Raw genomic sequence first — 120,337 nt, forward strand, 5'->3', positions numbered from 1 at the left:
TGGACGATTTTCTCTTTGGGGTTGCTTGGGAGAATGAGAGAGAATGAGAGAGGGAGAGAGAGATGATGGGAGAGGAGTGATGAGAGAGAGGGATGGTGAGTGATGGGTAGGTGTACTTGGTTGTAAGAGAGTGTTGACTTTAGGGGAGGGGTGGTTGTACTTGGGGATGGGGTGTGAGGTGATGGGAGTACTTGACATTTGACATGATTGATGGGATTGATTTGAAATGTTATAGAGATTCTCTTGGGATTTTACAAATGCGCGGCGTTTCTTCAAAATAAACGCCGGCTCACATCTTCCGACCAGGGTATCGCATCGATGCGCAAGACGTGGCGTTGGAACCGCGGCGACGATGCGGTCGCAATGATACAAGTACCGGATTAAGTTGACTCAAATCTATGGAATACGACTTAAGGTCGTGCGCAAACATCGATTATAAGTCGCAGGTTGTCGGAATTCGACGGGAAGGATCGCGGGAGTCGTCGGAACAGTATAGGCTAGGATACGGGTCTTACAACTTTAGTTTACTGATTGAACTCTAAGACAGTTCCGCCTACTAAGGAGAATACACGCAAAGTATGCTAACAAACAAAAGTTTAAATGACTAGATTATTATCATATTATATATTTCAAGTTATGGAAAAATATGCAACTGAAACATAATTCATACAAGTTAAGAATCATCCATAGTTATATGCTAGAATATAATATCAATTGAATAAAATTGCTCATATCATTTGAACTTTAAAATTGTTTTAAAATATATAAAATAAAAATTTTCATATTTCCAGAAACTATCAATGTATTACAATCATTCCGGAATGCCCAACGCCAACATGTAATTTTTTAAATCTTGTTTAAATTAGACTTGAGCTGAAACAATGTTGATCTCAGCCTCAATAATAAGTTTAGTTTAATTTGGAGCACTTGTGAGCTCATGTTCTAAGGAAACAGTGGTCGTCTTGTCCTTTAAAAGTTTTGATTCTTTAAGCTTAGTTATGCTAACATTCTCAGCAATATCTGCTCTGGTCTTACTCAGTTTCAATTCTTCAGCCTGTTTATGAGCTTCAAGATTAGCAATCAGCTCATTGATAGTAGTTAAAGTCTGCTTAAAAGTGTTTGCTTAATCTTGAAGGGATTTGCATTCTCTTTTATACCCAGAGATAATGATAGAATTCTTTGATATTTTGTCTTTGGGAAGCAATAATTATTTTAAATTATACAAGTTTCTAGAGCTACAAATGAAGGAGCTGATGAAGTTGAGGCTCTGATGATTACATGGATATTTGATAGCTCGGGAACGACCACTGCAGGAGCAATGTTGAAAGATAGTTCTCTAGCCGAGGTGCTCGAATCCAAAGTGGTCGAAGTTGTTGCAATAGCAGGCTCCGATGTAAAGATAATTGTGTAGACAATTGTAAGCGGGGCGGTAAAAGATGCAATTGTGGGTTCATCTGTCAATATATATTCCGCATCACTGTCAGCTGCTTCAGTAGTTATGGGAAGGATTGTCGTGTCTTGGTCAACCTCCACACTATGTGGAGTCGACAAAGGCCTATTCGGGGAAATCAATGTACTGCCACTGTTTGCATTAACATGGAGAGTTTCACTTCCCTCAATGAAGAAACCTCCATAATCGTTGGAAGAATTTAAGGGTTAGTCAGAGGAATAAAAGGCATCTCACGAGGCAGTAGGGAGTAATTGGCAATGAAGGACATAAAGATGTTAGCCACTGGAGAATAACTAAATTTCCCATAATCAAGTGGCTTTTCTTCTACATGGGTGTTTGATCGAACCCAAGGATTGATAACCCCACGTATAAGATTGTGATGTAGTAATAACTTAGTGAGACCAAGGTTGAATCCTTACGGAATGGGGAACACAACCTAAAACTAGTCTAAAGGTAATAGTACATCTGAGTTTTTAATTTGACGTATAAGTTAAAGGGTTTTAAAATAAACAAACAAAAGATTAAGGATCCATGAATTCACTCATAACAATTACAATATCTCCTTCATTTATTCAATATATAACCCACTTGGAATCGAAGTCCTATTCTATCCAATTGGAAGATAATTCTATTAAACAAATTATTAATACTAATAAAAATATGATTTCAATTGAACGATTCTCTCATGAAATACTTACATCTTAATCGTATGGAATAAAAAACGTCTGAAGCACCTTTAGGCAATAATAGATTAATCAATTATATAGATTGAATTATTCTCTAATTCAGGTTAAACAATTGTTAAATCAAAATATTTATTGTACTCATAGAGCACAACAAATCCATAAATTAACAACTCAAAGACTTTTAAGTAAATACAAATCTATTTCAATCTTCTATCATCATTCAACCCATTATTATTGAATTAAATAAACTAAATATTATAAGTAAACTACAAGTTTCATCCCTTAGCCTTAGCTAAGAGATTAACATAACATACCTAACATCTTAGAAAAAAAAAAAAAAACCAAAATGACAAATTGGATTTCAGAGATTGAAGAAGAAGCACAGCTCCGTGAAAGCTCTATCACCCCTAAGTCTTTCTCCCAAGCCATAATTTGTGCTTAGAAAGGCTCAAAACACCCATTTAAATAGGAAAAACTCACACTAACTTTAAATTTACGCACTTATGTTACGCTTCGGTCACATTATCAGTTACATTTAGTCGCATCGAGTTTAATTGAAGATATCTTCGACTGTAGCCGAATTTCATCAAAATATATTTAAAGTCTTTGTCTCCCTTAAGCTACACTGACTACAGCCAAAGTTCATCAAAAAAATGTCTAAAGTCTCTCTCCCTTAAGCCGCACCGAACTTCCCTTTGGTGGCACTATACTTCTCTTTGGTCAAACCCAAGTATCGAGCCAAATTACCTCTGAAAATCATAGTTCCTTGCTGGAACATTTTGTGCACTTTCAGTCGCACTGAACCCATTTCAGGTGGGATTGAACAGTCTGTTATTTTTGTTATTGAATTGTGTGATATTTTAGTATATTTTTCATCAATTGTCCTTGATTTTCTTTAATTTTTGGTACTTGAAATCTTTAATAATGTCCTCTAAATCTCCAATTCTTCAATAATCATTCTTTTGAACTTTAATTCCATCTTTTAAGCATGTATTCATCTTTAGGTTTAAAATATCATCGCATGAAGAAAACATATATAATTAAATCAAATTAACACTTAAATAGGAAAACTAATGTAATTGAGAGGATAGATATGTAATATTTAGACAATATTAGTGTTCATCGTGTCGATCGGGGTGGAAACATCTTGTGGGATTTCTTGGCCAATTATAGAGGCCTTAGCTATAATACCATCGTCCTCATCAATGTTTACTTCCCCTTCCTCTTTTATGTCATCACCTTTTGAGGAGCTACTTTCTCCAATAGAGTTGCTGGTCGTGATTAATTCTTCATTTTCGCTTTTCTCTGATGACTCCTCTTGAACAGGTTCTTCGATCATAACTTGCTTGCCTTTGCTGGAAGGGCCAGCTCCACTTATACAAGTTCTCACTTCTATAGAGGCAAGAGAGACACCTTGATTACTCTATTCTATATGAGGGGAGCGAGCTTGCGATTTTGAGCGAGTCATAGGTGACGAGAAACTTTATCTCGCAGACCTCATCATTGGAGATACAGTTGAAAGTGTGGGCTTACCCTCGACACCCATTGTAGTCTTTCTGGTGGGGGTATAATGTGCGATTGTTGGTACCTGCAAGGTCAAATCATTACACTCTTCCTGTGGACTAGGCGTCATGGCCTCGACGGGTTGCTGTCTCGATCTCCTCAATTCTTCCAAAGGAACTCCATAGGCAATCCAACCCTCTAAAGTATTAACGAACTCTACTTGGCGAATGAGTTCCTCCAAAGAAATTTTTAGACAAACTTGACTGGGGGTCATTGTACAGCCTGAAATAGTCACATTTGCAATGGTATAAAAAGTTTGATTATTTCATGTTGAGTCAATTGTTTATCAAAAGTGAGTTTGATCATTATTTCTACTTCAAATCAATAAGTGCTGGGGATTTCATAATTCTGGTATTGTATGTTGATGATATGCCTATTATCAGACATAACATGTTTGAAATTAATAGATTGATGACTCAATTATCTATAACATTTAATATGAAAGATCCGGGGGCTGTAAAAAGAATTCTATGCATCAACTTACATAGATACATGGAAATGAGAAGGTTATGGTTGTCTCATGAGGAGTATCTTGAGAAGGTCTTAGTCAAGTTGGGACTTGATAAGGCAAAATTGGTTAGCACACCCAACGGTGCTCACTTTCGGCTTTATTCAAAACAATGTCTTCCTTAAGATAGAAAAATAGTATATGTCTCATGTGCCCTACATGAGCGTAGTTGACAGTCTTATGTAAGTCATGGTTTGTGTTAGATTAGATATTTACAAGCAGTGGGTGTTATGAGTATATACATGTTAAACCTTAGTAAGCAACATTAAGAGGTAGTGAAATAACTAGTGTGTTACATACAAGGTACGATGGACTGTGTCTTGACATTAAAAAAAATCTAAGGAGAGACTAATAGGCTTTGTGGATGCGGATTATGCTGGGAATATGGACACTAAAAAGTTAACTTTCGGTTACTTGTTGTGTTAGCTGGTGGAGAGATCAATTGAATGCCAATACTTTAGTCTATGGTTGCTCTTTCCACAACCGAAGCATAATATATGACAGTGATAGAAGCATTCAAAAAAGTAGTTTGGTTGAGAGGAATGATGAATAAGTTGGGACTTCAACAGGAAGTCATGCCTGTGCATTGTGATAGTGAAAAGATGATCAATTTGGTAAAGAAATCAATGTATTACTCCCAGACTAAACACATTGATGTGTGTCATCACTTTATATAAATGTAAGACGATGTCACTCTTGAGAAGATTCACACTAGTGAAAATCTGACAGATATGTTTACAAAGGTGGTTCATGCAGAGAAGTTCAGGTTTTGCTCAACTTCCCCGAGCTTGGTGAAAATGAATGAAGACAGAGTGTGCACATGAAGCGATGATGAAGCTATAAAGAAATTTAGAGATAGTGATAACGATTTAGAACAATATTGAAGATATAAGATTAAAGCCACAGTGGAGATTGTTGATTGAGTGCCTTAAATCTAATACTGAAACAGGGGATTTCAATCAATTGAACAAATGGTTAATCAATTGAGAAAATCTCAAATTAATCAATTTCCTCTTTGAATACTTTTAGGCATGTTCGATTGAATTGAACACAGGGTTTCGATCGATTGAAGATCATCGATCGGAGTCAATCGATTAATGGTTCGATTGACGGTTCGCATTGGTTTTGTGTAAGTGCATGATTTTTTTTCCTAATATTATATAGGGGTATTTAAGTACGCTTGTAATTGGGGATTAGGGTTAAGGACATGCAATCTCATTATGGAAAAAGGACAATTAGAGTAAACTAGGGTTTTGAGAATGATAATTTGTCTCTAGAGACGAGGGTTTCAAATTTGTAAGTTGTCCGTTTATTGTAACTTTCTGTTCATAATGGATTGTTTGTTGCTTAGTGCTTTTCTTGCAAGGGTTTTTTCATGTAAAATTCCTCTATTTTCTACGGTAGCTTAAAATGTTCTTTTCCTATTGCATTGTGTGATTTCATCTGAAGTTGCTTCCGCGCCGGACAAGTCATATAAAGATTTGTTTCATTCCTATAAGATCTTTGGTCCCTCTCAAAAATTACTTGGATTAAATGATGGTATATATTAATTGTAATAGAAGCCCAATTGTTAAAATGAATCATCCATCATCCATCATGTCGTGTGGGAGCCAACGTCACTTTAATTAGATGATCCCAACCATCCAAACAATTGGTAGGAAATACGGATCATATTGATTTAAGTAAAGGTCTAATCATTAGTATGGATCATCCATGACATTGGGCCATATATTGATTGAAAATCCAAAGCCACTTTGACATGACAAGCCTAACCATCCGATCCGCTAATGAATAGGAAATAGATAGTCCATGTTAAATTATTAATTATAATTAATGGGACGGTGGTGATCAGGTACTTCCATCGTTGCAGGGCCTACCTTTTTAATTCTCTCCCTCTCTTAACAAAATGACTTTGATTAAATGATCTGGCTAGCTAATCAATGGCCAAGAAAATAGACGGTGAATATTTGGTATAATTGATAATACATGATCATTGATCTAAACGATCTATTACCTTTGACTACCTTCCATCTTAAAAGTAAATTTTATCAAATCATACATATCAATTACAATGGAGGTTCATCATTGATTTGGATAGTGACGTAGGGATGAATGTGACAAGGTTGATCACCGTCTTCCTCAAGGATAACTACTCCGAATCCATGGAGCTTCTTTGGACTCCTGACAGAGACTTCTCGAATCCATGAGGAAAAAAGTAAGAAAAATAGAAATAAATTCTATAAATTCGTAATTTGATTGATGGATGAAATAAATGAGTTCACAACCCTTTAAATAGAGACACTAAGCAATGGGAGAAATTTCAGAATCAAACTACAACTCCTAGAATTCGCAACTTACTATTTATAGATGATCGTGAAGTCTACTAGTGCGTAAGGTTTTTGGACAAAAATAGTTAGTGTCCTATTTGGCTTCATCACGTGGTTCTCCTAATTATTCTAAGCACTTTTCACATTGGGCACAACTTCTAAAGCCCAATGGATGAAGAGTTATAATCAAACTAAAACTTACTATTTATAGTAAACTGGAATTAAAATAGGGAAACAACTGTCGATCTGATGGTATTTCGCAAATCCAGCTTGCGCTGGGTTGGGTGGCTAGAGTAGCTCGTCCTATCCCAAAATCATATATTTTACATCTGATAACTCAGTCCGGATTGCGAGATACTCCCAATTTAAGGTCTGACGGTCCGGATCAGTTCTGTGATCGACCGGACCCTTTCTGATCCATCTTGGCCATGAAACTGTCCGCGACCCACTCTACATCAGATAGTCCGTGGGGTCATTGTCCTCACCTCATGTTCCGTATGGTGTGGCCCGCTAAAGTTGTTAATAGGTCAGATTCTTGCCCTCATAGCACTGCAACAAGTGGCTCACCAAATGGACAAAGTAGATTTCACAAACAGCATGGTGGCCCCAGCAAATCTCATGTGTTGCTCCAGCAATTACCATGTAGTAATCAGCGCCGGCGCAAGTAAAAAAGAATGGAAAACCAAGCATTGAGAAAAATGAAAAGAAAGTAAAAATGACTTCAAAATTATAAATTAAGAAAATAATACTACTGTGGTGTATATAATGGATTAAAACTATAATTTGATTTAGTGTTTCAAATAGAATTGATAATGGGCAACCATCCCCTGGTGGCCGTCATATAAGGCCAAGGCCTGGGCACCTAAACATGGCTCAAGGCTAGTAGACGAGCTTGAAATCTAGGCTCAGTGTTTGGGCTAGGCCAATGATGATGGCCTGGCCAATGATATTGGATCAATGATGAATGGACCGACCTATCCTATTAACTTGGTCAATAACCAGTTCATCACAATTATATAAAAAGAATTACCAGAGTTGATCCCATTCACTGTACATTTGTATTTTAAAGACACTAATTAGGGTTAAGTCATGTTTCAATGATTCAAGCATTTATATCGTAGGACTAGTTGTGTATAAAAAATTAAAAAATTACAAAAATCTGATGTTAAATTATCTCAAGCATTTAACCATTCAACACTTTTTGACTGAGGGCTAGGCGTTTTCAACCCTGTTAAGGTTGAGGCAAGGCTTGTGGGACTCGGGATAGGCTGGGGCCAACTTCTGCTCAACCTTAGCATAGCTTACTATTGTTAGATATGGACCTATGAGATTGACTTGCCGGTAATAATTAGTGAGTAATGTCTATATGATTGGAATATCTTTGAGAGGATATTCACCTTTTCATTTTTCTCATATTTTAATTTTGAATTTAAATTCTAATGAGAAGCAAAATTGACATAAAGAGAGACCAGATAAAATAGAAATAAGTCTTATTACATCCAATATCTTCAATTCTCTTGGTCCTCGCTCCCCTTGGTGAATGCATTCTCTCCTTGAACCTTCCCACGGAGAGCTTCGAGACAGGATACCTATAAAATATTAATTGTTTATTAGATTTACCTCTAGATAATTTAAACTGTTAATCATGTTTGGGGCATTCTAATAGTAAGATTAGAGGGGTGGCTAGATTCCTTTTACTCCCATAGTAGTTAGGTATATTGTTGAAGCGTGCACTGCCCATCTTTGACTTTATGCAAACGTCATCACGGTCATGTGAATATCGTCATATTATATGAGCTCATTCACCTGGGCTTTTCAATTGCCACCCTAGTTTTATGTAACAATTTTTTAAAAATCATAATAGACTATATAATAAAAAATGCTTTTTAAATGCATCATTTGCTTCATAACACGCCGCCCAAATGACCCTTAGCTTTCATTATCATAATATATTATATAATAAGCAATAATTTTTTTTTAAATGTATTATTTGCTCCGTAATATGCCACCCAAATGACCCTTAACGTTCATGCCAAAGTTATACCAACTAGGTAAATAGGAGAATTATATGATTTAATATTCAATGGCACTCAAATGGATACACCATTCTTTTAAAATCTCTCATATTTTAAACTCACATCTATCCATCCTCCCATGCTTTTTCTCCCATTGGAGGTTGATCACTGATATAGCATCAGATGGACAGCAAATAACCAAGCCCTAGGACCCACCTGACCAAACATATGGCTTGGGAATACTGTGGAGAATCTTATGGTCATCACCCAAAAGAGGAAAAAAAAATTCTATATTATCATTATTCTTTAGTATCTTTGTAAGTCCAATTGCAACTTTGGTAGGAAGGAATATGCATGGCTGCACCTTTTCCATTGCATGCTGTGTTTGCAATGTTCCATCTTATCCCTTTTTGATTTCATCCAAAAGGCCTCTCCTTAATTTAATAAAATAATAATAATAATAATAATAATGGCCCCCACCAAAATTCCATTTAGCATAGAAATTTTTTTATACTCTGGAAAAGTGTGTGGCTAATACGCTGCACTCACCGACTTACAAGTGGTAGACATGTCACTTGTAAACCATCCAAATTCTTTCGATGGTTTGCAAATTAGCTAGGCCGACATGATCTAATGGACGATTGAAGTAAAGTAGTCAATGGTCTGCTTTCAATAAATATTTGTCGTGAATCTGGGATCGTTCAATGAATCAGATTATGGGTAGTGGAGCCATCTACAGTGGGTCCATGATTTCGACGGCTCGATTGGAATAACATTTTGCCACGTGTCAACTTCTGATTGTATGCCTGTGAATCATCACGTTCTGCAAGACTATTAAACAATTGTCCCATCGAGCATGACTTTTGGTCGTCTTTTGACTTTCATGCTTAAGTTCTCGTGACTTCTCTGAACTAATAATAAATACATGGATGACCTTGCGGCGGGACTCGAAGTTCCTAGGAATGTGCCAAGGCCCAAGCACCACATACATGCTGATGTGACAATATGCAAATGTATGGCCCACTTGGAGACGCATCATTAGATGGCCCAGTTGGTAAATGTATCCCAGCCTAAAGAATAGGCTGGTCCACTGATCAAGTGGGCCACAGTTTTGTAGAATGGCCGTTGATTGCATTTTTCTGACCTTTTATTTATTTTTTTCAATTCATTCATTTTTTGTTCTGTCTTTCCTGTTAGTTTGTTTGATGAGTGGACAGGCTGGATTTTTGGGTAAGGAACATCCACCAACGACCTGCCTGATTGATGATTGACGCATGGATGGACATGAGGTCAAGTAACATCTTCCTTGAGGGGATAACATTTCCGAATTCATGGAACTTATTTGGACTTCTCTAGAGAAATCTCAAATCCACAAGAAAAAAATAAAAAAAAATTTAAAATATTTGAAATAATTTTATTTATGGTGAAAGATGAGTTTACATCTCTTTAATTAAGACAAAGAACCCAAGGGAGGTCGTTGGTGGATGTTCCTTGACCCAAAAATTATACTAGAACTAAAACTCCTAAAAATCGCAACTTACTATTTATAGATGATCATAATTTTCACTAGCCTCAAGGTTTTCGGCCAAAAATAGTAATCTATCTGGCTCAACCATGTTATTCTCCTAATTATTCTAAGCACTTTTCATACCAGGAGCTTTTTATACTGGGCGCACTTCCTAAAACTCAACCCACCAAGAGTTATGCTCAAAATTATACTTAATATAAATAGTAAAAACAAAATTAAAACAGGAATTCAACCGTTGATCTGATGGTATTTCAGATATTCGGCGTGCGCAACTGGGTTGGGTGGCTAAAGTAGCTCGTCCTATCCCAAAATCATATATGGTATGTCCGATAACTCATTTGGGTTTGTGAGATACATCCATTTTAAGTTCTAACGGTCCAGATCACACTAGCCTTTTCTAATCCATCTTGGCCATGAAAGTGTCTGCGACCTGCTTTACATCACTGATGAATGTTCCAGATATAGTACATATGTGCTAAGTTGGCATGTTCGTGGTGACCGGTGTTTTTCAAGACGGCTCCACATGCTCTCATTTGAGAATAGCTACAAGACAAAGATACATGTACATATCTTGCTAAACTTCTTGGAAATGTCTGTGAAAATTCTTAAATTTCAATAAGAGACATGCTGCAGTGTACAGCATATGCACTGGTGGCACCATGTGATTGTATGGCAAGTAGGCCAAAGTTTCGGTATACATATAAATCATCAACCGCTAATCATGAGTTACCACCTATAACATGGTCTACACATACAACCAAGGTAGGCTGAGTTATGTCCGCTTCTATGGCTAAGAAGTATACAGGTTGTGTTTCAATGCTAGATAAGATCATAGGTTTAACTGCCCATGTGGTGTGGTGTGAGTGTGTGCCAATTTATTTAAAGGAAAAAAAAAGTCAACAAGAGTGGTGGTCCAATACTTAAATCATCACTATACCATTTAGATTAGGGTTGTGATCATCATCTAAAACTTATACCTATTAATTGGGGCTGGATGCATGAATCCTATTCGCTGTTCCCCTCTAAATCTTATACTTAAAATGAGGTTAACACCCAGATCCATAGCTCAATTGGTAGACTGAGTGGAGATACCTCGTTTCAACACTTGAGGTCTTGGTATCGATCCCTAGTCGGGGTGGCTAATATGGAGTGTGTGTACTGACATATTGTGTACTAATAAGCTAACCTTAAATAAATAAATAAATAAAACTTAAAATGGGGTTGGCTACATGAATCCTATTCCACCGTTCCCGTTCTCTTTTACTATTCACCAAATCCTAATCATAACTTATTTAAGTCTTTACTTACTACCCTCTTTAGCTTACCATTATCTATTTTTAAAGCTTTCAACCTGAGCAAACTTGTGTGTTGTAAGTGAACTACTTCTGACCAGCGTAAATCTTAGTCTCCGTTGCACACGACGGGAATATCTTAGTCTGCTTTCCCTCCCCTTCTAACAGAAGGCTGCTACTCTGATGTAGAGTGGGTTGTGGACAGTTTCCTGGCCAAGATGGAACAGAAAAGGCCCAATTGGAAGCAGAGGTGATCCGGGCCGTCAGAACTTAAAATGGTTGTATCTTGCAAATTGGAATGAGTTATTGGATGTACCATATCTGATTTTGGGGTAGGATGAGCTAGTTTAGCCACCCAACGGGTTGCGCACGCTAAATTTGCGAAATACCATCAGATCAACGGTTAAATTCTCGTTTTATTTTCATTTTTACTATTTATAATAAGTTTTAGATCGAGTATAACTCTTCATCGGTTGGGCTTTGAGAGTTGCACCAAACATGAAAAGTTCTTAGAATAATTAGGAGAACACCAAATAGGACACTTACTATTTTTGCCTGAAAACCATGTGCACTAGTAGGAATCACGACCGTTTATAAATAGTAAGTTTTACTATTTATAGTAAGTTGCAAATTCTAAGAATTTTAGTTATAATTTAATTCTGAAACTTCTTCCAAGGCTTAGTATCTCTATTTAAAGGTATGTAAACTCGTTTATTCATCTATCAATCAAATTACAAATTTTATACAAAATTTATTTTTTACTTTCCTTGCTTTTTTTTTTTTTTTTTTTCCCTCGTGGCTTTGAGAAGTCTCTGTGAGGAGTCCAAAGAAGCTCCGTGGATTCAGAGTGGTTATTCTTGAAGAAGTTGGTGATTGCCCTTATCACGTTCATCCCTGCGTCATACTCCTAAGATTTTTTTATGGCATTCATTTTAAAATCTATCCTTTGTCGTCTTATCATCCATATCAACCTTCTTATTTGGTTATTTGGTGGTGGGTCCACTCATCATCATAGCTCAAGATGGCATAAATGGTAGATGCACAGTTTATTGGGTTATGCACTCCAAAAACAAAATTCTTAGCTTTTTTCACAAAAAAACATATGTTTGGCTACATCTTGAGGCTGTTTCATGATTAGCCTTTTCCCATGACCGTAGCACCCTCTCGTCTACACGCTTTTTCTCAGCAACTTTCTTTTACCACATGTGGATGGTATAAATCAAGATAGCACCTTCTCTAATGTGATTAATATGGACCATCCTTTGTACTAGCAACTGATAGGATGACTAAAATCATCCAACCAAAGTACTTTTTGAGATAGATGGGCAATCAAAGTTTTTGCATGATGTATGATTAGATAACTGATCGAATATTTTTCAATTATGGTTAATGAAGACCTGTCATCTTTGGGCATCATTGCGTGGCCCAAAATTTTGACTGGCCCAGGCATCTTGTAGACCACTTCAAAAATCGGTTTGGATCTCTCACACAAGTTTGCCACTTGTACTATGGATACTACTTAAAAATAATAAAAGTGAATGTTTCCAAGATTTTACATGTGCTAACCAAACATATTTCAAACTTTTTATACCATCCAAAGCCTAAAAACAGCAGTATATATGTGAGTTGGGTTCAGAACGTCCAAAGACAATTTGGTCTATATCTAGTATGAGCACTAGAGAATGGATCATTTATCTTTCCTAGCTTACAATAGGACCACTCTTTTTTTTTTCTTTAGAGAATACTAGTACGTGTCTGTGCACAGATGTAGCCAATATGGCTTTAGGAAGCACTCACGGTTGTAACTTCTCACCCCGAATACATCACACTAGATAAGCATTCAACTCAGAAACTTGTGACCAAATTTTGAGGATATAAGACTGGTTTTTCTATCTATGAAATAGATAAAATCCAAACATCGGGTAGATAAATTAAAAAGTACAATGATAATAGAATCATATCTATACACATTTGTTGACAAAACCCGCGATGATCCATAGCCTAACAATATCTCCCTCATATGTATCATGGTTTGTCGAGCATGTAATCATGTGCACACTGTAAGACTCTTATGAGGTAGGCCACACGTGATTATTGGTTTAGATTTAACCGTTGAATTATTTAGATTGAGGGATTTAGTGGGTTCCACCGTAGGTGTGATTATTGTAAATAGGTTTGGGGCGGGACATTTGAACTGTGATTCCTATACATGATTATTAAGCCGGATATGAAAATCTACGGTGTGGAGACTATAGAGGAGAGAAGTGTAATGGATAATCTTCTGTAACCCCTTTTTTTTTTTAATAAATTGATGTCTTGGACCCCTCATTAATATAAGAGAAAAAACCTAGTCCCATTAAAGATTCTCCTAGAAATGTGAGGTACAGAAGATTAAGATTACGACATTGAGGTATTGAAAATGTCTTCCTAATCAAGTATGCTTTAAGGTTGTGGTATTGAATCTCTATTAATGATGCATAATAATTTGTCAATTTCGCAATTCAGATCTAAGGCACATGATTTACGGTCTATATAGAAGATTCAAAACTAACTAGCCAGTAAGCAAGTAAGCAAGTCGGCAAACTTGTTAGGGCCTTTAATATAACTAAAGACTGTGACGAGCCTTGAATGAAGATGGGAGACTCTTCTTTGACCCCCGTCTAAACATACATTTTAAATGTGCGCGAAGAAGTAGAAAAATGGAAATGGGATATTTTTAACGAGGAGAGATCACTTGCAGCTAGTTGCACTTTACTTAGGTCGGTCAGCCTGATTTTCATGCCAGGTGACTTTTTGTCGCTGTGGCCCACCTTTTTCACTAGTAGGACGTCTAGCACTCAATACAAAAAGATGGGCTAGATGTGAAACCTTACAAGAAAAGATGGGCTAGATGTAAAACCTTACAACGGAGACTCTTGCAAGACTACCAGCAGGCACGGCCTGTGTGCTTGTAAGAGAAACCACTCCATGTGCATAAGATCCACCTTGTCCATGAGATGCAGCACCCCCTTTTCGCCCTTATTGCCAAAAATCTGGCTGATTCTACGCTCAAGTGGACCACCCCATAAGGATTTATACCCCGAAATTCGAAGTTCAAATTGAAACTTCACGAGTCATATATAGAGTCTACCACTGTCTGTACCCACTAGTAGTTAGCTAGCCCAGTTCTTACTTACTTAACAAGTGATCATTTATATCTATATTGGTCTTTCCTGGACAAGAAATCGTCATCACAGGAAGAAGATGAACGGGTGAAAAAGAGATGTTCACATGCAACATTGTATGGGTACTTTTACGTACACTGCTTTCTTTCCCACCAAATGTGTCTACTATTAATAACATCACCCGTGGCCAAATCCGGGATCTGTCTATTCATCATGACGGATACACCTTCAAAACCAGTGAATAGCCGATGGTACGACCCTCTCTCTCTCTATATGTGTGTGTGTATATATATATGTGGAAATGGTAATATGAGGTCAACCTCATGGAACTTCCCATGAGGTCGAGCTGTGTGGGTCCCACCGTGATGTGTGTCGAACATCTACTCCATCAGCAAGATGAACCATTTCATGGTGGGCCATGGGATTAAAAATCAAGTCAATCCATGACTTAGGTGGGCCACACCACATACAACAGTTGAGAGGCATTGCCCTCTCATTAAAACATTCATAATCATTTATTGGGCCCACTGAGATGTGGTTCACAAACCAGCCCATCCATTGTGTGTCCCACTTGGATGAGGTGTCAGACCAAGTTTCAGCCACATCCAAAGCTTAGGTGGGTCCCACCAGGTGATTCTATTTGTTTTAGGCATGTCTTCACATGGTTCTAAATGGTATGCCCCACCTGAGTTCGTGTCCGACCAAGTTACAGCTGATTTTTGGGATATCCTATAATGTAAAGGGGACCCATCAAATGCACATGATTGATATTCGACAAACATCTAGGTGGGGCCCACACAGCTCCACCTCATGAGAAGTTCCCATGAGGTGGACCTTATAGTACCATAATGGTACCATGAGGTCAACCTCATGGGAAGTTCCCATAAAGTTGAGCTGTGTGGGCCCCATTGTTATGTGTGTTAAACATCTATCCCATCAGTCAGATGCACCATTTCATGATGGACCATGGGATTAAAAATCAACTCAATATATGACTTGGATGGGCCACACCACATATAATAGTTGCGAAGGGTTACTCTCCATTAAATCATTCATAATCATTTATTGGGACCACTGAGATGTGGCTCATAAATCTAGACCATCCATTGTGTGTGTTCCACTTGGATGAGGGATCGGATCAAGTTTTAGCCGCATCCAAAACTCAATTGGCCCCACCAAGTACTTTTATAAGTTTTAGGCATTTATTCACATGGTTTTAGATGGTACGGTCCACCTGAGTTCTATATACGGCTGATTTTGGGGATATCCCATAACCTAAAGGTGACCCATCAAATTCACGGTGTTGATGTTTAACACACTTCATGGTGGGGCCCACACAGCTCGACCTCATAGTACCATTTCCCACATATATATATATATATATATATATATATATATATATATATATATATATATATATATATGTGTGTGTGTGTGTGTGTGTGTGTGTGTGTGTGGGGCCCACCTAAAAAGTGGATTTTGCCACCTTTTGCTCCGGTTAAGCTTCAAGGTATGGCCCACTGCTTTCAAGGTTCGGATGCTTCACCTATGTTGCACTGGCAAAAAAAAAAAAAAAACCAGAAGGTATTCCCATACTCCTTTGCTAGTAACACACGGGCAGATACATGTGCCAAATCCAGCCTTCCATTGTATCTCACCGAATCGATGACATGGCCCAAAAATTAGGCCGGCTCACCTGATTGATGGACCACCCTAATTTTGGGCTGGCAGATTCCCCTGATATGGCATTAGCAACCGTGGGAGCTTATGGTTGATTTTAATCACAAAGGACACACTGTCGACTGTACGCTTGGTACGCAGATATGTCAATTCATACCATTCAAATCAGGGTCCCTACTCAAAGGCCAGTGGCCCAAAAATTTTACAGTGGTCAGATGATCCTAACCAGAAGATGAACGACCATCAAATGGGTAGTGGAAAGGAACATTGGTCAAGTATCCAAATTCGACTACCAAAGTCAAATTGCTTTAGGATCTTTTCAATCTGATATCTGGGCCAATGGTCCATTCAAAATGGGGCATGGGATCTGATTGGTCAGGTTCCACTTACATGCATTCCACATTTAAATGGATGTGTGCACGAGCAGTGATCTGCCAATGTCTGCCAGAGTATGGTATCGTTCACCTACTTAAATAATTAAGGGTGTCAACGGGCCGGGCTTAGGCCTGCAAAATCAGAATTTTCAGTAGGGCCGGCCTGACTGTCCAGCCGGAAACAGTTCATAATCCGGGCGAAGACCAACCCCAGGCCCGGCCCTTTGACAGCCTACTTCTTTACGATGCTCTGTTGAAAATGGGTGGCATCCAGAGTAAGGAATTATATTCGTTTTGGATTGATTAAGGCCGTTTTAATATGGATTCTCAAAGGCATATTCTCACATCTTATCATATAAAGTTTGAGGAATTATGCAATGCTTGGGCCCAGTGAGTATTTGTAAACAGGTGGGGCCCATGCTTCCGTCATCTAAACCATTGGTATGATGGCCCCCCACTGTGGATAGCCCATTCACCAGTATCTCTCCAAACTGTAAAAATACTATCACTTCAATAACGCGCCCCACTAATACACAGTTAAGAAAGTAAAAACAGCTCGCTTCATGCCGACCATAAAGGCCAAATATTCAATGGCTAGGATCTTTCAACCTGTGGAACTTGTTAATGGCCCTCCAGGATGAGGCCCATCATATTAATCTCTGGATCGATAACTTGTACAACCCTACAAACTTCGGGTCAGAGCATTATGTAAATACCTAGTAAGGTTTTGCAAATGAAGGAGATATGCCCTCTATTTGGACGGTGGACCTTTTATTTTGTAAACCAAATCATGCATCTGTATATTTGCTGTTAAAAGTAGTTGAATACGTCAAACAAACACAAGAAAGAAGAAAAAAGTATCATGATGAAGAAAGTATCCTATGCTAAATTCTAATATCTGAATCAGTTATCAAGCACTAAATCTCCGTTAATGAAACCCACATGGATGGGATCCTAACCATTGATTTATAAGGCCTTACCGTGGATGTTCGGTACTTGGAAAAGTTACATATGTTATGTAATTATAGTTACTAATCGGATAATTTAAATAAAAACTAATATTTTTTTTAAAAAAAAAAAAAAAAAAACGGTTGATGTTCGATGGGAAAAAGTTATCCCTGAAATGGTTATTTGGGTACTATTGGGTTGTGATTCAATGAGAGGCTCAATACAATGCTACGTGCTAGAGATATGAGCCACTCATTAAGTAGGCTTGAAATAAAGCCGGGCATTGAGTCGAGTCCAAACGAGTTATGGTTGACCCAACTCGGCCTGGTTTTGAAATAGACCAGACCCGACTTGACTGGTTATCAAGTCCAGCATGCCTGATCCAATTTGAGTTCAAGTTTGGCATGGACTAACCTAGACCGAGTCTTACTTAGTCACAAGGATCAAGTCAGGTTGAGTTAGCACTGAGTTAGGTCGAGTTGAGCTTTTATTTTCTTGTTCTTTTTTTTTTTTCCTACTTGAGTTGAGTTGTTTAAAATAAACGTTGTCAAAGACTCAAAAGTAATTTGTAAAAAAATGATCAAAGTAAATAAACATTATCAAAATTCAAAAATATGTTTAGAATCTTAGATGGGTTCTATATACAAATCAATAAACTATTCATTCATTCAATATCCTCTATATAATAAATGCCTTCGTGGCGTGTAACCCAAGTAACCTTGTCCATAAGAGTAACCCCCTCCTCCACCTTCGTCGCCAGAATCATCCATTGGTTCTCTTTTTCCGGCTTAAACTGTGAGGGAACTTTAGTCTGAGTCCAAGCTGGAGGTGTTTAAACGATGTTTGTTTATCTTTTTTGAATCGGATGATGGAGATGCCTTTCCATCGTTCTCATTTATAAATTGAACGAGTTTTTTCAACCTCTTTTTATAATCCAATTTGTATAGGATTCCCAACTGCCTATATAATGCAACGAGAATTTTAAGAAACTTTGATGATTTATCACCTAGCTTATATCTCGTACTCGTGCCTGCTTCAACATCATATTGTTTTGGAGGGAGTTGATGTTGTCTGGTCCTAGATGTCAATTTCAAGCTTTGTTTTATGGCTTCTTTATAATCTCATTCTTCCTGTTCCCTTAATAGTTTATCTTCTTCTTCTCTACTAAGTGTGAACATTCTTCATTTATAATAGGCCTACTTCTATATCTTCTGCAGTTGATTGTATTGGCTGTAGGGGAAGGAGTGGAAGCCTTTGTATTTGAGTCGAGAATGACTTGAAATAAATAATAGACATCTAGAAAAACATTGTTATATGGGGTAGCTCTCCTCCCCGATAAACCAAATGTAATTTTAACAAATTTATTTTCTTTACAAGTTATTTTCTATACAATTTATATTGTAACTTTATCTTTCCATCATAAAAGTAGACTTGAACTCCATAATCCCAAATATCTATCGATGGATCATCTTCTGATGATATATCTATAAGAATGAATTTTAAAAGAAAGAATATTTAGTTAGCTAAGGCAACATGAATAATTAAGAAATGATGTTAAACAAACACAACCAGTTAATCATATGAGATTTAAGAAATATTAAGTCATTTAAAACTAAAAACGAAAAGAGAAAAAAATATATATAAAATATTAAAATACATAAGTTGATAGGTGATAAACATAGAAAATATCCATCTACTCATCAAATGTTACAATTGAAGTCCACAAATAATAACTGTCAAATTGTCATAAGTAAATGAAAGGAAAATAGAAGACATCGTCTCATCCTACTTCATGCAATTGTTGTAGGTATTGTCTCATCTTACTTCTCATTCTTATCTTCCTCGAACTCCTCATCAACAAAGTTTCCTTTTCCTTAGATCGGATGTAGCCAATCTTATGTACAAATGATTGGTTCAACTGATTCTGGTGTAAGTGAGCTTCGATACTTGTTCACGACGCAACTCCTTGTGCTAAAAGCAGATTTTGACGCCACAGTTGAAATTGAAATTGACAATATGTCTCATGCCATCAATGAGGGCACATGGTATTATGATTCACGAGCTTTCGACTTTTATCAGTCTAAAACATCAAATTCTTTGCCTTTGTACTTTATAAGTGGCTCTTTGAGATAGTCGTCAAGTTCTATTTGGGTTGTTTGTATTTGAGTCTCAACTTGTGCCATGAAAGACATGAAATTATCGATCGTGTTTTGTTGTGTAACAACACTAAAACTAGAACCCACTTGAGAAGTCTGACTCACAGTATTGTCTTTTGTCGCCCCCAAAGTTTCTATATAGAAATTATATAATATTTGACAGCATCACAAATCATATCGACCTTAGTGGCACTCTTCTCACTATATAATTTTATTTTTTAAATGAATATAACCATGAATATCTTATATTAAAAATTAAGAACGACTGCAACAACCATTACTAATCTGCACTCAGATCAATACTTTTCAGATTTTAGCTGCATACTCGTAGTCATTATTTGTAAAAAGTTTGGTCCACTCTAGTTTCTGTACAAAACATATTTTACTCTCTGAAGTTATAACGTAAATATATTTGTTGTTGGATACTTGCTTCCTTAAAAGATCTTCGTTGTATTGTAAAAAATTGAAAGAAGCTTGTGAACTGCTTCAGATCTTGTCTAATAACAATAAGAAGGCAATCATTGATATGCACTATCACGCTCTACATAGTAAGGAGTACATCTCTGGAAGATACTGCTGAATCTAACATTTCGTAAGTTGAATTCCAACATGTCATGACATCTAGCTTCATCATTATCTGAGATGACAAATTCAATTGCTTCATGATCTCATTCTATGTATTTAATCATGAAGGTGATTCCGTATATACTTCACACTCTCTCTTATGTTTCCGATCGTTGGCTCAATTATTTAAAGCCCATCTTGTACAATCAAGTTTAGGATGTGGGTACAACAGTACTTAACATGAAATTATTTCCTACTAAAATACAAGTCACCGGTTAACCTAAATTGGTTCCGTAAATTCCTTATCACACTATCGTTTGCAAAAGCATTGTCTAAAGTTATCGATGAGATTTTTTTTCTCAATACCCTACTCCACAAGGCATTTGTAGATGTAATCTGAAATCATCAAATTAGTGTCAGGAGTCGTAAGATAGTGAAAGTTTATAACTCTTTTACAGAGCCTTCATTTGACATCAATGTAATAGATAATTAGTGACATATATCTCTTTCGTTGATTGGATGTTCTTCGTAAATCTAATGATAGGCTAATTCCAAAAACCAATGCCAACTGTCCTTTCAACTTGACCTTCTTGCTTGCATATATCTTCATGCACACTTTTTTAAAAAAAATTATTGTATGGGAGACCTTCTCGTATTTGGGGTTAAGGCATTTGGCTAAATCTGACAGTCAACTCATTTACATGGTCCCTATCATACTTATAGGTGGATAGGGTACCTTGTGACAGATCCACCAAATATTGGGTAAATGAAAGTGTTTGTTAGTCTGAGGCATGGTTTCTCACTTTTTATGACACTTCAATAGGTGTTTCTTTAGAGTTGTGGTCGACCCGTCTACTTGTTTAGTATATTGAGCCTTGCAGTACTTACACTATATCTTCACCATATCGTTCTTTAGTATTATCTCTTCAAAATCTTTCTTCATTACCGACCTTTTTTTTTTTTTTTTACTGAACTCTGGGAGGTATTAATCTCAATGGGCACCTCTTCATCTTGTAGACCTAATCTTTCATATAAGATCATTGGTGAAGCAACTGGCAAACTGCCGAAGGTATTGAGAATTTCCTCATTAGTCATTTACAAATTGGAAGATATTAAATTAGACTAGCATTATAATACCTTAAAAGTATATACTAAACCCTAAATTACTTACACATCCAACGCTGGATAGATTGTAATACTTTCATATTTCCATTTAAATGTTAACACTAAAATTCTGGCTACATCTCCCCTTATATCTCTAGATAAGTTCATCTTCTATTTCATTTTCATGCCAAATATTTAAGTAATGTGAAGATATTTGACATAAGAAATAAAAATGAAGAAATATATCTAGAGAGAAATGGGGAGATGGAGCGCAGAATATGTATAAGCATTTAAATATGTTATATGAAGGCATACTATCTATCTAATCTTGAATTGTCTAAAATGACATAATTTAAGCAATTTGTATGCCACAAAAACACACAATATCTATACCTGACTACATAGAAATTCTCAAATGAACAACTAATTGTCTAATTCACAAAAATAAACCACATTAGGCTAATTATCTAATGCACAATAATACGCTAAGCAATAAGAAATGTAATTCATAATTCATAAAAATAAAACACATTAGCCATTTAGGGTTTAGGGTTTAAGATTTAGAATTTAGGTTTAAGGTTCAGGATTTAGGGATTAGGTTTAGGGTTTAGGTTTTAGGGTTTAGGGATTAGGTTTAGGTTTAGGGTTAGACTTTAGGGTTTAGGTTTTAGGGTTTAGGGATTAGGTTTATGTTTAGGGTTAGAGTTTAGGGTTTAGGTTTAGGGTTTATGGATTAGGTTCAGGGTTTAAATTTATGGTTTAGAAATGACTCAACTCGAGCCAGCTTGGATGCACCACAGCCAACTTAACTGCACCCGAGCTATCTTGACCGCACCGTAGCTAGCTCGACTGCACTCGAACTAACACGGATGCACCACATCATCCACACCCAGCCCGACTGCACTCAACCGGAGCCAGCCCGGACACACAACTTACTCGGATGCACTTGATTTCAACCCTACCCGACCCCAATTTCACAAACACCCTAAATTAGAAATTAATAAATGAAAAACTATAAAAATTGGTAAATTACCTTAATTAGAGGTAGAGTCGGGTGACCGGGTGGATGTGGTCCGTCCGGAGTAGTTGCTACCTGAGTCAAGACAGGCGGTTGCCAGGTTTGGGATATGAGAGAGAGAGAGAGAGAGAGAGAGAGAGAGAGAGAGAGAGAGACCTAGTGGCTGGTGGTGGTGGCCGGGCTTGGGAGAGGAGGGAGGGAGAGAAATTGGGTTGGGTGCGGGCGTGCAGTGGGTAAGGTAGGCTAGATAATTAGACATTTAATTTACACAAACACACACACACACACACACACACACACACACACACACACACTATCTGAACCCGAGTCAAGTCGAGTTTCAGATTGAGTCAAGTCTGAACGAGTTGGATTTCGGGTCGAGTTGAGTCAAGTTACTGGGTGACTCTGACTCGACTTGATTTGAGTTCGGATTAGGCGCAATCTACTCGGTTCAGATCGACTCACCTGCTCGGTTTGAGTCAAGTTGGGTCAGAACTAGTTTGCCGAGTCGAGTTGTCTTGTGCCCAGCTCTACTTGAACATGCCATCAACTAAAAATAATGGAAACTAGATCATCTACTTGTCACAAACAGAGATTTTTCATTTTCCTGCAAAAGAAGAGATTTCTTGTTTTCCTGCATCATGATTGGTCCACATCATCAGTGAAGTTGTCGACTGCTGCATTAAATGCAGTTTGTAAAGATGTGACCTAATCATATTGCAACAAACAAAAAAGTGCTATTTATGGCAAGCAGATGATCCATACTCAAAATAATGTAGTCTACTAATTAGGCATGTCAAAGTTGTAGAAAACGAACAGTTAGAAGAAAAAGTTGAATAGACCAAATTCAAAGTACATACCTGGCTCACTTGATGAGTGTACTTCTCTATCTTTTAGTATATGAGATGTTCAATGTCCTCTTCCTCATGATTGGCCGAGATCTTTAACATGTTTGTTGTCTATATAGATCTCTGACATGTGTTCTACCAACTTACATGAGGTGCCCCTCATTAAACAACGACTCTTATCGTTTTATAAGAACATGCCCATCCATGATAGGCCCAAAAGTTGAATGGTCGTACATATGTACCGCATATTACCAGATTGAATGCTTGATCATTTAGATATGATTATTGAGCAGTGTGTTCTTTGTTATAAGTTGTTCTATCTTTTGTAACTTTCTGATATAGTGGATTGTTTGTTGCTTTGTGCCGTGGTTTTTTCCCTTAAGGGTTTTCCACGTAAAATATATGTGTTATCATGGTTGCTTGAATTTTCACATTGTTTGATTCCATTTGAAGTTGCTTCTACACTTGACAAGTCGTGTTAGGGCTTATTGTGTCTCCAATAAATGGTATCAGAGTGAACATTGGGTTTTCAGATTGGATTCGAGACATGACATCGAGATGATCAAATATAACGTTCGAGATAGAAAAGTTCACAGGTAAAAATAATTTTGAATTATAAAGGTTGAAGATGAAAACCAATTCAGCAAGGGTTACAACACATACTCCTTGAAAAAGTGAAACATCTTAATTTAATAAATGAAGATGATTAGGAAGAACTTGATTAAAGGGCAAGCACAACCCAATTGTGCTTAGCCGATAAAGTCCTGTACAATGTTATTAATAAGACGAACACTACAGGATTGTAGGTAAAGATGGAGAGCATCTACATGACGAAATCGCTCTCCAATCGCTTATGAAGAGACAATTTTATAGTATGAAGATAGTGGAAGGGTCAAATTTTACTAAGTACATCAATGTCTTCAACAAACTACTTTACAAACTGACAAGTTTGGACGTGAAGATCAAAGAAGAAGATAAGACCCTAATTTTGTTGACATCTCTTTTGGATTCCTACAAGTATCTAGTGGATACTATGTGCTATGGTAGGGATAGCTTGGACCTGGATACTGTTATTTCATCCCTTTAGTCGTAGTAGTTGTGAATGAATAATGAAGGGGAGTGTACTTCTATTGGTGCACTGGTTGCGAGGGGAAGATCGTCTGACTGAGAGAATGTGAAATCATGATCGAGGTCTAAGTCGAAGAGCAAAGGAAAGTTGAAGTGTTGGAATTGTGGCAAGATGTGATATATGAAGAGGAACTGTACAAATTCCAAAAATCAAAAGGATGAGAAATTATATGATTCTTCGAAAGAGACCAATTTAGCGGAATCTAGTAAAGGGACGCGTGGTTGTGGCATATTGTCTATGTTCGAGCTTGGACACTTGTATAACGAGTGAATTTTAGAAATGGAGGCATCGTACCACATGTGTCCTCATTAGATTTGGTTCACCATATATAATGAGTATGATGGTGGCCTGATTCTTATGAGTAACGATCATGCATGCAAGATGATAAGAATTGGTTTGGTTCATATCAGAATGTATAATATGTTAGACCATACTCTAACTAATGTAAAGCATGTTCCGCATTTAAATAAGAATTTGATATCTTTAGGAGCTCTTAAGGCACTCGGATGTAAATTTACTGGTTATGTCTTGAAAGTTTCTAAAGAAGCACTTACTATTATGAATACAGATAGGAGTGGAAGCCTTTATAGTTTAATCGGGAATATTATATTAGGTGGAGTCGCAACGTTTGTAGTGGATTCCACATAATCACTTGTGTGGTGTGTGCACCTAACCCACATGAGTGAGCGTGGTTTGAAGGTACTTCTTCATCATGGATTGATTCCTAGTTTTAAAATTTTGACTTAGATATATACATATGAGCACTGTATATACGGAAAATAATCAAGGTTGAGTTTTAAAACCAGGAAACATGTTAGTAAATGATAGCTTGATTGTGTGCATTCGAATGTGTGGGGCCATCTCCCCTTATTTCTGGAGTGTCATCATTCTTTGTTACATTTATTGACGACTTATCTAGAAAGATGTGAGTTTATTTCATGAAACATAAATTTGATGTTTTCACCACTTTTAAGGTATGAAATGTAATGATTAAAAAGTAGACAAGGCGAAAGTTGAAAATTTTGAGGACAGATAATAGTGAAGAATTTACTTTTAGTGAGTTTAATCAGTATTGCAAGGATGAGGGGATTATGATACATAACATAGTGAGGCATACACCACATTAGAATAGTGTATTTAAACATATGAATAAGACTCTTTTGAAAAGAGTTCAAAGTATGTTGAGTAATGCTGGGTTGAGAAAGGAGTTATGAGCTGAGGCCGTAAACACAACTTGCTATTTAATGAATCAATATCCGTCTATATCGATTGATTGTAAAATCCTTGAAGAAGTATGGAGTGGTTAAGAAGTTAACTACTCAGGGTTGTATGTATTTGGTTGTGATGCTTACTCTCATGTACCATCAGTTGAGAGAGATAAGGTAGACTAATAGCTAAAAAGTGTACTTTTGACGGCTATAGTAATGGGGTAAAATGATACAAATTATATGACCGGATTTCAAGCAAGATCATATTTAACCGGGACGTCAAATTCAATGAGTGTTCCTTGTTTGGAACGATAAGCACATGGAAATGAAAAAAATATTGATTGATGTTAAAGCAGATAAAGTTGAAATACTTGAAAAAGATGAGCAGTAAACAGAGGTACAGGAAGAGGTGGTGTCACCACATATAAGGATAAATCCACCAAGAGATCGTAGGGTACTATTAAGATATAAGGATGACTCAAATGTTGCATTCATCTTCATTATGGATAAAAATGATCCATCTACCTTCTAGGAAACATTAGAAGACACAGACACTGAGAAGTAGATGGCAACGATATATGATGAGATGTACTCTCTATATAATAACAAAAAATAGGAGTTGATAGAGCTACCCGTTAAGCAAAAAATGATTGGGTACAAGTGATTTTTTAGAAGAAACTAAATAGGTACAAGGCGATATTGGTTGTGAAGGGCTATGCTTAAAAAGAAGGTGTCGACTTTGGTGAGATATTCACGTCTGTGGTCAAGTAAGTATCTATCAGACTTGTATTGGCATTGGTTGCCTAATATAACACGAAGTTAAAACAATTAGATGTGAAGATTGTTTTTTCATGGGGAACTAGAAGATTACATCTACGTGAAGCAATATAAGGGGTTCGAGGTAAAATGAGCAAAGAATAAGGTTTGTGGTTAATGAGGTTATTGTATGATTTGAAACAGTCACATAGGAGTAGTACAAGAAATTTGATTCTTTCATGTTGAGTCAGTGGTTTATCAGAAGTAAGTTCAATCATTGTGTCTCCTTTAGATCACTGAGTGATAAGGAATTCATTATTTTGGTATTGTATATTGATGATATGATTATCGCCAGCCATAACATGTCTAAAATCAACATATTGAAGGCTTAGTTATCCAGGATATTGGAGATGAAAGATTTGGGGCTGTAAAAAGGATTCTCGGCATCAACTTACACAAAGATAGGGATAGGAACATGCTATGGTTGTCTCGAGAAAAGAATCTTGAGAAGGTCTTAGTCAAGTTCGATCTTAATAAGGCAAAACCGGTTAGTACACCCCATGCTATTCGGTTTTTAGATATCTTTAAACCAATGTCCCATGTCAGATGAAGAAAAGCAGTATATGTCTTGTGTCCCCTACTCGAGCATGGTTTGTAGTCTTATATACGCCATGGTTTATACTGGACCAAATATTTCACACGTGGTGGGTTTTGTAAGAAAATACATGTTAAACCCCAACAATCAATATTAGGAGGCGGTGAAATGGTTACTTTATTACATATAAGGTACAAAGGATTACATCTTGATACCTGAAAAATCTAATGAGAGACTTGTAAGCCATGTGAATGTCGATTATGATGGTAATGTGGACAATAGAAGGTCGACTTCTAGTTGCTCATTTGTTTTAATAGGTGGAGCGATCAGTTGAATGTTGAAGTTTCAGTTTGTGATTGCTCTTTCTACAACCGAAGTGGAATATATGGCAATGATGAAGGCATTCAAGGAAGCTATTTCGTTGAAATGAATGATGAATGAGTTAGGCTTCAACATGAAGTAGTGCTTATGCATTGTGATAGTGAAAGCACAATAAATTTGGCAAAGAACTCGATGTACCATTCCCGAACTAAACACATTAATGTGCTTCATCATTTTATCCGATAGATGCTAGAGGAAAACGGTATTACTCTTGAGAAGATTCACACCAATGAGAATTCGACGGACATACATACGAATGTGGTTCCTGCAGAGAAGTTCAGGTTTTGCTTGACTTCTTTGGGCTTGGTAAAAAAGGAACGAAGATGGAGTATACACTAGAAGCGATGATGATAGTGCTATTATGAAGAAAATTAGAGATGGTGATATCATCCTGGAACAATGGAGTTGGAAGATTAAAGCTATGGTGGAGATTGTTGATCAAGTGCCTTTAATCTGTTACTGAAACAAGATTTTTGATTCGATTGACAGCTTGGTCAATCCAATCGAGAAAATCCTAAAAATTCAAGTTTACTCTGTGGACACTTTTGGGCGTACGTTGTTGATTCAATCAATGGTGTGACGATTAGAGTCGATTCAATTGACAATTTGCGCAACTTCTGCATAAATGAGTGATTTGTTCCTAATTGTGTATGAGAGTAAAGGGTTTTGAGAGAGAGAAAGCTAGGGTTTTCGATGTGTAAGTTGTACCATTTCTTGTAACCTTTTGATATAATGGGTTGTTTATTACCAGGTGCTGTATTTTTTTCATGTAAAATTCTTGTGATTGCTTGAATTTTCATTTTCTATTACATTGTTTGATTTCGTTTGAGGTTGCTTCCACGCCTGACAAGTTAGTGTTAGGGCTTTTGTGTCCCCAACAGTTACCATTGTGGCCCCTTTTTTCCCAATTGTATCTAATTGTGAGAGAAGCTAATGTTTCAAGGCAATGATATTGCAATTACTTTGCATGTACAAAAGTGATATACCTACAAAGGGAACCATTACCAGAGCCATTAAGGTATTACAGTCCAACGGACTGATGCATCTAGATGGCGTTTCAATAGAGATCATATTTAGTTGGTTGAGAGAGTAGGGAAGAGACGCATGAATTGAGGAGCATGCTCACCGAAGTGCTCGCAACCCTACTCGCACCAACTAGAGAAGTAAAACCCGAAGTCCCTATCCAGGCCAGTCAAAATGATAGATCTTCTGCAGCTGACCTTCTAGGCAGCTAAACTCCTCTAGTGGCTCCCATACGTGGAGCTAAATTAAGTTTTTTCGGTATTCTCGTTGGAACACGCGGGTGTATTCCTTGCTTCTGGGCCTATGAATATTGGAAAAATTTATTTCTCATTCACAAATCCATCTTTGTCTATGCTGCTAACTTTCAGTTTGGTCCTACTTCTGGTTCATTTTGTTACTAAAAATGGAGGGGGAAACTCAGTACCAAATGCTTGGCAATCCTTATCTTCCAAACTGTTGGGGTCATTGCTCCAGATGTTGTTCCCCTGATGTGAAACCAGTTGGTTCCATAGTTTGAGAATTCTGTTGATCCCAAGTACTCCATCTCCATCATTGCATATGGGGATATAAAAAGTAAAGAGGAGAAGGCATGACCAGAAGAATTGTGTGAAATAAGTACTGCTTGAATCGTTGAATCGAGGCACCCATCTTCAGTCGACCAATAATGTATTTCTCGCTCGATGAAGCTCTGCTTATCGAAGAAGATAAATTCTTTCTGGTGCTGGCCCTAGAGTACTGATATTGAGTCGACTCAACCTTCCGTGGTGCTTAATTCAAATACAATGGATTCACGGATAAATATAGATAGATGTAAAAATTTGTGGACCCTCCTGTTTTGATCATTTTTTTTGTCATTATCTTAAGAAGATACTTCTTATGCGGGACTCATCTTTCCGCAGTAATTGAGTGGCGGGGCTCTTCACGATCCATTGAGATGGATCTTCAACGGAGGGCATGCAAATACTCAGGACGGGTAAGAATCTCCTTAATGGGGGTCGGAAAAGCGGAGACTTCCGGGGTGGTTGCGACTGGAGCATATTTAGGTTTAGGATCAGAGAAAGCATTCAAAAAGACAGTTGTTCCCGACGTTGGTTGTTACCCGGATTGATCTGATCGTTTCTGATAAGATGGTCGCCTAATAAATTGATTACTGTACTGGGGACCGGTTGGGCTAGGAAGTCAAAGTCAGCGTCCATGCCATTTTTTATTTTTATTTTTATTTTTTTTTTTTTTTTTTTTCTGGTAACATTTTACTTTCAGAAATCAAACATGTAACAAAGAAGTGCATTACACCATGATTCCCATGAAGTTGCCACTCGAACAGATAGTTGCATTTATCTCCTATTGTTGATTACAAGGGTTCCTGTATACCACCGTTATACTTCAGATCAGTCGATATTAACATGCATTCACAGCTGCTTTTATGAAACCCTAATTCCACGATAAGAACATTGATTATTTATGATATTAAAAAAAAAAGTTATGTTTTTCATGGAAAAGTTATCCAATGTTCAGACGGCGTCTTTCATTGAAATAGTTATCCAATGTTCGGACAGCGTCTTTCATGAACTAATCGGCCGCAGAAATCCACATCATCCAACTTCATACATTGAACGTTACTCTGAGCACTCAAGTGTTAAACATTCATCCTACCATAAGCTGCTCATACAATGCATCGTATTCAGTTCAGGAAGATTACAAGTAGCTAAGAGTGGGGCTAATTCCAGCAACTATCTTCGCCAGGCCACCAGGGGTTTTGCATACAATGCTTTTGATTATTATTATTATTATTTGGGCAAATCATACAATGCTTTTGATACCCGCATACGAATCTATAGTTTCTTCCCCAAATGACATCATTGACTTCCTTTAACACAAACAATTCCCCGATATTAGTATATTCTTTGGAGACTAGATTCCTATTCTTTCCCCCAGTCCCCCTATTGTTGAACACCTTTCATTTCCTGAGTAAATGCTCTGAACCTCATGACTAGGAAGTCATATTGGATGCAAGGGAAGCTCATGACCGACTCTCTGCCACACTACCTTTATCATAGCCAAGTGGGCCGTCAGCCACACATGGTTGAGAGGTCAACAAGACAAATCTAGGTTGGGGGCGGGTGGATGTACCATTTCTGTCATCCTTTCCACATTTTTGTCAACCCGGCAGGCTGACCTCCACCAGGAACATGAACCGATGTCCCACAAACATGTGAGATCCAAAATGTTGATCAGGCACGTCCTCCCATATCTCTTTTCTAATCAGACCAGTCCTACCAATTGGTAGGCCACAAGTCTACACTGAATATGGACTATTGGCCATTTTTTTTCCCCTGTAGATAGTGAATCTCAACAGAGGTATGGGTTCAAGCCCATATTACCTATCATATATATATATTTTTTAAATAAAAATTAATAAATAAAAAAATTAAACAGTTTAAAAGGAAAAAGCAGCAACCAAAGTGATCAAGAATCATCAAGCCTAAGCGATTTAAAACATTTCAAGTTATTGCTTTGGCTTCAAATCTAGGACCATGCCACAATCTTTACCTTGCAGAAACATTCAAACAAACAATTCGTGAGTCAGAGGCCTAAATTTGTTGGATCTGTTCAGCTATGGAGACCAGATCAATGAAGATACTGATGGTGATAAGCTTAGAGTTGAAGATGATATGGAGTCCTCTAACATAGGTGAGAAGGATGACAATGACTTGGATTCCCTCTATGACTACCACAATGGCAGAAAATAAAAGAAACATACGTTGAATATCTCAAACGGAAATATCTTCAAAAAAGTCAATGAGTTGCCCTTAGCATAGTTCTAAAACTTGGTGACTTAACCCAAAACTTTGCCGAGCTCGACTTGGTGAGATTTCGAGCCAAAACAGAGACAAATTCGATCTTGAGCTGACTCAGCCAAGTTCTAGAGAGACGATTCTAGACAACTCGCAAACTCAATCAACTCGTTGTGACTCACAATGACTCAGCCCAGCAACTCACCGATTTCAAGCCAAGTCAGAGACAAATTCAATCTTGAGCTGACCCAGCTAAGTTCTAGAGAGACAATTCTAGACAACTCGCAAACTCAATCAACTCGATGTGACTGACAATGACTCAGCCCAGCAACTCACCGATTTCGAGCCAAGTCAGAGACAAATTCAATCTTGAGCTGACTCAGCCAAGTTCTAGAGAGACAATTCTAGACAACTCGCAAACTCAATCAACTTGATGTGACTCACAATGACTCAGCCCAGCAACTCACCAATTTCGAGTCAAGTCAGAGACAAATTCGATCTTGAGCTGACTCAGTCAAGTTCTAGAGAGACAATTCTAGACAACTTGCAAACTCAATCAACTTGATGTGACTCACAATGACTTAGCCCAGCAACTCACCCAGTCAAACATTTTTTAACAAAATATTGAGGTGGGAGAGGGGAGATTCAAGCACGAAAACTCTCCTATGAGAACCAATGAACTAAACCAGTGCACCAAACATGAATCGGTTGTTGCCTCTTGCTATTTTATATCTTTTATCAAATATTAAATTTATAAATATTCTTAATATTTTTATTTTATTATTAAATATCAAGTCGAGACATAAAAAGACTCGATCCAGTCTTTGAGTCGACCCAGGTCAAGTGAGTTTTCGGGTTATTGAACTATGGCCCCTTTGTAATGGAATCTTGTCTAGATGACCTTGGCCAACAAGTTTTGTTCATGGCTTTCCTAATGTTTTTCTATTAGATGCATGTCACCGGCTACATCTGATATATACCTTTCTTGAATTATCTTTAAACAAAATATTAACTTGCCCAGAGCTGTATTGTTGAGATTTTTTTTTATTTTTATTTTTTATTTTTAAGGTGGAAAGGTTCCCAAACTTCTAATGGAAACAGCTGTCGACAGGTGGAACCTCAATTCATCATCATCATCATCATATCAGCCTTATCCCAACTAATTGTGGTCAGCTACATGAATCCTGTTCTGCCATTCCACCCTATCAATGATCATATCCTCAATTAAACTGCAAGTCAGTATGTCCCTTCTTACTACCTCCACCTGTTTTATTTGAACTAGGGTTTGGATTCAGAATCAAGTCTAGAGTTGAGTCCGAAATGAGGTTCAGATATGGATTTAGATTTGGATCCATTCTTCAATGTGAGATTCATAAATAGTAAGTATAATTAAATAAACAAATGGAAAAAAAAAAACAGATATTCAGTACCTGATCCAATCCGGTTTCTAATTGGATGTAAATCATTGGACCCTAACCCGGCCTGGTTGTTAATTGGGCCCAATTCTGGACGAATCTGATTACATGGGTTAGATGCTTCCAGTATCTGCAGATCTGAGTCTCATTGACAACCCTAGCTCAGAAGTGAAATTTTCATCAACCAGAATACACCAACTACAAAATGCACATTGAACATGGGCCTTCTTCAGAAATTCAGATTGTGTAAACGAAGGGCAGGAAAGGTTAGAACCACTGCCTCCTTCCCCAAAAGAAGAGGGAGTAGTGCTAAAATCCCTACAAGGTTAGAGATGATAGAGACAACTCAGTGCAGGTCCTTTTCTGCGTCATTTGTTGATTTACTACATCGACTGATCCTACAATTTTCAGTAGAGAAGAATCAAAGGCATTGCCTTCATTGCTTTGCGGATGTTGAAGAATACCTGACTTCATCTTTTATTCCATAGTAGACATCTCACCTTCATTCCAAATGTACAATGTTACTGACACAATTTTAAGGATTCTAATCCTTTGAATGGAAGAATGACCAAAGAGAGAAAAGAAGCATATTATTTTGGAGGGGCCACAAATGTGGACAAGTAGTACACTAGCGTTTTCAAGGTGCTATATGAACAAAATTCTCAGTTCATCGTTTTTATGCTATCATGATAATTGAAATCACAACTACGATTTTAATTAATATGAATAATAGGTTCTCCCCAATATGCAGTATTGTAGCCCTCTACTTTCTTTGAGAGAACTGAGATTGAGACAGGCATCAATCTAAAGAGCTATCCGGTTAAGGACAAAGAAAGTTCACTTTAAGAACAAATGATTATACATCCAAGCAAATCAAAATCAAGATGTAAGCATGCATTGGTTTATTACAGCAAGTGAATGTTTCCAATATTAACTCTTGTAGCAGCTTAGACAATGTTGTTGTTTAAATAGCAGTGGAAGAAGAGTTTGGTTGACTGAATGAAATTAAGTTCCATTTATGGCAACCACATCATCTGGATTTCACGTGAAAGATAAAGGAGCTCCCCATCCATCCATTCCTTCGCCTCCTTTCCATATGTTGGCCATACTGGATCAACCAGGCATGATTCCTTCTCATACATGAATTGTAGGTTTGTCGTGATATGGAGAAGCCCACCAACTCACATTAACTGTTCATAGCATCGAGAAATTAGATGGTCTCTGAACTTGATAAGCAGCATAACTTGCCCTCTGTAGTGAAGGAGAAAGGTTCAAGTGCTGTACCTAGCAGTCCTAGGACAGTAGAGAGTATGGAAGAACTTTATATGGATTCATAATCCCATTGGGGTCCAACAACTTCTTGATGGAAACCATCAGTTGCACCTAATCAACATACAATAGAAGAAGCTCAATAATTTATACAAAACAGCTTAATATTCTCGTAACGGAGAAGAAACACAAACATATTGTATTGTAACTTACCTTAACCTTTTAATCTGACAAAAGAAGACTTTTAGAACATCAAGGAACAAATGAGCTTCCTAAATTGCTCTGCTAAATGTATTGCTTTTACAAATACCTTACAATCTTCATTCTTAGAGGTGATGGGTAGACCCAACTCCCAAGTTTCAACTGTCGCTAGATTACCAGGGTTTTCAAGATAATAGGAACAATCAAATGAATTTCACATCATGGGCATAATCAAAATTTACTTGAAGTTTTATACTGATCTTCTCAATAACCGGTTAGCTCACCGTTTCAGTGTTATGAACTTTTGGATATGAATATTTTAAAATGTTAGGCAACCCCCATCAGCATTATATTTTCACAATAAATAGTTACCAACATTCCCTTGTTCACTTGATGAAATGTTACTGCAGGACAGAATTTAATAGTTCTTTGATTATGATAAACAAGAAGATGAGAAGAAGAACGTGAAAAGAAAGTATATTATTTCCCTCTTAATGATGTATTAAGAGGGTAGCTGATTTACAATAGAAAACTTCAATGGTAACGGGATATAGAGAAGTTAATCCTAACCTAGGTCTAACTCTAATCCTAATTACATATGTACAAAAATTTGTGTACACTGCAAGTATATTTTGATATGTGCACACCAACACTCCCCCTCAACTTGGTGCATGGATATCATCCATGCCGAGCTTAATACCAATGGTCTTGAGGCACACTGTTGATGTGGATTTGGTGAAGACATCTGCTAACTGATATTCTAAATGAACAAAGGATGTATGAAGAAGCTTGATAATTAATTTCTCCCGAATAAAATGACAGTCGACTTCAACGTGCTTTGTGCGTGTATAGAAAATCAGGTTAGATGCAACATGTATGGTCGCCTGATTATCGAAATGTAGTGGAATTGAAGAAATCGTTATGAATCCCATATCCTAAAGGATAGCTTTCACTCATAATAATTCAAATGCTGAATGAGCCATTGCTTGATATTTAGCTTTGGCAGAGGAGTTGGCAACAATATATTTTTTCTTACTTTTCCAAGTAACTAGATTTCCTCCTACAAACATGCAATACCTTGTAGCAGAGTGTTGATTAGAGGAGGAGCTAGCCCAATCAGCATCACAAAACCCAGTTATATTCAAATAACCATGATTTGAATAGAGAAGGCCACGACCATGAGTAGCTTGCTTCGAGATGATGGCGACAAGGTCTTCGCATAAACTAGCTTACAATTTCAATTGCATAAGAGATGATAGGATGGATTGGGTCCTTATTCATGCCTCAATGGTAGACTCACAAGAGTTTCAACACGAGGTCATGGATTCGAGTATCCATTGTGGAGAAAATCCGCTGTCATGTGAGTGCGTGTGGAAAAAAAAGGATGAGTAAAGTTGAGATAAATTAGTTGATCCACTGCTCGACAATATATGTTGGGGTTGTCAATTTCATTTGATTGCCCCTCATGTAACTTATGATTTACTTCAATACGTATATCAATATGTGAGCACCAAATAAGCCAACTTCAGAGAGAAGATCCAACACATACTTATGTTGGGATAAAAAGATTCCTTGTTTTGAGCGAGCCATTTCAATTCTAAGAAGGTACTTCAACAACCCTAAATCCTTTATTTTAAATGACAAGGCTAAGAATTTCTTTACATTATCTATCTCCGATGTACTTGTGCCGGTTAGAATTATGTCATCAACATATATGACAAGAATTGTTGTATTACCATTCATCGATTTTACAAATACAGAATAGTCAAAGGCATTTCTTTTAAATCCAATGTTGGGAATCGCATTGCCAAGTTTTTCAAACTAGGCCTGAGGCAACTGTTTGAGGCTGTACAAAAGATGACATACTTTGCCAGTCTCTTTCTTAGGCTGAAAACCAAGAGAAAGGGTCATATTTTTTTCATGAAGATCATCATGTAGAAACATGCTTTTGACATCCAACTGGAGAGGTCAATTCTGGTTCGCAACAATAGACAGGAGGATGCGGACATTGTTTAAATATTCCATCGATGAAAAAGTTTCATTGTAATCTTCTCCATACTATTGAGTGAAGCCCTTGGCAACCAATACTTCTTTATATCTATCTATCGTTCCATCAGCCTTGTATTTGATAGTGAATATCCATTTGTACCAAAAATTAGGTTTGCTTGATGTAAGAGTGTTTATCTCTAAAGTATTCTATTTTTCACAGGCAGACATCTCTTCTACCATGGTTGCTTTCCATTTAGGATCACTCGGGGCATCTACAATCATGGTTGGGATAGATATAGAAGATATAAATGAAAGTTATGATTGATAAGGAGGAGAGAGATATATTTATATAAGACATAGTTACCAATGTGGTGATGTGTATAAGATCGAGTTCCTTTGTGAAGGCAATTTGGAGTTCCACCTATTTTGGTTCCAATCTTCGGGAAGAGTGTGAAGTCTCTTCCTCCGAGAGTAGACCCTTAGTTCTTTGGTTGAAATGGAGCTTGGCACTTCTTCAATATGGGACTCATCTATGACAGGAAGGGGAAAAGGTGCAAAAGTATGTATATTGTCTAATGAATTGAAAAGTAGGTACATTTTCAATGAATGTGACATCTTTAAAAACATATCTCTTTCGATTTATAGGACAATTACACTTGTACCCTTTTTTAGAGTTTGAGTACCCTAAGAATACACATTTTAATTAATTGTGGTCCTAGCTTGGTACAAGATGGTCCGAGAATGTGGATAAAGCAGTTGCACCCAAAGACTTTTAGAGGAAGTTTAAATAGAAAAGCATGAGGCTGCAAGGTTTGTAATACGTAGTTGCCTTTGAGAACATCGTCGAGGCCGAATTGATTATATAAGTTGCAAAAAAAAAGGCTTCATCCCCATACATCTTTGTCCATGTTTCCTCATCCTGTTCCCTGCCCCTTAGCATTTCTTGAGTCTGTAATCAAGGTTGACCATTTTGGAAGAATAGAGTGTGAGACATTCTGTCGTCTAGCCTCTGTGCGTATTTAGTTATATATGAATTTGAGGGTAGAAAGAGATTCTATATCGAGAATCTGCATACGTTGAGGCTCAAGGCCTAAACGAAGACCACCAAGAAACTTAAAGGTTCAAAGTTGACATATTTGATTTTTCAGATCTTTCAATTCTAGAATAGTTGTTTGAAAGTTATCCAATTCTTCCCATTTTTTGTTCAAGCAAAATATTCTTCAACGGTTCCATCTATCCCATTCGAGATTGTTTATCTCTGTGTGAAGTTGATTAGGTGAGCCAAGTCTTCTTGGTGAGAGCATATTTTGTCGACTTTATCCCAAATATCTTTCACGGTTTTCAAGAGATAGAGCCCACGACTAATTTTTGGTTACATGGAATTTAGCAACAAAGAGATTACAAGCCAGTTTTCACTTTTCCATTCATCATACATGGGATAATCATTCCCGATTACCTTGGTTCCTGTAATGCATCTTAATCTCTTCTGTGCTCTAATATACAATTGAGTTGCTTGGGAACACTTTAAATAATTTGTGCCGTCTAGTTTGATTGTAGTAACTGTAAGACTAGGACTATCCATTTATCCTAGCGAAACCTGGGAGTGCTTATTATCTCCCAGTTAAAGGAATTTTTTGTTTTAATTTTTTTTAGAGATGATAAGAACCATCTGAGGTTCCTGGAGGCTGATCACGTGTCTGTTGGAGGACCAAAAGTCGGATTTGCTACCAACAGCTCGTCTAGGGGGGATCTGATGGTAGATGATGGTCCAGGAGATCCACAAGCTAGATTTGGGGTTGGTAAGAGGCACTTACACCAAATGGAGGTGGCACACAACAAATTTGCAGCAATAGGAGGCCCGTAGATGACTTTCGGCAAATGTAGAGGCAGTGGTGCTACATTCTGGCGACGTCATAGGGTTTTTGGTCTAGATTTGGTGACTCCGGCAGCAATAGGAGGCCTATAGAGGACTTCTGGTGACAATAGAGGCATTGGAAAGTAATAACAGTGAAAATGGAGGAGGTGGGGATTGATTTTGGCAGCAATAAGAGGTCCACAGAGGACTTCCCATGGTGTTAGAAGCTTTCTAGTTTAGATTCAATTGCTCTGGAAGCAATAGAAGGTCCTAAAAGGATTTCCAGCAATGTTAGAGAAGGCCTGACTCGATCTGGAGCCAGAAATAGGGCTGGAATTGAAATCCGATGGTCCTGGAGAGGCTTTGACTAAGATTCAAACTGAAAAACCTACAGGAACAGGATTCTGGTACAGATAGATGCTTGAGAATGCTTCTCTCGTGAGAAAGGCCGGTGGAGAAGACTCTTCCAGATGAATCAATGATGCATTAGGATTGCATTTATAGGATGTTAATAGAGAAAACCTATCTCTCTTTCACCATCTTACAAAATCAAGCAGAAATCTAATGGTAGACCTTCAAAATTGAGAAAAGATGAAAGAGGAATAGAGAAGAAAAAGGAGAAGAATCAGGATCAGCAAAGCTCTATACCATGATAAATAAGAAGAAGAGAAGAAGAACGTGAGAAGAGAGTACATTAATAGGGAAGATTATATAGCAGTTGATGTACAATAGAAGACTTCAATGAAAATGGGATTTAGAGAAACTAATCCTAATTCTAGTCTAACTCTAATCCTAATCACATATGGTGCTCCACATGTGTCAATTCTGTGTGTGCCGCAGGTGTATTTTGACCTGTGTACACCAACATATTCAAACTTCCATAATCTTAAAGAGCACACCAATATAAGGAGCCTAATGGCATTCATTTGAAGAAAGGCACATCCAGCATTTGGAATGATCTGAAGGTTATTTTCACTTCATAACGGAAAGGACGATCATAACCTTCAATAACAAGACAACTATGCAAATAATGCCAGTGATATTATGTAGAAGGAACCAAGACAGTAACCACTTACAGTTTCTGGAGACTTGCTGTAATGTATTTCATTTGCTTTCATCAGTCCTAAGCCATGCTCTGCACTGATACTTCCTCGATGCTTAGATGTCCACTCATAGACAAAGGGCTCGATTTGTGCCAATACCTGGTATATTCACAGTGAAAATACCCACGAGCTAAGGGAAAATGTTCCCAATGAATGGTGAGTTATTGATTAAATGAGGACCAAGGAAATTACAGCATCATTATATTCAGGTGTTGAGATATTCAGATGCAAGTTACCATCTCCAAGATGACCATATCCCAGTACTTTTGCCGACTGACCTGTAAAAGAAATTCTAAATTTTTACCGAAGAAGATGACTACAGAACCAATTCCATTTACGCTTTCTGATAGCCACTTTGATGCTAATACAAATCCAAAAGAAAGCTAACTGCAACTAGTCATAAACGAGCTATTCACTAAATATTGAACAGAAGTACTGATAACTTGACAGTGTAAAAGAAAAAAAAGAGTAGAGGAACTAAAGATAAACTACCAAGTCGCAGTCGCATTTCTTCAACAATATTGTAGATCTGTTCAACAGGCAATGACAAATCATACTTGTAGACAGCCCCTGCTTTAGCCAGTGCTTCTGTTATACCCTGCCGCCATAAGAAAGGTTTTTTCAACGCAAACATCTCGAGCAAAGCTGAAATAGTGTAATGACCTATAGTTGCTTCATGCTCTAAAATACAATGACGCATGCAATATACTAATTACAAGGTTTTTAACTTGTAAAACCTACAAGTTCATAAAATTTCAATACAAGGTTATAATCAATATCAGAAGTCCTTCCAGTCACTCCTTCTGTAGGAGCTAGAAAATCAAACCGGAAAGGCGAGTGCTTGCAAAAATGTACCTTAAATACTAGCAACTGAGTATAAGTTTTCACTTGGGGGAGAAACAACAGTATGATAGGTCCCAAACAGACGAAAATCAAGTTCAAATCCTCACTTGGCAAATATATCACCACACTGTTCATAAGCTAATTTATCATTGCCTAACTAACAAGTAGTGTTTCAAATAGCGCCCGTAGCGTACGCTATGTAGCGTAGCGTGGCCGTAGCGCTACGTAGCGTCTCAAATAGCGTAAATCCCCTATAGCACACGCTACAAGGGTCGTAGCGTACGCTACAGCTACGTAGCGCATAGCGTCCGTAGTGTAAGCTACAATGTATTTATTTACTATTTTAGTTTTTTTTAATTATTTTTTCATGTTTTCTTTGTTTCTAATGTTGAGGAATGTGATACTTGTATTGTACTTGATACTTTTAACCTATGCGAGTTTTATTTCTTTTCATAATTGTGACTTGTAGTTTCAATTAGACATTATTAATTAAAGTGGTTTGCTTAGGAAGTTGTTGATGTGATAATTATTTGATTTGGCTTATATATGTGGATTGGCTTTTGATAAATGATAACCAATAACTTTTTGGAACATGCTTATAATTGACAAAATGAATCATCTTTTAGGCATTTTTATATTTTTTTTCCTTTTTTTTTTCACTATTTATTATATTTGTCCTATTTTTAAATTAAAAAATAGAAATATCGTGTAGCTTACGCTACACGCTACGTATTTACACTACACGCTATAGAGGGCTGAGCGCTACGCATCACGCTACCACTATTTAAAACACTGCTAAAAAGTACTTAAGAGAGGATCATCATCATCATCTAAGCCTTATCCCAACCAGTGTTCGAAGTATCGGTATCGCTACGAGTTTCGCTGGCCAGGGATACGGAGACAATATCGATATCGCCGATAACCGGAAATGCGAAGAAACATGGGAAAAATGGTGGAATTTTCAGTGTAACTTTAGGAGATGTTAAAATGTACATATTTGCATATTTAGAAATAAAAAAGTCGCAAAAACAATGCATACATAATAAGTTTTCATTTAATGGGGCCTTAAAAGCATGTGTTGTTGTAAGAAATCAGTCCAACCATCCCATCCAACCTATTTAACCATCCAACCCTCCATCCAAACACCCATCGATATTGCAAAATATCAACAACACATGATATTTCACCAATCAATCATCAACAATTGGAAAGGAAATGAAAGATTATGGTCTCAATATCGTGCGTTTTGCAATATCAATAATATTGAAATATTATCAATATTATCAATGACAAATTAAACACTACATACAACCATGTGCCCATAAAAGATATTAAAATAATTTTTTTTTCTAATAAACAAAATTTTGATGATATTAATATGTTGGCGATATTATTGATACACTTATGATATAAGCATTACCTAGTATCTACATAGTAAAAAATATTGACGATATTGATGCATTGGCAATACAAGCAACTCCAAGAATTTATATAGTTGAAAATATTGGTGATTACATTAACAATATTGATACGTTGGCGATACTTAGCTATACATTGCTAATACTTGGAATTGCCGATACTACCAACGTTATCGGTATCGCTACCAGTGTTATCGGTATCGCTGAGCTGGAGATAAAGATAATATCAGAGATATTTCGATGATATTGATACTACCAACTAATTGGGGTCGGCTACACAAGTCCCGTTCTGCAGTCCACTCTATCAAGGGCCATATCCTCTGTCAAATGTCATCAAATCTTTCTTACTACGTCTAACCGCATTTTGTTGGGCCTCCCCCTTTGCTCTTTTTTTGAGCCTTCAACTCGAATACACTCACTCCAAAACGGTGCAGTTCGTGGTCTCTGTTGCACACAACCAAACCATCTTGTTACCTATCACTGCTACTCCTAAGTTCGCTTGAATGCTTGCATTTCCATCTCTATCCATACTTGTCTTGCCACTGATCCATCTGAACATCCTTATTTCAGCCTACACTGATCAGAGACTTTGACAACCCTCCAAAACCAAAATATGTAGATGGAATGCCTCATTGTGTGAAGATCATATTGCTGTTCCTTAGCAACCAATCTCACTATAAGAATTGAAACTCCCCATCAGCTTAACCTTCTTCATATACCCACATAATGTCAGATCTAGAATAAATTATCAGTTGTTTTCTCAAACCAGACAAGTTTCCATATCTTTCCTGCATGATTGAAAAAACCAACGGCACTCCATTGAGTTCTAACAGAAAGCAAACATTTTGGGAGGGCTTAAGATTATGAATGTGATATAATGATGGAGTAGCTGGAGAATGTAATTTCTCAATGCCACAGCAGGATATAATTCCAATAGTTACTTCAGGATTGAAGTAATATTTCAAATGTTCCTTGCATGCCAGTGGTTGCATCTGTTTTTCTTTTGAGGTTTTTGATCTCCTAACAGACCCTAAAGATTCATCTTCAAGATAACCGCAGCTTTGGCAGGCTCTTGGTTTGTACATGGTGAACTTCGATGTGCCTCTGCTTTTTCAGAGGCATTGCCCCTTGATGAGTTTGGAAATGGAATAGGAGGCTCAAAACCTGATATAGGATGTTGCATATGTAACAAACATCACATCAGATACAGAGGAGTTAAGGATGTTATACTTATACACACTAGTAAAATGAAATTGATACAGTTCCACTGGGCTCTTATCATGAGTAGCAGACAAAAATGATCAACGCATCTGATCTAGATCTGACGAAATTTAGATTCCCAACACTAGGTGGAATAGTTCTTGATGGTGAAGTCCCTTCCGACTGTTGAAGACTGATTCTATAAACTGTTACAAACATGCTACTGAACTATTAATCCCAGTTAGGCCTGGTAGAGATCCGTTAAGAGCCCATGAAAAATGGGATGGATATGAATGTCATACTAACATTAGATCACATTTAAGCATTAGTTGTATTTAAGTATAATCAAGATAAAGGTGGATCTTTGATTTCTGTCCCTAAACTACCTGTTTCTACATCTATAAACAAGGCTTCTCTCCCTCGTTCTCTACAGGACTCTCATTCCTAAGGAAGCCTTACCTCTCTCCAATGTATGCCGGATCGGTTACATAACAGCTGTAATGGCTGTTACATAACGGTATCAGTGGTGATGCGATACAGGGACATAACGGGTACCCCCAAAAGATTAGACTCGTAATGGTCCGGTACAGGAGTGTAACGGTCAAATACATAACAGTTGAAAAAGGGGACATTTTGAAAAAATACAAATAAAACTGGCGGCGTGAGGGTCGAAATTCACTTTTCTTCCATTTCTCTTCACGTTTTTTGGGTTTTGGGACTGATCCTAAACCAATTTCAACTTCTCTTGTGCACCGTTTGTTGATTAAAATAAAGAATCAAAGCATTTTGGACGTATTGAAACTCGGGTGGACCACTTAGGGGAATATCGAAAAAAGAGGTAAATGTTGAATTTCTTTTAATAAATTTTTCCTGGAAATACTTATATTGACGATGCCAACACCAAATCGACTATGTTGCTAGATTTATTGTTGGTTTGGTGCTGTTTATATAAATTTTCTTTTTCGTTTATTACAATGTTCTTGTTTTTACATAAAAATCAGAATTATTATTATTATTATTATTATTATTATTATTATTATATATTTTTTTTGTGGAACCATGGATGGTTGGAATACATGTAGAATGATTAAATCCACAACTGCATGCCTTATATCACTCTTTGTATCCCTCCCTCCCTCCCTCCCATGGATGGTTGGAATACATGTAGAATGATTAAATCTACAAATGCATGCCTTAGATCACTCTTTGTATCCCTCCCTCCCTCCTTACCATCTCTAGCTCTCCATTCCCTCTTTACACCGTACCACATCCAATCACCATCCCTACACCTCTAGTCACCACACAACCCTCTTTACACCGTAGCACATCCAATCACCCATCTCTACACATCTCTCAATACCCTTAACCACCACCTCTACACCATCCCTTCATACCACCTCTGGCCACCCATCTCCACACCAACTCCACTCTCCCACCTCACCACTAGCCATCATCCTTACAACACCGCCATGCCCCTTCCTGCAACTGCCACACCATCTCAATCACCACTATTGGCCATCCTTACATTCATACCATTGGCCATCCCTAGCCACCACATCCACGCCATCCCTTCGTACCATCTCTACACCACCTCTTATCATCTGCCTGACCTCTAACTACCATCCCTGCAACACCACTATACTCCCTTTGGCAACCGTTACACCATCTCAATCACCAACGTTGGCCATCCTTATATCACTCTATCTCATACCCTTAGTCAAATCCTTTCCCTAGTCACCTGGAAGAGTAGGGTGCAAGGGATCTAGAGCTTCATAATCTTCCTTGAGACATGGGAGAAAGTGGGCGTGTGGCTAGGTTGTGATCACTGGCCATGTGGTCAAAGGCCTAAATGATTGGCTGATAGGCGATCAAGAAGCATCACAAGGCGAGTCCACTCCCCTTACACTATAACCCTCAAATATTTGTAACCATGGTACACCTGTGAAGATCTCCTTTCCAGATTCTGAGGCCTTTACTCGAATTTCCAAAAGCTAGGCCTTACATGTAGTCAACATTTCAAGTCAAATTATTAAACATTTCATCTTTGGGTCACGTGACTCTATGAACTCCAAGATTTGCCAACCAGTGGCAACTTCTTTTCCTCATTCACACTTGCTGAGTTCCCGCCAATGAGTCTTGTTGATCTGTTCCATAATATCTCATGTGGCATTGGCATCACAAGACAAACTTTGAACTTATCATTGGTAGGGTGGGCTTGGTTTTGTTACAATACCTTGTTGTCAAACTAAAGCTGAACATATGCATTTGCTAAATTAGGCCAGTTGGATCAAATGCATGAAAAGATGCACATAAATGGTGAAATGTAAGTACAACATAGAAAATCCACTTGATGTTAGGAGTAAATTAGTACTGAACAAAATAATTTCCAAGTATTATTTCATAAGAAACATTGTAAAAGAAATGCCACCTAATATATATATATATATATATATATATATATATATAGGTCGAGTTGTGTGGGCCCACCGTGATGCGTGTCGAACATCTACCCCATCAGTCAGATGCACCATTCCATGGTGGGCCTAGGGCTTAAAAATCAAGTCAATCCGTGACTTGTGTGGGCCACACCACATACAAAAGTTGAGAGGGGTTACCCTCCATTAAAACATTCATAATCATTTGTTGGTCCACCGAGATGTGGTTCACAAATCCAGCCCATCCATTGTATGTGTCCCACTTGGATGAGGGGTCGGACCAGGTTTTAGACACATCCAAATTTCGGGTGGGCCCCACCAAGTGCTTTTATATGTTTTAGGCATGTCTTCACATGATTTTAGATGGTATGGCCCACCTGAGTTCCGTATATGGCTGATTTTTGGGATATCCCATAATTTAAAGGGGACCCATCAAATGCACGGTGTTGATGTTTGACATGCATCATGGTGGGGCCCACACAACTCGACCTCATGGGAAGTTCCCATGAGCTCGACTGCATAGAACCTTTTCCCATTTTATATATATATATATATATATATATATATATATATATATATATATATATATATATATATATATATATATATATATATATTATTGGGATAATAAGACTTAAATGACGATGATACTTATTATTAAAATCTTGAATCGTACTTGTAATATAATTCAACAATAATGAAATTTATGAGAAGGAACCTCACGGATACGCCAAAATGAGGATGCTTGGTTTATATCTTGTGCAACAACACCATTAGATATGAGACCACCTTCCATGGAGCGTAGTAGGAAAGCCTCAAGTTTCTCCCTACAAATGAGAACATGAGATTAAAAGAAACATGTTTAACTTAATGACCTAACAATCCATGAAGAAACAAAATGATTAAATAGAAAAGATAAACCGTTTGGCGTCGTGAAATATCCATGCATTTTATGGTTTTTTAAAAAGAAAATAGGAATTGAATATCACAACTAAAGTGTCACAGTAGTACATATGTAGTGTTCAATCACTATCCAAAATATCAGAACATGTTGCATCATGATAATTTCATCAACGATGGGTTCACAAAAGTTCTATAATGAAACAGTATCAAAATGTGTTTTTCTTCCAATTTGTGTTGTCAACAAATTCAAACATAAACGTCATATAAGATCTTATTGACATATAAAATTTGTCCCGCTCTGAGTTGTCAATAAATTCCAATTTAAAAAACATATTAGATGGTCTCAAAATGTATCATTTGTTCTGATTTGCATTGTCAATAAATCCCAGTATAAACGTCATAAAATCTATTGTTGTTATACTTAGAATTTAATGCAGTTTATTCGAATATTTGTGTTATTTATTACTTCCCAAAGTTATTTTATGACCCTTATTTCTTTACTCATTGAGGAAAATAATATCATCATTGTCATTGTCGTTGCCATTGTCATTGTCATCGTCATCATGATCACCACCACCACCACCATAATTGTTGGCATTACAAATCTTGTTTTGCCAAATAAAATTCCCAAGTCCCTTCTTTGGTAACTGAAAAAAATATTCATATCCCTTCTCGCCTCCTCAATCTAAGTCCTTTTAGGCCTTCCTCCAATGTTCCTTTGAAGCCCTTTGACCATAAACAAAGTTCTCTTACTTACCAGGGCGGTTGCAGTTTTCTTAGCACATCCCAGAACCATCTCAATTGGTTCTCCATTTCAACAGGAAACATCATGAACCTCTTCCTCTTCATATATATATATATATATATATATATAGAGAGAGAGAGAGAGAGAGAGAGAGAGAGAGAGAGAGAGGCATGCTCACTTGCGCACCTTTGCATACGTGTCATGGGCCCAAAATCTGAACGGTCCATGTTATGTAGCACCCCATGAAACCTTTAGGGCCCAACTTTCACTTTGATTCAAAACTCTGGTGGGCCATAGCAAAGAGAGAGGCAAATAAAGGGAGGAAATAGTTTCCTTTCGCCATGGCCCACCAAAGTTTTGGATCAAGGTAAAAGTTGGGCCTTGGGGGTCTCATGGGGTGTTCCATGACGTGGATCGTTCAGATTTTGAGCTCATATCACAAGAGATGAGTTCTCAAAAAGCTCACAACTTCTCATGAGAACTGATGAACAAGTGAGCATTCGCCTATATATATATATATATATATATATATATATATATATATATATATAGATAGATAGATAGTGAGAGAGAGAGAGAGAGAGAGAGAGAGAGAGAGAGAGAGAGACCGGGGGGGGTGGTGTTTGTTGGTGGAATGATCATATGCGCACCGGTTCGCACGGCCTTAAGTGCAAACCTTGACATCAGACGCGGATTGCATGCTAACAGCTTTGGTAGTGAGATGGCTACTGACAGTGCTTTGTGGGGGCCATCATGATGTATGCATCCTATCCACGCCTTCCATCTATTTTCAAGACCATTTTATGGCATGAGCCCCAAAAATGAGTAAGATCCAAATCTCATATGGACCACACCACAGGAAAGAGTGGTGATTGAACACTTATCATTAAAAACTTCTTAGGGTCCACAAAAGTTTTGGATTAAGTTGATATTTTAGTTTTCTCTTCATCTAGGTGTGCGTGACTTAATCAACGGGTTGGATGACAAATAAACATTACGGTGAGCCTTATGAAGTTTTTAATGTTGGGCATTCAATCGCTACTATTTTCTTGTGGTGTGGTCCCCTTGAGATCTGGATCTCCCTCATTTTCGGGCTAGTAATCTATAATAATATAAAAAATAATTTTTTTTTATAAAAAAAATAGATGGAACGGCTTCGATAAAACACATATATATCATGCGGGCCAACGGAGCACTCTCAGTAACCACCTCGCAACAGACATTGTCAATATGCAATCCACCTCTCCGATTCTCTGGACGTAAACGGATTAACACCAGCCAATGGATAGTGGTCGTTGCTCTGTGTGCCCCACAATGACGTATGTGTTTCATCCATGCCGTCCACCCATTCTTCCAGATCATTCTATGGTATGACTTATGAACCCAAAAATGAGGTTGATTCAAATCTCAAGTGCACCGTACAACGTTGATTGAACGCCCACCATTAAAAACTTCTTGGGGGCAATAAAAGTTTTGGATCAAGTTGATATATATATTTCGCTTCATCCAAGTCTATATGACCTAATCAACAGGTTAGATGTCAAATAAGCATTAAATTGGGCGCCCTAGGAGGTTTTTAATGGTGGACATTCAATCACTACTGTTTTCCCACGGTGTGGTCCACCTGAGATTTAGATTTACCTCATTTTTGGGATTAAGCCCTAAAATTATCTTTCAAAATGGATGGATGGCGTGGATAAAACACATACATCATGATGGGGTCCACATAGCACACTAGCCACCTAGCTGGTGGCAGCGTCACTAGCCAAACTGCATCCCACTGGATGCAGATTTCCGCGAAAACCTTTTGTAGGAAGTTCCTCCGCTAGAAACTTAGGCGGGGCCCACCATGATGTTTGCAAGAAATCCAAGTCGTACATCCGTTTTGGGAGCTCTTTTTAGAACATGGGTCCAAAAATGAGCTAGATCCAATACTCAAGTATGGTCTCAAACATCAAGTATTGTATCCTGCTCACTTTTGGTCTCAAATCCTAAAATGAGCTCAAAAAAAGGATGAACCAGGTAGATTTCTCACAAATATCATGGTGGGCCCCACCTAGGTTTCCAGTGCAGGAACTTCCTGCGAAAGGCTTTCACAAGAAATTCACGTCCAGAGGGAGGCAGTTTGGCTAGTGACATTGCCACCTGCTAGGTGGCTAGTGGTCAGTGTTATATGGATCCCACCACCTAGGTTTCCAGTGCAGGAACTTCCCGTGAAAGGCTTTCACAAGAAATTCACGTCCAGAGGGACGCAGTTTGGCTAGTGACGTTGCCACCTGCTAGGTGGCTAGTGGTCAGTGTTATGTGGACCCCACCATGATGTATGTGTTTTATCCATGCCGTCCATCCATTCTGAAAGATAATTTTAGGGCTTGATCCCAAAAATGGGGTAGATCTAAATCTCAGGTGGACCACACCATGGGAAAACAATAGTGATAGAATGTCCACCATTAAAAACCTCCTAGGGCCCATTTGTAATGGTTATTTGACATCTAACTGGTTGATTAGGTCATACGGAGTTGGATGAAGGGAAAAATATATATATCAACTTGATCCAAAATTTTTGTGGCCCTCAAGAAGTTTTTAATGGTAGGCGTTCAATCAACACCGTGTGGTCCACTTGAGATTTGGATCAACCTCATTTTTGGGCTCATACCATAAAATGATCTAGAAGAATGGGTGGACGGCATGGATTAAACACATATATCATGGTGGGGCACACAGAGCACTGACCACTAGCCATTGGTTGGTGTCAATCCGTTTACGTCCAGAGAATCGGAGAGGTGGATTGCGTATTGACAGCGTCTGTTGCGACGTGGCTACTGAGAGTGCTTCGTTGGCCCCGCATGATATATATGTGTTTTTATCAAAGCCGTCCATCTTATATATATATATATATATATATATATATATATATATATATATATATATATATATATATATATATATATAGATTATGCTATAAAATAGGGAGATCCAGATCTCCAGGGGACCGCACCACAAGAAAATAGTAGCGATTGAATGCCCAACATTAAAAACTTCATAAGGCTCAGCATAATGTTTATTTGTCATCCAACCCATTGATTAAGTCTCGCACACCTAGATGAAGAAAAAACTAAAATATCAACTTAATCCAAAACTTTTGAGGACTTTAAGAAGTTTTTAATGATAAGTGTTCAATCACCACTCTTTCCTGTGGTGTGATCCATATGAGATTTGGATCTTACTCATTTTTGGGGCTCATGCCATAAAATAGTCTAGAAAATAGATGGAAGGCGTGGATAGGACACATATATCATGATGGGCCCCACAGAGCACTGTTAGCAGCCACCTCACTACCAACGCTGTCAATATGCAATTTGCATCTAACGTCAAGGTTTGCACATAAGGCCATGCGAACCGGTGCGCAGGTGATCATTCCCCCCTCTCTCTCTCTCTCTCTATATATATATATATATATATATATATAGAGAGAGAGAGAGAGAGAGAGAGAGAGAGAGAGAGAGTAATGCCCCCCTACGAACCGTAGTGTAGGGGAGTCACATGCGCACACATTATGGCCGTTTGGCATGTAGCCATCACCAAGTTATGTGGGCCCCACAATGATGTATGTGTTATATTCAAACCGTCCAGCCATTTGAAGAGATCATTTTAGGGCATGAGCGAAAAAATGAGACAAATCAAAAGCTCAAGTGTACCACACCACAGAAGGTAGTGTGGATTGAACGCCGACCAGTGAAATCTTCTTGGGGCCACAAGTTTTGGATTAAATTGATATTTGTTTTTTTTTTTTTTTTCTTTCCCGTAATCAAGGTCTATGTGACCTTTTGAATAAGATGTATTGCAAATAAAATCATAGTGGGCCCCAAGAAGGTTTCAACGGTGGTCATCATTATCCCATACCTTGAGGTATGGTTCACTTGAGTTTTGGATCAACCCATTTTTTTAGCTCATGCCCTAAAATGATCTTGCCAAATGGATGAACGGTTTGGATATAACACACATCATGGTGGGCCCACAGAACTTAATGACGTTAACACACTACCCAAGTCGGTGCGTCGTGGCACACCACCCAATCGAGCCTGGATTGGGTACTACCTCTGCCTGGACCTAGCTAGAAACAAACAATCCTGTCAGGGGTTGTGGGGCCCACTGTGATGTATGTGTTCTATCCACAACGTCCATCTATTTTGAAAAATCATATCAGAACATGAGCTCAAAAGTGAGGAAGATTGAATGATCCAGTGGACCACACCACAGGAATAGCAGGGATGGAATACATACCACTAAAAACCTCTTGGAGGCCACAAAAGTTTTGGATCAAGCTGATATTTATGTTTTCCTTTCATCCAAGTCCATGTGACCTTATGAACAGGTTGGATGTCAAACAAACATCACGGTGGGGCCTAGGAAAGTTTCAATGGTGAGGTCATTATCACCACTGCTTCCTATGGTGTGGTCCACTCGAACCTTTGATATACCTCCGTTTTAGTCTCGTGCCCTAAAATTGTCTTTCAACATGGATGGACACATTGGATAAAACACTTATATCATGGTGAGCTCCACAAAGCCCCTAATAGGACGGTCCATCTCTAGCAAGTCCTAGTAGGGCTAATACCCAATCCACACTCCACGCAATCCGCTTCCATCTAGACACGGATTTTCTACGGAAGGCTTCTGTGCATAGGGAAGTCAGGTGGGGCCCACCATAATGTTTGTGATAAATCGACTCTGTCCACCCATTTTGCGATCTCATTTTAGGACATGCAATCAAAAATAAGGTGGATCCAAAACTCAAGTGGGCCACATGAAAGGAAATATCAGAGATTGAATTACCACCCTTGAGACATTCATATGGCCACTAAAGTCTTGTATCAAGATAAGTTTTTTTTTTTTTGTGTTTTCAATTCAACCTAGTTGGAATGACCTTATAAATAGTTTGGATGGCATATAAACATCAAGGGTTGGCATATAAACATCAAGATCGAGCCAAGAAGGTTTTGATGGCAGGCATTTTTTTCCCACTCTTTCCTCCTGTGGACCAATTGAGTTTTGGATTCTAGTCATTTTTAGTCTCTTGTCCTAAATTGAGCATGAAAAAAGGATGAACGCGGTGGATTTCTCACAAACATCACGGTGGGCCCCACTTAGTTTCCGAAAAGCCTTTGCTAGGAGATCCGACTCTAGATGGACGCGGATTGCGTGGGGCGTCGATGTGTTGCCGTGCGCATATAGCTGCCCTACGCTACAGTTCGTGGGGGAGCATTACTCTCTCTCTCTCTCTCTCTCTCTCTCTCTCTCTCTCTCTCATATATATATGGGAGAGAGAGAGATGGAGCAATATCCCATGCCTATAGTTCCAATGGTTTCTTTATTTGCATAAATGATAGACAAAATGAAGTATTTCATGCATTTAGTACTAGTTTATGATATACATGTGATGATGGAAGATGTTAGATGATAGAACTAGATCCTAGGGGCATGTAGTTAATGATTTGAAAGTTGCATCGAGAAAATAATAGAATACCCAACACGTGTCAAGAAACCTTTTTGTTTAAGTACTATTATTCATAGTTTAACAATACACACTATGTTCAATCTAGAAATCCCAATGTCCTATTTAAAATTGAATTAATGAATTCAACTACATACATGTGTCAAAAATGGTAAATTGGACAACACAATCAACAAATTCGGATGAAGAGCTACCCAGAAGTGAAAGCCATGCATGTTTCCAAGAACTAAAAGAAAGCCATACAAAGTGACACAAGGGCTAATATTTTATACCACACAAAGTGACAAGGCCTAATATTTTATAAGTCTAACTGGAAGACTTAAATGTCTTTGGGGGGGCGGGGTTGGGGGGAGAGGAGAGAACTCTACTAAATAAGTAACACTTGGTAGAATATCTTCAATCATCATATGGCATCAAAGGTTATGCACGTAAAAAAAAATAAAATCAGTTAAAAACACTGAAAGGGAGTCGGTGTGGGTGTTTAAGTGCAATAGAAAGATTTACAAGCAAGTAATCTACAATTGCAAACCTATACATACACTTAAAGCACTTTCATCTTGTGAATAAATGGGTAAAAGAGGTTACTTGTCATATGATTCGTTGCTGCCTGTTGTCTCAATAAGAACATAGAAGTTGTAAATCGAGGGAGGTAATGGATTACGAACACCTTCTAAATGACCCAAAACCTGTTGCATACAAACTCAAATAGTGCATTTGAAAGAACGTCAAAGATGAATCACCTGGTAGGTCTATCAACATTTTCTAAAGGAGATTCCCATCATAAGAAAGAATCTAAGACAAATGAAAGACTGAAATTGAAAATATCGTCCCATTTTTTGAAAACTAGTACGCAAATGGTTCGGTCAACCATCGAGTCAAGAACCATAAGAGTTGACCTGGCTACCCAGACTCGATCATAGATATTGAATAGGTTAATTAAAATTTTAATAAAATGTAAATAAAAGAAAAATGAAACATTTTGAGTTGAAAGAGAGAAAAAGCTAGGCCTTATAATATTATTTTAAGATAAGATTAAATAAAAATTTAAATAAATTCACCAAAATATCATGCTCATCCAAAAAGATATGGTATGGTGGATTGAGATGTGATTTACAGGATCCCAATGAAAGACAAACAGTATTCCTATGTGTTCATTCACTATAAGTGGAACCCATGTTTCATTGATCCAAACTTTCAATTTTCTGGACCCCATCATAGATGGAGTTTGCCCAAAAATCTTAGCAATTGTAAAAGCTGAGCCAACCCATTTTTTAATTTATGTTTCTAGATACTCATTGTATTTTTTTTCCATGACCATTTATTTGTAGGCTATTCATTAAAGGGTTAGGATCTTCTAACCAGGTGCAATCTGTGGCATCCCCGCATCCACGATGGGGCACTTGAAATCAACAATCTAAATCACTAAACAACAGGCTTCACTAATGCAAATTCACACATAGGAGTGGCAATGGGCTGGAAAGGGGTTGGCCCTAACAGCATTCAAAATATCGCAGATATTATCAATAATATCTAACGATATTACTTGTATTGCACCTCAGCGATAAGATATCATGCAATATTTTCTACATCACAAGATACTGACAACAACCTTCGAAATATATATATATATATATATATATATATATATATATATATATATATATATATATCGATAAGATGTACCTTTTTCCTGGTCACCAGACAATAGCATGTATATCCTTTTTGAGTATTGGCATATCCCAAGAAAACACACTTGATGAACTGAAGACTTAATCTATCCCTAAATGACCCCAAGATCTGGAGAAAACACACATCCAAAGGCCTTTGGTGGAATAGAGAATAGTTGCAGATTGACGTTCAACAATTTGAGAGGATAACTATTTCGAAGTAAAGGAGATGCCATCTTATTGATCAGATAGGTGGCAGTGAGAACTGCCTCATCCTAATAGATCTTGGGAACATTCATCCCAATAAAGATGGATATAGTTACATGCATCATCCACACAATGGCATTTTGGTGGCACAAACATTGTGCAGATGCGGAGCAAGGAAAATGCACCATCCACACTTGGGAGGACTTCAAAAGGGAGATCAAGAGGCAGTTTTATCTTGGGAAAGTTGATAACTTGCACATAAAATATCAAGGGGTTGAACCAAACAGGGTTGATTCTTGAGTATGTCAAGGAGTTTTTTATACTTTTTTGCAAGAGATTCCCAGCATGTTCAATAAGGAACTCAACTTCATCAACGGGTTACAACATTGGGCACAACAAGAACTGTAGTGATGAGGCATGCAGGACTCACTTCAACAATGGTGAAAAGTTTGATAGAGTTCACACCCGGTGATTCTTGTAAGCTAAGAATTCCAAGGGTTTGTTAACACCAGTGTTTGAAATAGCGCATAGAGTATTTCGTGGCGTTCAACCCTCTATAGCGTGTAGCATAAGCTACACAATACTTCTATTTTTTAATTAAAATAATAAGAAAAGGAGATAAATAGTAAGAATAAATATATATTTTTTTAAAGAATTTTTTTAAATGCCTAAAATTCTTCTTTTTTCATATAAAAGTTTATGTTCAAAACAAGTTATTAATAATCACTTATCAAAAGCCAATCTATTTATATTTAAACCAACTGTTGTGTGGTGGCCCACATGATTGTTTGATGAACCAGAGAAAACAATAGACAGCCATAACATAGAAAACAAGACAACCACCATCATCATGTGGACACTGCACACTACCCTACACAGAACAACAACCAGTACACACTACACAATGGTTGTAGAATAAGCTTTTATTCTACAATATCTCACAGCACCAACCCCCAAAAAATGAGGGAAAAAAAATGGAAAAAAAATAAAAATCAAAAGGCACTCTAAATCAATATGAAATCAATCACAATAAAATAGAAGTTATTGACTGAGATAAATACTAAAAGAAATACCTGTATCTAGTTTTAAATCAATCAAAAAATGCAAATCTTCAGCTCCATGGCCATACCCACTTCAAATGGGGAATATCGAGGTAGTCCTTTGTTTGGGCTCCAATGCCCATGAAACTTCATCTGTAGGACCTTCTCATAGAACCGATCAATGCCCTAAATTGTCTCTAACAGTTCCTTGGATCGAGAGAATCGAAGATAGGAAGTTTGGTGGAAAGAGGGCCTGCCATCGAGGGTACTTGGGCATTCGAAAGAGGGCTTTTGAAAACCTCTTTCGAACCCCTTTGTTTTAAAACATTTAAGTATGACTTTGTGAGTTTCACACCATTTAGAAAACTCATAAATCTTCAACCATACACATGTAGGCCCTTGTATAGGTGGTTAAAAATGTCTAATATTGGTATTATTACATATATTTTTCATCAACAATAGGACCCACTATTTGGATGGTCTGGATACTTCTAAATCATAGCCTAGCGTGAGAAAGATTGGTCACCACCATTTTACATCAGCAACTAAACTAACATAAAAGGAGTTTTTTTAATAAAATAGGCAGTATGCTATAGCGTAAGCCACGCATGCTACACGATACGAGCTTGCAGCATACGCTACTGCATGTATAGCATACACAATATGAGAACAACACCATTTACGTGTGTAGGCTATGCTATGCTACGTAGCGTACACTACACGCTATGTAGTGATGCTATTTAAAACACCGGTTAACACCATTGTGGGGGAGGAATGAGAGGAAAGTTCCTAGCATGAGTAGGGATCTAACAAGCCACTAGGTGACAAGGGTGGTAGGGAAACATTGGGTGGGTGGTAATGGTGGATAGAACATATCCAAACCATGGGAGGTGAAGTGCTTCATGTGTTATGGGCCTCATTTGCACGAAGAGACAAGCTCAACGCTCACAATGAAGCTAGATAGAAGGGAGACGAGGGCAACAAGGAGTTGTAGGTTGATGCAACCAATGTTTTAAATATCGTTATGACATAATGTATCGCACCCTTGGGATACGGATACATATCGGTTGTCGCATGAGATATATCGGTTGTATCGCGTAACGTATCGCTGTTGTTGGGAAACATGAGAATATTGGGAAATTGGTTGATTTTTTCAATGGACCTTCACATATTGTTGAAAAAGGCATCAATACACACTTATAAATCAAAACATTGCAAAAAAAAAAAAAAAAAAGTGCACATAATAGGGGTTTCCTTTGTATGGGGTCCTAATATATGTGCTTTCCAACTGAACTAATGTAAGTATATTCGAAGTCTATTCATATAATTTATAAATGTAAGAAGACGTGTATGGAAACACAAGCAATACATTCAAAAGCAAAAGATGAATCACTAGATCAGGTTACATGTTTAATTTTGTGTTTAGATACAAAGATTGCAACTGATTTGTGACAAATAGAGAAATTTCGATTTTTCTCAATTTTTCGCAACTTGACCCATCTCCCCTAAATCTCAAAATCGAAGTTTCAAATCTATGATTTTTCATGGAAAATATGAAGAATCATAGATTTGAAACAATTTGACACTAGTTTAATGTGATTTACAACAAAAACATGGATTGGAAATCGAAAATGCTCATTGGATTGAATAGGTGGGATATATCGGCCCTACCTGTGTGTTTCGTATCGCACAAGTGGGATACAAGATATATCGTGGGATATATCGGCTGATATCATCAATATTTAAAACACTGGATACAACTCAACTCTATTGATGGCAAGGCCTAAGAGCCAAGAGAAGAGCTGGAGTTCATTTGTGGTGGTGATCCTAAGGCAAGGGAGTGCTCACAGGAGAACCCTTGAACTCCGTTCAATCCATGGGGGAGGAAGAGGGGCCCAAAAATCAAGTTCCCAAATGCATTGTAGGGTCAAGTGGCGAAGGAGGCCAAGCCACATGGATGAGTGGATGCCCTTCCACCTTGGGGTGATGTGCATCATGGATGAGGGGGGCATGTAACCATGGTAGCTATGGTCGGAATGCAAGGAAAGCTAGTTCTACTAAAGCTGCTTTTTCCAATCAAAGTTGTTGCAGCCCTACTAATCAAAGGCCCCTTTCCTAAGGTTCCTTTACTTCACTAGCCTTAATGCACTTTCAGAATTCGAAGGATGAATTTGTACTAATCTTTATAGTATCATAGGACTAAGAACTGCTATTAAAGTCAGCTATATCAGAGATAGGGATGTGCTCCCTCTAGATATAGAATGGGTGGGGGCTATTCTTCATCTGGCTTCCATAATTCCATGGATGATAGCCTGCTACTAGATTCAACTAAGAGGTAAGAGAGTCATTTCGAGGGATCATGGCTGCAGCCAAGACATCGTGACAATTCCAACCTAACTTTGCAACTTATCAAGGGTGACAAGGACGAGATGACACGTTATGACAATTGAAGGAACCAACATGGATGATCATCAAGTAGGGGTCAACGAGGACATCGACACAAAAGGCAAGAGAGATTGTCATGAACCAATATTTACGAAAGGATAAATGAGGGACTTAGCCAATTTGTGCTCTACTTGTACTTTATAAGCTATGAATATAGTGCTCTACGAAAGGAGACACCTTAGAAAGTTGTAGCTATGGAGCACTTGACAAATAGAAGCATTCTTCGCTTCCATTCTTGTGTGCTCTCTAGTCTTCGAAATAGCTTGGCCACACTTGGGTGGTTGGCTGAGTCATCTGCCTGCCGCATGGTCTATGCTTGGCAAAGAACTTAGGTTGTAGGTCGTAGGTTGAGGTGACCTCCTTAGCCTATCACAACCTAGAAGATCCACAAGTTCTCAACTCATAGGACCATTCTCGTACTTCCCTACATCTTTTTTCTCTATTGATTTTATCTCCTTTCTGGAGGGCTTTCTCATGAGGATTGTTCACTTTTCAAGGTAGAAAATGGAGTAGAGACTTGGAGAGGGGATAAGCAAGGCCAACACCCTTATCTTGGAGAAGGGTCTATTTATAAGATTTGGGAAGGACTTTTTCATAATTTTTGGGAATTTTGAGGGTAGTTTGAATGGGGTGACACATGGCACATCCTAAGGGGTCATGACGAATAGAGCATTCATTAGGTACTTCGGGGTGAGTGAGGATTAAAAAGGGTGTGACATTTGGAATATACGGGTATTGGAGCCACATTAATTGGTTATGTGTCCAATACTCAAGTTTTGTTAAAATAGTGAGCTTTCTAGGGCATGTAAATTGGATTGTCGCACCCTAGAGAAGCATGAAAAATAAATGGGGTGGGTGACCAACCTCTCTGGCATCTTTAATTGGGTTTGTATAGATTTAAGGGGGCTCTAGGCTGGGAAAATTGGATAATGCGGTCCCGGTGAGAGGCTTGTTTCCTAATTAGCATTGATCCCTATAAAATCGAAGTTCAGTATAGGACCCTCCACCTCCATGCATATTGTGATACAATTAAATGACATAATCCCAAATTATGTAGGGTGTCTACAGTCTGTTTTTTCTCTTTTGAAACCAAAGAGATGCACGATTACTGTCATCTCCATATACGTGCCAGGCCTATGTCATATTAGCAAACTAGAGAAACATGCTAGGCAAATGTTACCTAGAGCACGGGCCGCTCCAGTATGTGGTACAGGGACAGGCATGTGGTACAATACTTCCTCCAATATGCAGTACTATAGGGGTAGGATCATGTGGGTTGCTTCAGTACATACGTTCAGTATATATATAGTTTTATATGCAAAATCATATTTCGATTTATATAAATCCTACATGTGTAGTATTATATTATATGCATGCTACTGCCCAATCAAAATCAAAATCTCTACAATATAAACATAAATTTACAATACAAGTTTATAATTTAATCAACAATGTGTATATAATCATAACTTCAGGTCGGTAAAAATAGTGGTTTGAATCGCAAATAACTGATAAAGGAGATCCTGTGATTCAAAACTGATCACATAGGTGGGTAGGTGATTTAGGTAACAGTGTGCTAGGCTACCTTGTAAGAAAATGGATGCTAGTCCTTAAGAAAATTAACTAGATGTATGAGGCCCCTCGCACCTTGACTCTTTAATGGTAGTGTAGCAATGGGCAAGCAGCCCGCCAGACCAGGTGAGCCTAGCCCAGTTTTAGGCTGGGCTTGAACCTATTAGCTAGCTTGTGTGCTGGGATTGGGCATGGCATGTAAGGCTGATCAATTTATGAGCAGGACCAGGCTCAGGCTTCTGTTATTTTAGCCCACACTTCGGGCATGTAACTTTCACACCTAAACCCTCTCTGTCTCCAGTGCAGCCCCAACTTATCACTGCTTTGGATCACTGTTGAAACATGGTCCCACTTGTACAAACTAGACAATTCAGGGATCGCATGTCACAGATTAAGCCTTTTTCACACAGCAACCACAACTTAGCAACCACCCTGACCTCCCAAATGCTACTATCCTTCTATCCATCATGTTTTCATCTACTTGCAAGGCGCCCGCCCTATCTCTTTTCATTGACATAATTGCCAAACAGTCCTTCCTAATTCTCACCATTCTCTCCAAATACCAATATTTCCATTCCATCCCTTCGTAACGTATAACAGTGAAAAATAATTATACTCATTGAATCCAATGAATATGATGGAAATCTTTTTTTTTAAAGGCTCGTTTTAACTATCTTTTGGGGAAAAGCAACTGAAGTGCAAAATGAGATTTTTCAAGTTCCTCTCAAGAGTTTCCATTTTTAAGGGATGCAATAGGTGGAAATCAAGCCCAATACCATTCCCAACCCTTCCCTCTTCTTCCTCATATTACTAGATTTATTGATTTCCATAGATTTTATTTTCCTGATTTCTAGGAAAAATATCCATCAGTAATACCAATTATTACTTATCACTCCCCCGCCATTTCTAAGACCATTATACTTTGAGGGCATTTACCCATACAGCCAAACCCTTTGCACATTAAGCATATGTATTGAAACCAATAAAATATCAACTTCGTTGATTTTTTAATGTATAAATTCAATAAAAGCAGGAACCTTTCAAATTTTGACATAGGGTTTCAAAACAACATTCAATAGACTACACGAACTTTCAATAATTCATAATATTTTATGGATGAACAAAAAATTATTCACAAATCACAACAACATTCAAATTTATGAAAGAAGAAAAAAAAAGATGCAAGGCATGTTATGAGCATACCATGTCCATGGAATGGTTATCCAAAAATTCAAATGCAGAAAGAACCTCGCCAAGGGTTCTCTTCGCTTCCTGGAGGAGTTCCTAAAAGAATTAAAACAAAAGAGTTAGCTCATACTCAGAAACTAGCACAAGCTAGAAAACACAATAAAAAATGTACATGATGGTTGTTTATCACTATCTGTGCTAGATTCCATGACTAATTTTCAATAACACATGGATGTGGCATGTATTTATCTTGGATAGCAGGATAGAAATTCAATTTATTACCCTCGAAGTCAAAATCAGTCTCCTTTGTCCTTTTTTTTTTTAAAAAAAAAAAAAAAAGGTTATATTGTTTTCTGAATTTCACTAAAGAGTACCAAACTCAGTAACAAATACGTAATTGACCTATTTTGTAATAGCAGCATCATAGCATCAAAAAAAATAACCCTGGGTGTATCATTTAGTACAAAATGATACAAAAGGGTCAGTTAAGGCTACATAATTGAAGTATTCTAATCCCACACATCATGAAGCCAAACTCCAAGACCCAACTCCAAATGTGCCATTTTTTATTTTTGTTTTTTGTTTTTTTGTTTTTGTTTTTGTTTTTTTAACAGTAACTCCAAATGTGCTAATGTGGAAAACTTATGAAACATACAAGCCATCCCTTAGGTGGCCCCCATCATTTATATGCCCTGGTCCAAAAATCAGGCTAGTCAACACCTCACGTGTGCTGCACATGTATGAAACAATATGACAGCTAAACCAAAGTGTTTCTCACATTTGTTTCATACACTGGTCCACTTGATTAGTGGACCTGGAACAACCCAACTTTTCAACCAGGGCATATACAAGGTGAAGGCCCATCAGGGAACCTCTAAGTAATAAATAACTGAATACAGAAATCTTACAGAAAGAGAGCAGATCAAACCTGACAGCTGAAATAATCTTCACAGGCAAGAAGTGCAAGATTGACTGATGGCAGCTTAGGAGGAGTGAGTATAGAAACCTTGGTGATAATTCCAAGTGATCCTTCGCTTCCTAAATGAATGAGAGATAAAAGTTGCATCATCTACTACAAGAGTTACATTTATTCACACTTAATCAGTATCTGACCATCAAGAAGTTCCATCATACCCATGAAAAGATGTTTCAAATCATATCCTGTATTGTCTTTGCGTAAAGTGCCAAGCATATCAAGCACAGTGCCATTTGCCAGTACAGCTTCAAGACCTGAAAGTGAAAAGTAAAAGATAATATCAGCAGAATAAATTTATCTGATACTCCCGTTTAGAATCTAAAAGAGAGATCAATGTGGAAGCCCTCAAGGAGATGGACATAGGGGCATTTTAGGAGGAAAAATCAGGGCCTCTCTACAGATATGTATCTTGCATTATCAAATAGTTCCATCTAAGAAAACTACCCTCTCTACTAGATATGACAGTCAACAACATACTACCACAAGCTGAGGAATATCCGTCTATTGTGTCCAGATTTTGGAAAATTTTCTGAAGTAGCCAATCACTTCCAGCGAACTTGGTGTACTTGTCATCAAGCTGATCAGCAAATTTCATATATGGTGTACAAAACTGCTAGGTGAATGTTTCTTTCTTGAAATGACAACTGATTTTAATATGTTGTTCCATTCATCGAAGACAGGACTGCAGAGACCTGAATTCCTGCTCAATTTATGTAAAGCATTTCCATCGGAAGGCATGTGCATAGTTTTGTTTCAGTTTATCATGCTCTTAGATGATACAAGTCCTCTAGTCATGAAGCTTCTGTTCCGAATTATAAACTAAATGAAAGTTCTTGGATGAAATTAATAAAGACTATGGTTAGCGCCAACAAACAGGCTCTTCTAGTCCAACCTTGGAAGTGGCTATTTATGTAATCATGTAAGACAGCCAGACCTAGAGAACTTGGGTCGAGGCCATGAGAAAGGATGTGAAGGCTTGATCACTTAAGGGGATAGGAGCTTAGATAGGATTGATCAACAAAACAGGATTCACAAAGCCAACCCCAAATAGTTGGGGCAAGGCTATGATGATGGCAATGTGAGTCTCCGGCTCATTAGATGAGCTGGCAGAGACGGTGTGGCGTGCGTGAGTGATCCAGGTTTCAATCCCTGGTAGTGTTATCTTTCAAAAATATAGAAAAAGAGGATGTGAGAGAACCTCTTCTTTTCTTTTCTTTCTTTCTTTCTTCTTCTTCTTCTTTTCTTTTCTTTAGTTTTCTTGTCTTTTCTTTTTCCTTTTTTAAATACCACATTCAGCGCTGGAAAGACAAAAGGATAGTTACCACAAAGCTGACAAAAGGATAGTTACCACAAAGCTAAGCCGAACCATTTGATTACTAATTTTATTTGCCTGCCTAAACCGCACTGTCTTTTGTCATGACTATTTTAAAGAACTGCATTTTTGTTGCATGTGTCAAGGCCACTGTCTAACATGAAGAGTTCCAAAGAATATTATTTCATAAACTGCAATACATGTAAAGAAGTAACCTGTGTTTTATATGTCCTCTTAACGATTTCTAACTGACAAATATATCCCATCCATGCTGCCAAAGATGAAAGAATAATCATAAGACATAAAACAAGATGCTGGAGATAGAAGGAACCAATTCATGATGTTGGAGACTAGATACTTTTGTAGGATTAGGATATTTGAAGTGAAAGCAAGCTAAGAGAAAGATGAAAACAGGAGAGTCCTATGGACCAGATGGTATACTAATAGAGGATTGGTAGTGTAAGGGAGATGCTTGGTTATTTTTATTGACAAAGTTGTTCAACAAGATTGTAATTTTGAAGAAAATGCTAGATGAATGGAGTAGAAGTACTGTGGTACCTATTTATAAGAATAAAGGAGACATATAGACTATACTAACTATCGTGTAATTAAAATTATGAACAGTGTTGTAAATAGCACATAGCGTATTGTGCAGCGTTCAGCCCCTGTAGTATATAGCATAAGCTACACGATTACTTCTATTTTTTAATTAAAAAAGAGGAAAAATATGATAAATAGTCAGAATAAATGTAAAATGCAAAAGTCACAAACTCACAAATCACAATAGATGACAAATAATATACTAACATATAAGCATTTAACTATAGAAAACAATGGACAGCCATAACATAGAAAATTGTATCAACCCTGTTGGACTGAGTGATGGGCTACACCTTAAAAACAATGGTCAACTACTGAGCCACCTAAGAAAATCAAGCCTATCCGACCATCATGTAGCCCACGCCACAGAAAACAATGCACAACCACCAGAACACCTCCATACAAATTTTTTTTTTTTTAAAATTTTTTTAAAGAAAAAAAAAATAAGAAGAAGAAGAAGAAGAAGAAGAAGAAAAAACAACATTAGATAGCATGCCACACACAAACAATGCATAACAACCGATTAAAACACGCTATAACAAACTCCTAAAACTATAAAAAAAAAAAATGAAAAAAAAAAAGAACAAAAAAATTACATAGCAACCCCTATCCTACAACATTGCATAGCAACCGGCCTCTTAATACAAAAAAAAAAAAAAGAAAAGAAAAAAAAAGAAAAGGAAAAAAAAAAAAAGAAAAAAGAAGAAGAAGAAGAAGAAGAAGAATAAGAAAAGAAAGAAAAGAAAATCCGAAAAGAAAGCATAAATCTTCATCTTCGTAGCCGTAGGGATGTGTTTGATTGATCGGCCAAAATCTTCTCTTCAATGGCTGTGGACTAAGAGAATCGAGAGAATGGCTTTTGGGAACCAGAGGGGTGCAGTGTGAGTTTTATACCATTTACAACAATACTTATGAGTTATGACCCATACTATGGAACTTTGGGAGAGTGCTTAAGTAAAGACTAAGACATGAGATGAGTATATAAGAAAATCAATTTGGTTTCATGCCTAGGAGGCCTACCACTGAAGCTACTTGCCCACATAGACAATTGAGGGAGAAATATGGAGAGGTGAAACTAGAAAGGATCTCCACATGGCATTTATTGACTTAAGAAAGCTTATGATAGGGTTTGTGGAGAGTTAATCTGTTGGGTGTAGGGAAATGAGTATCAAGAGGATATATTGACATGATTAAGGATATGTATAAGGGAGTCATAACAAATGTGAGGCCCACTCGTGGAGAATTAAGAGTTTCCAATTAATTTAGGCTTGCACCAAGGGTCGGTTTGAGTCCGTACCTTTCTGCATTAGTTACGGACGAGTTAACAAGGCATTTGCAGGAAGAGATCTCATGGATTCTCTCAAAGGGACGATCAAACCCTTTGGCACGGGAAGAGTGTTTTTCGCTGCAACAATAGGATTTTGAAAACCTTCTTTCAAAAGCACTTGTTTTATAAAGTGGAGCATGTGTTGTGAGTCTTACACCATTTAGAACTATTAAGACTCTCCAACTGTACACTTTCAAGCCCACATACAGATGGTTAAGTTCGTCCAATGGGTGGGATTATAGAGATGTGCCCCATCCACAACAGGGCTACAATTTGGATGGTCCAAATTAGTCTACTGCGGTTTCACGTGTCACGCGGATGGGTCACCACCATTTCCAAACACATTTTGAACTAACAATAGGGGGAAAAAAAAAAACAGTTTTGCATGTAGTGTATGTTGCGTATGCTACACACTACGCTACTGGTAGCGTACCTAGACCAGTGTTTTCAGTAGCTAAAATGCTATGTAGCATACACATGCAACATACCTCCCTCATAACTTGAACAATTCAGATCATCATACAGGGTGGAATCATTTTCTGCATGAATCAGCATTCTTGGCACCAATTCAGATGGTAATGTTGAAGCCACCTGCCCTCTTGGCTCTTACATCGACCAAAAAAATAATAATAATAAAACTAACTGCATTAATTTTTTTAAGTATCAAATCATAAAGTGATTAAATATTATCCCATGCATGAATGCTAATTTAGTACCAAAAATGATATTCTTCAGCCTAATAGTTACTTGAGTTCTAAATTCCTGGCATGAGGATTAAGCCCTAAAGTAGGGATTTATTTTCTCTGTCCAAAAAGTCTAAAAATATAATACTTCAGGAAAGAAATCTGGACAACTTGACAGACCACTAGGAACACTCATAACTGCCAAATATGTTACCGTTGAGTTACCAAGGTGAATATCAACATCAAGGACCAGACAAGTGGCACACACAAAAATCCTACAAATACTAGGTGCAAACAATGTTTTAAATATCGTTATCGCATAATGTATCGCACACTTGGGATACGGATACATATCAGTTATCACATGGGATATATCTGTTCTATAGCATAATGTACCGTTGTTGTTGGGAAACATGGGAACATTGGGAAATTGGTTGAATTTTTCAATGGAACTTCAAAGATTGTTGAAAAAGACATCAATACACACTTAGAAATCAAAACATTACAAAAAAGAAAAAAGAAAAAGGGTGCATGTAATAGGGGTTTCCTTTGCATGGGTTCCTAATATATGCGCTTTTCAACTGAATTGATGAAAGTATATTCAAAGTCTATTCATATAATTTATAAATGTAAGAAGACATGTATGGAAACACAAGCAATACATTTAAAAGCAAAAGAAGAATCCTAGATCAGGTTACATGTTGAATTTTGTGTTTAGATACAAAGATTGCAACTGATTTGCGAGAAATTGAGAAACTTTGATTTTTCTCAATTTTCCGCAACTTGACCCACCTCCCCTAAATCTCAAAATCGAAGTTTCAAATCTATGATTTTTCATGGAAAATATGAAGAATCATAGATTTGTAACCATTTGACACTGGTTTAACGTGATTTACAACAAAAACATGGATCAGAAATCGAAAATGCTCACTGGATCGAATAGGTGAGATATATCGGCACTACCTGTGCATTCATATTGCACAGGTGGGATACAAGATATATCGTGGGATATATCTGCTGATACCGTCAATATTTAAAACACTGGGTGCAAAAGGTATTATGCAACCATCTAACAATATTTATCTTTGTTCAATATGTAGCGGAAGTGGAGTTTGATTATATTCTGACAATTGTCTAGTGTTAGAAATAGCATTATCTAGCAATTGTGATTTGTGAGTTCAATTACATAATGATCTTAGCATGGCAATACATTGACGTTGTGAAAAAATCTTCAAAATAAAAAAGGAAATTAAAACATTGATATCTTGTAATGAGTTTATCCATGTAAAACATGAAGCGTCTATTCATCATTTAGCCACTTGTAGGGTCTCATTGAGTAACCTGTTCAAGATCGCGGATAACTGATGATTCTTAGACTGAAAGTCCGTTATATGCTTCAAGGCAGTAAATTAAATACAACAATTCAATTAGTAGTAGGCATGTTTATTTTCACAACAAAGGATTGATGGGTTGGTAATGACAAATCCTCACCAAGGATGGTCCCATGAAGTGATCCATAACGTACAAAACGCAAACCACCAGCATTGGTTGAGACATTTCCACCAATTTGACAGCTTCCTTTTGCACCCAAGTCAAGTGGCATTATAAATCTGAATAGAGAAATAATATATTTGGACATAGCACATAGTAAATGAAGCCATCAAGAAGGGAATGGGGCAGTATCTATGTTTTGATATTTCAAAGTGACAAGGACATCACTCCTTTGGAATATTATACAAATACTAAGTGAATGTATTATTGTTTTATATAATATATATAAAAAAAACAAAAAAAAAAAAAGGAAAGAAAAACAACAGGAGATGGAATTCAATTAATCACACAGGTCCCGAAGATTCATTTCCATTGATTTTATCCATCTTAGAATAAAGACATCTCTATGTAGACAGAAATTATTTCAAGAAAGAAGATAAGACTTTCAAGAATAGTAAGTTATGACACGAGAAATGAATGGAATGATTTGGATATCAGCAAAACAACAGATTTCTATTTTATTTTTTTTCAAAAAAAATATTATAAGATATGCACAAACATATATAGAGATGCAAATAAACATGAAACAATTTCATTGCAAAGATACTATCACAGAGAGGTTTGCAGATCCTGATTTTTTTTTTTTCTTTGAAGAGTTTACTCTTCTTACATGATAAAACAAGGTTTAATTTGCATAAATGCCACTTTGAAAATCCAGTAAACTCAACTGTTGAAGCTAATCCGCCAATTTTTATCTCAAACTGACCGCAATTAATTGGGATAAGGCTTAGATGAGGATGATTATACTCCATTGGTCTAAATTAAACTGATACTGAAATTTCAAGAGTACAAATTATGAAATTCTCAACCATGTCAAGGTCCCACATGAAAATAATGCCCCCTGTCATCCCTTTCACCCGAAGGAAGTCCTAAGAAAATTTCTCTAACCCTTTAGATCAGCAAGTTCTGCATCCACAACCCTCTACCATTTTGATTATTGTAGGTAAAATATGTCAATTTTCCTTCTACTTCCTCTGTCCTTCCTAAAACTAGTGCTTCCTTGAAATAACCTTCCCTACTAAACAGTTCCCTTCCCAGCCCTTTTGGTTCTTTCCCTCTACTTCTAGGTCCAACACTCTTCCTATCACAGTTTACATAAGAAACCAGATATAAAAACTGTCTTCCATTTTCCTATCTCACGCTCAACTTTCTTGCCATCCTCTTTATCATTTTCCCAGTTTCTTGAAATGGTCCTTCGCAAATCGCATCAATCATCCTCCTCCCTTGTTTGGGAAGCAATGTTGAAATTTTAATTCCAAAAGTTAACAAAATAGAACATGATATACCTTGGGTTTTACATCAATTTGATTTATCATCCTATGGGAACTAATAAGGATTAGAACTTTTAACCAGTGATTGACATATTGATAGCATCGGCCAATATCGATTTGATTTATAATCATATGGAAAGTAATAAGGGTTGGAACTTTTACCCAGTGCTACGATATACAAGAGGAATTATGGAATTCCCCTATATCGCACAAAATATCGTAATGTATCGCTGATATGTTGCAATATATCGATACATTGTGAAATTTTGCCCAAAAGCCTTCATAAAATTCCCCCGAATCATTGACACAAGCAATCATGGCGATATATATCAGCAATACATTCCCCATCGAAAGAAAATTTGCACAAACCACCCACAAAAAAATTAAAAAAATAATAAATCCATTTGAATATGTTTATATACTTGTATTGTATGATCTGTGAATTTATCTGAACTCATTTGGATATAATTGCATCACTTTTGTCAGACGATGCATAGTTTACGACCGTATACAAAGGAAACTTGTTGTGCACACCTGTGTTTTGTGATTTTTCTGAGTTCTAAGTGTGTTTTAATCATGTCTGTTTCAACATATCCTAACTGAAAACTTTCATCATTTCCCAATGTTTCCTTCAAACAGCGATACATTTGCCGAAAATTGCGATACGTCCCATGTGATACCAATATGTTTCCGTATCCCAAGGGTGCGATACGTGCATCGATGCTGATATTTAAATCACTGCTATTACCACAGATTTCTCTAAGAACAAATAATATATTATTTGAAGAAGGCTATGATAAGACCATTGCAGATCTTAAGGTTTCACCTCCACTCACGAACTGTCTTGTTGTTTAGGCTTTTTGAAGGTGCAAGAAAAAGACCTGGAGTAAAACTTGTTGGAAATGTGATCCTGTGGAGAATTTATAGACGTAACTCCAAACCTCTAGCACTCAAACAAGGAAACTTGGTGAACATCACCTTACGCTCCTGGAGATCCAGCTGGGGAAGCCCCATATACCATCCAATCCCATCACACCTTCAATAAGGCCAGGACAAGTCATCCCTTATAGGCCATGCAGATTTCTAGTGGGACGAGAAATTCAATGTCTCATATTGCAAGAAATATAACTACTAACTAGATTTTCTTAATTTCTATTTGTATTGAACTATTAAATGGACCTAACCAGTTTTTAGCGAATGAACTAAACATGTGAAAGTTGGTTGACAGTTTGTTCATGAGAAACTTGTTCAAGGCGTTATCCCCAGATGTCAACTAATCAGCAAGCAACTAACCTCTTCAATGGAACTGTCAGATCTACCTGATGACAGGTACTTGTTGGAGAACTCTCTCATTGACATGATATAGGGTGAGTGGCAGTCCTTTTCAAACCTAAGGTTCTCATGTACTTGCACATGCTTTTGTGCTGGTGTCGATGTGATGCATCATTTCTACTGGATACTCCTAGGACACCTGTAGGATGTGGTTCAACCAAAATTTTGTTTTGTAAGACTTCTATTTTCAAACTCTTACTAATTTCCTTATATAATGGCCATATAAAGATAAGGCAATGTTGTAAAGTGTCTTACTATAGAAAGCCTTGTAGATACAAATAGCTTTGTTAAATTTACCATGCTGGAGAGCCTAAAAGCAATACTTCGCTTTAAAAAACTACCAAGTTATAGCAAGAGTGAAATGTTGAAACAAAAACTACAAAGTATGAATACATACTATGAATGGGATAATCATAACATTTGTCCAGAATTTTGAGACAACAGTTCCTCGTACCACGCCCATTTCACTATCTGTATCTCAACATCCTAATTACTACTTGTGACATATTTTCATTGGTTGCACAGTTAGGTGTATTTTTATCTTTTGAGTTGAATGAATGCCTAATAAGAACATAGAACTTTCTCCGAAGCTCTTCTTCCTTAGATAACACACTAACCCCATTTCTTACTCCATATAATCATCATCAAAAAAACATAGTCCCAGACTCCCCCCTATTTGGGTCAGCTTTTTCTCATGATTTCCTGGAAAAAGTTTCACAACCAGCTGCCCGCCTAACATCAACCTTAAGGTGCAGTTCAATTCTTTCTCCATATAAACCACATTTATTGCTTTTTAACATACAGCAAAAACAATTAAAAAATTACCACTCATATTTCATAACAAGAACAATAGAACCAAGAAACCATTATGGGTCTAACACTAAATTTCGCCTAATACGGCATAAAATCTGTAGAATTTTTTACAGTTGCTTCAAACAATGCCATTCTAATCACAAATTATTGATCCAACTTCGGTGTAAAAGGTTAAAATCAACCAGAAGAGATGGGTTATTCATCTTAGGCACCATTTACTCCCATGCAAGAACCATGAAATAAATTGAAACATTATAACTGAAGCTAATGACTGTTTTCATCCAACAAATCGTTGTTAACTTTCACTATTGAAAAATTTAAGGCCAAAAATTATAAATATAGCAGGCACTTACCCTTGGTTAGCCAAGAAAGAACCCAAATTCTCCAATATGCATCCAGCTTCACATACAAGTATACCACTGACCTGAAAAACATTACAAAACAAACTTTGAGAGAATAGTTCATCTATTAAGGGTTCTATTCCATCAGTATGGTTTTCTAATGAAGTAATTTATAAAGTAACCAGTATGGCTTGACTCACATTTATTTAGTTATTATAAGATATTTTTTAATTTTCCCCTATTCTGTAGGTACTTCCTGTGCATTTTCAGAAAGGGAGTTATTGAATCATATAAAAAGGTTTTTGAAAGAAATCATTCACCTACTTATCTCCTAATTGACTTAGGTAAAGTCAATTAGGTGTTCTTTCAAAGGGTTAAGAACAGATTATATACAAAGTCCAGATTAAGTAGAAGCTTTAGGGTTTTACTCTTCTCAACTGTAAGTTATAAATATGAATATTATAAATAAAAACAAAGAAGAGGTTATCTTTTCCTGAGGGAGAGATTCCCCAAAGTTAAAGTGATTTGTCAAATATGCCGAGTGTGATGCTCAATACGCATGGATTTGATGCTATGCCTATGCGAGGTATGATGCTTCATATCCAATTAGTGTGGTTCTGATAAAATTGGGAGGTCTGATGCTATCCATATGTGAGTAAAATCTAAACCTGCAAATTAGTTGCTCCTTTGTTATCGAAATCGGTACATTATACTTGATCACTTTCTTGAAGGCCACTTGTATGCTCATCACGACCCCACATGGATTGGACATGCATCAGGAAGACCCCCACCTTGGGATGATGCATGTGGGCTGCTTAGGTGATCATTTTAGTCATAGGATTTCTATTTCGTGTCAATCCAACTATTGGATCTTATCAATCAGGCTATCGGGCCACTAGATCTTTTAGATTTGGGCCCCTTGGACTTTGATCTTGTTTTCTTTATGTTTTTTGTTATTTTTAGGAGTTATTTGATTGTTGAGATTGATGATATATGTTTTAGTTTTCTTATTTTGAATAATGGGCAACTTTACTTAAGTGAGTGGCATTGTTGTAATTATGCTGAATTTTAATTCCAAATTTTTTAATTATAAAACTACGAGAGTGGAGTTCCAACCCTAGTGGAGAATTGAGAAGAAAAAAAAAGAGAGGAGCTCTCTTATGTGAAGGAATTTTCCTAATTGTTTTCTAGGGTTTAAAAATAAAAATAAAAAAAAAAAAAAAAAACCTCCCTTCCAATTGAATTGTGGAAAGGTACAAACTTGTTTGGTGGTGGATTCCCCAAGGTATTCTTCTTCTTCTTCTATTGTCTTCCTCTTTTCCTTCCCATTACAACCTTCTAAACCCTATCTCTTCAATTTCCTATTTTCCCCAATTTCTAAAAACCCTAATTCCAAGATCCTCAATTCCCATGATCCCTAATTTTCCTAATTTCATATTTTCCTCTTTCCTAACCCTAATCATAAAACCTACAAATCTGTCCGGGTGTGGAACATGCCTATGCTAAATTGGAAGTTTTATCCTTCCATCGGTCCTAGTTTTAATTTATTTATGTGATTTCTTAGCATGCGGACATGTAATTTAGGTTAAATCAGATTTTATTTCTTATTGTCTACTCTTAATTAATCGGTAGGTTAGCATCTTTTGTTAATTGAATTACTTTATGGACTCTTTCATAATCTCTACGTTGCATGCTAGCATTAAATCATGTGTCCTGCATCAAAAGAAAGAAAGTGATTAATGTTGGTAACACTAATAAAAAGAAGAAGCACTGGTTCCTGAACAATATAAATACCGTAGCATTGAGGTATGGATGGACAGAACAAAGATAAGCATGCATTTCCTCCCGGCATTTTCTTTAATAATTCCCAATCAATAGCCAAGTGTACAATACTCATCAAACATACAGTTAAAACTGCCTTAAATATCAACTGAAAAAACAATGGTTCAAATATAACTGACAAGACTTGAAAGCAATACAGTTGGAACAAAAATTTTATATGAAGATACGTCAGGTGAATGGATGAGAGATTAATAAACCCAGAAGTAAAATGTCTACCTTGTCAAAAGAAATAGTGTTGTTCATGGAACCAACATTGACGATCACCTGCAAAAATATTTATGAAGGATGATTGTCACATATGAAAGAAATCCAATCAGAAAGTCATATTCAGTAGTATCTGCATTGTGAGTAATGGTGTCCTTTTGCATGCCTACATAAATATGCACATGCATTCAGGATGATGTCTAAAACATCTACAAGAATATGCAAGTGCAAGTCAAACAACCATCACTCAGTTTGACGAGACTAGAATCGCTTCTACAACAAAGGTGAACAGATACATGCACCAAGGATGCAACTTTTTTGTTACATGCATAATATTGCAAAATAAATCCATATAGAAACAAAAGAGGGGATAAAAATCCTATCAAATTTCAAAGAAATTCTAGGTTCGAAAATAAGAATGTAACGAGTTCTAATGGTAGGACCATATGGTCACAGTGTCACACGTATAAAGGTCCCACGTGACAGTAGAATGGATCCAACTTGCCAACAGTAACTTATGATGCAACCATACAGGTTTCTACAAAATCTATTCATCAAAAGTTCAAACATATTACCTCATCAAAAACGGGCACACTCCCACCAACAAGACCAGTATTACCACCTTGCGGAACAACAGCCAATCGTCTGGAATTACAATATTTAAGAATCAGAGATACCTGTAAAATAGTGTATTTGTAATAAGCAGATAAATTTCCGTAGATATAGTTGCTCAATGCATTATTTTTCTTCACAATCTCGAAGGGCATCATTGGCAAAAAAGCATGAACCTAACAAAACTATTTGCATGACATTTCTAGTCTTCATAGCGAGAAAAACACTGCCTGTTGACGGTGATTTATTAGGCATCATTGGAATGTCAGGAACAGAATGCTGGCATCTTAGAATAACCAGTAAGAAGCAGGAGCTTTCAAAAAAAAAAAAAGCCTTCAAATAGAAATACAGGACTAAAAGTTTTCTTTGATATGTCAGAATGAAAGAAAGTACATTTTTTCTTATAGGTAATCTGTTAACACCATAACATTTAGAATGAAAAATATCCACAAAGGAAATGTTAGGAATTTGCCGTTTTCCATGGAGTTTGGGTTTACCACCAAATTCTAGCTGTCAGGGCTTCTTCCTATACATATCTAACACTCTTGATGATCAGAGGAGCATGGAGAAACACAATCCACATTAAGTGGGCTAGTGTTTAATGTGGTTTCCCACTTCTTTTGCCTCAAGTAGTGGTTGAGAAACGAATTTGAAGGTCCCATTCTTATCTAAACCACAGTTCAGCAGCAGCACATCGGGTCATCCTTGGGAATAGTTAACACCCGAACACCAAACATATGCTAACCTTTTCAATTGTATCATACATGCTCAAGATGTTAAACAACCATTCACTCCAAAAGCTTAAGCTCTCAGAGTGTGGTGTATCAATGTATATCAAGGGACTTTTATCACTTCAATACCCCCGCACGTGCGGGGTGGGAACTCCACACGGGAACATACTGGCAAGGGTGGAGGGACACTCACACCATAAATAGGTCGGGCTTGATTTCCCGGTCCCGGAGCCGAACCTGATTTTCTTGGTCCCCTGTGGGAGAATAATATTTTAGAGAGGCATATTTTTGCTGCTCTCGAGATTCGAACATAGGATCTTCCGCTTTGATACCATGTTAAACAACCATTCACTCCAAAAGCTCAAGCTCTTCATTTCCTCATGACTTTAAGATATTTCAAACTATGCGCGAGAGTGCACAAGTTCGACAGTTTCTTATGAAGCTGCGTCTGGAATTTGAGCATTGTCGGGCTGCTCTCTTGAACCGTAGCCCTACTCCTTCATTGAATTCGGTTATTAATGATTTATTGGCTGAGGAACAACGACTGAAAGTTCTCTCTCTTCCTTCCTCAACTCTGGGATCATTTGATATGGTGCTTGCTGTGTCCACCACTACACCAACACGTGGTTCCACTTCTTTGACTTGTCGCGGCTGCAACAAGGTGGGTCATGTTGTCGCTCAATGCAAAGAATAGTGCGCTTATTGTCGACGAACTGGTCATGGTATTCGGGACTGTCATACACGTGCCTATGCATCTTCTTTCGGCCGTGGACGTGGTGGTCATGGTCGTGCTCTTTCTGCTACTGCTGCCACTATTTCTTCCAAGCCGTCTGTTAGTGATTCTGCATCTACCGTTTCTGCTTAAGGTCTTTCATCTCTGTTGACTCCTGCGATACTCCAGCAAATCATTCAGGCCCTTTCTACGGCCGGTATGTCAGGTATATCCCCATCTTCTACATGGTTCTTCGATTCGGGTGCTTCCAATCATATGACCGGTGTTGTATCTTATCTTCGTGACATTCGTCCCTACACCGACAATCAAGCTACTTCTACTGCGGATGGCACTAGACTACCTATTCAGTCTGTTGGATCATTGATTTTCCTTCCTTCTGCTTATCGCTAGTTCACCCTTCGTGATGTGTTTCATGTCCCTAACCTCTCCTCCAATTTAATTTCAGTTGGTCAACTCACATCCAATAACTGCTTAGTCATATTTCTTCCTAACTGTTGTTTTGTGCATGATCTGGCAATGGAGAAAGTACTTGGGATGGGTAGGCGGCATGGTTGTCTGTATGTGCTGGACTTTAATCCATCTGTCACTCCGGCTCGTTGTTTCTTTTCTCCATCTTCATCAGATATTTGTTCGGCAAATAAATTGTGGAAACTGTGGCACTTTCGTCTAGGTCATCCATATTCCGATCGGTTACTTCAGTTAATTTCTTCTAGCATGTTAGGGAATATTTCTCTTAATAAAAATGATTTGGATTATTCTTGTTCTTCCTGTTGTCTTTAAAAAAGTAAGTGTATTCCCTTTTCTCTAAGTACTACAAAATCATCGTTTATGTTTGAACTTGTGCATACGGATGTCTGGGGTCCATCACCAATTATGTCTCTCTCTAGGTTAGGATACTATGTTACGTTCATTGATAATTTCATACATTACACTTGGATTTACTTTCTGCAATCGAAGTCACAGGTTTTTGAAAAATTCAAGTTATTTCACTCTATAGTGGAGACTCAATTTCGGGTTCTAATTCAAACTCTCTGCTCTGACTTAGGGGGGAATATCTCTCAACCGATTTCCGTACATTTCTTCAAGGTCATGGGATTATTCATCAAACCACTTATTTTGATACTCCACAACAAAACGGGGTGGCTGAACAAAAAAATCGTCATATTGTTGAAACTGCCAACACCCTGATGACAGCTATGAGTGTTCCTCGTTCTTTCTGGGCGAAAGCAATGTTACATTTAGTCTACTTGATTAACCAGATGCCAACCAAAGTTCTGAACAATAAATCTCCCTACTTTGTTCTCACCGGCTTACCTCCTGCATATTCCACATTTCGTGTTTTTAGTTGTATCTGTTATGTTCACCTGGCTTCACGTGAACGTAACAAACTATCTCCAAAATCGGTCAAATGTATGTACTTGGGATTTGGGGAAACTCAGAAGGGTTTTCGATGTTATGATCATGTTTCTCATTGTGTTCAGGTTTCACGACATGTTGTTTTTCTTGAACACATTGCCTTTCATTCATCTCTTCCTCCTCCGCACACTCCAAACTCTCCTAGTCTAACCGCCTTTCCTGAAATTCCGTACGCCTCAAGTACTCTCCCTCGTCCGTTGCAGGTTTACTCAGGTCGACCACATACAGATCCACCACCTATTACTCAACCCGAACCTACCTCGATACGTCGTTCCGCTCGTGAACATCGAGCGCCTGATCGCTTGATATGCTCTGTCTGCCATGAATGCTACTCTGGATACTGTTTCTATTCCTACTTCATACTCTCATGAGTGCCATGAATGCCACTCATGATTGTTGGAAGAAGGCTATAGCAAAAGAACTTGCGACATTGGATGATAATCATATGTGGGACATTGTTACTCGACCCGCCGATCAACAGCTAATTGGTAGCAAATGGATTTATTCTGTCAAGCTCAAGTCTGATGGATCATTGGATAGATACAAGGCTCGACTTGTCGCTCAAGGATACAAACAGGAATACGGAATTGACTATGATAAGACATTCGCTCCCGTGGCCAAGATGAAAACTGTTCGTACTCTTCTGGCTATATCTTCTATTCGCTCATGGCCACTCGCTCAGATGGATGTGAAAAATGCCTTTCTTCATGGAGACCTCCAAGAAACCGTATATTTGAAACCTCCTCCTGGCTCTTTAATCCCTGACAATAAGGTATGTCGCCTAAAGAAAGCCCTGTATGGCCTCAAACAGGCACCTCGGGCATGGCTCCAATGCTTTCATGATGTTGTTATGGGTGCCGGCTTTACTCAAAGTGGTCATGACCCATCCTTATTTTTGCGCACCATTGCTCACGGAATTGTCATTGTTCCGGTCTATGTTGACAACCTCCTCCTGACTAGTAGCGATGATACTGGCATTTCGGCTTAAAAGGAAGTTCTGCAATCATCCTTCAAGATGAAAGACCTCAGCCATCTAACATACTTTCTTGGACTTAAATTTTCACGTTCCAACCGTGGGATCCTAGTCAACCAACGTAAATATACCAAGGATCTTCTCGCCTTGGCATCATTGACGGATCAGAAGGCAGTTCAGACTCCCTTAGAACTTAACATTCACTATAGCCGTGACGATGGTGATCTACTTGTACAGCCCGACTTATACCGACGTTTAGTTGAGAGTCTAGTTTACTTAACTATGACTCACCCTGATATTGCCTACGCTGTCCAAGTCGTCAGTCAGTTTATTTCTGCTCTTCGGACTCTTCATATGACTGCGGTGTTGCGCATCCTACGGTACTTTCGTGGAACTCTAGATCGATCCCTGTTCTTCTCCTCCACGGTGACTTTGGACCTTCATGCTTATTCAGATACTGATTGGGCCGATTGCGCTCTCACGCGAAGATCTAGCACTGGCTAGTGTGTTTTTCTCAGCACTTCTCTCATCTCTTGGAAGTATAAGAAGCAGGCCACTATTTTCAAATCGAGCACAAAAGCCGAATATCATGCGATGTCCGCTGCATGTAGTAAGCTCGTCTAGTTACATGGACTTCTTTCAGACTTGGGCATTCCTCTACAGAATTCTACTCCACTCATGTCGATAATCTCAATGCCATTCAGATTGTCTCTAACCCGGTTTTTCATGAACAGATGAAGCATATTGAAGTTGACTATCACTTTATCCGCGAGAAATTTCAATCTGGGCTCATTTCTCTTTCACATGTTGCATCCCATGATCAGATTGCTGACATTCTCACCAAGTCCCTCACTTCTGCACGTTACTCTTTTCTAGTTGGCAAACTATTACTTGTCGATGACCAGCATTAGTTTGAGGGGGCATATACCTTGTATAACTAGTACACCTTGTATAGTTTGTTTCCATAGGTAGGATTCTGAGTTTATTATTTTTCTTGTATGGATGGTTGTAATCTCTATATATTCAACCCCATTGGGTTGTCTCAAATATAGAAAACCTTTTGGCTTCACTGTTTTCAGGATCTGGATCTGGCGCAATAGCAACAGGACTGAGATCAGTGGAGGTAGTGCCAGTGACGAGGGGGTGGCCGGATTTGGATCAGTAGGGCTCTGATAGCATGAAAACAGTGAAGCCAAAAGGTTTTCTGTATTTGAGACAACCCAATGGGGTTAAATATATGGAGATTACAACCATCTATACAAGGAAAACAATAAACTCAGAATCCTCTACTATGGAAACAAACCATACAAGGTATACTAGTTATACAAGGTATGTGAGCTGTCTAACACAAGAAGCAACCAAAATCCTTCAGCTATGACCTGCAAACAAGACCCATAGTAATGCAGACCATGATCCTAGCATCTCAAATCCTGACCTTGATCAGAGCAACTTCCTCAATGTGAAATGAAAAGACTTTGATTATGTCGCCACTTGGACATTTGAGTGCAAGAATAAGAATTCATGGAGACAGTCTTTTTGAGCAAGAAAGAGATTAAAATACCACTGCACATTGATATGGGATAAAAATATATAGAGGCCAGAGGGATGTATGGGATGAAAAGTATAGAGGGATAAAAAGGTGTAACATGCATGTGGAGTAACTAGGTCAACCAATCCCAACTTCAAACCAAAGAGTGGAATAACGGTATTGGTCAGCAAATCAGCCAGGCCCAAAAACAATATGATAAGGGGCTTATCCGTCCTGTATCGGCTGAAATTTTTTGTGGCGATATGTATATGATATGATACGACCGATGAAGTCGTATTGAAACCATTTTTTAACATGCTTCCCAATTCCCACAGAAAGTGTTATTCCAAGGCCTTGGGAAATGTGCCAGAAACCATCTTCATATATGGAGACTAATGTGCCCATTTATATAGAGATAATCTCTCAAAGATGCACATCAGCATTAAGATCACATTTATATACCAAAAGGCAACATAAGATTGATTGAACAACGAATTTAAATATGCTTACCAATGTATTAAAAGTCTCCTCAACAATTCCTCAAGCTAAAGCTTACATATTCAAAGTCAACAGCCTCTCCAAGATAAAGCAGTTGCAATAAGTGCGTGTGAACACTGGTGATTTGAAGACAAAAAAGCATAGGGTATCTGAATAATTCCATAAAATACCCTCAACGTCAAAGTCATATGTTTTGTCCAGAAAGAGGAAAACTATTACTATCAATAAAATACTAGTGAAGGAGAACCAAGTTCTTATGAACATCGGAGATGATCTTCATGAGCCCAAGAAATTTCCAAGGAGATAGTAGAGTTGAATACAGTAGTAAGGCACCAAGAAGGATAAAGAACAGCCACAGAACTTTAGTCTCTCCCCTGATCAAACTCTTTCACAGAACAATAGAATTAAAGGGGAAAAGAAAAAGTACAAATCAAGCATCCAATGAGGGTCACATGGTATGGTCACTGAGAAATGATTTAGCAAAATTGATTATTTTGCATAAGATGGCATCATCTTTTTTTTTTTTTAATGACGTCAAGGTGTCCCTGCCCCATTTTGAGGCGAGACTATTCCCTACAGATGCACACAATCACTCACAAACCACGTGCATCAGGTAATCCTGGGGAGGGGAATCGAACTCGCGTATGTGGAGAGCACACCCACAGCGCTTGCCGTTCACCCAAATCCCGTGCAAGTTGCATGAGATGGCATCATCATACAGGCTTTCCAACTGATCCACGTCTAAAACGAGTACAACTTATGCCTTGTATTCCCTTTCTTTACTAAATCGATATATTCAGTTGAATAGATAGGATTGAAGACAGACAAATAGATGGAAACAATAGGGAATCAAATATCTAAGAACACAAAACATGGGCTCATCTAATTAGACATACACGCACACATACACATATATCGAACAGCTCAGATTCAGAAAAGTTCCCTTAATAAGTGATCTAGTAGACACAAAATATGGTGTTTATCCAACTAAACAAGTAAAAATACATGAGCATGCATGCATGCACAAAAGCCAGCACGCAAGCACTCACACATGTACACACATAATATAGGGGAATGCTAACATTCCACCTTCATGGGGACATCAGCATTGTCTGCAATGCTTTTAGTTGACACATGGGATGGCAAATCATTGATCCAGACCATCCATTCAGATGCCAATAGGCAGACCAGTGTGCAAAAATAATACCCATTGGATGATCCTAACCTTTTTTTTTTAGCCTTTTTGTTATAATCATCCATTTTTTATGAGCAATAGGTCTGATTGTTACCATCATGGAATGAAAGTTCTTACGAATCATAAGTTGCCAATGGTTGGGACTACGAATAGATGTTTCAAGACGATGATTTGACCAATTTAGTTTTCTGTCCCATCATCATTGCCCACTTATCATGCTATTGATCAGATGGTAAGGATCATCTAATCCTCAGGATTTTTGCACCAAGGTCTGCAGCTTGTGGTATGAACTAAGGATAGTCTGGATCAATTGGCAGTACCACATGTCAAAGAAAAGCCTTGCGGTATGTTACTAACTTCACTCTAAAGGTGGGGACCTTTAGCATTTCCCATGCGCGTGCGTGCATGTATGTGTGTGCCCACACAAAGACACACACACATGAAGCCGAGTTCCTTATTTGAAACAAACAGAACTTCCCGGTCATGCACTGAATTTGTACATGAGGGGCCCAAGGTTTGTCCAGCCACTAATCTGATGGACACCATCATGGATGGACCGTGGCCAAAAGATCTCCTCAATTGGCCAGCTCTAACCTTTCCAATGTTTGCATGCAATTGCATGGTTAAGAAGACATGCACCAACAATCCACATTCAATAGAGAAAAGACCTCAGCTTCGATGGTTAGGATCCTCCTATTTGTGAGACTTTTTGGGCACAGTCCATCCACAATGGGGCCATTTGATCAATGGCTTGGATAAACCAACAAAGTGCAGCACATATACAAACTTGCTGCACAACAGGAAAGTTCCCTGTTCGCAACACACAGGAAACTCTGCCTATTTATTTATTTATACTCGTGCATATATGCAATGTATGTATGTTTTTTTTTAAAGGATGTATGTGCTGAGAAGATAATTTCTGGAAAATGAAAGCTTAGATGAATTATAGCAATTGATGGAGAATATGCAATGAAATTATAACTAGGGACATAAACAAAAACTACTATAACCAATGACCAATGTTGTCAAATGGCATAAGCAATTGCATGTGACCCAAGGGGGCAGTGCGCATATGCGATCGCATAGCCTCCAAAACTTTTTTGGTTAAATTAAATTTAACAAAAAAAAAAAAAAAGGAAAATTGGAAGAAAAAAAAAATGTAAAAAATACTACGAGCGTAGGGGATTTTTTTATAGTTTTCTTACAAATTTCATTAAAATTTTGTTATATTTATTACATCTATTAGACTATTAGACTATAACAAGTCAACTAACAGGTACTTAAATGAATGCATATGCTCAAAAATATGATTAAAAAACAACATAGAAATTTTATTGATGAGGTTTTGAACAAGGTAAGAGAGTCAAGAGAGAGTGAGAGGAGACAGAGAGTAGGAGTATTAAGTATAAGAGAGAACGAGAGTGAGTAAGACAGTAATAGAGTTAATTTAGTTAAGAGGAATGAGAATATTAAATTGAGAGAGAGAGAGAGAGAGAGAGAGAGAGAGTCAGCGAGTTAAGAGAGAATGAGAGTATTAGAGTAACGGAGAGTAAGAGACTTAAGAGAGATTGAGAGTATTAGAGAGAGAGAGATAGGAGGCAAAACAGCAGAGAAGAAAATGAAGCCACAAAAAAAAAAAAAAAAAAAGGTCTTCTAACCGTTGGGACATGATGCATTATGAAGCCCAAAAAAAAATATCTTTTGACCGTTGGGACATAATGCATAATTGCATAATTGCGACTAAAGCGGTTGCCATGGTGTGCCGTAACGGCTGTTACAGGGCCATAAAGGCCATTACATAAAGGTAACATGGCAACCATTACACTTTACAGGGTCGTAATGGCCGTTATGGAAAAAATGACCTGTAATGGCCGTTACAGCTCCCATAACGGCCTGTTACGCCCCCCATAAAGGTTGTAATGGCGCTGTAAAGGTCCATTACCGGGGCCGATACAGGTTTTTCGGGTTTTTTTTTGCAACACAAAAAGACATTGTAGCCTGTATCGTAAAGGCGGTGGTGGCTGTTACGGCCACCGTTATTGTTATGGAATACCTTGGCAGTCGCACATGGCTTTCTGTGACCACATAACCCAATGGTACAAAAATATTGGCACATGCGGTCCCTGGTCTCCAAATGGCATATGTGATCGCATAATTGCTTATGCAATTGCATATGACAATACTAACTATAACTAAGGTACCTTCACTTGAACTAGAAAAATGCCCACCCTTGCCCAATGTAGTTTCTTTTGAGCTGTCCTCAGAACCATTTGCCTTTCAGTAAGCAAAAAATAAAAAAGAATCCACGACTCTGAACACTACATTACCAAATTCTATTTGAAGCGTTATCACCAATTGAAACATCTCCCAACATGTTGTTTTTGTTAAAAATTACAAGTATAAACAGCATACGAACTTGATATGGTGTCGGACTAAAAACTTTATACGATATCAAACCACATTTTACACCATGATTAAGCAAAGCTGTTAGACTTTGCTATAGCTTATTAATGAAAATTCTTGGCTCAACTACAGTTTCTTTGTGGCAACTGAGGGCATTAAGTCCAGTGAAGGATGCATAGGCAAGAGAGTAATTTTTAGGTCAAAATATAATAAAACAATTGTAAAATCAGAAGACACTGTTTTGTTTGTGAAATAGCATCTGGATCACATGGTGCAAGGCTTTGCGTGTGGTTAGAGCACTATTCTTCTTCAAAATGGTATATGCTATTTTGGAATGCACAATGTAGCAGACAAAGGTTCGCCCAAAAAAAAAAAATCAACAGTTTTTGTCGGGGTTTCATCTGGACTTGATATCTACTCTTGCCTTCAAAGAGGGCGCTCACTAACCAACAGGACTCTAGAGCTGGATGCAGCCAGAAGTTTAACTTCAACGTGAAAAAACCAAAGTCCTTTATCATATGCAATCATAAAACAGACCGGGAATCCTAATAAATTGTGGAATAAAAGAAGCCAAAGTTTCCAGATGGAACTTAAGAATTAAAAGAGAACATTACGGGACAAGTAGACAACCATAGTAAAGGAAAAAAAAAAATATTTTTACTTGCTCAGTGCTCCTAGGCTGGAGCAACAGCTGGCTCGAGCCTCTGTATTTCCTCATCCAATCTGTATTTGCAGTTGACAATGTATCTGGGTCCTGAATGACATTTTTCTCTCCCAATATCTCCTTAAAATAGAAAATGTCGTCAGGAGTTAATGTTGAGAAGGATGGGTTCCTCTGAATTTTTGTGGCCTCTGAACCAAAAGATCTGTAATGAATTCTGTAGGTTCCATCTGGTCTCATTGCTAGAGAAGATTGAAGGATGTTGTGGTGATCTCTTAATAAGAAGCAGCATAGCTGAGTATACTTCTTTTGATGAAGTTCTAGGGACGACTTGGTCGATGGACCACAGCTGTTTCCAAATTTATAAATTGAACCTGTAGATGTTGTATGAAATAAGTCAACAAAATCAAAAGAAAATGCCTGGCTATGTTCTCTCTTCTTGTACTTCTCTTTTGAAAGGAAACAATAGACTTGCAGGACAGATATAATAATCAGATTCTAGTTCAGGACTTTCATTAACATATTCTGGTACATCTCTTGCTAGGAAAAACAATGAGGTGAAAGATTAGGTTCATTCCAAATCATAGGTATCCGTAAAGGAGAGAGGATCCACTGTATCTGAGTTACATATCAAGCATGCAATACCTGTATACAGTATGCACAATACACGCATACAAGATCTGAACATTTCATCTTCTGGGCCCTACAATGGATGGGGCAACCCTGAAAATAATACTGGTTGGGTTGATCGTGGCTACCGATAGGACTTCTAAGTTCAAAGAATTACAAATGGGCAGTCAGAAAAAAAAAAAGTCCAACCAACACCCAATCTTAGATGGGAAAAAAAATCCTCAACTTGATAGTCAGGAACACCTAAATGCTGTATTCTTTTTTATGTATGGTCCATCCACAGCAAAACACACTAGATGAACAGCCAGGATCTTGTACATGTCAGCAACATGTCTGTATATTGAATGCTTGATAACTAACTTCAATATTAGCACTTAGTATAGGATGCTTCTCTACTTAAAAACGGAAGGCAGGAAAAAGGTGTTTTCCTTTTTTGTATGCATGAGAAACTGAAACAAGCAAGAATAAGGCTCAAAGGGAAGACCTACAACTCTCTAATTCATCCTTTTAGAGGCCCTTAGTAATGGATTTGTTTTATAAGTAAGCTGGGCTCATACCAGAGACCTCAACGTTAAAACATGTGTTATCTATAATCTTTATACTTGTCCTTCTGGGGAGCCATAATAGTAGAGTAACCTCACAACATATAATCAAGAGGAGCTCATCGAATGATTCTAAGCCTTCGGAATTATCTGCATTGTCAATGAAGTATCATCTAGAATCAGTAAGATTATCAAATGATTCCAAATAGATGTAGCGTCTAGGTTGAACATTTTATTTGGTCGTGAAATGAGAGAATCTGACAGGGCAGCTTATACAATAGCCAATAAGGTTGTGTTGAGATTCACCTAGGCTTCTTTGACTCTTTCAGGATGTAATATTTTTCTTTCACACTTGGATGAATTTTCTGTTCAGATAACTGTTGATCTTACAGACAGCATGCATGTGGACATGGCGTACATGTAAGAGATCACAGTCACCTAATCAGATGATCCCCAATGGATGTGAAATAGTACAGCATTCCAGAGTCTTGGACAATCCTAACCACGGGATTTGAGAAAGAAGATGGACATGTTGGGAAAATCCAGCAGTAAGGATTACTCGACCAGCCAAAATGAATCCCTTGTATATCAAACAGGTGTTCCTGGTTCTTGTTCCACTAAAGTACACATACAATCAAATACACCAATTTGCATCAAGTGAGATAAAGGAGTAAAAGCCTGACACCCATAGGTTTTTTCTTTTTCATTTATTTATCAATGGAAATGAAATTTCCATAAGCACATATTAGTGTATTATAAAAGGAGTTCATCACATCCAATAGAAAATTGCAATGTTGCATGTGATTGAAACAAAAGATAGAATATACACGACATATGCCAAGATGTTAAGGGGAACGACCCATCACCTTGGCTTTAGGTAAGGGGCATTTTCCAAGGGCAAAAATGTATTTTCACTTATGTCTCCAAGTCAAGGCATGTTATAAAAGCTAGAAGATGTTCATTTCTCTTTGGAGCCCAGAGGGGTTTTCCCTTGCACAAGCAAGATGGAGAAGAGAGCGGGAGAGAGGGTTTCTCTCAAGGGGAGTGTTCTTCAAGGTATTTATCTCATGGATCTAAAGGTGGAACGAAACGGTGAGATGGTTTTCCCAAAGGTTCTCATGGTGTCTAAGAAGAGGTGAGGGATGTTTATGTTTGTTCATTGTATGAGAGCAATGCTTCTCGTGTATCTTGAACTCTCCTTGTTTTCTAGTGTAATGATCTGTCAATGCTTCCTCATGGATGTAGCCACAATGTGACAGACCATGTATATGTTGTCTCTTTCTTTACTCATTTTCATGTATGCCCAAATCTATGATGATTAATATTTCACTTCTTTTTTTTTTTCGCACGGTCGCCTACACACACGGTCGAAGCGCTTCCTCAAGTGGGAGCTCGGCATTGTTCCAAGTGTCGGATATTATCTATATTATCGGTAGTATCACCAATATTATCGGTATTGCTAGCTCGATGATACTGATAACATTGGTTGTATAAAAAATTCCGGGTATCGGCAATATATCATCGATATATCGCTAAGTATCATCAATGTATCGATATCACCAATATTTTCGACTGTGTTAAATTCCAAGTGTTGCTTGTGTCGCCAATGCATGCGCGATATTTCAATAATATCACCAACGTATTGCTAATATATTGATATGGCCAAAAATATGCTTATTAAAAAAAAAAAAAATCCATTTTAATTTTTTTTATATCAGTGCATGGTTGTATGTGAAATGTTTGTATGTGTATATCATATATGTATGCATGAATGGATGGATGGATCATGAATGTATGCATGTATGCATGGATGGATTGATGGTTGGATGGTTAGATGGATGGATGGATGTATATATGTGTGTATGTGTGTATGCATGCATAAATGGATGGATCATGCATGTGTGTGTATATGTACGTGTCATTATATCTATGTATACATATATGGATGGTTGGATGGATCATACAAGTGTGTTTGTATGTATATAAGTGCATGCATGGTGGATGGTTGAATAGATGGATGTATTGATGCACCACTTTCCCCATGTTTCCTCGATGTTTCCTTAAGTCAACGATACAAACTTTTAGGCCCCCATTAAAGGGAAACTTATTATTTAATTCGTAAATATGCAAATATATGTCTTCTTTGCTGTTATTTGATTCTTAAATGTGCAAATGTATTTAGCATCCCCTAAAGTTCATTGAAAAATTCCACCATTTTCCCCGTGTTTTCCCAATGTTTCCCTAAGTGTTACAAGCTTTTAGGCCCCCATTAAAGAGAAACTTATTATCTGTACACCCTTTTTTTTTTTTTTTTTTGCAATTATTTGATTCCTGAATATGCAAATATGTGAATTTTAGCCTCCTGAAGTTTCACTGAGAAATTCCACCATTTTCCCCATGTTTCCCTCAATCAACAATACATTTCTGGGTATCGGTGATAATATCGGTTATATCGATACATGTTTTCATATCCCCTAACAGTGATAGATGTAACAATACTGATACTATGCACACTAGAGCTCGGTTCATTTCCCAGGTTGGTGGTGATGGTGAGGTCCCTATTTTTGCTACTATAAATGGTATTAGAGCTTTATGGTGGTGTGTATGGTTTTGATCTTGTTTGTTTTTCGATTGGAAGAACAAGGGTGAAGATGTTGGTTAAAAGTTTCAAGTGGAGTTGTAAATGGTGAAAATTGATGATTCAAGATGTAAGAACTCAATGGATTTATTGAGCTCTTGATCCCCTTCTAAGGAAGAGGTGTTTCTATTGGCTTTTCTCAGGCTTTTATAAGAATGGATAACAGGTGTCGATAAGGTTTTCAAAGTTTTGCCTGCGACGATATAGTCATGGAAAGGGGATTCTCTTATGGCGGGCTAGTCATGGAAAGGAGTAGACCTACAAGGTGTTCAATCAAAGCGAATGGTCTGGGCTTTGAGGTTAAGAGTGAGAAGCGTCGGGGATTCATGAGGCATACATGACACCTCAAGAGTATGTTCAAGAGGCAGATCGAGAGGCAACATAAAACCATTGGCAATAGGGAACAAGGGAAGGTCAAACGCAACGTGTGAGAGAGAAGGTGACGAGGAGAAAGGAGCAGTTGCAAAGGGTTAAGGGAGGAGGGGTGGATCGACTAAGAGTGGTGCAAGGGCTGCAAGAAGAAGCAAAAGGTGTGGGCAGAGTTGGGTTAAAAGTGGAGAATGGTAGGTCGTTGTGGAGGGTGGGGTTTGCCATTAGAGATGGGGTTGAGGAGAAAGGGGAAGGGATCGGGTTCAAAAGCCATTTAAGGGGAAGGGGTGAGGACAATGATAGAGAGGAGGAGAAGAGGACTCAGGATGGGAATTTTAGTATTGACGTGAGGGTAGAGGAAGAGGAAGAGAAATGGGCCGAGGTTAGGAGGGAGAGGATATGATGAGGTCATCACTTAAAAAAAAAAAAAAAAAAAAAGGAAAGGTGGGATCCCACCTGATATATATTGATAAGAGAGAATGTACATCTTGTGGATTCGGGCAAGCCCCACAGGAGGACAGGCCGCACCTATCATATGAAGAAAGCATATTAAAGGAAGAAGATAGCAGGAGTTAAAATTGGCCACAAAAAACTGCTAACAAGCTAAAGTCCCCCAGCCAAAGCAGAGAAAAAACACTTAAGATGAGGGCAAAACGCCAGGCCGAATGAGAAGGCTAAGGCGAGCTGCCCAAAAAACCAATCGACGCGCAGAGCTGAAAACTGGTAAAGGCCATCCCCAGCGCAAAACCGAAGGAGGCCGCTGAAGAATTGCAAGTTAGCCGACCCCCATCTTGGGTCTGGAATGCCTGAATTGACCAATGCTAGCTTTGTCAAGGAGCGGGAAGCCTCTAATGAGCCTAGGGAGGTCTCTCAGCGCAAGGAAAAGCCTATTCGGGGTACCAATACTAGCAAATTTGGCAAGACCATCAGCCACAGAGTTGCTCTCCTTGAGCGTGTGGGAGAAGCGGATGTTAAGGGGCTGGATGACTCCCAAATAGTACCAGATGTTCCAACTGTGGGAATGGTTGGGATTGACCACTGCATCAAAGACCACACGAGAATCAGTTTCCAAACCCAATGATCGCCAGATGTACTTTCCCTGAACAGAAGATATGTCGAAGACTGAGGATATCACTTCACGTACACCTTTGCGTACGTATCAGAGGAAGAGGCGGGCCGCACCGATTTCTTTGTGGCTAGGCGAGTACCCATGATCATGTTGAAGACCCCACACTGGGAAGATGCACATGAGTTGCTTTAGGGAGTGATTTGGACTGTCAAATTCGAGGGACATGACGATCAGGCCTTTAGATCGCATGGATCACATGATCGGGCCATTGATCGTGGATCGTTTTCATCATTATTGGATATTTTTATCTTTTAGGTTTTAGTTCATGATTTATTTATGTTTTGGACACCTTATGAGTGATTTTATTTGATATTTCATTAGACTAGGATTATTTTGGTCAAAATCCTTGAGACAGAGTTTAAATTGTAATTTCGAAAAGTTATTGAGGCTATAAAAGAGGGGGAACGTGTGATCTCTCATTATTTTGATTTTGAGAGAGAGAGAGAGAGAGAGAGAGAGAGAGAGAGAGAGAGAGCTCCTTGTTTTCTTCTTCCATCTTCATGTGATGTGAGGGTGACTTACATGTGAATTTGAGGGAATATCGGTGCGAAGCTTATCTTCATCAACGGAAGTGTGAAGCTTCCTTCTATCCCCCACACTCTCATCTCTTCATCAACAAGCAAGGTATTCTTCCATGTTCTCCGATTTTCATTCTCCTTCATCCCAAGCCATCAACATCCTCCCGATCTTCATCCCTTATATATCCTAATGCTAAACCTAGAAATCCCAAATCTTCCTATTTCCCCAAATTACCAAACCTTAGTTCTTCACAACCTTCAATTGAACTCAAATCCCTACATTCCCTCTATCCAAAACCCTAATTCTCTTATCCTAAACCCCTTAAACCCTTACCCAATCTACCCCATTATCCCTAATTCCAAGTGTGTACCCAATTTCCCTAAACCCTAATTTCACCCTAGGTAGTATTAGATCTTCCCTTTTGGAAATAGGCTTACCCTATGCTATTTTGATGTCCCTACATCCATTGGATCCTGGTTTCCCTTATTTAATGGTCTTGTAGGATGATGCTTGGTAACCTACGCTTGAATCATGCATGATCTCCTTTTGGAACTTTGGTATTTGTGATGATGGTAACAAGTTTTGTGATTTTTATTAATCAATTTAATTTTGTTGGTTGATCTCACACAATATTTGAGTTCATGCATCGGTCCTACACTAGGATGGTACTGACAGGGAGAAATAGGAGTGGGGGAAGCAAGTCTTCTTAGAACTCCCAACTATATTCATCAAGAACTTCCCAAGAGGGGTGATCACAGATGCACTTCTTCAGGGAGTTTGGTAAGATCGGGAAAGAGAAGCAGGTGTTTATCCCTCGATTGAAGGGCTCTTCGCAAGGCTTCGCGTTTGTGAGAATGGAGAGGGAGGAGGAGAAAAGGACAATGATCGCAGCTTTGAACAAAAGCTAGTTCGAGGAAAGACGTCATAAGGTATAGAAAGCAACAAACGGGTTGAAGGTTATGAATCAGGCTGGCCCTCAACAAGCAAAGGGGTGAAAGAAGAGCAACATGGGAGAAGAGAGGAAGGTCATTGGGGCCGATTAGGAAACCAAAGGAGAGGAGACTGCTCAGGGACGAACCAGATCTTTTAGTGATGTTGTGGCTTTAAAAGCCTCGAGTCGGGCAACCGGAAAGGGGGAAAGCTGCCAAGGATCAAGAAGTAAGATGTGTATGAAGGGACACAGAGGTTGTTGGTCCGGTGGTGAATGTCCATCCAATGGATCTCGAGAATGCTCAGCTGACATTCCAACGGTGCTTGGTGGCTCAATGCCAAAGCTTCATTGAAGCGGTGGGAGCATGGCTCGAGCAGACCGACAAGACGGAGGTTCTGGTTTCACTACGACAGTACGCAGAGTCGATAGGATCTTATTGGTAGGAAACCATTTTAGGGGGAGTTTGATCTCGGCAATATGCGAATGAGAGAACTAGCGGATCCTAGGGTGGGAAACGCCTGTCTTAGATAAGTCCTCGCCATTAATCTGTTGGCAGAGGGGTTGATGTAGGACAATTAACCACTTGCTCTAAAAGCTCAAACTATTAGAGTATGGCGAATTAATCCTTTTATCTTATAGCTCAGGCCCCATATCTCATGGGTTAGGACCTCAGCCGAACCCCCCTCATGGGCCCCAAATCACATGGGTACCACCTCACATGGGCCGCCCACCCCGAGTGTGTCCCTGCATCCCACAAGCTACCCCACTCGAGCCTGGTGTGAAATGCGCATTAATCACCCCCGGTGAGGAGTCTTGAACACGAGACCTCCCCCATGGGCCCGGCCCACCCCGAGTGTGACCCTACATCCCATAGGCAACCCCACTCGAGCCCAGTATGAAAATGCCCCTGCATTAGGGGTGTGCGGAACTCTTGCTACGAGAATTTACATTCAGAAGAAGAAATTGTTACTGATACCGAAGATGGTGTCTATAGTTGTCAGCGATGTCAAAGTGGTCGTGTTGTTTAGGTAAGAGCCAAGCGACGCCAACCTCCATTGTCTGGTAGTTGGTAGTAAGGGTGGTGTTAGGTCAAAGGTGAAGCAAAGAGGAGGAAGCGTTAGGAATGAGGATGAAGATGTACAATTAGGTTGGTTAGGTATGACACGCATAGGACGCCGATTGATGGGCAGGGAAAGGTGGAAATGTGTCAGGTGGAAGAGTGCCAAGTGTCCTACCGCTTGATAGCAACAAGGGAGAAGCGTCATCAAAGGAGGACACATGTATAAAGGAGATAGAGGGTAGCACAAATTTTAATTCAAGTGGGACATGTGTCCCATCTCTTAACAATGCCGAGGAGCTAAGAGAATCAATGGAAGCCAAATGTCTGAAGGGTGCAACAGATGGAGCACTAGGGAAGAGGGGGAAGACACGTGTCAAGGTCGATGGCTCTAAGGGTGACATTGTCGGCTCATGCATTGGTGGTTTTACATGTGATCTCTCCCCTGCTAAGGACACGTGTGCATGATAACTTAAGCAATGAAACGTGTGAGCTAAGGTCAATTGGGGCCGATTTGTCTCTCTATTCCAGATGAGCTTGGGGGAAGGGAGAAAATTGAAGCATCCACTCTTTCAAAGAGTCTCTTCGTTGAAGGCAGGAATCAGAGAGATGGTCACAAGTGACACATCCAAGGAAGTGAGGGCAGCATGCGAGGTCAACTAGGAAGGCATTGCTATTCAAGATGACTAGAGTGCGGGGGAAGCAGAGCTGGTGGAGCCTCTCCTCATTGAAGATATGCCTATTATAGCTTTAGATATCTCACCTTTACAAACCTCAATGTGCAGTAATGAGGAGGTTTGTCTCCCACTCGTTAGATGAACTAGCAGAGACTGTGTAACGTGTGTAAGTGATCCAGGGTTCAATCCCTGGTAATATTACCTTTCAAAAAAAAAAAAAGTGACGAGGAGGTTTAGCGTTCAGAGAGGGCTATGGCATCTGAGTTAAAAACTCATCAGAGAGGAAGATAGTCACATTCCAATGGCGAAGGGTATGTGCTAGATAAGGGATGCAATGGGGCATGTGGAGAGGTAGGTAGGAGTGATGTTCAGGGAGTATGAGGAAATTTATTTAGCTTTGTTCCAGTTTGTTGAAGAGAGGGATTACCAAAAAGTTCAGGCCTTTAGACAGATCGAATGCTCAGGGCAACAAAAGGGAGAAGGGAACTGAAAGGCCTTGTTTACTCAATTAACTATGAGGTAGGATTTGCATATAAAAGTGGGGAGAAGAGGACATTTGCAAGCATAATAGAGCATAGATTGTCACGTTGCAAGAGACTAAAATGCACCATTTGAATCAAAAGGTTGTTGGCACATTATGGGGCGGGAAGATGAAAGATTGGGTGGCATTGGATGCTAAAGATGTGGCTGGAGGTGTGGTGGTGATTTGGGACGCCAACACCCAGTCGAAGGAAGAATGGTGGTGTGGCCAATATTCAATTTAGTCCTCAAGGATGTGGCTTCGAGGTTTCTGTGGGCTTTCATTGCGGTGTATGGCCCAATTGCGCCAAGCCAACAACTCTTTTATGGGAAGACTTGGATGCAACTTTTTGGGAAATGGGAGTTGTCGTGGTGCATGGTGGGGAGACTTTAATTTCATTAGGTTCTCCTTTGAAAAATCTTCAGGTGGTTGTATCACCCATAGCATGAGAGACTTCTTGGAGTGGGTACAAAGGAATGAGCTCGTTGACCTGCCAATGGAAGACATAAGTTTTCTTGGTCAAATTAGTCAAATGGGCAAGATGGGAATGTCAGGCCGAAGCTGGATCGATTTTTTTAGTCTTCGGAATGGATGGAAAGATTTCCCCTTGTGAGGCATCGTGGCTTTCTGAGGCCAACATCAGACCATTGCCCGATTTTGGAGGTAAACCAGGACAATTGGGGACCTAGGCCATTTAGATTCAAGTTGTCATGGCTTGAAGTGGGTGGATTTACTGAGTTGATGAGAGAGTGGTAGGCCTCTTTCGTGGTGGTAGGTCACCCCAATTTACATTATTCCAAAATTTGAAGCTTCTCAAAGGCAAGCTCAGCCGGTGGTAAAAGGAGGTGCTCATGAGTCGGGATCAAGAGATGGGAGTTATTCTTAGTGAAATCCAAGCACTTGATGTCAAGGAAGAGGGGATGGAGCTCTCGAAGGATGAGAAAGCTATGAGGGATTCTCTTTCTCTTGAATACAAAAAACCCCCTAAAGAAAGAAGAAATCAAATCGAAGCAGCGGTCTAGAGCCACATGTATTAAGGAGGGAGATAGTAACACAAGGTTCTTCCATGAGATAACTAGCGTAAGGGCATGAAATAACAAGATTCACAGTGTGGTGGTAGAGGGGGTAAGGTTGGCAGAAACATCGAAGGTTTGTGATGCTATAGTTTGATTCTATGAACACATCCTTTTTTAGGAATGGTAGGATAGGCCGAGACTTGATAATCTTACTTTCCTGACGATTCCTGCTAAAGAGGCAGAGATGTCCTTGAGAAACCGGTCTCCAAGGAGGTAAAGGCAATAGTGGATGCTTTGGGGAGGGACATGGCGCCGAGGCCAGATGGGTTTCCCTTGGCGTTTTTTCCAGATTTTTAGGGAGTTGGTGAAAGAGGATGTGATAGGCTTCATCATCAAATTCTTCAATAATAGTTGGCTTGGGTGCCTCGTTCATTGCCTTAATATTGAAGAAAGAGGAAGCAGAATGTTTGAAGGATTTCAAGCCTAGCTCCTTACAAAACTCTTGCAAAAATCTTGGCCACCAAGTTACAATCAACTCTCAAGCATGTCATTTCCAGGGCTCGAATCAAGGGGCATTTGTGGAGTGTAGACAAATTTTGGATAGCATATTGATCGCTCACTAGAGCATTGATGCCCATTGCAAGGAATGCAAAAAAGGTATTGTTTGCAAGATCGACAAGAAAAGCGTACAATCATGTTAAGTGGGACTTCTTATACTACGTGTTGGGTTGAATTGGTTGCAGTGTGAGAGGGAGGGAGTGGATCCAAGCATGTATCAAGTTGGCAAGGTTCTCAATTCTAGTCAATGGGTCACCCAATGGGTTCTTTAAATCTTCTAGAGGTCTCAGTCATGGGGATCAGTTGTCACCTTTCTTATTTGTGGTGGTTGTGGATACCCTACGCAAGCTGCCAGACAAGGGGTTAATAGTGGCACTTTAAGTGGATTCAAGGTGGACAAAAGGGATTTTCAAATTTTCCACCTTTAATTTGTCAATGATAATCACTTGTTCTACGAAGTTAAAGCATCTAAGGTGAATAAGGAAGATCATTCGGTGTTTCAAGGGGATGTTAGGCAATACTCAATTTGGTCCTTTATGGTTTGCTTCATCGGTCTTCATCAAGTGATGAAAAAGCGAACACCTCTTTCCCATGGTCCCATTGGGTTCCCCCTAAGGTTGCAACATTGGCATGGTTGGTGGGTAGGAAGAAGGTGCTTTTGGTTAATAATTTGCAAAAGAGGAAGGTAATGTTCAACAATGTTTGCCTCCTTTGTATGTTTAATCAAGAGTCAGTAAAGAACCTTTTTCATTCACTGCTCCTTCACTACAGAGTTTTTGGGAGAAATTCTTATGTTCCTTTGGATTGTCATGGGTGATACCGAAGTCAATTGAGGGGTTCTTGCTCTCTTAGCACAAAGAAGGGGTTGGGAAAAAAGGGTGGAAGTTATGGAGATTGGCGTTATTAGTCGATCTTTGGGCATTATGGGCGGAGAGGAATGACCAATGTTTTCACAACTACAATGGAGTAGCGGCAAAGGACTTTAAGGTGGGCAAAGCTAGATGTAACGAATTGGACTTCGAACTCTTTAGTTCTAGGAGATTGTTCTCTTTCTTTTGTTTCTTGAGTTGCTTTGTAATTCTTAAATCGAAATATATATATATATATATATATATATATATATATTTTTTTTTTGTATGTATTGAAAGGTGCTCACCATTCTTAAATCGAAACCTTATAAGGTGTTCAATGTTTTTGCATATGATTGTGTAGCCATGGAAAGGTAGTTCTCTCATAAAGGGCTAGTCGTGGAAAGGAGAAGATCGACAAGGTGCTCGCCATTTTTCCTATGACAATGTAGTCACAAAAAGGCAGTTCTATTATGGTGTTAGTTGTGGAAAGGAGAAGATCAGATGTTTTTAGTGGAGAATGGCGGTGTTTCCATGAATTTTCAAGGGATGTATTCGTAGGAAGAAAAGCAGTGATGTCCTATTAAAGTGGAGATTGTTTAGGTTAATGGCCCATTACTTTGGCTTTAAGTGAGGGGCATTTTCCCGAGGGCCAAATGTCTTTTCACTCATCTATCCAAGTTAGGGCATATCATAAAATCTAGAGAGATGTTGTTCTCTTTAGAGCCCAGAGGATTTTTCCTTGTGCTCGCAAGATGGAGAGGAGAGAGTTTCTCCCAAGGGGAGAGCATTCTCCAAGGAATTCTTCTCATGGATCTACAAGGTGGAAAGAAGAGGTGGGATATTTTCCCAGAGGTTCTCTTGGTGTTTGAGAAGATGTGCGAGATGTTTATGCTTGTACATTGTGTGTGAGCAAATGCTTTTCTTGTGTCTTGTTGTTGGGAGAAGGAACTATTCTCAACCACACACACACAACAATATCGAAATCATAAAGAAAACAAAAAGAAGATGCAAACCACAACACAGATTTACGTAGTTCCCTTTAGGTACGTCCACATATTCATACTGATCCACTAAGCTCAAAGGCAAAAAAATGAAGAAGCAATACAACCACATCTCTCTCTTTCTCACAATAGAATATATGTGAAATTACAAAAGTGCCCTCCGGGCGGGAGCTGTTAGGAAGATATGGGATTTAAATTTTAAGAAAAATTAGGTTTTCCACATCTTGTTTTTCTCTTTGTTATTTTAGTCCCACATTAGGAAACTAATGCCTTATATTAGAATCCTCCACTTATATTTGTATTGAGAACCAAGAGAGTGCAATGGGTGCAACCTCACACACACGCGCGGGCCGTGGCCATAGTCGTGGTCATGACAAGGTGCGGCATAGTGCGGTGCGGTGCGGTGTGTCTTTGATCAGACTCTTCTTTGGTTTTGGCAATAATGGCACTCCCATGCACATAAGGACAAAGAGCCGCCATATACCGACATAATAATTAATGAGTCACATGTGCCGACATGCATTTAATGCGTCGTCCTCATGCTCCTAGAGCCCAACACCTGTCTGGTGAGCTCTATAAGTTCAACTTCCTTCTTCTCAGAAAACATACAAAAATCTTTCTGCTCCTCCTCTCATTTTCTTTCTGATTCTCACTACAATCTTTATTGGCCAAACTTTTGAACAAGCTTGGATTCGCAAGGTTGAGATAGAGTGTGCACTAGATCCTAACCGTTCATCCACTTGAGGAGAGTTGTTGTATCCCAGGGGCAGAATTGTTGGAACTCAATGCATCAAGGACCTTCCTTATGGGGGAAAATCTATCTTTAAGACGGCGTCTAAACATGCTTCAGCTCTCTAGATAAATTCTCTATTCCTCTTTATTTCAATATCTTATTTTTCATTGTTGCATCTCTGTATTACAACCAGCAGGAGCTACGCCTCGAGACCCCAAGTAATGGGGTGCCGCCACTTGTGACCTCCAGCGAGCTCGGCATAGAGCTTGACCCGCGACAGTGCTGACTAGATGAAAAGTACATCTCTAATGATCAGGCTCCACAAATCCTAGCATTGTACTCCCCTTATATTATGGTGGAATGATTTGCCGATGATTTCCCATGGATGTAAACACAATGTGATGAACTGCATATATCGTCTCTTTCTCTACTTATTTTAGGTATGCCAAAATTTATGGTAATGGATATTTCACATTGTCTTCATATGATCGCCCACACACAGTCATGTGATTCCGCAAGGGGGAGCTCAGCTCGTTTCCTGCATTGGTGATGGTGAGTTCCTGGTTTTCACCACTACACAAGATCATTCAGAGATAAACCATAAAATTCTATATAGGATATCTCATACCAGGAAATCATTCAATAGGCATTCCTACCGAACTTCCCTAACAACATACCTTCCACCACACCTGTTACAGGGGAACTGTGAATCCAAACCATCCATCCAGTGGACCCTACCGTGGATGGCTAACAGTTCAGAAACCACACTGATCATGGCAAACCTACCCGTAATTTTTTTCCCGCCAAATTTTGACCGTTAGCTACTAACCTTTGCCATCATCAATTTAAAGTTCATCAAGAGTACGTCTAGGATAGCCTGATTCCTACCCAATCATTTCCGTTTCACAATTCACATGACTAATTTCCAAAAAGAAAAATAATAAGCCCTTTTTTTAATCGGTTGGGAATTGAATCGAGAGAACTTACCTAAACTTGAACGCGGGTTTGAAATCTCGGATTCGAATCCAGATAGCCGACCGAAAAGGCTTCTACACGAGCGTTTCATGAAATGATGTGAGAACAGTGAGATTCTCCATATCTCCATTTGTGTAGAGAGAGGATTCGAGGTATTGCTTCTTTTTTTTTTTTTTTTTTCTCTTTTTCTTTTTCTTTTTTTTTTTAACTGTTGCAGATGAATTAACAGATGACCGTCGAACCGGGACTGCGCGAGCCTGACTTGCGCGGGCACGCCAGGTTGCGCAAACTGAACTCCACGTGGGACAAGAATGCTTCCGATCCACCCCGTACGTCAGGTTCAGAGAGTCACGCTCTAGCCATGGATCAATCGAATACAAAACATAGGTGGGCCACACAATAGAAAACAGTGTAAATTTATTCTTAAAAACTCCAAATTCATGTGGTGTGGCCCACATGAGCCTTGTAATGTCCTGATTTTCGAGGATCCATTTATCCCGATGTAGTACTTCATATGATTGGATTGGATGGCATATGAAAGTTTGGTGGATCATCCGGACCATTCATACCGCAACGTGTGATGGCTTGCCCATCTCGAAAACTGAAGCTATGCCATCGCTGCCGTATATCACTCCAAATCCTCTAAGAACATCCAAGCTACCATCCAAGACACTTTCATAGAAGTGGATGTCCAAGACACTTTCATAGAAGTGGAGGTGTAGGACCTCGGTTTTTCGTATCTCTTTCTGGTTGTATACGTGTCTCGTTTGGCATAGGCACGGTTAGCAGGCAGTAGCTCCCGTTGATATAGTACAAGTTTCCAGATGATCGGAGTCCGTTGGACCCGAAACTCCCAACATATTGACCGCGCGGTCGTTCCAAACTTAGTATTATTCACCGTGCTTCAATGAGATAGACGGTTAAGGCGTGAGAGCACCCTACTTATAGAATAAGCAACCGTTATTGGGCTAGGTCCATTGAGCTTAGGCCCATGTGAGCTAAAGCCCACCTTCTAGAACCTAGAATTCTACACCACTTCGGACCAACACAAGACAAAATAGTATTATGCAAACACAAAGTAATAAAATTTCCGTGGTACCTTTTGAAACTAATCATTACTCATCTCATGTTTATTAACACATTACCCATCTCATGCATTCAATGCATGCCATTTTGAGTTTCACATCACCCACACCAGCCAATCCCAACACATCATCTATCCACGTTACATCATAATCACTTTCCACCATTCCAACTACCTAGGGGTGTACATCGAGTCAAACCAAGTTGAGTTGGCCTCAACTCAACTCGGCTCCGCCGCTAGCTGACCTCAGCTCAAAATCGGCTCGGCTCAGTCCTCGAGCCTGACTGGCTAGCTCGGCTCGGTTCGGTCAGCGACTCGAGCGAGTTCGAGCCAAGATTGAGTTGAGTTCGCCTGTGCAGCATTTCCACAAACACCCGAACTACACCTTCAAAATCTCATTGTTTGTAAAACAGTGATAATGGTTTTACATGTATTTTATCAAACACCTTCTGAGCAACATAAAAACCAAGAAAAAATGGGTATTTGTTTCATGTACATACCTTCCTTGCCACCAGTCACACTTCGTTGGGTCATTTAATCAAACACTTGGTGAGCATTGCTCGAGCTCGGATTAGGGTTTAGGAGAGGAAGACCAAGGTGAGAACCTGAGATAGGAGGGAGAGACTAGAGAGAGAGGGAAGAAGACCGGAAGAGGGGAGCTCGAGCTCCGGTTAGGGTTTAGGGGCACCGAGTAAGGGAAAGGGCCAAAGGGGTAAGGGTTCGTGCGGTCGAATGAGGGAAAAGGAGTAAAGGTAGGGTTTTTTTTTTTTTTGAAGGGTATATATACCCCTACACCGAGTCGAGCCTAATGAAATCGAGTTGAGCCGAGTTCGAGCTGGATTCGATCCGAGTCGAGTCGAGTTGGGGCAAGCTCGAACTCATTTTTGAGCTCCAAAAATCAACTCGACTCGGTTCGAACTCAGCTTCGAACCGAGTTAAGTCGAGCTTTTTCGAGTCGAGTCGAGCGAGCCAACCGAGCTAGCTCAGTTCGTGTACACCCCTACAACTACCAATGCATGTCAAGACACCATCTATCATGGCCAATAAATGCCCAGAGTCCATCCACCTCACTATCCACCGTTCACTCCATATAACACATCTATACCTTCCCTTTAGCACTAATAGGTTCAAAAAGTGTCACATAAGCTCTACATCAGCCCCATTTTCTATAAAAGAGTAGGCTATCTCTCTTGCACTTTCCCTTTCACTACTTAGCAAAAAATCCAACAACATAAAGAGAGAGAGAGAGAGAGAGAGAGAGAGAGAGAGAGAGAGAGAGAGAGAGGCCAAGGTGTGGCCCATCTAGCCAAGGGAGGACCTCATCATCTAGGCTTTCTCATCAATCCATCAGGTGGGTCATCACCATCTTTTCCCTTATTTTTTTCTTCTTTTCCTCCTTCATACAAAGGAGTGGGGCCCACAACCCCTAGGACCCCATGATGTATGTATTTTTTTTTATCCTTGCTATCGAGGAAGGACAACAAGTGGGCCACAAGTCATGAGACCAACTATGATGTATGTGTTTTATCCTTGTTGTCCAAGAAGGATAGCAGATGGTTCATTCTTCTTCTTCTTTTTATCTTCATATCTTAAATGTGCATTAAAGTGGGCCTCGTCATGCAAATATGGTGATGTTTTGGTGGCCCAAAAAGCACACCTAAGTGGGTCATCCATTTATGGAAACAATGGGAGTGGATCCACCATTGAAAATTATCCAAGGAGGGGGCCATCTTAGTACAATGTGTTGTATATCAAATCTATCCAGTGCAATGGTCAGCACTAATACCTTTCTAGACGGACTAGATTTATGGGGCCTATAGATATCTGATAGATCCCAAAATTTGTGTGATGATAGTAGATTTGATGGACCATTTATGTACCAAATTTAGGATCAATCCAATTTGTTTTACTACTCTATCTTATCTATGAAATTTGGACCAATTCGTTGTCCAATGCAATGTCGGCACTAATACCCTTCTGAACATACCAAATTTGTGGGGTTCATAGATATCTAATTGCTCCCAATTTTTGTATGATGATACCATATTTGATAAAACATGTTTGTACCAAATCTTGGGTCAATCTATCTGTCTAAACCCTTCATTTGATTAATGTAATGATGAACAAGTTTGTTTTCTAGTGCAGTGGTTAGCATCAATATTCTTCTAAACAAACAAGATTTATGGGATCCACAAATATCCAATTGGTCTCAAATTTTGTATAATAATATTATATTTGATAGAGCATTTTTGTACCAAATTTGGGATAAATCTAATCTATCTAACACCTTCATTGATTAATGCAATCCCGATTAAGTTTGTTGTCGAGTACAGTAATAAGCATTGATACTCTTCTGAACGGACTAGATTTGTGGGGTCCATGGATATCTAATTGGTCCTAATTTTTGTGCAACAATCATAGACTTAATAGAGCAATGTATGTCTTTTATCTACTTTGTCAAGTAGTGGACCACACACCAGGAGACAATGTAGTTGGACAGCTATTATTGAAACCTTCTTTGGGCCCATTGGCCAGACCTGTTGTCCACGGACAGCATGTTTTGCACACTTTCCAGGTCAACTAGGGCCAACCATGTGGGAGTCACTTTATGTATGTTGTACCCATGTCATACATATGTTTTGGCAGCCCATGATGAGGTGTGGGCCCTGGCTTGCTGCTGCACACACTCCCAATGTATGCATTAGAAATCCATGTTGTCCATTTGGTTACCATCACAGTTGTACCACATCTAGTGTATGTATGTTATACCTATGCCACTAGAATATATGCAATGCCCCAAAACCCGGCATCAGGTACGAAGACTCATATCCCGAATTCGAGGGGGTTAACTAAATGTTAAACGCATTTTCTAATACCAACTCTGAGCTTTTAGAGAAAGTAGTTTTTTGACAAGGTATTAGAGCGAAAGGTCTTGTGTTCAAATCCTGGGAGCAACAAATATGCCTTGGTAATATATTCTCCCACGGGGGGCCAAGAACCTAGCCTGTTTATGGTGTGAGTATCCCTCCACCCTTGCCCAGTAGTTCTGGTGTAGAGTTCCATCCCACACATGCAGGGCGTGTTGGGCTGTTAAGTCCCTTGATATAGATTGATACACCATCCTCCAACAACTCGAGCTTTCAAAGCAACTAGTTGTTTGACAATTCAAATAGCTCTTAGGGTGCCTATCTTGACTTTTATATATATATATATATATATATATATATATATATATATATATATATATATGGGTAGAAATTTCAAAATCTTAAATTAAATTTCAATGCTTGTGAATTGTGTATGCACCTAAAAGCTGTCTATGAGTCCAAAAACTATGTACCAGGAAGAAGAAAAAAAAAAAAACTATCAAAGATTATAAAGCCAAATTGTCAAAAAAAAATAAAACATGTTAAACTTGAACATTGGGGTCTCACGTCGCATGTATACTATCGAATATGTCCAATAGGTTTACCAAGCCATTATCAACAACAAAAAAAAAAGTACCAGCTAATCCAATCATTAGGCCACACCATAAATAAAGGCAATGTATAACAGCCCCAAGACCTCTAAATTCATGTGTCCCACCTAATAATTGGATATGTTGAGATTCAGACACCTTAACAAACTCAGATCAACCCGCACCTAGAAGTCATTGTGCATGTACACACTGGAATGGGTTAATAGAAAGCCAGCTCTTCCCACGAGGTCATTAATGCATTGTAGTATGATGTAACAGAAAGATCCCCTTGCTTAAACATAGCAAGGTGCCGCTTCAATTGAGAAATTGGGGAATCATGGCTTTTTGTATACAGTTGTGCAACATGATCCCAAATTAGTTTTGCCGAGTTTAGAAACTTGAGACTCGAGCGGATGGATGTCTGGCTCCATAGAGTTTATTAGCAATGACATAACCATTTCATTGTTAGCGCTCCATTCAGCATATTACTTTCTTCGATTACAAAAGCACCCGATCTCCCTTTGCGATGCACAAACCCTTGAGAAAAACCCTTCCCAAGCCCTTACAAGTATTTAGAACCCCTTTCACCTCACAAACCTTTGCCCGTAGAGAGAAAACACTCGTCTTAACTAGCCCTTATCGTGATCAAACTTAAATACCTTGATTTTTGTTGTAACATGTAGAGTTGGACTGAATGTAACATTCAGTTAGACTGAACCAACTCAATTGCACCTTTTGATTAAATAAAAAAAGTACAAATCATCACAACATGCAACCTAAGAATCCAACAATTTTTTTTATCGAACCAAATCAGACTTCGGTTGAGTCGAACCAGGACATCTTTACATGGTAGATTGGCAGAATCTAAGGCATCCTGCACAACAATCTTCACCTTGATTTGCATTCTACCGAGTCACCCTGAAGACTTCCCGTACAACCTCCACCTTGAGTGTAGACCACTCCCTACATTCTCCACTTGGAATACAGATCCACCTGCACCCTTATGCAAGGGTGCCCAATCTCATCAATGGCTAGTGAAATGGAACACAGATCTGCTCGCACCCTTATACAAGGGTGCCCAATCTCATCAATGGCTAGTGAAATTAATCAAGCCCATGCAGTGCTTGAACTTCTCTATGATCACTGACGTTGTCAACATGTCCACGACATTCTCATCCATATAAATCTTCTGAAACAAAATCTCTCCTAAAGTAATGAGCTCCTATATCTTATGGAGCCTCACGTTGATGTCCTTGGTTCTCGCTTGATATACCTGATTCATCACCCGATGGATAGTACTTTGACTATCGCAATGTAATTGAATCACATCTTGCTACAACTCGAGTTCTTTTATCAGACCTTTCAACCACAATGCATCCTTTAACACCTCCATCACAGCCATGTATTCTGCTTCGGTTGTAGACAACGCTATTGTCGATTATAGCGTACACTCCAACATACCGATGTACTTATTAATATGAAAACATATCTAGTAATGAACCTCATATTGTCTAGATCACCTGCATAATCCGAATCCATGTACCCTACAACTCCATTCGAAGCTCCATGCCCCCCAAAGTATAGGGTTGTGATGTAGTAATAAACTCGGTAAGACCGAGGTCGAATCCCAAGGGACTGAAACCTATACGTTATCTGAAACTAGGTAGAAATAGAACTAGCCTAAGATGAAATCTAAATCAAATATAAATTGATGAATAATGGTGAGAGATTAATGTAAAACTTAAGAGAAATCAGAGATAAGAAACTAGGGATTCAGAGGATCCACTTGTAGAGATCAGGGAGATCTTATGCCTGCTTCAAAAATCATGGAAATTAAACTGAACTTCCTCTGATATAATTTTAAAGAGATGAAAGGTATATGAATTAGAATGGATTCCATCACCAAACCATGCCCAGGAGACAAAGCAAACAACAGAATTAAACTAATTACCAACCAATCAACATGCTATGAAGGTTAGGAAGGGTACCGTCAACCGACCATGCCCAGGAGACGATGGTGAACAACAGGGCTTCCTGACGTTATAAACATAAAAGGAAAGGAACATGCTCAAAGCTATCACAGACCCATTGTAATTTTAGTCACAATAGACCATTAAAAACTAAAAACATTCCCTTCATTAAACTAAAATTAACATCAGTTCATAAACATGAATCCAAAACGTAAAATCACCCCATCACGCTACAAGCTTCACCTCTTAGCCCTAGCTTAGAGGTTTATCCCAACATGATTGGACTAGATCTCTCAAAAATCATAATAAAACCAAACTAGTAAAGAAAACAAAAAAACTTTACTATCTCCTTGTCTCTCTGCTCCACGTCCAAGCCTCTAGCCGTCTCTCTCTCTCTCTCTCTCTCTTCTCTTACTTATAGGCAGCAACAAGAGGAGTTAGGTCCGTGGAGAGATTGGCAGCCCTCTGGCCTGTTTCCGCAGTTCGAACTTCAAGAAGAACCGGACTCTCCTTTGCGCAGCCTTATGTATAACCAGTTACATTTGGGATTGGCTAGGACGCTGATCGTCCCTGCTTTTAGATCTGTCTTTATGGCTAGGGTCAACCCTGGCCTGGGCTTCACTTGGATGGTTCGGATCACTAATCCGATCACAGGCAGTGGCCCACAATCGGCCGGAAGTTCCGGATTTCCCGGACGAGAAAACAGAGCGCATAATCATTACGTTGTGATGATGGTGGGGTCCACAATCAGTTTTAAATGAGGAATCCAAGCCGTCCACCTAATTTCTCTCAGAATTTCGGTCAGGAAAGAGTGATTTTTTTCCGTCCGATGATGCGGCCCACAGAATTATCACCTGACCGTTGGTTCTGCGTCCGAACGACTGAAATCTGCTCCATGCTTCTTCTAGGGAAACTTCCACCTAGGTGAGGATCACGCCCTCCCTCTTGACTCAATGGACAGTTCAGATGGATGATTTGGATGAAAGGTGGGCCTCACTACTCAACTCATAGCGTCTGGTTCTCATGGACGCTGCTGCGTAATGAGCGGCACCTGGTCAGCCCCACGACCTCGGTCCAGTGCAGCGCGGGAGTGCACCGCCTGTGCACTCGCACGATCCCAGGTGGAGTCCACTGTGATGTTCGTAGAGAATCCGCTCCATTTATTCATTTTTTTCACCTCATTTACGAAGTTGAGTCCAAAATTGAAGCGTATCCAGAACTCAGGTGGGCCCCAAATCAAGGGTTTATGGGCTGATCTGTCCGTTGGGACACTTGCACAAGGATTGAACGGATGAAATTCGACGTGTACGGTTAATTTATGGCCCCCAAGCCATGTATGAAGTTTTGGACCGAATGGATCTTGCATTCTGGACCAATTTCAGGCCTCTTTAATGTGAAAGACTTGATTTCCTCAGAGCCTTGGCGTATAAATTCTTTAATGTCGGTCCTCTGAAGTTCGTACTTTGCTTTGGTGACTTCAAAGCATCAAATCCACCCTTTTAGTACTTTTCTTCAGTCAACGCTCCTGGTTACATCCTGCAACAAAACACGATTAAAATCTTTCATTAAGTACTGTCATGCTCGTAAATCCATGTAATAACTGGGGAATAATATACAACTCCATTCGAAGCTCCATGCCCCCCAAGAATGATCCTAGTATCGATTGTGCCCCTGAGATACTTGGGAACATTCCAATGCTCCTTCCCTAGATTCGTCATATATCTGTTAACCACGCTAACTACCCGTGAGATATCCAGCCTTGTACAAACCATGACATACATGAGACTCCCCACTATAATCACATACAACACTGGTGACATGTTTGAAATTGCTTCTTTTGTAGTTGGATACGACCTGTCTGGCAACTTGAAGTGACAAGCTGGAGGTGTGCTAACTAGCTTAACACCTTTCATGTGGAACCTTTGTAGCACATTCTGCACATAACCTTTTATGAGAAAGTCAGGGCTTCTCAAACTCTCTGTGTATCTCCATGCCTAGGATATTCCTCGCAGTGCCTAGATCCTTCATATCAAACTCATTGCTTAATAGAGACTTAAGCAAGAGTACTTAAGAAAGAGTATCTCCTTCTTGTCATTTGCAACAATCAACATATTATCAATGTAAAAGCATCAGAAGAATGTAGGACCCATTCTCAAGTATTCTGTAATATACACAACAATCGTACTCACACATGATATACCCAATCTAATTCATGTATGAATTAAACTGCTTGTACCACTGCCTCAAAGAATGCTTCAACCCATATAATGACTTCTTTAACCTACACACGTGTCCTTCCTTATCAAGCTCCTCGAATCCTTCAAACTGCCTTATGTAAATGACTTCCTCCAAGTTCTCATCAAGTAATGTCGTCTTCACATTGGGCTGCTCTAATTTCAAATTGGATTCTATTACCATAGCTAGTAGCACCCTGATTGAGATATGTTTCACAACTGGAGAGAAAACCTCATTATAATATACTCATTCCCTCTGCGAGTACCTCTTTATTATGAGTTATGTCTTATACTTTTCACCATCTTTCTTCCTAAATACCCACTTGCACCCTATAACCCTCTGACCTTTTAAAAGTTCCACCAATTGCCATGTCTAATTCATATATAGAGATTATATCTCCTTCGTCATGGCTGGCATTCACTTGTCGCTATCTTTTCTAGACTTTGCCTCTTGAAAGGTGGAGGGATCTCTACTCAGGGTGAACAATGCAAAAGAGAGCATATCCTCAAACTCATGCCAAACTAGGGCTCTAATGATTCTTTTCTCCATGTTCTCGGTTATACTCTCTTGGGTATCCTACTAATTATCTTGCTCAGTATCTTACTCATGCTGAATATCATATTCAATAACGACCTCAACTGGCTCCACCCGCACCAATAATTTTTCAGTCTCACCATGATTTTTCAACTTTCCTACAATGTCCTAGTTGGCCTTCAACATTGATGCCTCATCAAAGATAACATCGCTGCTAATGACCACCTTTTGTGAATCTGCATCCCAAAGCTTGTTGCCTTTAACACATTTCTCATACATGAGAAAGATGCACTTTCTAGATTTGGGATCCAACTTCAACCTTTATCCACTTTGCATGTGAATATATGCCAGACACCTAAAGATCCTCATCCCTGAGTAATTGACAGCATTGCCTGTCCAGACTTCCTCTGCAACCTTGGAGTCAAGCGCTAAAATGGTGATCGATTTACTATATAGCTAGCATGCTATATTCATTGCTTCTGCCTAAAAAATTTAGGCAGCCTTGCATGCAACCACATACTTTCATCCTCTCTACCACTCCTTTCTGCTATGGGGTCCCTGGTATTGAGAAGTGTCATATGATGCCTTGTTCCTCACAAAAATCCATGAATCTTGCCTCTTTGTACTATATACCGCTATCTGACCTGAGACACTTAACTAATTTTCCAGATTACTTCTCTACTTTTGCCTTCCATTCTTTGAACTTGACGAACACTCCAGACTTGTTCTTTAAGAAGTAGACCCAAACCTTCCCCGAGTAATCGTCTATAAAACTCACAAAGTATCATGCTCCTCCCTTAGATGGTACTGCCACTAGCCCCTAGACATTAGAATGAATATAGTCTAGTGCCATGTTGTTAGTGTGTGTAGTAGCCTTGAAATTTACCCTTTATTATGTTCCATATATGCAATGCTCACAAAAATTCACCTTGCATGCCTCAACTCCCTTCAATAGTTTCCGTTTGTAGAGTTTCATCATGCCCCTCTCACTCATATGCCCTAACCGCATATGCCATAGATTAGTGTCATCTTTGTGCCGGTTTCTACGTATGAGGTGGTAGCAACCTCACCTATAACCATGCTCCCAATCAACTTATACAATTTTTTTTTCCTTTGTCCCTTTATTAACACTGTTGCACCTCTAATAACCTTGATTACATCACCTAATGCAATGAATGTGCAACTGTTCGTATCTAAAACTCCCAAGGATATTAAGTTTTTCTTTAGATCTAGGACATGCTTAACATCACCTAGAGTATGTATGACTATATCAAACATTCTTACTTTGGTGGTCCTTATTCTGATGGCCTTGCATGCTACTTCATTCCCTATTAGAACACCTAGAAATGGAATCAAGTCCTATTCGGGCACATGTAATATGAACATCCTAAATCGAGTATCCATATAGCATGTCGAATTCGTGCTTAGTCATTGCAGCACTCATTGTAACTGTAGCTTTTACAACTACAACCACAATTCCAAATGGGTTCAGGATAGAAGATACCACACCAACATTCAAAGGCAACAATGCATTCGACATTTTCACATTCCCTTCATTCATGGCATTGTGCCTCTCTATAATCTCTACGGTGACATTCCTCGGAATCCTTAACTATCTTTACCAAGAGTCTGGTTTTGGTTATAATTTTTCGATGAAGCTAATAACAGGCTTCACCACTATCCTACTCTTAATCACTTTCATCTTTATTTCATTATACGGTTCCCATTTGTTCCTTGCTAGTGACAAGCTTTACCATGTCGTATATCCGGTGTATGCCACCATGTGCTTCCTTATCACATTTTTTTTACTATACGTCAATTCCCTCTTTACTTTGATCTCATGAAATTTGCCTCTATAAGTGTGCTATATTAGATGACAACGCCATCGTGGCTTCTTCTTTCACCTTCTTCGTTCTGTGTATGCTTGGATTGAATGAAGTGGCTTCGACATTCCGACTTTTGTGTTCAAGTCACTACTTGCTGAGGGCAAAATGCATTTCTAGCCAATTCATTTTTTGAATGAATGCTCTTGTTAACACACCTTGTTTTACAAAATGCAACTCATATTGGTTTCTGGTTTTTAGTACTGTTGTTGTTGTTGTTGTTGTTGTGTGTGTGTGTGTGTATATATATATATCTTTGGCTCTCATTTCATTGCCTAATAATCTAAGGTAAAATACAATATGATGACAACATAGTGATAAACGTCTATGGTGACAAAAAGTTGGTATTTAATAAAATGTAATAAATGCATGATATGCAAATATGAATGTAAGAAAATCATCTTTTGATTGTTTAGGAATCATTTGTGCAATCGATGGACCGAAACATCAACTCTTTGGCTATAACCTAAGTATATCATGGCCCTGGGGCCATTTGAACCAGTTCTAGGCCTATATAAGACCCTTAACCCACCCCTTTCTCATTGCATACGATTTTTCTAACCCTAGGAGAGAGAAGAAAGAAAAGAGGAGGAGAAGTGAGAGAGATTTGGAGATAGTTGCTGGGATTTGATCTCGCCGCTCCACGTGCCGAATCATCCCTCTTGTATCACTACACCGTCGAATCCGAATCCATTTATTGGTAAGAAATCCTAACCCTAATATGTTTTAGGGATTCAATAGAGGGATTGGTGAAATAGCTAACCTATTTCATTGATTCAGGTAGCCGTTGTGCCGTAGTAAAAGAAGTAGGATTCGAACTAAGTCAATACGAGTCTACCGACGGAAGGTGCGGACTATAAATGTTTATGTTATGATTTTCAAGGCTTTCAATATTAGTTAATGATTTATGACTGACTTGATTGCTATCACATATGCTTAGATGCGATATTTTCCGTGTATTACATATATATATGAACTATGTAGATTTTAATGCATTCCATGTATTTGTTTAAATGTTTGTATGAATATGGAATTATGATTTGTGCTTGCCATGATTGTTATTTGAGGATACATGATTGTTGTACGTGTGACAACTCCCTCGTGAAAGGATTTGCTATAATACCTATTGTAACTAGTATATTACATGTAAGTTGATATGTGTAGTCTAAGTGTTTGATAAAATGCCTGAATGAAAAAATACTTGTTGAAATGTATTTAATGAGGGTATTGAGATAGGATTCTCGATTCCCCTATCTATAGTTACAGTTTCCTTTATGTAACCTATCTTACTACTGTGTGATTTATGGATGAAATACCTATGTATAATAACATGTGTACTATTTGTTTGTTGAAATGCTCACATGAGATTTGTATTTAGATTGGTTGTCACATGCCATTTTTAACTATCACATGTGAATGCTATTGTTTGGAGTGTGATTGGGGCTACGATGTAGTCCAGGCAATCGGTAATGGTTTACGATCGGTGGCCGAACTGTTTTAGTCACGACGGATACGTTCGATGAATCCAAGTCATACATTGCTTGACGATAGTGGTTAGGCGACGCGGAATGCTTACGTACTCCATGTCGATCAATTCGACGTACGCTCGTACCAGTCTAGCTTGTCAAGTAACCCGATTGGCCTAATGCATGCTCACCATGTATGGACGCTATTGCTTGAATCTAAGGTACTAACTTACCAGTGCAAAACCCGTTTAACCTTGATACCACGATCCGCCAAGACTCATGAGCCGGGCATGGTGGTATGGGACACCATGATCTAGCTATCGGCCTACGCTGGGACGACGAGTGTTCCCGTAGTGTCCAGTGAGCAAACTAAACTCGTGAGTCGAATACTGTGGTTTAAATACTATATTCGAGCTGTCGGCCTACGCTAAGGTGACGAGCCTCTTTGTAGTGACTTGAACTTGCCTGTCCACTACTTTTAAATCAAGGGTGACGTTGCTCTATAATTTGCCTATCGTATGTGATTAACTAGGATTGATGACCCTAGATGGATCATTGTTTAGGTAAATGATATAAATATAGGTACTTTAGCTTTCCAAACCTGTTGTATGAGTAAATCTAATTAAGAACTTAACTAATCAGTACATGCACTGTATTGCATGTGCCTTTGGCGTAGGAGTTGAGCACAGTGGAAGGGATGCATGCCGCGATCGTGAGATGATGTCACAGAGGGAGTGTAGGCGAGGGCATGCATCATTAACACATATCATCCTTGCATTAATCAGAGTACCTGAGAATGCTTGTTGTATTGCTTTATCATTACTGCTTAACTGAATTGATAACATGTTAACCTTTGCTTTATAGTTCCACTGAATTAGCTACTCATTCCTACCTTAGACGGTGTTTTAAAACACCACCCAAACTCTGGTTTAGATGCAGGTGATGACGAGGCCTATACAGTGGAGTTAGACTTTGTAGGCGAGGAGAAGGGATTCTCTTATGTTCAGCTCTCAGACGGGTCTATGTAGACCCCGTGCTGATTCGACGGGATTACAGGGACTTATGGATTAGTTGGACATTTACACTTTAATAATTTGTAAATTTTAGAAACAACACATGTATATATTTAGCCCGGTTCCATACTTATACTCCAAAATTTGTGAAATATTTTCATAATTAAATGCATATATTTCAGTCTTTTGCTTGTCAAATTATATTAACTCTGGAGTATGATATGCTGTTTTAGTATAATCTCACTCATGTTTAAATGCACTAATATGGACAACATTTAATCATCATTATCTATGTTGCATAAGTGATGCATTGGAACTCGGGAGTAGAGCTTTGCTTGACCCCCGATTTTCAGGGCGTTACAAGAAAAAGAGATTTTTCCCCCAAATAAAGGTCAAACCTATGCTACTCGACTGGTCGTGTACAGCAAAAAATATGTAAATTTTTATAAAAACTGAAATTTTAAACATTTAAAATAACAAATATATACATTATGATATAGAAATACATGAATAATCAATTCAAATTGCACATACCAAGATCAAATTTTAATTTAGAAAACTGGCTTTTGTTAAGCAGTTTTGTAAATATGTCAGCAAGTTGAGTCTCGGTTGGTATGTATTCCAAAGAAATTGTCTTTTCTTCTACTAATTCACTAATGTAGTGATATGTAATGTTAATGTGCTTAGTTCGTGATTGCTGGATTGAATTTTTAGATATATTAATTGTAATGAAATTATTACAATATAAAACCATAGTCCTGTGTAATTTCGTAATCACTTAACATTCTTTTCATCCATACAAGCTGAGTACATGCATTCCCTGGTGCAATGTATTCAGCCTTAGTAGTTGAGAGCGAAATGGAACGTTGTTTCTTACTTTGCCAAGAAACTAAACAGTTCCCAACATAGGAACAACCACCATTGGTTGATTTCCTATCATTAATGTTACCAGCCCAATCAACGTCAGTGTAAACAGCTAATTGAGCACTAGTGTCATATGGATACCAAAGACCTAGATTTGTAGAGCTTGCGACATATCGTATAATCCGCTTAACAGTAGTTAAATGTGAGTCTTTGGGGTCAGATTGATATCTAGCGCAAATTCCTACGCTAAATGCAATATCAGGTCTACTTACGGTTAAATAAAGTAAGCTTCCAATCATACTTGGATATAGTTTAGGATCCACACTCTTACCTGTAGAGTCCTTTAAGAGTTTCAAAGTAATACTCATAGGAGTATCAAAAATTTTTCCATTTTCAAATCCGAACTTTTTAACTAAGTTCAGTGCATATTTGGTTTAAGAAATAAAGAAACCATCAGGTTGCTATTTAACTTGCAACCCTAGGAAATAATTCAATTCCCCAACTATGCTCATTTTGAACTCAGATTTCATGAGATCTGTAAACTCAACAGTCATGTTAGCACAGGTAGATCCATAAATTATATCATCAACATAAATTTACACTATTAAACTGTGATCATTATGTTTCTTAACAAATAAAGTTTTATCAATGTAAGTCCCGTATCCTTGACCGTACCGTTCCATAGGCTTTCGCGGTCCTCATAGTTGAATTCCGGTGACCCGCGATCTATAACTGGCGTTTGCGCGCGATCTTGAGTCGTATCCCGTATTCCAGAGTCGGCTCAACGCGAGACTTATATCATTGCGACCGCGTCGTCGCCGCCGTTCCAACGCCGCATATTACGCGCCGAGGTGATACCCAGGCCAGGAGATGTGGGCCCGCGTTCAGTTTGAGAAAAACGCCGCGCATTTGCAAACCCAAGGCAATCTTTCAAATCAATCACATCCCATCCCATCAATCACCTCACATGTCAAGTACAACACTTATCCCTAAGCAACCCCAAAGTCAAAGCAACCTTACATGTCAAATACACCCATCACTCCATCACCTTTCAACCATCCCTCACCCATCACTCACACATCTCTCTCTCTCTTACAATTCTCTCTCTCTCATTTCTCAAACCTATCTCCCAAGCAACCTAACGTCCAAGCTCCTCCAATCTCCATGAGAGAGCTTGGTGTGGCCCACCTTCCTACCACCTAATCCCACCATCTAAAATCCATCTCAACCGTTAAAAATGTTCCCTTGGAGCTCTGGAGGCTATGGGCGGAAAAGGAATAAAAGATCTTGAGGTGGGTGATCTTGGATCTTCACTTATTTAGTTTGTTTTGTGATTTAAGGACCCCACTTATCGTGGGACCAACCTTGATGTATGCTTTGTATCAAAGAGAGGCCCATAGTGGCGGGGCGCCTCCACCCTTTCCGATCTCTCTCTCTCTCTCTTGTGTATGATGACTTGTGGCCCACCTTGATGCATGTTGTCATCCACCCCGTCCACCCATCCAAAACGGTGTGACCCACCTTGATCTTGCCCCTTTTAATCGGCGCCATCCATCTATTTTATCCAGGCCATCTAGTGGGCCTGGATGATGAAAAACACATAACAGCTTGATCCAAAAGCAGGTGGGCCACGTCCATGTGGGACCCACCATGAGACTTGTGTTATATCCATACTGTCCAGCGTCCAGGGACGTTGGACGTGTGTGACAGTGAAGTGTGAACAGCAGTGGTTGTACTGACAGAGTGTCAGCTAACGCTGGGGTCCATGGGAACCACCCCCGCCCTCCACCCTTCCAAATGGGCCGCATCATGATGTATGTGCTTTATCCATATCGTCCACCGTTCTGGATGGTGGACCATGTCCGTGTGGGGCCCACTTGGGGCCAGATCCACAGCTCTATTGGTAGGCTGAGTAAAAGAGACCTCCTTTCAACCCTTGAGGTCTTGGTATCGATCCCTATGGAGGTGGCTAACAGGGAAGTATGGACTGATGGTGGGATCCGTGGACCCATCCACGCCGTCCATCTGTTTAAAATGGCCCCACCGTGATGCATGTATTGTGTCCCCCGTCCATCTGACGGTGGGACACACCCCATGCGTGGGGGCCATCCTTGATGTATGTGACCGTCCAGGCCACGGCCTGGACGTTAGTTATGTTATAGTATATTATATTATATATTATATTATATAATATATATATTATATATATTTTATATACTTGTTGTGGTGGGCCCTACGTGGGACCCACCTCTCTTTTAAATTCAGAAAAGCTGCATGGCAGCAGCTGGCTTTTAATATTTTATATATATATATATATATTACATTATGGTGGGGTCAGTGGAACCCACCTCTCCTCAGTTTTAGGCAGTGCTGCACATGCTGTAGATATACAGGTGCCCTCTGGACGTCAGCAGCCCACATGCCATATTTGATGTATATTTTGTATCCCACCCGTCCATCTGACGGTGGGACCCACTCCATACGTATGTGCTTCATCCCCATGGTGTGGGCCCTGGTGATGTATGTGCTTTATCCACACCGTCTACTATGTGGACGGTGGGGCCCACCATGATGCCTGTGTTGTATCTATGCCGTCCAACCATTTGTGAGGTCATTTTACAGCATGGGAAATTGAGTGAGTCTGATCTAAAGTTTAAGTGGGCCCCGCCATTTAAATAGTGGACAGTGACATCCACCGTTCAAAACTTCTAAGGGCCACCCTAGTTCCCAATAATGTTTCCACTTCATCTCTATGTTAACTTGTGAATAGGTCGGCTCTCGAATATATATAAGGGTGGGCCCGATTGGATACACATGGGGCCCATCGGTGCGACCTATTTAAGGTAAATGGAGCCCGTTGGTGTGGCCCATATAATGCAGCCCATGTGATGTGGTCCGCTTGACATAAGAGGCCCATTGTGATATGTTTGAGGCCCAGGTGCGAGGCCCACCTGTTGTGTATTCGAGGCCCGATGAGATGTATGTTAGCCCATATGACGACGCCTATGTGACATAAATGAGGCCCATCGTGATTGTACATGAGGCCATGGGCCCACTATATGTTTAGCCGTATGTAGGCCACCCCTTGGGAGTAATGTTGGTTTGACGTCCACATTGATGGGCAATGATGGTTAGATGTCCTCATTATGACCTTCCCTTAGGCCTTGTTAGGACCATTCTCTTCATGGATTAAGCTCTTGAGTGAGGCCCATGGCGTTGTATATCAGGCCCTTTGTGAGGCATGGGTCCACTATATGTGAGGCTCTATGTGGGCCATTCATTGGGGGTAATGTTGGTTAAATGTCCACTTTGTCGAGGCTGATTATCGGTGCCTGTTGTCGATATCGATTATGAGTATGTGACAACATAACATCATGATACATACCCATACGCATCATCTGCATGTTTGTTATGAGATGTGGTTGACCATTGCATATGTCATTGGGCATGTTGTTATGAGACTCCCTGATAGGCGGAGATTGTCTCACATGAGTACACGGTATGTGCAGGATTGATGTATGACTGGATTGTATGACTCATGCATCTTACATTGTATGTTGTGATTACTGTACACCCTAGCGACATTAGGGTCGTAACCTCCATAGGTATTTCGTGGATGGCCAGATGGGACACCGAAAATCTGTTCTACATGGGGTACTATAGATATCCCAGGGTGAAAGTCCCTAAACCCTCTTGGTTCCAGAGGTTGCTCCAACGTCTAAACCGAGTGAATGCATGAGCGCATGAGGGCCGTATACCGTTAGGCCGCGTCTCTCACTGTGTCGTGGTCGGTTGGAAGGGGGTATGGCCTTACCTGCCCGAGAGGAGGGGGCAATGCTAGGCTGAGTCTGACCAGCTCGAGGAATGGGTCCGCTATCGACGAGCCGGGCCCGATATTGGCAGGCAGATAGTGAGGTCTCTTCCACTCACCTTGTTGCGCGCGATGGGGCGGCAACCTGGTTTGGAGTGTAATAGACCCCGGTGATTTCCCAAAGAGGAACCGTACTGATATGTGGAATTATCGAGTAGGAGTTGCATACTCATACATTCATTTCATTCACTATCCACTCGGGCTGGTGGTACGCAACTAATTGTTGTGTACCTTCACATGGCCAGGATTTCGGTTGGGCGCGCGACTAACCTGAGACCAGGAGTCTACCACATTGAGTCTGACTATCTAAATTTAGGTATGGGACTGGTTTGGATAGAAGTCCCTTGTGATGGACCCCGTAGCCTGTGATACTACGTACTATCATCCCGATCTCACTTTCCAGCTTGGTCATTTCATTTGCATTGCATATTGCATCCGCATTCATATGACATTTTGGGTTGTTATATTTTCTATACTTATATGGCCTAGACGGACTTGATAGGATTTACATATTGCATTATACCCTCTGCATCTGATATTTGGCTCTCTATGACTCCTCATTTGCATTGCTGATCTATATTGTGTATTCTGATATTATATGATTTATGATCTTGTCAGTATTTCCGCTTATTCCGATGATGTATGATTTATGGGCTTTATGGTATACTTGACACTTACCTTGTACACACACTTTCACCACCCTCTAAGCTTTCTATAAGCTTATGCACGATAGATGCGTGCAGGTGGCGTTAGGTTGCAGCAGCGTTGAGGTTGGAGTGTGCAGCTATCTTCTGAAGCTTTGATTTCAAAATATGTATTTTCCTTTCAGCATTGTATTTAAATGATTATATTAGTGGATATGTGATGATGATGTTGCCTTTATGATTTGGGTATACTTATGGTTATGCTTATTACGAGATAAATGTATATATAAAATAAATAAATAAATAAATAAATCCTCCTTGTAGGATCCCAGGATCGGAATCTGGCGTATAGGCGTTGGAGTCGAGAATGGGGTACTACGGAGGCTGTTGGCACCGGATTCGGCGATTGGCAATTTTGTGAGCCCGATTTCTGAGTCTGGGGCGTGACATTTAACCAACAAAAAATTATGACTCAGTGAAAACTTAGTCAACTTTTCGTACCATGCCCTGAGAGCTTGTTTCAAACCGTAGAGAGCCTTTTTTAGGCGATATACATGATCAGTATTCTTAGGGTCTTCAAAACCTGTTGGTTGTTCAACATGCACTTCTTCATGCAAATTGCCATTTAAGAAAGTAATATTTACATCCATTTGGTATATTTTGAACTTTCTAAAGCATGCAATGGATATAAATAGTCTAATTGGTTCAAGACGAGCTACTGGGCAAATGTCTCATTATAATCGATGCCTTCAATTTGAGTGTACCCTTGTATAACTAGCCTAGCCATGTTTCTAATGATATTACCAAGTTCATCAGGCTTATTTTTGAAAATACATTTAGTTCTGATAATGTTTTTATCTTTAGGTCTTGGAACTAAATACCAAACATCATTTCTAACAAATTGATTAAGCTCTTCTTGCATCGCAACAATCCAGTTTTCGTCAGTAAGAGCTTCTTTTACGTTAGCTGGTTCCATCTAAGATGTAAAGCACATGTAATTATACATATCTTCTAGTTGTCTACGAGTGCGAACACCTGTGAGAGGGTTTCCAAGAATCTAATTAGTTGGATGATCTTTAACAGTCCTCAGTTCAGAGTTATTTTGACTTGATGAAGTATCGGGTTTATCAATTAGAAGTACTTCATCATTTTCTGAACTTAAAATAGGTGTATTTAAGTGATCGTCAATAACCACATTAATAGACTCTTGAATAACATCGGTCTTCTTATTAAGAACCCAATATACTCGACTATTTAGAGCATACCCTAAAAATATTCCTTCATCACTTTTAGTGCCAAATTTACCCAGATTTTCTCGGTCACATAAAATGTAACACTTGCTGCCAAAAACTTGAAAGTATTTAACAGTAGGCTTCTTATCAAACCACATTTCATAAGCCATTTTACAATTTGATTTTCTAGTATAAACACGGTCAATTATATAACATGCAGTATTTACGGCTTCGGCCCAAGGATTTTTAGGGAGCTTCATACTGTTTAATATTACATTTGCCATTTCTTAAAGCACCCTATTTTTTCTTTTTACTATACCATTTTGTTGTGGAGTTTTGGGTGCAGAGAATTCATGTGATATTTCCTGATCACTACAAAACTTCTCAAAATTGCTATTCTCAAATTCTGATCCATGATCACTACGGATCTTACAGGCTTGAGACTCTTTTTCAATTTGGATATGTCTAAGTACCCTTTTTACTTCATTGAGAGTTTCTGATTTGTCTTTTAAGAAGACTACCCAAGTATATCTAGTAAGGTCATCAACAATTACCAGTATGTACTTCTCGCCACCTCGACTCTCCGTTCTAGTTGGTCCAATAAGATCCTTGTGAAAGAGTTCTAGCGGTTTAGATATGGCATTGGAGTCCACCTTTTTGTGAGAGCTCATAATTTGCTTGTCAATTTGGCATTCGCCACATATTTCATCTATTTTCTGTATTTTGGGTAAGCCTCTTATTAACTCTCTTTTGCTTAATCTATACAAGTTGCGGTAGTGTATATGTCTGAGGCGTTTATGCCATAACTCGGTCTCATCGGTATGGACCATATAACACGATAGATTAGATGAGCTAGAATCACTTACTATATAACAGTTTTCAGAAGTTCTGTGACCAGTTAATATTATAGAACCATTTTTATTTAAAATTTCGCACCCTAGGTTGGTAAATTTTACGCTATGATTCTTATCGCATATTTGAGAAATGCTTAATAAGTTGTATTTTTACCCTTCTACATATAAAATATTCTCAAATAAATGGAGGTTAAAAAGTTGGACCGTACCTTGGCCAACAATACTGCAGTTGTTACCATCACCGAATGTGACTGAACCATCAGTCATGTCTTTGAGATTGGTGAACAGACTTTTGTCACATATCATGTGTCTGGAGCAACCACTGTCTAGGTTCCACTTTGAATGGCTTGAAGCTTTGAAAGTGGTGTGGGCAACCAAGCAGGTAACCTTAAGAACCCATTTCATTACAATCTTGGGTTTAGGAGTATAATTGGTCTTCTTATTTTTGTAGTTGATATAAGACCAACCCACTGAGTTAGATTTTAATAGTTCCTTAAGTAAATTAACAATTTTCTCAGCTAAAGGATTACGATTCTGATTTTTATAGTTGATATAGTTGCTTTTAGGTTTTAAGGATTGAAAATTTTTACCATTTTTAGAATTTTGATTCAGGCTTTTCCTTTTTGAGTTTGAAGACTCTTCTTTCACAAACTTAGGAAGACTATTCTTATGTTTGGGAGGAATACTTTTGTCGTGGCCCAATCCAAATCGGTCACTACATTTTCTGGATCCGGATAATAGTTTTTCTAACTTAGGATCACCTTGGGCATATTTTCATGTGTCCTTTAAACTCAAAAGTGAAGAGATTTCAAGTCTTAGCTTTTCGTTTTCAGATTTTAAGTTTTCAACTTGGGAGTTTGTAAAATCTAAGTCGTACTTAATTTTTTCAAAACAATCTGAAATGTGAGATTTTTCTATAACAAGAGAATCAAAATTTTCTTTAAGTTTTGAAAACTTTTCTTTCTAAAGTTTAAGTTTAATAACAATTTTACAACTCTTCTTGTAAAGGGCATTATAAGCAACTTAAAGATCTTCTTCATTTCCATGATCACTATTCAGATTTTCTTCACTAGTTGAATCATCATGATCTAAAAAAGTGAACTTGGGTAGAGTCATAAGGGCTTTGACTTCATTACCCGACTCAGTTTTAGAATCTTCTGATTTAGAAGAGGCTTCAGAGCTAGAAGATTCATCCCAAGTAGCCAACATACTTTTCTTTTTTAGGTTTGTCCTTTTTAGGACACTTGTTTACTAGATGCCCATATTCATGGTAGTTGTAACTTGACTATCTTTTAAAGATTTTCAAGTTTTAGATTTAGATTTTTTTCTTTTCATTAGGTTTTTGCAAATCAACCCTCTTTTTACTTTTAAAAATCTTATAAAACTTTTTAGCTAAAAAGGCCATAGCGTCTTCAGAAATTTCCAAATCAGAATTATTACTATTTTCTTAAGAAATACATTTAGAAGATTTAAGGGCGATGAATTTACTTTCAAGAGCTTTAAAATTTAACTCATCGGTTTGTAAAGAACCAACTAATTCTTCTACTCTCATATTATCCGTATCACGAAGTTCCTGGATCGCGGTCACCTTTGAATTGAACCGTTCAGGGAGTGAGAGTAATATCTTTGTACTGACTTTACTTTCTAGGATTTTATCACCGAGACCCCACATAAAGTTGACAATGTCATTCAATCTAGTATAAAAGTCCATGAAAGTTTCACTTTCCTCCATACGTATTTCCTCAAATTTGGTTGTGAGGATTTGGACTTTAGATTTCTTGACGATTGTTGTTCCCTCGTGTGTCATTTCTAAAATATCCCAGGCTTGCTTTGCAGTATCACAGGATATAATTATTTTAAATTCATCTGGTGATAGTGCGGAAGTTATGACATTTAAAGTCTTTGCATTGGCACTACTCTCATTTTTCTGAAGAGTGGTCCAAGAAAAATAAGGCGTGAC

The 120,337-nt window shown here is 38.7% G+C and overlaps 1 protein-coding gene across 3 annotated transcripts; it reads right to left on the reverse strand.

Moving 5' to 3' along the window:
• Positions 1-33,347: 33,347 nt before the first annotated feature.
• LOC131233918 (D-2-hydroxyglutarate dehydrogenase, mitochondrial) lies at positions 33,348-97,605 on the reverse strand. Of its 3 annotated transcripts, XM_058230775.1 has the most exons (16): positions 97,283-97,600; positions 83,125-83,498; positions 72,950-73,051; positions 72,387-72,434; positions 70,341-70,411; positions 66,512-66,630; positions 61,257-61,352; positions 61,051-61,160; positions 60,138-60,218; positions 52,589-52,689; positions 45,559-45,667; positions 39,437-39,542; positions 39,137-39,222; positions 38,918-39,043; positions 33,812-33,910; positions 33,348-33,717 (listed from the first exon to the last, which is right to left on the reverse strand). In XM_058230775.1, the coding sequence occupies exons 1-15, from the start codon at positions 97,398-97,400 to the stop codon at positions 33,821-33,823; spliced, it is 1,737 nt and encodes a 578-aa protein (XP_058086758.1). In that variant the 5' UTR covers positions 97,401-97,600; the 3' UTR covers positions 33,348-33,717; positions 33,812-33,820. The 3 variants fall into 3 exon arrangements, with proteins under 3 accessions (XP_058086758.1, XP_058086759.1, XP_058086760.1); XM_058230776.1 differs by lacking the exons at positions 45,559-45,667; positions 52,589-52,689 and having other exon boundaries at positions 97,283-97,602; XM_058230777.1 differs by lacking the exons at positions 33,348-33,717; positions 33,812-33,910; positions 38,918-39,043; positions 39,137-39,222 and adding an exon at positions 39,233-39,331 and having other exon boundaries at positions 97,283-97,605.
• Between the last annotated feature and the right edge of the window lie 22,732 nt (positions 97,606-120,337).

Source organism: Magnolia sinica, chromosome 18 (assembly GCF_029962835.1).
Source record: "Magnolia sinica isolate HGM2019 chromosome 18, MsV1, whole genome shotgun sequence".
Classification (NCBI taxonomy): domain Eukaryota; kingdom Viridiplantae; phylum Streptophyta; class Magnoliopsida; order Magnoliales; family Magnoliaceae; genus Magnolia; species Magnolia sinica.

Excerpts from the sequence above, each read along its gene's own strand:
- LOC131233918 (XM_058230775.1), bottom strand. The coding sequence starts at position 97,400 with ATGGAGATATGGAGAATCTCACTGTTCTCACATCATTTCATGAAACGC. Across the intron at positions 72,435-72,949 it reads GTGTGCCCGTTTTTGATGAG|GTGATCGTCAATGTTGGTTC; the intron begins GTAATATGTTTG and ends ATATTTTTGCAG. Across the intron at positions 70,412-72,386 it reads ACACTATTTCTTTTGACAAG|GTCAGTGGTATACTTGTATG; the intron begins GTAGACATTTTA and ends AATGTTTTTCAG.